The following is a 143,571-nucleotide window of genomic DNA, read 5'->3' on the forward strand; positions in this document are numbered from 1 at the left end:
TTGTTAAGACTGAGGCATTTAATTCATTTATTTATGTATTTCCCTATCTATTCTGTTTGCATGCTTTGCTATTCTACTTGTGTGCAGACTTCTAAAAAGATAAACGTCTCTCCTACACCATAATACAACAGGTTCAGATCAATAGATTTTTAGCGTTTAACACATCCCCATTAAAAAAAAAAAAGCAGCCCTACGCAGTTTACGCTCAGACCACATTAAAGCAAGGAGAATGGCAACGCAGGCAGCATAAATAGTTTATCACATGTCCTTAGAAGAGAATTGAAACACTCAAACACTGTGGTGGACCTTCCCATTTTTTATCACACAAGGAAAGGGCCAGGTTTGTTGTTTGCCTTAAGTCCACATTGTGAATTTGTAACGAAGAGAGAAAAGACATTCAAAGCAGAACAGAAAATTAACATATGAATCACTTTGTCCTCCAAAACAAAACCCTGCTGCCGTGTTTTAGCTTTAAGATTAGACCCTAACTTTAATAAGCCTGTTACTCGGCGCTGCACATCAATCTTTTAAATGGAATCTATTGTGCATGGAGATGGATGCTTGAGGAGGATTTCTTCTGACGCTGAGAGCACCAGTGTTTCTCCGGGAGAAGAGGGAGTGAGCCACGCCACCAGCAGCGCCTGCTGCAACGCTTGTAAACATTTCATTTGCATTGATTTTAATGGAATTCCAGTGTTGCATAAATACCATTTCAGAGACCTTACCACCTAGTCCTGTGGAAAAAAATAATAATTTAATGGGAAAACACTGGCATATGACGCACTACATGCCAGCTCCATGAGCAGAAATCATTGAGAAGCTGCTGCAAGACGCCACACAGTGCCTGTAGATAAATAATCTTATCAGAAGTTATTACTATTCTTGCGGATTTTGTGTACACTTTCGGGGCTCACTGCGCAATTTGGAAAGCTGCTCCAGCACAGATTCTCACTATTAGATAACCTACTGCCCTGGGGATAATTACTTTCCTGTGTATTATAGAATTCCTTTTTGGCCTCATATTCATAGATCTAGTCATTACAATGATTTAGCTCTCTCCCTGAAACACAATACTCATTTGAAAGGAAAAGCCTATTCATAGTTTCTTGAAACACATCCTAACATGCTGCACTGCTGTCCTGCTATCCAACCCTCCACTATCTGAGTTTGTTGTTTGCGGCTTTGAGTTCACTTTTCTTATACTTATTCATGCTCTAGTTATACTATTCCAAGTCATGTGTGTGTGTGTGTGTGTGTGTGTTGTTGTTGTTTTTTTCTTGCCTTATTCCCCTTCGCCTTGCAGCTTTCAATACACTCACTGCACTTTTCTCCGGATCTGTATAGATTTCTTTTTATGCAGTCAGGTCCCAGCTGAGAACCACGTGCCTGCAACATAATACAGAGACCTACTTACTGAATTTAGTTTTGAGATTTTTCTCTACATTTTCCCTCCGATAAAAGTTTTTTTCTTTGCCAAGTAGAAAGTCTAAGGAAGGTGCTGCATCCTGAAATGCACTCTGGGATATCTCTATGCTCTAAATTAGAGTTAGACGAATGACAAGTTTTAAGGAAATTAAGGAAAAATAGCATCCTTTAGATTTATTAATGAGACTTGCGCTTGTGTGGGGATCATATTTGATTGGCACTGACCAAACAAATCCCAACTAGTGCATGGACATTTCCTAACCGTCCACTTTAAACAGCACAGAGGAAAACAGAAATTTTAAAAACAAAACTGTGCTAAATTTAAGAGATATTCATGGATTATCTGCTTCTCGGTTCGCCTTTAATTTTTTTAAAAAAAGGTCCCCAGGCTTTTAAAAAAATCCTCCTCTATAACTTTTCTTATTCTTAATTACATCTTGCTCCTTTGGGACTGGTTTGCAGAAATCAATAAGAGATATTGGCTTTATCAGCGTCTATCATCCAAACCCTTCGTGCCATTTTCCACATGCGTCTACTGTGATAGCAACCCACACAGTTTCTTTACTTGTTTGGGAATTTTTTTGGTCAGAAACGCAGTTTTGACTCTGACGTGACGATCGCACCTTTGAGTCCAGTGGAACAGTTTCTGAAAGTGGTTAAAAATAAATATCCAGTATAAACCAAATTTGGCAAAAAGGGGTGACCTGAGTCTGCTCCCAGGTGAGGCTGTAAATGGATGTGTAATGGGCGCACACACGAAATAGCTACAGATATGAATGCTGATGTCAGTGGCTGATACCTTGAGTTATTATTGGGATCATCCCTCATGAAAAATGCAACAGGCTTTTTATTTATTTATTTATTTTCCTGTCTACAATGTAGGAGGCAAACAGGCCAAGGCCGAACTGAATGTCTTTTTTTTTTAAAAATGCCACGACACATGCATCCAGACGGCTTGCGGTTCAGCTCAGCCACAGGAGGTCTCCACTACACACCAGAATATCATGTTCCTCCGTGAGAACCATTTGCAGTGGCCTTTCATGCTATCAGTGTGATATGGAGAGACTGCGGCTCAGTGAGATGAGAGACACGAAGCAGAAATATTGACGACACAGCGCGTTTTGGGTTGCCGTTTTCCTTTAATTCATTTGATCCGTCAAAGGGTTTACAAAGCCTGCTGTTTAAATGCTATGATAATACCATCCATGAACACAGCTGCACATGTGTTGACATATCTGGACTCCAATGAGATTATTATGTGCAGAGTAGCACCCAGAAAGTTAATGAAGAGGCAATATTTCATATCATAATAGTTCTCTCTGTCGTAGATAGAAATAAATCCATGCAATATTCATCTCTAGCTGTTGTATTTCTTGTTTCAGATTTGGCACCAAACTTAAGATGAGGTCAGTGTCCCGAGGTGAGTCTCGGGGGTTTTCAAACAATTATCCTGAAAAGAAATTGGATAACACAATACTCTGTGTTTGTGACCATATCAGAGTTTGATTCCTAATGCCATAGCTGTTCAAGTACCAAGAGGAAATTTCTCTCAATTTTGCACAAACAATGATTCGAAAAAAAGCCCGGACCACCAAAGGGATCACATAATGTAAACGACCCATACCGTAGTTTTTAAAAAATACTTAGATAGTATCAATAATTGCATGATTTATAAATGTTTTTTTTTGTTGTTTTTTTTTGTTTGTCTAAGTATCATACAAGCTTGGTAGCACTACACGTCATGTAGCTGTCAGTGCTGTGCAACAAATATTCAATAGTACTACTGATAATAACAATATTAATAACGATCATAACAATTCATCGTAAAAATTAGCAAATGCTATTCAACTACCCATGTAAAGGAAAATGTTTCGACAGTGTGCTTTTTCTTCCAAAACAAACCGAAAAAAAAGAAGAAGAAGAAGAAGAAGAAAAAAAAGGCCGTGGGACGACAGCGTGAAAGCTCACACTGCTCTCACAGAAATTGGCACTGTAACATACTGTACACTCTAAAAGACTGGCAGCCCCTCGGAAACAGAGGAGGCTGTCAAAAAGGAGCAGAGAAACATGCAGGCCTCCGGTTTGGCTTTAATGTCAAAAGGCCTTGCCATTCACTCTAGGACAGGCAAAAAAGAACCAGGCTCAGGAAACATGCCCAGAAATCGAATGAGACAGCTAAGGAAATAGGAGGAAAACATGTCCTGCAACTTGTAAAAATCGCCCTGCCTGTGGCTGCAGGATTAACCAGTAGAGTCTCCGATTTTATGTGGATGCAGTATATGAAGAGTAAATCAAACAGAGCGGTAAAGGTAAAGGCTGCATTAGAGCGGATCTGGGTATGAGGTGACAGGTTCATAAATAATTTTTGACTTAAGGGTTGTTTGCACAGTGATAAAACCCTGAAGAACTAATCTGGCTGCTGCAGCAACGTTAGCTCTGTACCTTTCAATAAACAGAGTCTATTTATTTATTTGCAGCAGAAGTGACGCGCAGCCGCTCCCATCCTTATTACAGAGCGAAATTATTTACCATGTCAGATAAGATTTCTGTTTCTAAACTACTAAATCGAGCAGGTTAATTGTGGGCAACTCTGGAGGCAAATTGAAACAGAAACCTCCACTGAGGGAAGTGTCAAATTTTAGTGGTACTGTCAGTAGGTGTTGCTACAAATAGTTGAACCTGCACACTGAGAGAGCAATAAAAAAGAAAAAACTGAAATGATGTTCAAGATAATACAAAGATTTATGCTTTTTCTTCCTTTCTTTCTTTCTTTCTTTCTTTCTTTCTTGTTTTTAGAAATTCAGATAAAGGGAAGGAGAATAAATGTTTAAAAAGGTCACTGGGCAAATGTCTGTCTCCTGAGGCAAGTTAAGATCTAGCACAATAAAAGAAAAAAGAAAAAACATCTCTCATCTCATTAAGCACTGAGCAAGGCTGTTCTCTAATAACAAAGCAATAACAAACCTATTTAACAAGACATGATACGCTCACTGGGTTGCCAGTTTGGTAGCTGACTCCCCCAAAACCTTCAGCACACCAGGACAGAGCTGACCAACAACAGAGTGTCCACCTGGCAAAACTCAACTCAATGCCTCTATGGCCAGTAGCTTCAGGTGTGGTGAAGACAGAGAAGCCAGGCAACGCCATGCCTGCACCTGTACGGCTCTACCAGCAGGTCATCAGAGGATGCTGCAGAAGAACTTCTTCTCCCGGAAGGGGTTCTCGGAGGCGGGGACGGGCACGATGAGGGGGTCCTCACGTATGTGGGCGTCGCAGTACGCCATCAGGTCCGCAGCTGCTTTGGAGACCTGAGACGAAAGGAAAACGTATTAACATTTGATCAGGTGTGTTTTTGATCATAGAAATGCCCCCCCCCCCCCCTTGGCCTGAATCTAAAATTCTCTCTTTTTAAATTGTTCTTATTCCTCATATAAGTTTTCAGCAATCTAGCCTGCGTTATTAGTATGGTGTCTGGGATGGTTTCCAGTTCTCTCATATAGTTCAACAGTCATGTGGCCTAAAAGTTCAAGTTCAGCCTGGGGCCACAGCTGCCTTTCTCTCCTTGTTGCTATGGCAGGAAGACATGAAATGGCCCTTGATAATGAAACATTCAAAGACAAGACAAAAGGAGTCTGATGATTTTTTAACGCGAAAGAGATGTATTTGATTTCTAACTCTTGCACTAAAAAAAAGCCAATGAGGGTTAAATAAGGACTGAACTCCACTGGAGTTTAGTGTGAGAGTTTAGTGTGACGTGAGAGAGTTTTAAAGTCTAATCTCAGGCAGCTAGCAGATTTGTGAGCAACGACTTAAGCTAAATGCTAACATTCTAACAATGCTAACGTGCCTTCACATAACGCTTCCCGCGTTTACTGTTTCAGTTAGCGTGTTAGCATGCTAACAACTGCTAATGTGCAACACTAACAGACCACACTGACAAGCTGACATTGCCTAGTGGAACATTTTGAGAATAACTTGAGCGTTTAGTGTAACGTGAGAGCAAAGTTTTAAAGTCGGAGGTTAAGAACAACCTCAGCTAATTTCCATTTGAATATTAAGAGATGAAATAATAACAAACTACCGCCATGCTAGCAGATTAGTAAGTGAACAACAACTTAAGCTAAATGCTAACATTCTAACAATGCTAACGTGCCTTCACATAGCACTTACCACGTTTACAGTTTCAGCTAGCGTGTTAGCATGCTAACAACTGCTAATGTGCATGACCAACTGATGGCACGGCTAAAATTAGAGCTTCGACATTTTCACACATTGATGTGCATTCACAGACGATTCATAAGAATCACTCAGTCCACACAAAAAACAACTGCTGAGATCGTCTTTCAGTCTGTTTTGATACTGATGAATCATCAGCACATTTGTCAGACACGTTTCATTCATGAAATAGTGATGCTCTGAACACAGGGGAAACCGGGACGGGCTGGAGTAAGGTTGCTAGCTGCTAGCTGACCTGATGAAACTGATTGAAAGCTGGATCACGGAGGTTAAGAGGTCACAGAGGTCACAGAGGTCACAGAGGAGTGACCAACAAGCTCTGACCCATCCTCAACACCACACACTTGTCAGCAGTAGTCGGCACTATATGTCTTTTTTGCAAGTCTGGTTCCTTTTTGTTTGTAGCCTACTTCCTGCTTCATTTTTGCTTTCCTGCTTCAAATTTCGCAGAAATTTTGCCATGTTTGTATCTCCAAACCTCCTCAGTTAACCTTTCCTCGTTGTGTTCCATCTGTATTGATCCAAAACAATCAATATGAAAATTGTGGAGAGGGAGAAGCAGCCGGAAATACTAAAGCGGAAATACTTGGACCAATCACACCTCTTGCAGTCTGCATCTTCGCGGCGCGTAGTTACATTTCTGGGGAGGTGCACGTCAGCTACGGCGCTAGGGTCTGCATATTATTGCTGTTCTGTGGTTCATGTACAAGTATTGTTTGTACCATAGAAAACAATGTTTTATATGTTGAGAAAAACTAAAAGACACCTCTAAGGGAGAAGACACGCTCTGGAGGAATAAAATGACCTATTCACCCCGACGGTTTCTCTTCCAAAGACGCATCAAGTAAACTGCTCTATTGGGTAGTCATAACAGTCTGTGTCTCATATGTGTTCTCACTGCAAACAAATCACTCTGGGTAGCGAGACCACCTTCTGAAACCGGCCTCAGCTCAGTTGATTTGTTCTGGACTGGCGTGCGATTGCTGTGCTCCCACAAGCCCAAATAAACCCAAAGCTCCCGGTCTCAGAACAACAAACAAGGTGAGAAAGCACCCTAATTTTGAGAACCTCTTAACCTCAGAGCAGACTCGTGGACACCCTGTCAGGCTTTAAGTCACATAATCGATTCACAATCAGAGCAGCTGAAAACGAGCACCGGGGAAAAGATGTGTGTTGTGTTTGAATTCAGATCGATTTGCATGAAGCTACTGGCTGTCTTTCATCTGTGTGTGTGTGTGTTCTCAGGCCAAATGTTTCTGGAGTTAAATGTGCACCAGATGAGACCTGAGTGAATGCTGCATGGCTCCTTTTTCTTTTCTTTGAAACTGCGTATTGTCTGTGTTCCCTGCTGATCTGTGTCTGCAGCCACTGCACCGACTGTTACCTCCGCCACAGGAAACAGGAGGAGACAGCTCACTGAGGTGACCTGACAGGTGTTGAGGTGGGACGCTGACCGACTCGGGAGAGAGCAGGGCGGGGACTCACAACGCGCTTGTCCCGTCGAGGCGAAAAAGTGGCATAGTGTGTTTTTCAAAGTCAAACAGTGGTTATAAATTATTATAGAGTACAGTCAGAGAGTATGTGAATGCGGCTTTTTCGCTCGGGAGATGAGTGGGAGGTTAAGGGAGGGGGAGGCGGCAAACGGAGAGCTGAGGAGCAGCTGCATCAGAGGGACGGCGAGGGCTCAGGGATCTGCATGGAGGACGGAGCCATCTGATCTCCTGACTGCTACTTCACCTCACCCACCGCGGCTCTCACGAGACAATGCGACACACAAATGCTGCAATCAGCTTCCATCCTAAAGGTTTATTTATTATATTATTAGTAGTAGTAGTAGTATTTCTACCAACCTCATAGCATTAAATGAAAATAGCTGTTAAGGACTGTGGGTCAATATTAGTGATTTCTGTATTTTAAATGAACAGTAACTTTGGTTTCATCCAGTGTTTTTCTAAATATCATCAAATGTTTTATTGAGTAACAGCACTCAACCGCGAGTCCACTGAGTCCTAGTAAACATATACTTTCAGTTTTTAAAAATCTCGGCTCAGAAATTTTCCTAAAACAGCTAGGCACCGTAAATTTTCACAAATGATACTCAAACTGGAACATACAGTGGTTTTCTTGAAGTAGATGAACACTTAATGAGGTGGATTATTGCACATTTCACACTATTCAATTCACATTAAATAACCTTTCATGCAAAGTATGCAACACACTGACAATAAACTCACTGAGCACAGGGCACAAACATCCAAACCGCTGAGTTACCTAATGGAACAAGCCGTGTGCAGCCGTGTGCAGTTTCATGAGCTAAATGCTAATGCTAAATGTCATCGGTTCAGCAGATATTTGGTCACACAAAAAAGGAATCAGAGTTAAAAACGTGGAATGATGAGAAGTCAGGGATCCTGAAGGTAGCACGAATGTCTTCGTCATTTATTTTGGCAATCTGAATATCAACCCGGCAGTTACTGAGACATTTCACTCAAAACCACAAATGTCAAACTCCGGGAGAAAGTCAGACTATCAGCAAAATCAGCGTGATTCATTCTCTGAGGAAAATTATTTTCGGGGCCCAGACTTTGGAGACACGGAACGGTTGTTGAGACATTTGAGCGTGGATCAGAGAGGTGGGCCGTCGCGCCGACTGACGGGCCAACGCCAGCGTCCAGAGAGTCACGCTGCTGGCCTGAACACAAAGCTCACAGATCAGATATTTTTCAGCAATGCCGCACAGTCCATCAACTCAGTCCGCCTCTCGCTTTCTCCCTGATATTCACTCCGCTTTTGAATTTCTTTTAAGCGATTCTGCAAGATGAATGAACTAGAAATACGTATCAGTGTCTTCTCCGATTTCTCTGGCACTTTAATTTCCATCCTGTGTCTCTTTTCCAAACAGCCAACGTTTAGTTAACATCCAGCAGTGCAACACATTAAGCTCCCAAGCTAAAAGATGGCAAATTGACAAAGGAGCGTCGTCACGGTCGGCTACCTCTCTGCATGATTCTGTCAGCTTTCTGCTCTAACTACTGCGCTGTCTCCACCTTCTTCCACCTAATGCGTCTCCGTAATTTACATCTGCTACGCTACACATGCGTTGTGTATCTGTTTTTGTAATTCCTCTATCACCGGGAGAGTGTTATTGCAGAAAACAGAAGCGTCGTTGCTGAAACTGACACCTGGCGTTCGATAACAGCGCGTACGGACTCCAGCACCGTGACAATATCTGAAAAGGATGTGTTTCCTCAGAGGAAAATCAATGTGAAATATGAAATTATCAGTGGTAATATGTTTCCAGGCACATCAGTAATCCTAATGTTTGGAATAATGTGTTCATTGAGGCCATGCTTTTCACATTAGTCACACTAACAAAATTCTTTCCAACCTAATTCAGGCTCTAATCGCTGCGTCCAAATCTGCACAAAGTGGGAACATTAACAAGGCCTTCTCTTGCAACAGAAGTAAACAGCATAATTATTCTCATAATCAAAGTAAATGCAGTAATTATATTATCACGTTAACTGCAGCCAGGGTTTCTGCAGAGACCAGGGGCCCCACAGGACAGAAAGTGGTACTGCACAGCGTGTGTCATTAGGCCCAGACTGATTGTAATTACACTGCAGCCCCATGATGGAAGGAGAGTCCTTCTAATTAGCACAGATCACATTCCTTTTGGCTGATTGAGCAATTAATGAGAAAGTGGTGATCCCTCAATCAGCAGCACAGAGACTGCTCTTGTCACTGATACGCACTCTCCCTCGTCAGATCCTTTAATTAAATTTAAGAGATCGGCAGGCGCGGCCAACTGTCGGTTTCCTCTGTACTTTCCTCTGTTTTCATTTCCAGCCACATAAAGAAATGCTTGGATGTCCGCATCTGGTGTGCCAAGTGGTTGTTAAACTCAAACTGCTCTCTGCCCGCCAGTCGAGATGAAACTAAAGCCGACGTTTTATAAGGGACGAACTTAAAGAGAAATATTTAGCAAACGCCCAGATGCCTCATTTACGCCCATTTGCTTAATCTGTGTGTAGCTGTGGACTAGCGGTTAGAGGCCATAAGGTCACAGGTTTGCATCCTTATTTGTCCACGGCTAGGTTTAGGACTATATTATAATTCATTCATTCATTCATCTTCTGTAACCGCTTGTCCTCTGAATGGTCGCGGGGGGCTGGAGCCTATCCAAGCTGTCATTGGGCGAGACCCTGGACAGGTCTCCAGTCTATCTCAGGGCTAACACAGAGAGGCAGACAACCATTCACACTCACATTCACACATACGGCCAATTTAGAATCACCAATGAACCTAACGTGTATGTCTTTGGATTGTGGGAGGAAGTACCCGGAGAGAACCCACACAGACACAGGGAGAACATGCAAACTCCACACAGAAAAGGCCCCAGGATTCGAAACCTGGAACCTTCTCGCTGTGAGGCCTCAGCGGTGCCCAAAATATTTTATTCTTAATTTTATTCTCAGAGCTAACAATGAGAAATTTGATTGCTGTAACCCAACTAGAAGAGTTCAACGTTAGGTGTAAAAAAACAAAAAGGTTTTCACTGAAGAGCGGCGTTTCACCCCGGTGACAACACAGGTGTCAAGTGTTCATAAAAGCTTACAGTTTAGTCGCGCTCACAACGGAGCTCAGTGAAAGCCACTCAGATATAGATCGGCCGTGACATTTAATATCTGTGTACGTCTGTTTCCCCCCAAAGAAAAGCTAAAGTGACGGCAAAACTGCACAGTTTAACTTGTCATTTGACGACAAGTTAAATTTCTTACCATTTAACTTTCACCATCATCAGACAGGATAGAAATGCTCTCCTCTTGCCCTCCGCCACTAAAAAGTTTAAGACTTAAAGTACGATTCCTCCACGACCCATGCTCCGCGCTGGTGTCGTCTTTCTTGCGGCGCAATGCGTTTATTCATCAAACAAACTTGGAAATGAAAACGCGCCATCTCACAAAAACAGTTGCGTTGTTCTCATTCTGGCACCGTCATGTGAATCCGCTCGATAACTGGCTGTAGGCCTGAGCTTGATGGGCAACAAAAAAAAACAAACAACAAAAACTAGACGAGGAGACCGCCCACCCAGGAGAGAAGGCAGAGAGGTGAATGTCTGTTCAGGTCTGGGATCCAAATATTTTAAAGCTTTAAAGGTTCTTTGACTTTGGGGCGTTCGTGCTTTCCTAGCCTTGTAGTCGTACCTCTTCGAGTCAAGTCAGATTTACTCATAAAGCCGAGAACCAGACACTAAAACTCAATGGATTTCATTATACTATATATCTATGTAGTTGACAGGGATAATGGTGAGGGCTTTTGGCCTCAGGTTTCTACGTGATCACATCTAGTGTGAGGAGACTTTTCGACTCAGCAGCATGTGACACGAAGGTCAAGATACGACCTGTGTCCCAGTGTTACTAGTTTGAGAAGAATCACAAACAGCACATTTACTACTTTAGAGAGAAAAAGCCAAAGTAAAACAGCGGAGATAGAAACTACTCCTGCTTAAAAGCTTGTTACGTACTCCGCGAGAAGCGTGAAATTTGTTCGCGTTCTCGAGGTGAGCAAGAAAAAGAACACAGGCCATTTCTAGCCAGGTCATTTATACTTCACGAGAAGATCAAGTGCCGAACTGCGGGGAAGTCCTCGTAGGGCCCTCCCACTGCAGCCTACGCCACATGCTCTAATCGGCCAGTGTCCGTCGGATCACGCCGTTCAGTCGGCACACACCCACACACAGTATGCCAACATCTCTACCCAGCTGAGATAAGCAGTCTAACCACGCCCAATTCCAATTTCAGACCAATCACAGAATAGTTGCCGGACACTATGCAAGAAAAAAGTTCTGCCTGGTTGATGTGTCGAGAACAAGCTGCGAGAACTCCCAAACGAGAAGCGAGGACAAATTTCTCGCTTCTCACAGAGTATGTAACTAGCAAAAGACCTCCAACATGCCAGAGGCTGTGATTATATCTAAGCATAACATTATGACCACCTTCCTAATATTGTGTAGGTCTCCCTTGTGCATCCAAAACAGTTGTGACTCATCAGAGAATGGACATGGGCCTTCTGAGGGTGTCCTGTGGTGTCTGGCAACCAGGGTTGGGTAGTAATGGATTACATGTAATCTGGATTACGTAATCAGATTACAAAAATCAAGTAACTATAATCAACCCAGATTACAATACAAAAATTGTGTAATCAGATTACAGTTACATTGTTGGGGATTACCTGATTACATTTTATCAATAAACCTTTGATTAATGATCTTTGAAACATTAGATGTGAAAAAATCCTAATATGTTGTAAAAAGAACATGTTCACTTTTGTTCTATGATATGTTTACAGACTTATTTACAGACTTATTTTGAGATTTTGAAAGACATGTTGTGGATATGTTATGAGAAATGTTCAGAAAGAGAAATATGAGAAAAGATAGAAAAATGTTTTAGGAATGTTTTTAGTTGTAAACATTCAATATGATGTGAGAAAAGAGTTAAACAGGTTGATATGAGGATATGGTCTGAAAAACGGATATGTTCAGAGTAAAGAAAGTACTTAGTAATAAATAGAAAGTTTTTAGTTAATACAGTTTTTAGTTCATTCACAAAGGAATGCTTTACTGAGAGCAAAAAGTTTTCTTAGATGTAATGAAATAATAAAGAGAAAAATAAAAAGAGAAGTCATTGATCAATTCTGTGACGTGTCTTTTACTTAAGGTGCATATTTATTGAAGTAATCTAAAAGTAATCAGATTACGTTACATGTTTTTGGTAATCCAACTGATTACGTTACTGATTACAAAAATTGCCATGTAATTTGTAGTCAGTAATGGATTACATTTCAAAGTAATCTGACCCAACCCTGCTGGCAACATGATGTTGTTAGCGGGGGGGGGCTTTGAGTCCTATGGGTTGAGGGGAGGGGCCTCTGTGGATCATCCCACAGATACTTGATCAGTTTGGGGTCTAGTGAATTTGGAGGCCAGGTCAACACCTTGTGCTGTTCTTCATGTTTTTTTTTGTCAGGCTACATCCTGCTGGGGATGGCTGCTGCCATTAAGGAGTATCTTTGCTATGGGGTGGGGGTGCCTGGTCTGGTCTGGTCTAGGTGGGTGCTACATGTCTAAGTAACATCCACACTAATGAATGCCAGGTCCAGAAGCTTCCCAGCAGAACACTGTATTGTCACAAGATGGTTAATGTTATTTACTGTCAGTGGTCATAATGTTATGCCTGATCGGTGTAGTAAGGTTAATAATATTAACATGCTGAGTCTTCAAGATTTATGACATGGATTTGCTTTTAAATGGAGATTCTAATATTGTTTGGACTTGGCTGCTTGCATTGAAAAATACTGATTACATCTTTTCAGACCGGCCAGGATACTTTTTTTTTAAGCTCAATAACCCTGATTACATTTTGATATAATCACTTAATTTCCCTATTTTATTTTATTTTTTTTAAAAAAGAGAGGAGGTTTTCTTGTAAACAGCGTTTGCTGTGCTGACTAGGGATGAAGGGATGAAGATGTATGGCTGTCTTCCAGGCCCGGCTATAAAGCTGAGTGAACTGCCTCTGGGCTGTGGGTCAATCACTCCCTGAGCACACGAGGAGCGTACCGAACGACACGATGACACTGGCCTTTAAGTTGCACAAGTCGTCCGTGAAAAATGTTGAGAAGAGCTGCACGTGCCAGAAACACATGAACGGAAAGCAGCCTCTTGTTGTGGTGAACGATGATTAGTTCAATCTAATGGCTGGAAGTAATCTAAAAACCTCTTTTTACAGTGAGAGGATTATGATGTTTTATAGCACGGTGCCTGACCTCGACCGTAAAGAGCATATAGGGATAAAAAGTCAATATTTAACCAGTTTGACGAGGACATACACTCTTTACAATGACTTTATGATGTCCTGCTTCACAGAAACGACGTCTCAGAGCTATAGGTTCCAGGATGTGAACGTTATTTAAATTTTATCTTTGCAGCATCTACAGTTTTAACCAGAGCTCTTCACCTCACAGGTTTGGAGGTTTCGGACTAGAGCAGCAATCCTGCACCCAAACTAAAAACTAGAAGAAAGCTAATATCAGATCTCTGTTGGTTTGTCTCTTATGGTGGCTCAGCTGTGCATCGAGGTGAACTGAGACGACCTGCTGAAATATTCTTTGCTAATCTAAGCCGAGAAATATATATTATTCTGCATTTGTGCTGCTGCAATCAATGACGGAGGAAAGTAAAAAAAAAATAAAAAAATGTGGAACAGTGGAAGATCATGGGTGTTGGTAAAAGCCTCTTGTGTCTCCACAGGGAGCTGCACCAAATCTGATAAATGCTCCCGAGTGATGTTGCTTGAGTCAGTGTCACTTTGGGTCAGTACAAGTCTGAGAGAGATGAGAGAGGGAGAGTGAGAGCTCTGCACCTCTCTCATCTCTGCTCGAGACAACAATCTACATTAGCCGCTATTAGCGTAGCACATGCAAACCGGATGCAGTGTCTCAAATCAGTCTTGCGTGCTGGTAGATTCACTTGATGAAGGAAAAGGGATCTACAATCAATACCATTATACTATTGTCGAATAGTAGGCGTCAGTATGTTGATTGGGTAAATTTAGCAGTCGTGTAACATTTTGGTGCAAAAAAAGCCTTGTTGGAGCTGTCTCATTCAAAATCTTTCCCATATCACATCATTTGATAGAAATATGGTCCACTTAACATGGATCCTGCAGAGAAGTGTCCAGTATATAGTATGAAGACAACATAAAGGTGAGGTCACAAACTGCTGAATGTTGGTGAATGTTAATAGTTAATATGTTGTTTGTATAGAGATTTCCTTGTATTTTTATAATATGTATGAATTGTTCTAACTTTACATTTCCTACATTAAGTTACCCGGCCGTTAGCTTGCTAACCGTTAGCCTCGGTGGCTTCTAGATGCCAACACTTGCTTTATCACTAAAGGCTCTTTTAAGGTACTGCGCGTAGCCTGCGTAGCCAGTGCCGGTGCAAGCCTTTCATACTTGTGCGCTCGTCAGTCTGGCTCGCTCTGTAACAACGCCACCCAAATGCTGGTCGGTGCTGTGTCTTTTTTGCCAGTCTTTTTGTTTCTACTTCCTGCTTCACTTTCAACAAAGGCGACTGAAATTTCGCCGAAGACGAGTCATAGCCTACAAATGTTCGAACCTCCGAGCCTCCTCAGTTAACCTTTCCATCTTTATTGATCCAAAACAATCAATTTGAAAATTGTGGAGCTGGAGAAGCAACTGGAAATACTAAAGAGGAAACACGCTACTTCCAAGGGGACGAAACACAGCTCTTTTGCGGTCTGGGTTGTCGCGGCCCATAGTTACACTTTTGGAGAGGTACACGTCAGCTACGGTGCTAGGGTCTGCATAGGGGTCTGTGTTACCGCTGTAACCTCTGCATCAACTTAACGTAGAAGTATAACCGCCTATTAAGGCTCATTTAGGGTACAGCGGGACATAGACACAGTAGCTGACACTGGTGCGAGCCATTTGTACTTGAGTGCTCGTCAGTCTGGCTCATTCTGAAACAACGCCAGCCAAACGCTAGTCGTCGCTGTGTCGGGTTCATTTTTGTTTCCACTTCCTGCTTCCCTTTCAACAACAGCGACTGAAACTTGTGCCAAAATTTAGACAAAGAAGAGCCATACAAATGTTTGAACCTCCTCAGTTAACCTTTCCTCGATGCGGTCCATCTTTATTGATCCAAAAATATCAATTATAAAATTACAGAAATAGAGAAGCAGCCAGATATACTGAAGCGGAAACATGCTACTACCAAGCGGACCAATCACAGCTCTTGTGGTCTGCGTCTCCACGGCGCATAATTGCATTTCTGGGGAGGTGCACGACAGCTATGGCGTTAGGGTCTGCGTAGGGTCTGTGCTGCTGCCGTAGCTACGGCGTCAAATTGACGCACAAGTATAAACCACCTGCTACAGAAAATGTTACCACTCGAAGCTTTTTGTGCGCACAAGTTCCATCTGAAGGCAGCACAATGTCTTTGTAAGTCTGATGATATTTTAGAAGTTCTCTGCTATAAAATGGTGCAAAGGCTCCTTTAACGAACGAATGAAAGACTGAACCAAGATGGTGACAATGTGCCGTTCAGTAAATGGGTTAATGCATTCATACTGGACTGAGATGACAAACGTTGCATGATAAAGGTGTTACAAAGAAAAAAGGTGTTACACTGTCTGGATCTGAATCAGAGGAGCGACGGACGCTCGTGACAATAGAGGCTGGTGATTTTAAAAGATACGACGGGTGATGCGCTCTGTTTTTGCGATTGCCCACAAATCCAATGAACCAGGGATGCACGAATCGATCCTTCTGAGGTAGTAACATTTTGAAAACACAAACCAATACTTTAAGTATTAAAAAAGCAGCTGTGCAATGTAGTGACGTTACTGGAACAGGATTAATCAATGGATTAAAATGGGACTAATTTAAGCTGCGGATGAATACGGACTTGGTGCACTAGTGATTATTTACTCCAATGGAGGACAGCTCATGTTCATAATAGCGAAGGTGCAAGTCATCCAGTGTGGCCAATCAATATCTTTTTAATGGCTTCTGGACACTGGCAGCATCAGCCTTTCTACTGAGTTAAATAAGTGGTTATTTGCATTTAATTGTGTGCAGATATTAAGCAGAGAAAGTCATAAAAAGACATGAAATAAAACATTTGCCCTGTACCTTTATCCTGTCCATGCAGGCCTCCATCTTCAGCTGCTCCACAGATTTCCTGGCTTGGGAGATGCTGGCTGTGCTGTTGTTGGCGATCCCGTCCTTCATGGTGCTCCTGTGAGACACAGAGCGGGGCACATGGAGTCAGTGAACATCACATTAAATCTAGAAAGAAAGCAGCAGAGAGCCGCCGCCACCACCCCCCCTCCAGCGATATCTTTGCCCCCCCATTCTCCATCACGACCTTTTTTTTAAATTTTTTTTTTATTTAAGGGACCCATTTTGTCTGGGGGGGAATCTGTTCCACAGCGGCCACGCTCCATTTTATCTGAAGAAAAGAGCAGCAGCTGGGCAGCAGTTTGTCATTTTTTCAGCCGGGGCTCGTTTCGTGATTGTTTATTCTTTCTTTTTGTGTGTCAAGTTATTCTTTATATGAATCAGCCGAGGGAGAGGTTAAGAGAAGGGACGAGGAGGAGCAGGATGGGGATTCAAACACACACACACACACAGAGAAACTGGGCTCAAGTGCACTTCAGAAGACGTTGAGGGGAAGCGCGGCGCCTCGTGCATCGAGTTTATGGGACCTTCCCGAAGAAATCAAACCTGCAGCTTCTACAGGAGCTTCATGCTCTCAACTTTCCCCTGAGCGTGCACCAGAGCAGGCTGCAGCGTACCCTGCTCCTTCCTGCAGATCAATCTAAGCACTGATTAAATCTTGCTCTCATTTTAGGCCCCTTTGACCCTCACCCACACACCCACCCACCCTACCCCCTCCTCCCTCACTCCCCCTCCATGCCCCAGTTTGGCAGCCACAGCAGGAAGAGGTGACACCTGACCACAGATGTGTTTTATAATAACGTGCATGAAGCTTTTCACTGAGGTGGGGTGCTGTTGAATCCATCCACTCACTGTGGCTTCTGTTTTTTTTAATTATTTATTATTTTTTTTGCATCGATTTATTCCCATTGCATCAAGACGAATGAAAACAGATGCTATAAAGCAGATGGTTTTTACAGGAGGGTGCACATTATTATTATTATTACTATTTTAATCCAGCCTTCGTGTCTCTAAAGGCAATTTCTGGCTTTTAATCACACCCTCGCATGAAGCTATCAGGCCTTTTTTTTTTTTCCTCATTTAGGTTTCCCCCTTTCGATTCATGCACCCTCCGCTGTATCTGTGGCTCTGTTAGCCTCTGTGCCGTTTAATCCAAATGTAACGATGCTAATTGTTGATGCAGATCTGCCAAACGCGGGGCGACTCTTATTTCTAAGGAGATCAAATTGTGGACGCACACACACACACGCACGCACACACAGATAGTGCGAGCTGCGGCCCTGTTTGGAGCAGAAAACAGCAAAGCACACATCATGTAAGGAAAAAAATAAATAAAGAAAAAGCAAATGATTTCTGCACGCAGGGATGACATTTAAAGAAATAAATCTCCTGATGCCTCGCTGCATTGCTCGGCTACAATGTAGGCTACAGCCGCCGACCTACCTGAAATGTGCCAATGGTTTTTCCAATTTGGAGAATTCCGGGTTGACTCCACCCAACACACACACGCGCGCACACAACCAACACACACACACACAAAAAAAAAGAAAACAAAAAAATAAAAAAAACGAGGATCTGTCAAATATCAAATGAATAAGGAGGAAATCCCAGCCTCGTTTCGGTCTGGACTGAACCCGAGGAGGTGAATCCTGGCGTTTTAATTTCGCCTCAGCGGTTCGCTCAGCTCAGTGTGAGTCGTGCGTATTCCGTGTAGGAAGATGAGATCCGAGCGGCGAGGTCTCGGCGAGCACCACGGCTGGACTTGGGAGAGAGATGTTACGCATGCAGCAGGGGGGGAAACCTCTGTATGACGATCAGATGGAGGCTGCGGGGCAGGGAGCACTCGATCAGCGGACCGGGAGCTGCAGCAACAAGCCAAGGATGAGCTTCCCCCTGTACACACTGGCCCTGAACGCACCGACGCTGCCTATTAGCCGAGTTAGGAGCTGCTGCTTTTTTTTTTTTTTTTTTTTTTTTAATTTGCTTCATTGCTGCAGAAGGCACCAGAGATCTGCAGGTTTCCCCATTTCATTTTTACATCAGCTTTGACATCACCGGGTCCCCCCCCCCTACCCCCCACCCCATAGTAAATGATGGGCCTCATCCCCAACCACAACGCTCTATAGGTGGAGGATTTAAATCCAGATAAAACCCCTCTTTTTAATCAGAATTACATGTCCCTGAACGCACCTTTCCCCACACAAAGAATGGACACACACACACAAGATGTAGTAATATTCCTTCAAATATTTATATATATTTATATATTTATAATATACGTATCACTTGTTTTGTCCATACATACACACACGTACATATATACAAACAAACTTGAAACATGACCTTTGGGGAATCTCAGTCGATGATGCCAAAAGAAAAACCGAACAAAAACAGCAGAAAAGGTCAAAACTGAGACGACGACCTTAAATTATGCATAGCTTAAGTTTTAAACAGAAATTAATACTTCCTTCCGTCAGAAAGTCCATCATCGGGGTCTCCTCTTTGCTGTGTTCTCCCATTAACATTCACACAAACTCACGTTCAAAAGGAGATGAATAAAGGTCGTGGTTCACATAAGTTTTCAGGGAGGAAATGTACGAACACGCGGTAAACAAACATCACACAAGAAAAAACAAAACTATTAAGCCAATGACACAAAAAAAGGAATGATATAATAAGAAATATTCCCTTTCTCATATACAAATCAAAGTGAAAACTGTAAGACATTTATTTTTTTTCTTCATCACAAGAAGACTTGCTGGAGTCGTCCCCACCCCCCTTCACCCGAGAGGCAAAACGACCTGTTTCACAGCTAAAACAAACTCTTCTCATTTGAATCATGACAAAACATTTACCTATTGCGTGTTTATATCGGATATTGCTTTCTGGATTTATTAGTGGAAATGAAATCAAAGCTCAGGTAAGACCACAGATCGTTGGCTCGTCTTGAAGCGACCGGCGGCGGATTGAAAAGTGCTTCTGGCCACCGGTCGACGAATAATCACAGAGACGTGTAAGTGCAGCGAGTTGAGAGGGAATGTAAAGAAATGCTGCAAGAAACAGGCGCTTGACCGTTTCCCCCCCAGACTGATGAGTGTAGTGTAGGACTCTGAAATGATTTGTAAACCTCATCAGTGCTGGACGCGTGGCTCTGTAGATCAGACACGACGATATTCTCCAAACTTAGGCTTCTAATGCTGTTTGTTAATTGCTTTCTCAGAATTTCAGCTCTGTAAAGTAGTGAAAGTGGTTCTAGTGCATTTAAGCCGCAAACAGTTTCAGTCAGAGAAAGCAAACGGAGATAGAGAGAGAGGGAGAGAGGGAGGGGGAAGGAAGGAGAGATGCTTCTAATAAATAAATGAATACCAACATATCTCAATGCAAAAAGACAGGTTCATCCAAGGCAGGCTTTCAACAAGGAGCACAGTGACAGCAAATGTCATATCCACATTCACTCAGTCAAGGTCAGCATCATCCTAGCATGCAGAAAGCAGGACAGAACAACAGGCAACACAAGGTACAATTCATCCCATCGGCACCCCCGCCCGCGCCCCCACCAAAGTGAAGCCAGGGCCGTGACACTAGTGTTCAGACTTGAGTGGAGCAGACAAGCCCAGCGGAGGGGAGTCTCACTCCCACAGAGCGGGACGTCTCCCGGTGACAGACGCGAGGAGGGGCTCCCTCCCTCCCTCTCTCCAGCTACTGCAGCGTCAGCAGGACACCGTCGCTGAGCTCGGGCAGAAATCTGTCAGACAGCGCGCGGCTGGAGATCAGAGCGCCGTTAAGGGGCGAGAGACGGGGGTCTTCACGCTCTGGGTCTGGCTTCGGCCAGACGGTAGCAGCTTACTAGGAAACGGCTAAATCGACACCAGGCAGGTATCGTAGCAAACACAACAGCGGGAAACGAAGAATAGAAGGCGTAACATATGAAAACACACTCTCGGAAACACATTTAGTATAAAGTGTCTGTTGCAGCCATCCATTCCTCCAACATTCCACTTCAGTATGTTTATAAATATATATTTATATACATATAATACTATTTTCATTCTCTTGATGCTGGGAGTGGAGGTGGCAGAGTACAGGCGCGGATGGCTTTATTTAAAAGTCAGGGAGGGTTCAAAGAGGTCGAGGCCATGCTGACATGTCCTCCTGCCTGTCAGAGGAGATAGGAGGAGGCAGCGGAGGAGGAGGAAGAGGAGGAAGAAGGGAGGGAGGTGTTCTTGCTGAGAGCTGGACAGTAGTAAACGTCAGACACACAGTCAGCCTGCAGCATAGCTGCTCAGGAAGGAGTAGAACATGGGCAGCTTCATGCGCTGCTGGTCCCGTCGACACCAGGCCATCACCGTGCCCTCGCTGTTGGCTGTGTAGAGGTGGTGGCCGTCACAAGAGAACGTCAGGCTGAGGCAGACAGGAGAGAGGAGGTTATCAGAGTGAGATGAACAGGAAGAGGCGCAAAGCATAAAGAGAACAGCGTCGTTGAAATACCTGATGATGGGTTTGCTTGACTTTGGAAAGGTGATCTCTCTCACTGGTTTCAAGTCCCAGGTGCTCCACAACCTGAAAGCATTTCAGAGATAAAATCCATTTAATGTGAATAATTCAGCGTCTTTGGAAGAGTAGGAGAAGTCTAAAAAATATAAAGATTCTTCTTACCTGACGACGCCGTTCTCCAAACCGCCGGCGATGACGTTGACAGACACGCCCTCCGGCTGGTTGGAGAAGGCCACAGAGCAGATGATCTCTCTGCAGTGGACGTGACCGATCAGGTCGCCGTTTACCGTCCAAAGGCGAAGGTCGCTGCCTCCGCCCTCTGGATACACACACACACACACATAAAAAAAAACATAAGTCAAGGACCAACAGATAATTAAATCAACTGGAGATGGGACCTGTCATAGAACAAGACCCTCACCTGAGTCACAAACGGTTGCGATGTCCCCCGTGGTCTCGCTGGCTGACACGGCGGTCACCGGGCTTTTGTGACCCGTGAGGCTTTGCACGTAACAGAGTCTAGAGACAGAACGAAGAACAGCAGCTCAGAAACAACACTAACTCTGCACAGCGCCAGCATTGTTCTTCTATTTTCCAGCACCGCTGACCTGTTGAGGTCCCAGAGGATGCAGGTGCCATCATCGCTGACACTGATGAGGATGCTGTAGGGTTTGCAGACAAACAGGCTGGTGACTTCCCCCGTGTGCCCGTACAGGTGAACCTGAGATTCCACCTCCATCTCTGACGGCTGCGGAGACGAGTTTTTCAAACCCAGACACATGTCAGACACCATATACAGAGGACATACACATCTAAATGCATCTGTGCTGTCAGCTCATTATCTGTGACTCGTGGTAGCGGGGCGGAGGTGTCTTGGTTTTTTTTACCTTTTTCTAAAAAAAAACTCTATTAATCAACGTCCAACAGGGATTTGCAAATCAGTGCAACATCAGAGGAACGCTCTTCTGAGAAACAGGAAATCAAGATGCCTGGTGGTGGGGACCGATGAAAGTCTGAAAGCCCCTCTGATGACTGAACTCCCAGACCCCTAATCCCACTTACAGGCCTTAGTGGAAATGTGTTTCAAGGGCAACTGTGATGTGACTAATGAAGCTGAGCGTTTGAGCACGGTGAGGCTGTCTAAAGAGGGCGAGGAGGGGAGGCAGGGGAGGCGGGGGAGGCGGGGGCGGGGGGGTTATGGGCGGTGGGTGGGTGGGTGGAATGGGTGTTCATGTGGAGGCGGAAGGTTAGAGGGGGACGTCTCCATGGAAACCCACCGTGGTGCTGGTGAAGCGGTTGCTGTAGGCGGTGATGACTCCACACTTGCTGCCCGTAAATAGCTGGCAGCCATCGGGCACCCAGGCGCAGCTGGTCACCTGGAGGAGAGGGAGACAGACGGTTGGACGGGGGGGTGGAAACAAGAACCCTGAAAGCTCATTGGCTGATCCCCAGAGCAGAGTTGGGTAACATAAAAGAGAGGCCAATGATTCTTTGCATCAACATGTGGTCTGTTTTTTTTTTGTTTTTTTTTTCTGAGCATGATATTTGAGCAGATAACCGTGTGTTTACCTGGTGAAGCTGCGAACACTGAATGAAGTTGATGGGTGGCTCGCTCTGCTTGCTCTTCAGCCTCAGTATGTTGTCAGCATAGCCCCAGCTCAAGATGGCCGACCACTGGATGTCCGTGCTGTGCATGCTCCGCACACCTACAGAGCGGAGAACATAAAAGTTAATGGACTCAGCAGGACGTTGTGCCATCCATCTCGTATTTCCGGGCTGACTTGTGAGCGAGCGCCGGGCTTCCTACCCTGCTCCTTGCTGTAAATCATCATGAGGCAGAACTTGCGGGACAGGCCGCAGATGGCTCGCGTCGGCAGGGCCAGCAGGGATCCGAACCTCTCCCCGTGTGGCTGGCTGAAACACACCACTGGGTCTGGAGCAGAGGGTGAGCCCACATACTCACCCCACTTCAGACCTTTGATCCATGGCAGAGGGCTCTGTGGGGGAGGAAGAGAAAATTGCCCGGTGAGCAGCAGATTATTTCGTGGATGGTGCATTAAGTCATGACTTCCTCAGAGCACAGCAGGCTGCCAGAGGCACTGCCAGCACAGAGTAGATTACCGGGCAGACTATTTCTTTGGCCTGTTCTCTGGTTTCTCTGAAGGCCAGCTGAACCAGGAGACCCATGGCGGCTGGCAGCTCCCCCTCCATCATGAGTTTGGGACCCGCCCTGCTGACATGAGAGGCGTTAAAGAGCTGCCTGGGTGTCTGTCCATATGTCTTGATCATCGTCTCCAGGGCCCGTCGCTGGACTGGGTCTTCTACAGCTGAAACATCCATGCCAAAATAGGTCTGTGAAAAGTGATAAGAACCCGGTGTAAACAAAAGCATTCCCCCAAATTATCACGTAAATGTGGTAGTTAGCAGGTACGTACAGCTGGGTGGAAGACGTTGATGGCCTGGACAGCAGCTTTTCCTTTCTGCTTGAGCCCGAACACCAGGTCGATCCACTGACACAGCGTCTGGGAGACCTGGTCGGACTCTAGGGCTTGTCGGTGGATCAGGATGAACAGACGTGGATCGTTGCGAGCCCACGGCGGTAAATTCACATGATTCACCCTCTCGCCGTTTTGACGAACCCCAAAATCAAAACCTTTAAAGGCAGAAAGAGAGTGTTTATTCACGAGAAGATGAATAATGTATACAGGTATAAACGGTATAAATAAAGGAAAATACATTTACCCTCTCTGTTGACTAGGAATTCTGGGAGGTAGAAAAATTCTGGGATGAGCTCTTTCACATCAGTCATGGACTCGTAGGAGGACAGGCGCCACGTGGTGTTCATGGAGTGAAACGTCCGGTCCGGGATATCAAAGCTCTGGTCTGATTAAGGCCAAAGACAATCTAATTACAGATTCGACTCACTGATTGAAAACATCTTCCTTTCATGACCTTAAACACGCCGCTCGCTGAATACATTTACCGTCACATAAAAAAGATGCCTCGGATCGGAGGACCAGATGAGAGAGACGGATGAATGAAAAATAAATTAACAAGAAAATAAAAGAGAAGGGGAAGGGGCGAGGAGTTGATCAGAGAAAAGTATAAAGATGAAGTAGCCTTTCATGGCTGATACATGAAATGCAATACGGCGGCATGCTGCTCAGCTACAGTAGATCTGAAACACTGCAGCGCCGTGTCAGATTTAGAAGCATGTGTCAAGCAGTTCATTATCCAGTAATAATCTGATCATCACCATGTAGCAGGACTCCAGTGTTCTCTTTTGATTTTCAGTAAATCTTGACGAGGACTCACCCTGGTAGGCTAGGAACATCTTGGTGAAAGGGGGCATTCGAACCAGGAAGTGCAGCACGGTGCCACTGTTGGAGTAGTGTGAGCCGTAGTGGTAAGGCTGGACCGGAGGCATGGGGTCGTCCTCGCGTATGCCCTTCTTGTACTCCTCCTCCAGGTACTGCACGAGGGACATGCACACGTCAGTGGATTCCGTCGTTCAACAAAATACTCAAGTAACACACGCTGACAATGTACGCGACTCCTTACCCTGTAGTTATCCACATAACGATCCTCTTTCTCTTTTGACTGGACGGCGATGGGTTTGCTTAAGTTCCTGCATGATGACAAATCGTAAGCGAAGTATTAATGAGCCGTAGGAGGTACTAAACAATGCTTAAGACTAATTTCTACACCACTGCATCATCAGATTTTCTAATACTAAAGCAAACTTTTCCCTCTTAGAGCAGTAACAGCACTGACCTGTAGATGGTCGGGTCCTGCAGGTCGATCGTCTCGCTGATGTAATCACGGAGGATGAAGGGGAACACCGGGTACTGCATGAGGTCGTTGAAGGAGCGGCCCGCGTGCTTGTTGAGATGCGTGAGGTACTCGAAGTTCGAGATCTGACCCGAGCCCCACAGCTGCGTGAGCGCCGTGATGTTTCCGTGCTCCAGCAGGTTGGGGAGGTCGGAGGTCAGGATGTTGTGGTAGACGTCGTCTCGGAACTAAGGCAACAACACAGAGACACTGTGAGGTCACCGTCACAGAAAACAAGTGAACTAGTCCACGTAACTCAGCTCAGTTGGTTTTCATTTAGCCTAACATTCAGGAAGATATGATTTAAAAGTGCCATTGTCAAATGTTCAGCCACTAATAACCTCAGTTAATGAAATATTATACTGAACGTCTCATATTTCTTGTAAACCCTCTGAGGTGAATTATTAATGAAGAATAATATGAGGCTAACATGATCATAATGAAAAAGCAAATTGCTGATGTTCAGCATAGCTTACGTTTTTTCATTCGTCTTCCAGACGGGCACATGAACGACGCCCCGTCCTTTGTCGGATGGACGCATTAGACTAAATTATTTCGTCTTTATCTGAGAAAGCTTTTTATAAACTGAATGGGGGGGAAAAGAGATTATCTGTCTGGCATGCACGTGATCAGCAGGTCCATTTGATTTTTCCGAATTGAAAATATCCGCCATAAACCGCTGTACCAGCATTTCACTGAAAATAATAATAGTTTTCTTCCTGCAGAGTTTGAAAGTATTGTATCTTGTTATTGTGACTGATCATTATGATTGATTCCCGGTGCAGAATAAAAGAGAACCAGAGGCATCAGAAGACAGAATAATAAAAGCCAATTCAAAAACGAATATTTTTTCTTTCCAAGTTGCATGATTTTTCCTCTATTTATGCATTTTTGTTGTTTTTTTTTTGGTTGAACATCAATAAACTCTTTCATCTTGTCATTTGTTGTCCCAGCCCATCCTGTGTGGCTACATTTTTATATTCAAATTAGATCCAGGCAGACTGTTTCTCTTGTGGCTTGTTGGGTCGTTACAGAGGATAAATCCACTCAAGTAATAATGACGTAAAACGGCTGAACTAACCAAGCTAGAACATCTCCTATACGTTATCATTCATGAACAATGTGGTCACTTGTTTTGTCACTTAATTTTTATTCCATTTGACTTTTTTCCCCCTCCTCACCTTGGTGGTGTCGAACGCCAACAGCAGCGTCCTGCCGTTGGTGAGGAAGATCTCCACAGCATTGTCTCTCAGCTGCCACCAACGCTTGTGCACCTCCTTGATCTCCTCGTACGTCCAGGAGAAAGAAGGCGCCTCCGTCTCTCCATGAAGGCTCTATTGAAGCATTTTAAGTTTTGAGTAATTAGGTGACATAATGTTACTCCTCTGGCCGAAAAGCAGTCTTAACAGTGCTCTGCCTTTACCTGGCTGTCATGAGCGTCAGCGGCGTTGTCCTCCACAAAGTACATCCCAGACTTTCCTGTGAGACAGCAAAGGCTAAGTGAGATTTAGTGTACTAAGCGAAAAACAAACTAAAGCTTCCCAGAGTGAATAAACAGCAAACAGTAGCGTGTGAGGACAGGGCAGTGCTCTCCAGTGCCTCAGAGAGAGCACATTATTCCTTGTGCCTCGTTACCGGCTCAGTATATTATGCACGACGCAGCGGTGAGCAGTGGTCAGTGTCTTACCCAGAAGTAGCTCTCCTGCTGTCTCTCTGGAGGGGGCAACGCTGATGCACCGTCTGGTGAACCTAAAGGCAAAAAGAAAGAAATTTCTTGAATAGGAGATACGCCACCTGAATAAAGCACAGGCACCTCTCAGTGTAGCGCAAGTCATTTAGACAATCATGCGTCTTCTCTCAATCATCCAGACAGATGTGATGTATACTTACAGGCTTACAGACAAAGAGAGAGAGAGAGAGAGAGAGGCAAAGATATATTATACCTGATTGACTCGCTGGTTGCTTTGTCTTTGACGGTGGAGGAGAAGGACGAGTGAGTCTTATCCTCAAACAGGAAAGACAGCGCTGGCTTCACTGCATCTGAACAGAACGTCAGATCAGGTTAGATATCAGCTTAACCCACTAGACCCTCTAGAGCTAGAATGATTTTTTATTTTATTTTTTTTCCAAAGAGGTGCTTATCCACCTTCAGGCTTGCGTCTGTCTTTGAGCAGGTATTTGTTGGGGATGGTGAGGTAGCATCTCTGTAGCCTTCGCCGCTCCCGGTTCGGCCCCTCCGTGGGGTCCAGCTGCCAGGACGTAGGGTACGATGTCTGGTCATACCAAACCGCACTGACACAGAACAGCAAACTCAGTCAGTACAGAAAAAACAAAAACACAGAGGTGCTGTAGCTACAACTTAGGAAACAGGGACTTAATGATCTTAAATGTTAAAGTTTCAGATGGTGAGTTTTATGAAGCCTGAATCAGATTGTTTTTCTGTCAACTTAAGTTATTTGTCCCAATAATTATATATGATATATATGTATATTTTATATTTTAACTTATTGGGAAGGGACGTACAATTATCTAAAAAGTATTTTAGTATGCCTGTCATTCTCGAGGCATGGATGTCCTCCCTCCTCATGTCCCAAATTATAATAACTTAATGACTTTTTTTACACAGTTGTAAAAGCAGACATCAGATTTCTTTATGCTAATAAAGCCAAGATAGCGAGTATGTTAAATATAATCTGTGATAAACTCAGCAGGTTAGTACTTAGCATGCTCATGTTAGCATTTAGCTCTGTGCATTAGTAAAGCCCGACAGAACAGGTAGCGTGGTCCTGTCAGCTCTGCCCTCTGAGCGAATTAAGCAAAACTGATTAAAAAGTTCCCATAATTTGTTTTAACAAATTGTACTTTCTTGTAAACATACTGTGGCACTCTGCAGGTCAGAGATAATTACTGATGCGTAAAATGTCAACCTGTTCAACCTTAAAATGTAATTTTAAATTAGAGAATTATCAGAAAGAGAGGAAGAGAAAAATAATAACAATTACAATAAGAACATAACTTCATTATAGAAACTACTTCATTATTGTACTCTGTTCCAAGCCTGTGTAAGAGATAAAACCTCCGCACCCACCGGTCATGTGTGAGTTGTTGCACCAGCTCCTGCCAGTGTCGGCTGGCGCTGAGGTCGGTCTTGTAGAGGCCCCTGATGTGCTGGATGACTTTCTTCCTCTCCATGCCTTGCCGCAGAGACACGTTCTGAGTGATGTCAGCAGCAATCTTGGAAATGTCCTTGGACTTTCCATCCAGCCTCTGGATGAGACTGCGGAGGAATAAGAACGTACAGAGCAAATGAACAAAGACACGATTCTTACCAATAATTTACTCCACTGAACATCAACCTCACATCAGGAAGACAAAAAAAAAAAAACACTCACTTCCTCTGAGTGTTGGCCATTTTCTTTTCCCACGCCACTTTACTTGTTTTCTCTTCTGCTTCATACTTTAATTTTTCCTGTGTGAATAAAGTTAAAACAATAAGAAAAGTTGACAGTTCATATTTGCGGAACTGAACGAGTAAATTAGGTCTGATCAAAAGGACAACTTGGCAGCCCTTCCCTTAAACAATGACTGTGTCTTTGCAGGACTTGCCTCTTTTATGGCCTTGAGCAAGTCTTGTTTGTGTGGAGCGTTGGGTGGGATGCAGCGATGACCACAGAGCTTGAGCGAGGTCATGAATACACCCACGGCGCTCTGCTCCTCTTTGGTGAGGCCGTCCTTGTGATCGTGCAGCATCTCGTACAGGTACAGTGACAACTTTGGTCCATGCTGAGTGAAAGCGAGAGGGAGAGAGTTAAAAAAAAAAATAAAATAAAAAGAGGCTTTACTCATGTCTGAGGTTACAAGCAGTGTTGGACAGGAAACAAGTCTTGTCCTGCAAAATGACCTTCAGTAAAGTCTGAGAGGAGGACGCAGTGAAAGGACTCCCACGGCGGATGAAAGCCGTGAAAGCATCTACTAGAGTATTTTTAGAGTCTTTTTAAAAAATGACAAACACAACCACTATACTGAACACTACAAATATTCAACTGAAACTTTACTTGGGCGTCTAATACATGACAAGATGGGATGTCAACTATAATTCACCTCTAAACCAGGGCTGAGGCTCTCTTTGAGGATGTCCAAATGTCTGGGATCAAACACAAACTCGAGCGCCTCCTTCCTGTCAGAGAGGGGAAGCGCAGGGCTGAGAGTGTGCACCAGGAGACGTCCTATCTGGACCCGAAAAGTGTCCCGGCAGGACCAGAGAATCCTTCGCCACTGCTGATGTGGGGCTCCACCTCGACCTGTGCTGCCCTGTGGACACACATCACCAACACAAGGTTATCAGTCACACTCAAACTCTCACTACCCAGGAGTTTAGATAAGTCTTAAAGCCTGAAGAAAAATGCTTCTATGACTTCTATGTTGTCATACCAGGCTGATTTTGATCCCATCCATCATAAGGTTGAGGATATCTTTCTGAAAGCTCTTCTTGCTGGCAGGAGGGAGAGTGAAGGGAGTCGGAGAGTGCGGGACGGAGGCAGAGCCGCTCTCCTCATGTGGTTGATCACTTGGATCTGGTGTGAAAAGCTGCTGGTCTGGAGAGTCTGGGATATTCAGCAGATCAAATAAGTCCTGACTCACATCTGAAATGAGAGATAGGTCCAAACAGAACAGGATTAGACAGGAATTTGAGGAGATTAGGAAGGATAATTCAGAGAAAACCAAGTTATGTACCATAGTAAATGAGTCTGTTGACAGCAAGAACCACCAGCCTCTGCAGTCGCTGGACAAACTCCGTCTCACTGGCACGGATGGGGTTTTCCTGGCTCATCCTCCTCTGCATCATCTGGTGGAGCTCATCACTGGCTACAGACCGCATCCGCATCAGGAGAGAGTCAGTCTGGGCCAGGGAGAACCGGCGCCGACCTACAGGCACAATATGCGTACATTGTGGGAATGCAAATTGGCTGCTCATGACAGTACGCCACTTTTTATAAGTGTAAGCACATGTTTTTGTACTTCAGAGTTATGCAAATGTCTTGTGAAGAGAAGAAAGAGAAGAAGATTAGGAGGATTCAGTGATCAAAACGCCATCTGTGCTGAAATGCTTAACTCTGATTTAGTTAAGCATTCAAACATGCACACACACAAAGGCACCAGTAGCACGAAAAGGGTACTGGGCGAATTAACCCCCGAAGTGAGTGACGGGGAAAAGGGTGAGCTCACGGCAAAAACGAGAGACATGACCCATGAGAGGGGCGATGTTCTCCGCTGAGGACCGCAGCCCCAGCTACCTGCATCGCAGTGGAGCATGTAGGATGGAGCTCCAGAGGGGGAGGGGAGTGGGGAGTCCTGGGACAGGAAGCTGAAGGGAGTGAACAAGGGGATCTGGCCATACGAGCAGTAGTGCTGTCTGGGAATGCGGGGGATAATGGAGTCTTTCATGGCAATGGAACCTTCAGATCGGGACGAGGAGAGGATCAATAAAAAGACACAACTCTACAAAAACATCCAGGAAGACAGAACTCCTGAAAACACTCACCTGCGATGCTCTTGCGTTTTTGATAAATGGCGTGATGCGGGGAGCTCGGCGCGTTAACGGAGCTGCTCAGCTTCTGAGGCTCCTGGTTGGCTGTCGTCTTTATGAACTCGATCGCCGACTGGAGGACGCGGAACTGCAAAGCCACAGCCATCTCTGGGGGAGAGGATGGAGACAAGGAAGCAAGGTCATGTTAGAGGGGAAACCCGATCCTCCTGGTGAGGGACTTAAGAGCTTCATGAAGGAAACAGTTCAATGAGCAGATTGATGCTAAAATTATACTCAAATTATAAATGGCTTTATCTGACTTTTAGTTTAGTTTTGTTGCCAACTGCCACAAAAAAATAAATTAAATGACACAGTGGGTCTAAGCTTTCTCACAATCCAGTGGGAAAACTAATTTGAATAAACTTGATGTTACATACTTAAATTAAATACTGTACAATGAACAATAATATTTAACGCTTTGCAGAACTACTAGACGGCTACTCTTCCTTACATATAGTATGTTAAGATACAGCTTTGAGATGAAAGCAGTAGGAATACTGACACAGCTACATAAACCGTTTAATGATGATTGGCGACTGGACTTTAATGTCTCATTTGTAATATTCTTTTAACTATTGAATTACATTTTCATAAATTAAATTCAAGCAGAACTGAGGGAATCCGAGTTTGTTTTGTACACTCGAGTCACTTCCACTTAAACAAGTAAAAGAGGGTAAATAATACAAAGATGTTTTTACATAAGGCCCAGTAATCCACTTGAATATAGTTACTAAAATGACAAAAAAACACTGCAATCACAGTGTAATTATATCGATCATAAAAATAGTGAGAAAAGTGCTAATGGGGAAGAGAAATTTGATGAAATAGGGAGACACTTCCCACACTCAAATGATTCTTTTCCACGGTCGTACATAATAAAATGACAGCCCAGTTTCTTCCTGAAGCACAGCCTGACAGTTTGATATCATCCACGACTGCAGAGCATGGGAGATTGCAAGACTGATGTATTTTGCATGTGGATTGAATTTCAGAAATCCTGTCCTCACCCTGCGTGCGGCGCATCTTGCTGGTCTGCATGAAACCCAGCAAGGTAATGAGGTCTTCGATGATGCGGAAGTACTGGGACCCCGACGAGCTGCAGGAGTGAATAGTCACGGCTACCAACATCTGCTGGATGTCACACACCAGGAGCTTGTAGTCATTCAGGGGGATACTGCAGGACGGGAAAATACAAGACAACACTAAGCACAGGAAGTCAGCCTCTATGCCAGAGCAACCAAGGATTAATGATTTAATTCTCGGCTCAAAGGCTGAACACAAAACCCATGAACCCATGGAGGTGTTCGAATGAATCATCCCCTGTTCTGGCAGCCTTACCCGTTCTCCATGCCGTTGAGGGTGGACAGGGTGTTAAAGAGAACGTAGAGCAGCCCGTGGTCTAACAGAATGTCTGCCAGCTTGGGGCAGGCATTGACGAGCTGCAGCAGCATACACAGGATGTTGTGCACCAGCGAGTTCTCATACAGGGAGTTCTCAATAAGACCCAACAATGGTATGATACAGCGCTTTCTGAAAGGTGAGATATTTTCCATTTCCTCCAGGTCCAGACTGAAAAAAAACAACAAAAAAACAAAACACACACACACAAGAAAGGAAAAATATCACAGAGCATTACATATTATTCATACAGCAGACAACTCTATGCATAATGATGTTCGATAAATGTGCCTGTGCTGTGTCTTGTCTCTGGACTCACTCTTCCTCCAGGCCCACTGCCCGCCCAAACAGCATCTCCAGGAAGCATTCGAGTAGCCCCTGGCTGCCTTGGTGGATGTACAGCTGGTTTGCCAGAAGGGAGAAGCCGTGATTCTTCAGAAACTTTTCCTTCTGCTCCTTCAAAGCTCTGGTGAAATAAGCGTCCAGCAGCTGGGAGGGAAAACAGAAGGAATGAGGTCTGTGAGTACGTACAGCAGAGTCTAGTCTTGGGCCCTCAGTTATAGAGGGTGTCCTTGAATAAAATGAAGCTTTAAAAATGTGTGTACACAACTAAACAGGGAAACAAAAAGGACTCTGTACACTTACTTACATGGATCATAGTCCCAAGGTTTTTTTTTTTTTTTTATAAATCCAGTGTCTCCGTCGTTAAATTTAAAACTTGTTACTAGCCATCAAATAATAATGTCAGCATTTGAGTTATCCGTTTATTTCTTGGTTTTCTGGCTACATATCAGCGGTGATTTTTTTCCCCCAGTTTTTATTTTTTTATTCAGAAAGCACACGCTGCATTCACTGACCCAGTTTGAATCACACTGCATTCAAAGTCAGAAAGCATTCGGAGACAAACATATAGCCGATTTTGGGCTTCTGATGGGATTTGCTGACACAAGAGTTTATATTTTCCGGTTCTCTATATGTTCTCTATATACAGTTTGTTCTCAGCTGTCTTAAGTTTACAAACTTTCCCCCGACTAGGAGTTGTTTTACCAGAAAGTGCTGGCTCAAAAGAATAAAATGCAATATAATTTCCAAACCAACCTTCATGACGCCTTGTTGGATGAGAGGAGACGAGTGATTGACCAGAACAATGAGGGCCTCTGGCTGGATGAGTTTGTCCATCACCTCCTCAAGCATGAGGTCAGGCAGGAGCAGCAAGACACCCCTCAGAAGATCATAGAGCCCACAGCAGATCAGCACCAGGCAGTCCTCTCCTCCGTTGGACCTGAGACAACACAACTTGAGCTTTAGTGCTGATTTACACACAACTAAACCCTAAATCAGTGCTCTCAAAAGGATGTTACATGTATAGTATATTTAAGATTTCACAGAATATTTAATATGTACACATACTAATTAGTAATAGTGTCAGAACATAAGCTATTGGTCTGTGGACAGAGACGTACGCACCAGTAAAGAAAAATAATAGAACAACATATTTCCATGAACACTACATGACTACACTACAATGAAAGCATTAGCTCAGAATACAAAACAAAAATTTGCCAAATATTATGTTGAAAAGCATTATGCCTTGAAAGGTATATGCCCTTCTTGATATTCATCGACAACTGAAAGCGGATATGTCGATATAATCAATATCAGACAACCCACACCGTGTCTAATAATACCGTATCGGTCACTTGGAGTTACACTGAACACATCTCTCTTTAAAATTTTCCTGGCTGACGGGTAGAAATGAACAGAAAATAAAGAACAAATCAGTTTCAGTGTCGAAATTTGGTTATTACTGTAAACAAAAGCTCTGTGAGGATTATGCAAATCCCAACGCTTGCCTTTATCAGAAACGGAGGTGGATAAACATGGACACGGATTAAGATAAAATGTTGCTCACTGTATTAGCTTGCCAAGCTTCAGTTTGGACTAAATTGACATTGTAATGTTGTGATACTGAGTCGAGCAAGTTTTCTTATTAAAAGCTTACTTTATTGTGTACCTGTCATTGGACTCTGTCTTGCTGTGGGACCTCTCGTAGCCTGGAGAGTAGGTGTAGCTCTCCCAGTCTTCAGGCATGGAGCCACGGTCTGCAGAACTGGGCCAGCGGCCGATTGTCAAGGAGCCGTTGGGAGCTGGGAAGGCCAGGCCCAGACTGGCTAGGTTACTGTGGCTCCTCTGGAAGGACTGGATGCCTTTCAGGCTGTCAGGGCGGCGTGGCGCCTCATCACTGGCCCAGTCAAACCTGTCCTCGGACTCTGCGACCCCGACACTCCCCTCTGCCAAACTGTCCACCTCCGCCGCCTCATCCCGCTCCTCCTCCACACTGATGGATGGGGGACGCTGGGCCGCTCCCTCACCTGTGTCCTTCGAGTCACAGATTGTCTTGGCTGATTCACAGCTGCTAAGGAGCTGCTCATCACCTCCTCCCTTCTTGAGTGTCTCGGTGCTGCTAAGAGCCTGGTGAGTGGCCAGGGAGACCCCATCACCTTCACCTGCATCATTTGAGCTGCCGTGTCCAAGTCGAGGTGTCAGGAGAGGCGAGGAGTATGGAGACGGTGCCAGACTTGGGGGGCGTAACGACTGATCGTCACCTCCATGTTCAGGGGAAGGACCATGGAGATGGCCTGGATAACACACAAAAAAAATATTCAGCATTTGCAAATGATCACGCTCAAGGCTGCAAATTACCTCATTTGTATGCAGGCACATTGTACAACACTTGTGCAACGTGTCAAGTGCAAATAGAAAAACTGATGGACCTGCGGCTGTCATCATGCGACAGGCAGAATCATGATTGTGCAATGGACAAACTGTGCATTTAATTTTGGTGAGACAGGAAACAAGTCTTGCTTAAATTTGGACAGTTCAAGATGTGTTTCTGTACTGTTGAATTCATTTCTATTTCTTAAATGCAGCCTGCTGCCAAAGTTATAAAGTGCTCTACAAGAAAAAAAAAGAATACGCTTTGGTTAAAGAGGAGAACTGAATTAAAACTAAGACACAGAAATATATATATAATAAAGAGATGCTCTGTTAGATCTACTGAGCGCTGCGCTTGTGTTAAATCTTCAGAGGAAGACAGGAGGGAGTTCAAAAACACACAAAGTCTAATGCTCATGTAGCTGTTTCCCAGATGTAATGAAGTTTAAATTATGTACATAAAATAGATCTGGTGCGACTGTAATTTATCAAAGATAGAAAACAGAGTTGAAACTACATTTTAACAACATGTTAACAACAAATTTCTCTTCTAACACGAACATACGTGCATAAAAGCACTGCGGCTCTTTCAACTTAAAATATTCTAAAAAAAAAAAAAAAAAAAAAGATTTGTGTCTGGTGCTGGGAGTGCATTAAAGTTAGTTAAAGTGGATGTACCTTCATGTGGAGCATCAGTAAAAACAGTCGGGGAGAGTGACACCACAGAGCTGCTGGCAGACTTTCCTCCACTGGTGGAGTGTCTCAGGTACATAATGGACTGCACCTTCTCGTGGTACAGCTTCCCATCTGACAAAAAAAGAGACATCAAAAGAACTCTCTGCATTAAACTGATGGCACTTTGATACGGAGGCGCTGTGTTCAGCCGCACTGCTTCCTCACCTATGTGCAGTGAGAAGTAGAAGCTGGACGGAGTGTGGCAGACATAGGTGTTGGTCGGTGGGTGAACAGCCAGCAGGAAGTTATAAATCAGTTTTAACAGATCCATGTCTGGAGGAGACCCGAGCACCTCCTGGATGATTCTGATGAATGACAAACAGACTTCCTGCGGGATGGCAGTCAGATGCTCGTCCCGATGCTCCTTAAGACAAACATAATGTTTTTAGGAACAGTCTCCGAGGACAGGAAGCGTGTCATGACTGCAGCTTTATGACAGCGACCTACCTGTAACACCTGGCAGGTGAGCAGGAAGCGGTGCACCACTTCGGCCTTGAGGAACTGACGGATGTTGAAGACTTGATGAGGGTGGTGAACCCTGATGAGGATCTCTAAGGCAGCAAGCAGTGCTTCCCACACTCCACACTAACACAAAACAAACCACAGAGAGGTACACACATTAACTAATCAGCATCTGATGGAGGACTTGAGAGCGCTGCCGCTCGCAGGAAAAATAAACAGTTCTGGACAGAAAGTAAAACATAAACGAGTCTGAAACCGATTTTGAAAAATACCATCTGCAGTGCAAACACTTTACTTTAATCATTCTTTGTTTACATAGTCAAGCTGCCTGATTAGCAGCACCATTTGTGCTTCCTTCCCAAATGGGACATAAAAATCTATGTAACAGCTAGCTCACTTCTTTTTAAGTTCTGAATAATTTGTAGAGAAACATCTCCATCTATGAGAGATGGAAAAAAAATCTAAAACCACTGAGAATATGAATTAACTACCAGCTTATCATTAGATGAAGATGTTTTTTAAAAGTCTGCTCCTCATCAAGGTTAATTAATTAACAGACCACGGGAGACACACTGAGATTCAAATAGTTAGCAGTATTTTATTTAGTTATCCTACTTTTAATTAATACGTCCGATGAGAAAACAACCAAGATGATTGAAATTGAGCTTGTTTGACCAAATTAACAATGCACTTTAACGCCTTAGCTACCTTCTTAATTTGAACGTATGCATACTCGGCCGTCTTTCGTTTACTTTCTGACCCTGTCTTTACCTCAGCCTTGGCCCAGATCTTCCAGTCCAACAGCACGTCTGAGAGAAGCTTGATATCCTGCACCACAGCGACCGACTCTGGGTCCAAACGGAATTGACCGTCGTCCCCCAGGATGAGGATGGGTCCACTGCAGCACCCATCGAGTAAAGTCTAAAAAGACAGAACACGACCTTCAGAAATGCTTCTATAATATTTCTGTCATAACTTCTAGGGCATTGCTCACTCTAATCAGACACATATTTCAACATATTGATAACCACTAGAGCAGAACCCCAGACATCAGGAAAATCAATACATTCTCCATGAAATTTTTTTGGAAAGCTTATCACTCTTTCAAGAATAATGCCTTTTACTCTCAGAGCAGCCCTGTCTGTGTTTATCAAGGTCTATCATTTGTGACCAGCTTCACTGCAGTGGTCATAAATCTTGCAACAAAGAGACGTGAAGAACTATGTGTCTGATAGACTGAAGTCTGAAGTCTTACAGGCAGCAACTTTAACTGTTAACGTGTGTGTGACAAGGGTAAGGTTGCAATTTAAGAGAAATCTTTTAAGACACATTTCTTATACAACAGGAAAGGAAAAAGTGTAAAATAAAACTTACAACAACTGCAGCACAGTGTGTTCCTTTTAAACAGGAATAATAAGAGTGCTTAATGCGACTAATCAGTGCAGTTCTATGTTACACCAGACAGGAAGTGGAAGCCTAAAGTGATAAAGGCAATCAGAAGAGCTGTGTGACTCTGCAGGAGCTCAGTGTTTCATCAATTCAGACAGAATCCATTTCAGCACAGAGCCATCACACAGCTCAATTACAGACACAGCCAGAGGGTCAAGTAACAGCGGGGTCACCAACACCGGCTCAGAGAGGCACCACTGTGTCGGGCGGGATCAGATTTATGGTAAAAACAAGTCATGGTGAATGTATTTTACAGCACATTATCCGCAGGAACAGAAGACGGGAAAGAGTTCAAGGTGTGACTCACTTTCAGCATATGATACCCTACGATGCATTTGGGCTTGATGAGGACCTGATGGATCATAGAGTAACCATGGTAACAGTCCATTTCGTGAATGCGGTGTTGGTTAAACTTGGACAAAGACAGCAGCACTTGCAGGGCCAGAGCCTGGGTCTTCTCGCAGTCACTCAGCTCCACCGTCTGGACACCGGAGAGCCCGAGGTGAGGGACGGAGAAACAGAAACAGGACAGAGGACAAAAACAAAAAAAGCATGAGAAAAAGCAAGGGCTGCAGATGAAATTATGCTCCGATTTCTTTCATTGCTATTATTTCACACTGTCTCTGCTACGGTAGCTGCTATTAATAACAGAGTAATTACAAACTTGAGTGACTACATTGTTCATTCAAAGAGATTTTCATGCAAAGAGTCTTATTCTTGCAGTCTTTTGTACCACCTTTATACACATTTGTATGATGCAGTATATAGATTTCAAAATAAAAGTGGTTTCCAGACTGCCTCTGGAGTTTGTGTGACATTTAATATGTCAATTAGTCCTTTTTTGATTTAATCCCATCCCTATTTGTGTAGATTGCTTGTTAATGCAAAGCCTGGTTTCTTCTGCAAGCAGAATCTGCTGCAATCGTTACGTCAGGCTGATGCAAGATGCAGATTCTTCTAGTTTTCTGTACACTGATTTATTCGTTAATTTTGTTCAGAAGTCTCAGAAGCCTGGTGGAGAGTTTTAACGCGCTGCTTCTTCTGAGCCTGGAGCTTTATTAAAAGTATCGACCATCCTACCTGTGCGAAGAGGAAGACAAAATTTCCCGTCCCTCCGATCTTGTGCAAGACGCTCTGCAGGCCGTGGGTTTCAGTGGGGAGCAGAGATCTGAGAGCGCCGGGCTCCAGGGAAACACTCTGCACCTCTTTGGAGCTGAATGGCCGCTGGGTAACCACCGTCTTGGCCTGACCTTTCAGTCGGATTACAGGTTCATAGATCGTGTAGACTCTTGGACTGCTGGGGGCATACACTACTGCCAAGCTCTCCTGTGGAGAAATCATCTTATCAGGGAAAATAGTCATCTTGTAACTTTAAACGATTTATTAAATTACACGTACTGTATACTATTGATCTCCTTGCTTAAATAAAGAGCCCAATTAGCTTCTAAAACAAATTCATCTCGGTTAGTGTTTAGAGGTTACAAAGAAGAGGGGAAGTAATTTGTTGTTCTTGTCTTTCTCTCTTTATCGTCTTCTTTTTTTTTTTAGTTTTTAATCAGTGCAGCTATTATCAACAAAACCATTAGCATTTAATGGAAGAAAAACTATTTTCTGTCCCACTCAAATAGCTGCAGCTTAACTATAACAGCTTTTTCCACTTGGGAAAAATTACTTCCTGGCGTGCGGTGTCATTAACGGCGGCTAATTGGAGCAGCACATCATTCATACGCTGCGAAATGAAACAATAAATGAGACAAAGGAGGGATTTGCTCTGCTTACAGAGAACTTGAATCAGAAGTACAAGCGTAGCATTTAATATCTGGATTGCAAGATGAAAAAAACAGTGATAATACAACATTCATTTGCCGACTTCATATTTCATAATTACACAGTGTTGTGATGTGGATTATGAGTTAATAAGGAGCGTAAACAAAGGCTTACCACTAAAGTTGTTGTGTCGACATCTTTGCTCTTCATCAGAATCTCTCTTGCATGTTCGCACTTCAGACTTTCCTCAGTAACAAACTTGGAGAATGTTCCGTTTGGCTTGCCATACTTGCAGGGCATGATGGAGGCGAGGTCTGGCCCACTGGCATACAGGTAGAAGGCCTCCTCAGATCCTATTCTGGCCCCTGATACAGGCAGGGAAATATATGATTAGAATAACAAAAAAATTAAAAATAAAATAAAAGGCTGCAGAAAACTGAATTTCTGCTGAATAGTCTTTCTGCTGAGAAATTTCTTGGCAGTTTGGATGTTTCTTTCAACAAGAAGTTGTAAAAGTGAGTTGTGAGCAATCCAAATTGGACCCTGAAACAACCCGAGACTGTATGCGATTTACATTATTCCATCAAAAATCTACAAAGTAATAAAAGAAGGGAGGCAAAGCAAGACCCTCGAGGCGCCGCATTGCACCTTGATGTTTTATTTCTTGTTTTCCCGAAACTTCTGCTAGATCCCGCAGTCCCTGGTTTCCAAAGAAGATACTGCTACCCACAGTGAATTGCAATGACAGCAGAGAGGCTAAGCTTGTCTAAATACATCAGTTGAGTTCACAGGTTGGGATCGCCTAGATGCAAGCCATTCACAGCCAATTAGAGGCAACAAGTGAAGTATTCAGTGAGACTCCTGGGAGAATGCTGAGAATCCACAGCATGCCACACATCACTGCAGGCATAACTTGGACAGCTAGATACGATTTTAAAACATATATACGTATGCGTCTATGTACTTGTAATAATAAAGGTTTTAGTCAGTTATAGAGGATTAAAACAGACCGTATGAGTATGATAATGACTGTCTGACAGCTTAAAGACTCACAACAGCAGCCAGATAAATACGACAGGAGTTAACAGGAGTCTTACCGTTGAAGAGGAGCACAGTGCCCATGTTCCAGCGTGCACCTTGCTTCAGCAGCTCCTCAGACGACGGCATACAGTGGCCCAACATGCAGAAGGTTTTGTTGCTGTCAGATGATAAACTGGACTTTCTGGGTAGGGTGTAGTCCAAAGAAACCTCACATTTCCTAAAGAAAATAGCAGGTTTAATTAAATTTTACTAATTTGCCGGGCCAACCAAACAATATTTTTCAATCAAATTCTTATTTCCTCACCGGATGCCACACACCCAGACAACCACACGGCCGTGGATGTTCTTCTTGCCCTCTGGTTGTTGGTTGTACGTGATGCCGAGGTGCTGCCATTGGCCCCCTCTGAACAGTCCCTCGCCAGAGTCTGCTTGTGCCAACAGCCCTGCTTTTATCTCATCATTTGGGTCGATACAAATCCTGTGAGGACAGCACATTATAATGCTTCACACTATGAATATTTAAGAAACAGTAGCCCATTATCCACATGCATATTTGAGACTGTAGTCTAAGCTGGAGATCACCTGAATGTGAGGGAGCCTGTGGAGAAGTCTGCCCAGACTTGAAGCATCAGTGCCTTGGAGCCCATGGACAGAATATGAATGAGGCCTTCCTCGACTGATCTTGTCCCAGCCTGAGATGAGCCATGGTGCGACTCAGCTGCAGGGGGGTTACTTTCTTCTGGAAAACATTGAGAAAGGAATCTTAAAACCAACTCATGTTTCTGGGTATCAAGCACACAGGATGGTGAAGGATCTATGTCTCACCCTTGTCTTTGTCCCCATCCTTCTCCTCCTGCTCCGCCACCCTCAGCCACAAAGACGCACTGAAGCCGCTGGCCATATGAGGCCAGCAGTTCTGCCCAACTAGGGGCAAGTGGAGAGGAGCGATGTGCCAGGGAGAAGAGCGCAGGTGGCTCGGTCGGTACTCTATATCCCCCTCCCTGCGTCCAGGAGACAGTTTGCCTTTCCAGAGCAAACCAACACTTTTTGATGCGGCCGTACTGTTCTGTCTGGACCCAGGGGACAACCCAGCTGGCATCGACGCCCCGAGGATTACTGGAAAGGTCAGGTAGTGAAGAGGTTCCATATTCATGTTGGCTTCCACGATTTGTAAGATGCCCTTCAGTAAAATCTCCTGCCAGGTAACAAAGTAAACAGGAAGTTGGGAAAAGTGTCCATAATTTTAGATTCCGTAAAGACAACGTCCCGACAGATATGTGATGAGTAGCAACTAGAATAAATAAACATCTCATATGAATTACTGAACAAACTAACTGATTTAACTGTGATGCATATAAAAAAAAAGGTTTAAACCTGATAAGAAAGTTATAAACAAGCCACAAATGATGTTTATGAACATAGCAAAACACACCTGGTTTCAGGTAGAAGTACAAAAGGGCAATTCAATCATATGTGACCAGAGTTGCTACTGATGTGTCTCATGTCCAGAGACAGAAAACACAGGTCATGTGTCATTACGTTCACATGGGTAAAAATAGACTCAACATTTCTGTTATGGAAACCTTTTTCTTGGAGTCAGGTTATTAACGATGTCTGCTGCCGGATTCCAATTAAACACAGTCATGTGGTAATAAGCAGTGGCATCACATCTGTTCTGCACACTTTGGTGCTAATTGTATATAGAATGAAGTGGGCCCAGGAGACCACTATGTGTTGATGAGTTTTAAGGAACCCAGAAGTGTGAAGCGAGCGTGACAGGAAGGATGTCTCACAAATAAGTTCTTGTTCGTGCTAAAATAATGAGACAGTGAGCACAGGCTTTCAGTGTCAACACCGCTAACGTAAGCAAACAGTGCGCCGTTGAGTGACAGATAGGGTTTGCTATTTACAGTAGGAGGGGTCTTCTCCAGGAAGAGGCGAATCAATAGAGCCAGCTCCTCCGCTGTGATTCGCTGGCTCACCATGGCAACCAGCAGCTCCACTAGCACAGTCTGGCAATCTGTAAGTGGACCAATGAAGAGCAGATTACGTAAACAGTTTTCATTCACTTGGGCATGCACCAGAAGACTATATCCAAAAGCCCAAAACAGCATCCCTGGCTGCTTTTCTCTGGTAGAGAAAGACAAAAAAGCTAAGCACGTACAATACAGGGAAACAGAAAATATACTCATATACTCATACTTTAAAATATAAAGTTTGTATGAATATTATTATGCTGTATTTGTGTTTTACCACAGAAGCATTTAGCTGAAAAACCATAATACGCAGGAGAACATCTTTCAGAGGTAACACAAACAATTGCTTTTCCTTTTTGGACAATTTTACGAAGGTAAAATTAGATGAACTTAAGTTCTGAGACCATAGAAATGACACAGATTTTTCCATTTCCCAAGAACTGCTAAAAGTATTTATACTACATGTGACATTTGAACCCTGGGGGGCTTTGTCAAAATGTCAGGAACAGAAGAAAAAAAACAAAAAAACAATCAAGGCACAAAGGAAACCGTGAGGCCAATTCTTCTGAGATGCCATACATGAAACATTTCTGGTAATGTTAGACGAGATAAAAATAAACCCAAATAAATAACAAACCTGTAAAGGAGGGGTCTGTTTGACTGAGGATGTTGTGAAAGCCAGACAGGATAGTTTTGACTCCTCCCTGTGAGAAACAAGAACAAGGCGGTCAGTCATATTCTGCAATGTGAGATAAGCATAGACTAATATAGGACTGGGTAAAGAGTAGTACAAAAAAAGCAGAGGTGGTCAGTCTGACCTGGTCATAGAGCAAGGCAGCATTGCGGCGGCTGGCGTGTACTGCACCGAGCAGGCTGTGAAACACATGACTCAGAACCTCCAGGTCTGGGGAGCCGGAGGCAAGAAGCTGCAGCTCCATTGTGCAGATCTCTGGGAAAAGCAGCACGCCACGCCCGGGCCCGTCTGCCACCACTGCTGCCGCAAACTCACGCAACACAGCTGACTCCACCTTCACTCCTAGGAGAACGACCACAGACACCAGGGGAAGATCAGAGTCACGACAAGAGACTCGCACACAGGCATGGATGGATGAAACATGTCACGCCAACACACAGACACGCACGCTCTGGCTGCCTGCGTTGCCTGAACAGCTTCATGATCCACAGGCATCCCCTCCTTCAACCTCTCGTCTTAGAGGCAGCTCATAAAAATGAATTAGCCTCAGTTCTGTGCTCAGCCTCAGAGCAGCAGGGAGTTCCCTCTTGATTTACAGGAGAGCAGCCCAGCAGGCTCTCACACGGCTTCTGGGACCTCCTTTTATTAATGAAGCTTGCTCGTCTCCCTTTAAACGTATATACATGGTTTGCCACCATCTACAACTCACATACACAGATGAATGGTCTGTGGTTAAATTTAATGCAGCAACTCCACCGTTTGCATTTCACAACTGTAATCCTTGTATACATCATAATACTGATTTGTGAACCAAGAAGCTTGTACACGGGAAATACGTTTAACAGACCAGGAAATGTTGGGAGACAGCAGTTACCTGGAGCCATAAAAGTTTTATTTGGGTGTAAAGAGAAAAGCCTGAGGAGGGAAGACGTGGTATGAATGAGTGGCAGCTGATGGTGATAAGCCAAGACACCTGTCAGTCAAACAACATGCCCCCAAAGTACTGAATGTTTTCTTTAAGGAACTAGTCTGTGATTAAAGGAGTTAAGGGTTTGGTGTGAGAGACAGAACAGATAAATGTAACTGCCCAGCAGCTCCTACTGCATTGGTTGGCTCTGATTTGCTTATCCGTTCAGCATGAGTTCAGTGTTAAAGATTCACTATTTTCCAGGACGAAAGAGTTTTCCAGGAAGTTAAAATCTCCATTTGATGGAGACTTTAAGTCACAAGATCCAGCTCATGAGGCTGCAGAGTCTAGCCGCCTGCAGTTGTAAAACAACGTAAAACAATGACTCTATTCTCAGGGGATGAAAGTAGCAGGAGCGTAATCAGGCCACATTCTTAACCTGTGAGACCAGAGTTGAGAGGCCGAGCTAATGTATGAGACTCAAATTCGATTTCTGCTGTGTCATATACACGCAATAAAAACTAGCTAGTTCTTATTTCCTAATATAGTGCGCAGTTAACAAAAAGGAGGACGTTCACTAGCAGCACATATCTACGTTTACATTGCTTAAAAAGCATGGTGCCATTTGACATGAAATCCTCCGGCGTATGCATGGAAATGCATTAATAATAATGAATTAACCAGACTGAACTTCTAAGTCAATACTGGGAGAAGCACGTTTTCCCAAGGCTAAAAATAAGCAGGTTTAGAGGTTGAGACCAATACGTGTGTCCTCTCAATCCATCAAGATTTGTCTGAGGACATTTATCACCAACAAAAACAAATGATAAAGAAGATGGATTACGTGAAGTAAAAGTGATTTACAGTATCCTTAAAATAACCCCAGGACGGAAAAATGTATCAGCAGCGGATAGAAATGAGACAAACTGTGTAAATAACCAGCATGAGCTACAATTATTTGCGGCGGTGAGGTATGTGCAGTAGCTGTGGATTATTGGGGAGGAGTAAATGGGAATAAGGGCATGTTCGTGTGTGTGTGTGTATGTGGAAGTAAGTGTTGACCTACCCTCTTCCTGCTTGGCCATGTCCTCAGGGTTGCTTTCGCTGTCAGCGTCGTAGCCCTCCTCCTCCCCCGGGGGCTTGACGCCACAACTCTGCACCTCATCCACCTCCTCAGATAGATCGCCTGCTGGGGCCGCCCCCTCCGCCAACACCTGGAGCTTCTGACAAGAAGGGAGTAAGACAGCAAGAGCGAGACATAGAGGGAGGGAGAGAGAGAGAGAGAGAGAGAGAGAGAGAGAGAGAGGAAGGGAGACAAGAAACAGTAATGAATTTCAATCCCATTCAGTTCAAATACATCAAACCAAGACCAAAACTTTCAAGCAGTTCGTAAGATAAGATTAACTTTGCTTACCCAATACCGCTTTCAAAAAAAAAGCGCCCTGACCAAGCATATTTTTATGCTACAATATACCAGGCATGACAAGCAGTGGTCCGACCACTAATGCAGCAAATAAATTGCTAACAAAATGAAGAGGGGGGAAAAAAAGAAAAAGATTTTGGTCATAAGACGAGTATCAGCTGACTTGTAAGGCACTCACACAGCCCAGTTCCTTGACGTGAACAGTCAGTCATCGTATGTGCATGTAGGCAAACACACACACACCCACACACACAAACACAGTCGAGTCAACAGTCGAACTCTAAACCGTTTACTGGTTGGTTCAAAGGAGCCTATTGTAACACAATCCCTCCTCTTAATATAATACAAAGTGGACAAACTTTGTGGTAGCAGACTTATCTTCGAGTTTCACAACATGTACTCGTAATGGTTAAGTGAACATCACACTCTGCTGGGCTCACTGAGAAAGAACTAAGCTCTTAGGGAATAGGTAAATCTATTATATAAAAAGCTAAATCCTCCCGTGTTGGAACAGGCTTAGTGAGACAGGCATTTTAAGACTTGAGGAAAAACACATCTAAGGAGACACCCACTACCAGGCGGCAAGTCATTTTAGTGTGGACAGCCAAAAGAAGAATTAACATCTTTTTTTTTTTCTTCTTTTTTTCAGCTTGAGCTCATTTCCTGATGCAAATAAAAGCAGTCACCGTAACCATATATGGTCCCGTGAATTGTACAGAAACTGTTGAACAAAGTCTACAGTGTCACTACTGAGGAAGTGAGCGCTGCAGGATCTACTTTTCTCATCTGTCCTGTCACTGTGACAAGTCACCAGAATGTCTTCCAGTTTGCCCTTTGTATAAGTTTATAAAGTCTATGTTGGAAAAACCTACTTTAACAAGACATTAAAACACAGTAACATTTGTGATACGTCTGTTAGCAGCCACTGCTTTCTCTACACAAAGGCTATCACTATTTACGTCCGCTGTTTTGTTGTACATCATGGAGATAACGGCTGCTTAGCAACGTATTGTGAGCGGCCTGACACAGCAGTCCTGAAGCTTGGCTGGAAGACAGTTTACCTACCTGTGTGCGCTTGTCTCCTAAATAAACACCATAGCAGTTAATACGCACGATCAGGCGTAACGTTATGACCACCTTCCTTGTATTGTGTAGGTCTCCCTTGTGCCTCCAAAACAGTTTGACACCTTCTGAGTGTGTCCTGTTAGCGGTCATACTGTTTGAGGGGAGGGGCCTCTGTAGATCATCCCACAGATGCTTCATCAGTCATGTTTTTTTAGTTGGTCCTAAACCGTTTTTGTGTGTGTGTGCCTGTGTCAGGCTGCATCCTGCTGGGGATGGATGCTGCCATCGAGGAGTGTCATTGCTATGGGTTGGGGGTGCCTGGTCTGGTCTAGGTGGGTGCTACATGTCTAAGTAACATCCACATGAATGCCAGGTCCAAGAATTTCCTAGCAGAACATTGTATTGTCACAAGACGGTCAATGTTATGGTTTTAATGTTGTGGCTGATCTGCGTAATTTACCCATAGCTATAATAGGCTAATAAGGTGTGCTTCACTTTACTGGGGGAAAAAAACACTGTTTGAATAAAACTTTTCACACAACAGGTAATTTCTCCCATGATAATGGCTCCTTGGACACGTTGGAAGAGGAGTTAACAGCGATGTGTCACACTCAGTAAAAAGCTGTCTTTATCTGGTCTCACATGCTTGCTTAATAATTGTGTGATATCTCTTGACTGCTTCTAGTTCTCACTATTGTCTGACACATTCAGAGGCTTTGCCAACTTGCTGAAAACAGTGTTTAAAGCCAAAAAAATAAAAAAGGCAAGAGAGGCAGAGAAAAAAGAAAATGAACAGGCAGGGAAGCAAGATTAAACAGAATCATTCATGCATCTGTTTGATCATTATTTAATTCCAATTAGTTGGAGACTATTATTTGGAAATGTGAGGCTTATATTACTGAGCCGACTTGCTATTCTGGCACTTTGTTTCATGAGAAGGAGGCAGCCAAAATGCAGCAACTGCTGGTATAAGAAAATATATTGTGTTTGCACAATACAAAAGCAATAATAGCTTTAGGGATTATTAAAAAATAATAATTTTATTGAGTAAATACAACTCAGCACCAACATATAAAGGTAAGTAGAGAAGCTTTTTGCCATGAGATCTACACTCACTGGCCACTTCGTCAGACACTTGTGAAAATGAACGAATTCTAAAATAACACTTTGCTGACTTCAATAGTTTTACTGCGCCAAAAACTACATCCTCCAAAATGAGCATACAGTTAAATTATTAGAACAGTTATGAAGGGTAATTATGTGCAGGACTGTTTTATCAGAATGCATTTGTTTTCTCTAGTGTACCTAATGAAGTAGCTGTTAAGTGTAGAGTGTGATGAACATTTACGGCACCAATCTGCAATCAGGTGTTTCCCGTCTGACTGCTTTAACCTGAACTTGACTCTCCACACACAAAAACAAACAAACAAAAAAAAAAACGAACGTAAGAATATTAAAGGTAACTTCACTCACAAGTTCTCCCAAGGCAGGACTCACCCTGTCTGGCTTCTCCTCAGGTGGATCGGGACAGGAAGACACCTGGGCCAAGGCCACTCTCAGGAGAGAGTCAAACAGGGGAACAGCAAGGTCGGAGTTCACCAATCCTGAGCGCGAGAGCTGGTCTCTCACTTCAAACAGAGTCTCCTCCACCGACTGGAGCTACAGACAAGAGGAGATGCAACAGTTTAAATGAAGCCTGTGTATTATTTTAGTGGGGTATATGCCCAGGTTTAATTGGACAGTATGATGTGTATATAGTTTTACATACCTGATAAGAAAGTTCAGCCTCTAATCTTTGCAGAGCTGAGTTTGCACTGTGTAGACAAATAGCCAGCAAGGCCTCCAGGAGGCGAATACTTTGTAGTTGCCACTCTTCCTCCAGCTTCTTTGCTGGGTCTTTGGTCTTTCCCTCAGCTGAACCGGTGTTGAAGGTGTCAGCTAACTCATGAGACGTCTCCTCCAGTCCGAGTGAAGTGGCAGTGGACTCAGGGCTGCCCTTTCCTTTACCATCCCTCTTCTTCTTTGCTTTCCCATCCTTGGTCTTACACGAGAGTTTCTGGATGACCAAGGCCATGAGGCGCAAGCAGACGTCCAGTCCTCCAAGCCTGAAGAACTGCCTCTGGAACAAAGGGCTGGATAGGTAGATCCACCGACACACTGACCAAACATCTGCTGCACGTCGCACCTGTTCTTTGGAGGGCAAAGCTACACTGTCTGGGGACAGATAAGGCAGCCGCCCGCCCAGAGGTTCGCTCGCCGTACTGTCGTAACCTGAGGTGTCTTCAGAGTCGTTGGCTGAGTCCCGGTCAGAATCTGCCTCTTTGCTGACGCACAGAAAGGCCACACACAAGAAGAGATTGATGACATGGATGTGGGTCTCGGTCCGGCTTCTTCCTGGTCCACGGCCCTGCCCACTACGGCTCTTATGATGCGGATATGCCTCTTTTAGACCTTCATAGAACTTGCTGAGGCTCTGCGGGCCTTCTCCAACACCTCGGGACCCCAGTTCCTCGGCCAGGCCCAGGACGGCCTCCCTTTCTTCAACATCAGCATTCTCCAGCTCCTGAAGCATCCCATCAGCCAGCTGGTGTCCAGTGCCGATTATGAGAGTCTCAAACACCTTCAAAGCCAAAGAGCGTGTCTGGTCCAGGTAGACGAGCTCGGTCACCTGGTTGAGCCCATTACAACTGATGAAAAGGTCTCTGATCACCCTGTAACGTAAAACATGAGAAACTAATCAAACTAAAATACACACAACATGAATGTGATCAATTAATAATAATTTGTCTCGTCTTCTGATAGTGACAAACGGAGCGGACGTGGACTACAGACACCTAAACTCTGCATCATCATTTCCCCTAACACTTATAATTACTTCCTCTCACTCCTTCCATCATTACTTCCCTTCAGGTTGCCTGACCTTTACTTACATAAACCATCATCAATGATAAATTACCAGTGAAGGACTCTACGTGGGCACTCAAGATTGCACATGGACACACATGATACATTTTTGCTTTTTTTACAATTAGTGTGTCTTTTGTTGTGTATTTATTTTACTGAGCAAAATTAAAGTATAATGCACAGATGTTCACTTTGTGTAAGAGTTAACTGAAGGTGAATCAGACATTTACTCAGTTAAACAGAGCTGACATTTTAATCTTTAAATTTGTTTACTACTGCCGTAAACACACACGGTTGAGGCAGGCAGTGATAAAATAATAAATTACACTATTACAGCACAGTGTAAATTATGGCAAAAGAGTAATGTGTCACGTTGGAGTAAAGGTTAAATCAATAGTTGGGAGAGATGAGCTAACAATATAATCTGAATAAAAAAATAAAAAAATAAACTCATGGGAGTGTTTCTCCATCATGAGCTGAAACAGATGTCCAGTTGATCCTTGGAGCCTAGTGGACGAAATAGATTAAAGAAGTTTTTTAAGAATTTTTTTTTTCCTTTCTTCAGCCTTTCTCTAAATTAATGCAGTGTTAATTAATTCTGCTTCTTCAGAACATTTCCTTCTTTCATTAGTGGTGTGAAAGTCCATCAGGATGACAAACCATTAGTCTGCATATTTAATGCTCTCATCTGAAAAACATGAGTTCTTTAAAACAGAGAGATACAGAAGCAGCGCAAGATGATGTGGAGGCAGGCAAAATGTCAGATGATGAACAACCGTGAGCAACAACTCTTTCTAATGATGTGCATGTACTCTATAAAAAAAAAAGGTCATGCTAAAATGACTTCAGCAGCATTAATTGGTTTTAACCATTTAGATGAACCCTGGCCATTGAACACACTGAAGAATTTAACATCCATTATTTGAACAGCTTTCAGAACTACCAAAGTTCAAATGGCAGCAACTTAAGGTTTAATTCGAGTAAAAGTTCCTTACAATCTTGCATAAAATAACAATGCACAGTATACAAATGATTAGTCAATCAGATTTTCCTCTGTATATCTACTTTATGTCTATCAACTAACAAGAAAATGTCATTTTCTGACCTAACGTCAGACCTTTATTTTGAAAAACATAGATGGCCCAGCAGATGGAGCTGTATAGTCTAGCCTATGCGGTGATAGGTGGTTAGGCCATGTATGTGTGTGTCTCTTGTGTTGGAAACGTTCAGAAGCAACGGCCCACTAACCACCATTCTGCACTTCCTACATTTTTTTCCTGGCACACTCCACTGTGGCTGTTTCAGACCACACTGTAAAATGTACTGCTTCTGTTTCATTCATAAAACCAGCACGGATATTTCATGGCAAACAAATCACTGTTTATCTCAAGCTGAGGTTTTGGTGAAGTTGTGTAATTGAAGCAGACTAAATCGAATGGCTTACATACATATACTGGACTGTTTTGTCAAAATTATATACCCCTCTATTTTTGGACTGTGGGTGAAATTTTGTTTTAGATTTGGACATACAGTGCCACTTGCATCCTATCCTACACTGATCCTTTGACTGATTTCCTAACACAAAAAATAATGACGTGAGCTAAACATTTTGACGGACATACCATGCTCTCCTGTGGCTTCTATGTGAAGTGTTTAGCTTCAAACTACTTCCAACAACATATTGGACAACTACAATAAGTTACATGGCAGTAACTTATTCAAACACCAAACATCCCTGGTTTGGTGTTTGAACCAAACTAGTTGAAGATGCATAAGAGGAAAATATGTTCTAATGTTAAAGTTCAGTAAAGTGACATTTACGAATGTAACACTTGTATAATATTGCCTTTTATGCAGTCATAGGGACCTAAAATTGTTTTTAAAGGTGTCTTTTATAAAGGCTTAGATGAAAAACAGCATAGCGGTAAAGACTTTGAATGTCAGTCAAACCTGCAGAGAGCAGAAAAACATTCTGAATTTTAATAAAGCCTACTGCTGACAGAAAGTCTGAAAGCATACAGCTATCTATTTTCTGAAACTGCTGATCCTGTTTAGGGTCACAAGGGGGAAAAAACCAATCCCAGCATGCACTGGGCAGGAGTTGGGATATAACTTAGACAGGTCATCTGGGTTAACACGTGGACAGACAAACAGACACACTCACATTCACATGAAGGGGCAGCTTAGTGGTCACTTGCATCTTTTTGGATTGTCTCAAAGCAGACAAGTTTATACTCAACTGACGGTGTTCGGACCAAAAGTAAAAATCCATTTAACACAGTATTATACCAGTTTGATTTTGATAAATGCACATGGATAAACAGCACCTGGTTTTGCTGGACTACAGTACTGGTAACAGTGTTATATAAACAGTCAATAATCCCTCAGTCGGTTCACAAAGAGGGGATACATTATTGATTAGCATCAATTAGCAATGACCTGGAGAGACAGATCTAATGACAAACAATGTCCAAGTGGATTAGGTATCTTACTTTGAGCTGGCTGATTATATTTGCTTAATGTGATAGTATACAAGGAGTAAGATCAATTTCTTTTCAAAACAGCCATGTGCATCACCTGGCTGTAACAATGAATTAGTAAAACAGATAACCGATTTGGAAAATTTAAAAGCAAGTGAAAGCATATTTAAATTGTAAAATAGCTCACCTTGACTTGAGAAGCGCAGGTATTGTTTGCAGGTAAACAAGTAGTACCTCCACAGGCAGGCACTGTGTGTGATAGCTGCAGACCTGAGTGCAGACAGTTGAAACCCCCAACTGTTGGGCATGGTGTGCCAGCTCTACCCCTCTCTGCAGCACAGGGTTGAAGATATGCGTGTAGAGCTGCCACTGTACTATAGCATTGCCCCGCAGGGTCAAGTGGCAAACGTGGCCGGCTATCTGCTGGCTTAAGTGCCAGTCCTCACCAAACACTAGCTCTTGGTAGGCCTCCAGAGCGTCCCATTTCCATAGCATGTCTTCAGCCCCCCCTCCACTTGGCAGAATACCCTGGGAGCGGTAACACAGACTGGTAGAAATAGTCGAAGGTTCCCCATGCTGCAGTGTCTCCTCCAGGCCCGGTAGCTGACTGCTGTCCAGGGTGCAGATGTTACAAGAAGCCAGCTTGGCTTTCTCTGAGGGCTGCCCCCCTCCGAGCTGGTCTAGGATCAGTCTACCAAGGACACTAAGGACATGAGACTGGTAACTACGCAGACCTGGAGCTTGGAAGGCATGTAGGAGGGGTCCTACGACTGAGCGGGGGTCCATACAACAGCAGATTCCAACAGCTTGCACCCCAGCCAATACCTGCAACACAGCTGGTCCACTGGGGGACAGACGCTGCAAGAGCCGCAGACACTGGTGGGCGCAGGCAGCCAGGCAGCAGCAGCGCTCAGGATAACGCACTGCATCCCCCTCCATCCCTTCCTTGCCTTCTCCATCCTCTTCGAAGGGGTTGCGTCTAGCAGCCTGCTTAAAAGCAGAGACGGGCAAACCTGACAGGTCTCTGTGGTGATGGAGGAAGTGGGAATATTCACAGCGACGGTGGCGTCTTCGGGCACATACAGACTGATGCAGCTGCTCTGACTTTGCCTTCTTAACAGCACTGATTATCTTGAAGACCCCTGCAATGAGACCGCGTAGCCTCTCTGAAGCCTCACCTCCTATTTCAGTATCCCTTGCCCTGCCAAGTCCTTCAAGTCGCAGCACTGTGGCCTCAAAGAGTTCCAGGCCTCGATGCTGGACAAATTCGTGGATGAGCTCCAGAGCCTGGCTAAAGAAAAAGGGGTTGGGTGTGGAAGCCTGCAGGCAACCCAGCAGTACTTGCAGTACTCCCTCTAAAAGCTCTGGAAGCAGCAGCGCTCTGTGTCGATAACGGGAGAACGAGAAGTCTTCCTGAACCTCCTGCAGAGTCTTCTTGGGCCGTGGAGCAAAAGGGTTACTCTGTCTGTCAAGGCAGCTCCGGATTTTGAGGGTGGCTCGCAGCAAGTCTGTCAGACTGCGTCTCAGGCTGTCTGGAAGGCTGTCATTTTGATTCACATCGACTGACATGAGGTGCAAGATGGTGCGTAACAGCATCCTCTGGACCAGTGCAATTGGTTCCTCCGTCCAGCCTCCAGCAAGCTCCTCTGCCCCTGTTCCACCTCCACCTCCTCCCCCTGGTCCACAGCAATCTCCAAACTCTGTGAGGATCTCTGTGAGTGTAGGTACGACACTGACAGCAAGGCCGGGGTTGTGGTTGATGCTCATGTCAAACTTGCAGACCTTCTCCAGCAGAGAAAGCAATACATGGCAGAGATCAAAGGGCGAGTTTTCCATGCGGTTGAATATTGATATTGCAGCTGGGTCTGTCAGTGTTTCAGTGTCAGCCATCTGGGACCCAGGGGCTCTGGGATGGGGGTACGGTGCACTCATGGTTTGTGTGGCGGCGGCAGCAGCGGCGTTGGATGATAACTGCGAGGGCTCTGAACGATGATGCTGACAGCTTACTTGGATGGTGGAGCCATGTGATCTTCTGCTCCTTGCACTGCTTGGGCCTGGCACAGCTTTGTCTTCACAGTTGGCTTCTGAATCTGAGGTAGAAACCTGGGACTTGCGAGCATCTTTTACAGAGTATCTCTGCGCTGTTCTGCGTGACCTCCTTGACTTCCAGGTGCCGCTGCCAACACGGGACCTCTTCCCAGAGTTCTGTTCATCTGTTGCAGCCTTCTGTCCTGTTCGATGAGGGACGGCCTTCACCTCCCGGCTAAGGAATACCTCCAGTAGGGACGGCAGGGTGAAATCTGTCAACACAAGGAAATCCCATTCAGATATGTACTGGACATATATATACATACTCCACAAATAAATCAAAACTTAAATTATACAGTGAAGTAATATTACATGAATGCTATGTTAAGCAACAGCCTGAAAAAACACTATTCTATCCTATTTTCTAGCATACATTGTGGAGCAAAATGCTCAGCTGAATGTCAGCAGCTACTGCCCGTTTGTTAAAACAATCAGCAGGAAAGAATTAATTAAAGTAAAAATGTCTAGGGTCCATGTTAGAGAGGATCCGCAGGCCTCTACTAAATGCCGGTGTCATCCTGAGGTCACAAGCTGCTGTAATCACTAGTCTTCTCCTGCTACGTGGCTGCTAATGACTCTAACAGTAAGACACCCATCATAATAAATATGATAGATTAGACGCAAGTAGTAAATCAAGTCATTGGGTGACAACATCAAAAGAAGCTTTTAATAGTGAAACCCAATGACAAACCGTCAGGTGAACTTAACTAAAATCCACTAAAGCCAAAACTGAAACATGTGGTCGATGGTATAATTTCTGAAGAGTTACATGGAAGATAGAAGATGAAACAAATATGTAAATGAACAAAGCTACACAACATTTTTGGCTTGTGAAATGCACATATGCACAAATATATAGTGAATTTTAAACTAAAGGAAATTAAGTAAATTCAAAATTTGTGTTACATACCAGGAATAAGTAGTAGTAACACGGGCAGAGTAAGGAACATGCTGCTAACATCAGCATTAAAAAGTGAAAACGGGAGTAATTTTATGTACTGACCTGGGGCTTTTTCCTCCTGCACAGGAATCTTCCAGACCAGCGGGAGTAAAGACAGCAGCAAAGTGAGCAGCTCCTCCCGACAGGTCAGCTCCTGGGAGTTCAAGAAAACACACTGAGGTTACCTAGAAAGCTTCCCTTCGATCTCTTTGGTCGCACTGTGACGTCACGCCAAGACACTCCCACCAAGACACACTTTTGTCAATAACCCGTTTCAAAGAATTTAATAACTCACACTATTTGACTTGAACCTAGATTTAAACATTTCTACAAAATTGTTTTTAAGCTACCGACTATTTTTATTTTGATCCACACTTGGAGAGTTAATTAGTCACTTGGTCTTCAGAGCTGTGACAGGGAGCAATGTGGCGGCTACATGACAGACTTACTTCCAAGACCTCGGGGATCTCATGGGTATACAAGGCATTCCTCCTTCATGTGCTAATTAAAAATGATCAATCAGAAAGTATTACGTTTAGCTACTTATTGTTTTTTTTTTTTTTAATCATAATCCAGTGTTTCACATAGGATTTTGTGAGACCCTGGTGATTATTATTATTATTATTATTTTTTTTTTACCTAATGCTGTTGAGACGTGGCACTCTATGGACATACTATGTATGCAAGAGTCAATAAAGTATAAGGGAATAAAAGTGATTTATAGTAAACAGCTGACTAACTGTGCTAGCTCGCTCTTATAAAATTAAGCTAGTTCATGTCCGGAGTCGTTTCCTCCCAGTTTTGACCAATTATTTTAAATCTCCATGATCTAAAAGGAGCGGCTTCGGGGAGGGGAGGTAAGGAGAGATGATCTAACTAATGGTGAGAGATAATTTCGGGAGCAATAGGGAAAAACAAGTACAACACGCAAAAATATTTCAGATTCAACGACCACTATAGTATTAACATTGTATGGAAAACACTGTAATCTCAATAGGAGTGATATTTCTAAGAGTGTGCACCTCCATTAATCATTGAACAATCATCCTAAAATTCAGACATGAGTTGTTTTTTTTTTTTTAGATGGCTGACACTTACGAGTTACTCATTAAACATATTAAAGTGATCAGGCAGCCTCTTAACAGCATACTGTACCACTCTTTTTAACATATATATGTGTGCGCGACCCAATAATTTTCTTTCTATGTAGTGGCATTTTTTGTGCAGTCTAATCACTTCTGACACAAACTTTTATCTGGCTGTGGCAAAGTATTTAAATTATTCAGAGGATGATGTAGCTAGAGATGAAAGCAGTCTGATGTTTGACACTTTTAAATCAACGCTCAAATTCAACCCATTTAAGAAACACAAATAATCTCAAGTTTTTCCCCTTCAAATTCAGATGTAAAGTTAAATCGTGGTGTGGAATAGTTCTGTACTGATGTTATGTACTGAATAAAGACTGATGCGCTTTAAATAAACCAGATTTCACTGACTAGATGTGAGTCATCTAAACCTGCAGACACAGTCAAGGTGAAATGCTGCGGGAGGATCAAACAAAGTGGAACAAACACCTCTCAAAGTGAATCTTCTACTAAATTCAAACGTATGATTTAAAAGTAGGATTTGCATAGCTGGGGCTTGTGATTACTCATTTGCATATGAACGCAATAAAACTCAGTGCTCCCATTAAAAGAGAAAATATAATGAATGCGTTGAGGAAGATAAAATACAAGAATAGCACAAGGGCATGGGGACACTGCTGAATGATATATTCGTGTTAACACTGTTTTTTTTTTTATCGCTTTTTTTTTTTTTAAGATGGTGTGAAAATGAGCAGGATCACATCTTTCACTCTCTTAAGAACAGATTGGACTGTTACATTACACCAAGAGACAGTTAAGGCTGCTGGATTTCTAATACAGCTTTATCTTCCACAATAGCTGTGAGGTGGTCTGTTTATTCACAGACGTCACAGTAACACTTTCTCTGTAGCACATTTCACGTGAATAGCACCGAAGAGGTGTTTGAAGAGGAAAATCTCAGAGATCTGCGTTTGAACCTCACTCCCAGAGATGCAAACAGTGTCGCCTGTAAATACTGATTTGCGCAGAATATGTTATTGCAGTGTTTATTTTCATCTGCCAGTGCCAGGCATGCAGAGAATTTAACTGTATCCAAAAAAGTTTGAATCACGACTGTTAAAATAAATTAATAAATATTTTAAATTAAGTTAATTTACTGACAAAAATAGTGGTTTTAATGCGTAATAATGGACTAGCTTGAGTGACATCGCCAGTCAGCTGAACGTTAGCTCTGCTTACTGTCTCTGGCAGCAGGATAATTGCTTGGTGATGGATCATGCGTGACTAACGGCTTGTGATTTTGCGCGGGAATGTCTCCTCGGGCACCCAGTTCAGAGCGCTGTAAAAACAAGGACTTTTAATTTCATCAGTGGGTCTTAGGCACAATCACCACATTGTTACCTCACATGATGACAGATAGCGACTTTACAGGCATTTCTTTAATTAAATTAAAATCTTCAACATTGCCACTTTAAAAAAACCATTCCATTTTATAGGCTGGTACTTAGCAGAGGCTACTGAAGAAAAACATTGCACCGTACCTCTCAGAGGTCACGTTATTTTCAGCCCTATCCTTGTCTCTCACAGACTGTAGAGGGACGTGCTCGACCAGTAATTTGAAATCTCCTAAACTGTTACTTGACCCAAAAACATCCACAGATCAAATCAATACATAAACACATTGGGTGCGCTCTAGCGTGGGCTCTGCTGATGAAGTCTGCACACCAGTACATCAGTGTGTAGGCAGGGGAAACACTGGCCTCTGTCAGAGCCTGCTGCCAGTTAATGGAGCAAACAATACCTGCCTCTGTGTGGCCATTCCTACCATTTAACATGAGCACCTAAACAGAGTGCTCACGACCCGTGTGTATCATAGCTAAACTAAAAAGCGTGGAAAGCTTTAACCTCAGTAGTATGATATTTTTACCAATATTTCGCTGCATCATATCGGTGGAGTCTATTTGTCTGTCTATTTGAAAGTATCATAGACTAGATTTGAAACTTAATTAGGTCCACTAGTGGAAACTAATGTATTCTAATAAAAGTCTTGCTCTAAATCTTAGCTTTGTGAAAGAGGCAGCTGTGGTTTGTAGTACTATTTAACTGTATTGTGTTGTATCGACCCATGTTTTCATAATTTTGACAACCTCATTTTAGTAAGTGGGCTAAAGAACACTTAGTGTTTAATTCAACCCAGAACGGTAATAAAGGGGGATCTAGTGCAGAACTGTTGTGCAGGAATGCATTCACTTGTACTAGTGTACCCAATAATCTGACAAATGTCTTGAGGGCAAAAAAATAAAAAAATTTAATGACGGTGCAAATCATCTGTTCTGCACCATCTCACAAGTAGCAGCAGCAGAACAAAGACACAAACTCTGCAATCAATCAGGCCATCAAACAACATGTGGGCACAGCTGAGTAAATTTCCTCTTCTAGCTTCTAGGCAGTAACATCAGACATAGGTGTAGAGAAAGACAAAATACAAATAAATAGACAATGTGGCAGTATAATAACTGGGTACAGTGTGTGGTAACCAAAATAGGCATGCAGTTTCTCATGTCGGGTTCAGACAGTCTATCAAAGCAAAGGAAACGGTTTTGAGCATTGAACTCCTGTTTGTTCTTCTGAATGCAAACTTGTTCATAAAATTGGACAGCAGCTTATCAGTGCATGACTTTTAATGGTTTTACTGCACTGTGACCATTGATCATTAAATCCTGCTGTAATGTTACCAGCTGTAGTTTCACCATTCGTTCCAGCAGAGGTTCGGTAGGCATAGGCAACTTATCTTTGTGCAAGATAATGTCTTAATTAAAATATGGTCAACAACAGTTGACAAAAAACAATAAAAATCTCTGCAGAGGTTGTGTGATTTGGCATTAAGGGACAGGATAGATGCTCTTAGCTTTTCCTCACCTGGTCAATGATTGAGTCCAGCGTGCTGAGCAACAGGAAGCCCCGTCCCCTGACCAGGTACTCTCCCAGTGCCACCATGTGACTCTCCTCCTCATCTTCCTCCCGTGCCTCGGCCCTCTGAGCCACCGCACTGCATAGTTGGTGTACATCCGTCAGGAACTCCCTCGCCAGTGTGTTACTGGCCCCACTCATGTCTGAGCTACAATGGAAGACATGAAACATTAGAAAACTCAGATTTTGCACGTGTACACACTATGAGGTTACCATGACTGGATTTTTAATTTAATAATGTAAATAAAAAAAATGTAAAAATCACTGTCTTTCATGTACAAACCACCATAAAAATTAATTTTGTGTGTTTTTGATATAATTCATTTAGCAGAGATGTAGTTTAGACGTTTGGAGTTCATCTAATAATAAGATGTACCATATTGTGGGTTTCATCTTTTCTGCTTACATGCTTATACTGTATGTTGTCTGATGCTGGAGTTTTGTGATGATCGTGCATTCATTTGTTTTTGGAATAATATCTTTTTTCCAAACTAATGTGACAACAGAACAGAGGTTTAATCGCGTCAGTCATTCTACTTGGGTCAATCTAACAACACAAACACAGTGAGAGGAAAGAATACCAGTCAAAGCCACTCCCTTGAAAAGCGTAAACTGACAGCATGGTGAGGGGTCCGGACAGTCAGGTTGTTCAAAAAGAGTTCATCTCAATTAGCAAAATAACGAAAATAATGGTCAAGTCATACATGTTTTGGTTAAACATTCACACCTGGATTTCTGTTGCTGGAAAATAAAATATAAAAAAAACGACTTAACCCTACCAAGTGTTATTTAGAGCATCTCCAAGCTAGTTTGCTTGTGTCTACCAACCATGTGTTGCCCTTTACGGAAAAATCACTATTACACGCGACGTGAAACAATCACCACAAACTCATCACACGGCCTCTGGACTGAGCCATAACCAATTCCATGAGATGCCCAATAACATTTCACTGCTGCTCTGATCCGAACATATTCACAACACCATCGAATACACAGTTAATGAAATCTCTCACAAGTTTTTAATAAAACAAAAACCTGAAAGTCTAATTGCTGACAATAGTCTCTGTAACACACTCGTGTATAGTCCCTCTCGTCTTACCTAATGTTACTGGGCCAAAGAGTTTCTTTCCAGTCATCTTGTGTACGCTCCAAGCTTAAGTGCAGCTCTGCTGGCTGGATCTGCATAGCTCCTCACACGACTGCTGACTGAATTTTCTGTTCTGCAGCAGCAAATTCCATTAAACTGGAATTTCAAATGGAAGCTTTCCAGATTCGCAGCAGATCAGCGTATCACATGAAAGCATGTGATGTCACATGGCGAGGGGACTGGTCTTGGGAACAGGGACGAGCCCCCAGTGCCCTGTGCAAGACCTCTGTAATCCACCACCATTCACAGTAACTGCCTTTGTTTTTGCTACTACAACAGCTGGGAGCTTTTTTTTTTTTTTTTTTTAAGGTCTAGCAGGAATACAGAGGAAAAAGTGTTAAAAAATGTTTTTTTTGTTTGTTTTTTTAACACTTTTTTTTATTCTTGCATGACCATAAACTTCAAACCACAGCATTTTATGTTAATTCTATTCTTTTATTATTTCTAAATCTACTCATATCCGCTTTCTTATTAAGATTGCACGGCATCCAAAAAGATCAAACAGAACGTTAATTCCATGAAGATATGCAGAGAGTTGTGCACAAATCAAGTTACTCGATTCATTATTTCAGTTCTATTGTTGAATCTAATTGAGGCCACAAGGACTACAAAAAAAACAACTGTGCACAGTTTCCCGCTTGAATGTAATACACACAGCAATGGCATACTGTTCATCTCATTAATTATTTTATATGTAATTTTGCACCTATTTGTTGACGCTGCAAAAACTGAGCCATATATAACTGCACTACCTTATACCAAACGGTCTTCTGAAAAAGCGTGCCGCACTACTGAGCACTTAGTGCCGCTGTGTAATCTCAGTTAAAGTCCTTCACTCACCATGATAATTCAGCTTTAGTCTGGGTGAAACATGTCCCCACTGAATGCAGCTTATTTAGGTCACAGGTCACCCTCCAATAGGCCCAGCCACACATATAAAAGGCTTTGACATGCTTTTAGTGGGCATGACCACATCCCTATTTAATCTGGCACAGCATCGCATCTGTTCATCACTGTGTTATAAGCAGTGTATACACATTTTATTGAATAGCAATGTGACGAGGGAGACATGAGTTAGTGTGCGTCAGTGAAGCAGAGACAATGTGTCCTTGCCATATTTTAGTCCTCCTATGTCAGACATGACAACCTAACAGACAATGATTTATAGCAAACCTAGTGTCTGCATTGTATTATCCAAGACAAATACAGTACACACTAACTGGCCACTTTATTAGGTACACTAGTGAAAATGAATGCATTCTAATATAATAGATATGCACTAAATCTCAGTGGTGACTGTTAAAACAGCATCAGACAGGTAATAATGCAACTGCAAGATAATTCTAGAGGATTAAGTGCTATTAAATTTAACACTAAAGTGGTTCTGTTACTTATTCAAAATACTTAAAACATGTGTCGGTGCAAGACAAAACAACCACAGCCTCCAAAGTGAAAACACAGCTGAAACAAACACCTCTCTCAATTACTTTAAACAAGTGCTGAGCACCATAACTCTCATGAAGTTAACCTTTAGTGCAGGACTCTTACATTCGAATGCATTTGTTTTCATTAGTTGCCTCTGACTGTATCGAAAAGCCTTAATTAAACAGGAAGCTTTGGTCTAACATCTTCGTCATCTTTATCCGAAAAAGCTCAGACGCACAGTCAGCTTGGGGCTAGATGCAGCGACTTCAAAACAAACATATCGACATTTGAGCTTCTATTATGGAGAAATATAGAAAAAAATTGTGTTTAGGAAAACGAAGTGCCCTTGAGTGCCCTTACTTGTCATCTCTTAATACTATTATTTTATCTAATTGCTTCACCAGTGTTGCCCTCTCAGTCCTTTCATCACTATCACAAGACAGTGATTAGAAAGTTAGTAAACAGAGATAATGGTTTCCAGGATATCTCCCCACTGCAATAAAAACATCTCTCAGCTGCAGATCTCAAATTTGGCGTTTCCCCTCAGGCCAATTATAGTGATATTCTTCACTCCAACCCAATTATTTACAGGAGAGGCTTTGTTGAGCCGTGTGCCCTTCTCTCTGTAGCCAGCAAAGCACTGGGCTGTACATTAATTTAGTTCAACTAAACTTGAAGGTTCACAGGTCTTTTCATAACATAATATCCAGAGATATGGATTCAGTGATGATTCCTGAGCATATGCATAAAACTCACATGCATCTGTTGTAATAATCGGACAAACATGCAACCTGTTTCAAGAGGTTTACCATGTCTGATGTTATTAAAAGATAAGCGAATTGGTGAACAGTGTTTACACAACTGTGTGCAGGTTTACCAAACACTCCACTTCATGTTTCAGTTCATGTCAACTGGAGTTTCTCTTCTTTCTTTCTTTTTTTTTACCAGCTAACTCTGCTAGAATATAAAAAAGACGTTTATGCTTCATTAAAATCCATCCTGAAATGTTGTCTCAGTGCATTTCTGCATGGTGTACTGGTTTATTCTGAAAGGTGTCTCTTAACTTTCAGGAAGAAGAAGTAGTTTTTAAATAGTGTCTTGGTGTTTGACCTAACTAAGAGTAACAACCACTATGTCAAAGGTAGGTTTCATTTGTAAAGTGCATTGTTAACAAGAGTGTTGGGGAGGCAAACATGGTTTATCCACTGCACCAATATATCTAAGCCTGACGGTTTGCACACACAAGACGTACATCTGCAGAGATGATTGAAGCTGAAGTCCGTTTAATTATTGCGGGCGGGCTTACATTGATGCCACAAGGAGCTCTTTGATTAATTCAAGTTTCCCTCCTTCTAAACACTGCATTCAATATTCAAATATTAATAAAAGGTGTTAGGCTAATGTCACGTTCCTCCTCATCTTCTGACAATTTAAAACAAACCAAGTACAATTACACCACAAATCTACAAATATAAAAGAACTGTATTTCAATTTCCATAACACCTATTAGTGCTTTATTATTGCAAATTAAAGACTTGGCAACTAAAGAAAAAGAGCGTTCAGTGGATGATCTCACAGAAAAAAAAAAAACATTACCTAAACATTAGCCTTAAGCTCATCTTTAAACAAGGACATTGTTTTAAACGTTTCAACCAAAGTCCCATTCAAACTAATCACTTTTCAGCTGAAGGAACACATGGCTCATGAATGCTAATGCACCCACTTAATTCTAGGTAGAGTGTGTGTGTGTGTGTGTGTGCGCGCGCGACTTATTTACACTCAACAGAACACAAACAAGAGGTACTCAAGGTCCCCAACGCCCCACAATTTTCCTCATCACTATGTAAATCTATGCAGCAAGGTACTCCAGAAACTAATACATCATGATTACATAATGTCTGCTAAATTTACAACAGAGACGGGAAATAAAGTGATGAAAATAAACCTGACATTTTTTGCGGTTTTCTTTTTTTTTGTTAAGACAAGAAAAGAAGGCTAAAGTAGCCGCAGGTTTGCTTGCAGCCCATGTTGCAACTGCTATCAGCGTTTATTCTGATAAAAGCTAGCCACAGACTAATTAGTGCAGCTCCAATATTGCTCATCTACACACACTTTGAGTTCACAATATTCACAGTGATATCCACCTACTGATAAAGATTTTTGGGCGTTGCTTTAACACTCTGTACAGCCTGTAATGCGGCTGTTCCTTATAATGGTAAACTCTTTCCCACCGTACAAGAACAAAACAAAACAAAACAAAAAACTCCATTACATTACATTCAGGAAAGCTAACACAGTGACATGGGCTTACCAGAATTTCAGTGCATCTTTGGTGCTGCGGCCGGGGTGGTGCTGCACATAGTGGAAGAGACAGAGAAAATTCTCCAGGCTCTGAAGGCTGACCTGGTAAGAGACGGAGACACACACACACACGAGCCATAAGAGGTGCAACAAGAACCAAATCTAGATTTAGAATCGAGATTACCACTCGTGCTGAAGAGGAACTGAAATGAAGCATGCACGACACAAACACGTGTGTCATCACTGTAAATGATTTTAGGTTTTACAATTGTTCTAAATAACAACACAGTGTATGCATGAATATATGCATGCTATCTGTTGCCTGAGAACCGTGTGAGAGGTGTGTCCTAGCAATTACCTGCAGACCTTCAACAATGATTGTCAGCACCTGTGTGTTCGCGTCTACCTGCGTGTCTTTGCCCTTATAAGATCAGTTTTCTATCTGCTTCACTATGCCCTGAAGAAGGCCCCATGCCGCTACGCGTGGGCATTTTAAAGTTGTCCAGTTAGGACATGTCATTTTTGTAATAAAGACATTTTAATTAAGGAGTGCCTCGGCTATCAGAGAATTCCTTCTCTACACTGCCTCTTAGATGTTCTACCTTGGACCGAAGAGCACCCAAATCAAACTCAAAAGGAATCGAGCACGCTATTCATCTTGAATCTGAACAACACAGTCAGTTAAATGTGAGAATATTTCTCCCATGATGATTTTTCAGGTCAGATGCTGAGTGTCAGTATACAGTTATCTCCTCCCTACATGAACATGATGCAACCAAAAGGCACCCCTTTACATGGATTCACTTTAAACTTGTTCAAAGGATATTTCTGATAGATGCCCTTAAGTGTCTTTTTACTATGTTTTCCATTTTTGACCAAACTCCCCAAAGTCACGATCAAAGTAAAGCCTCATTATTCTGAACAGGAGTCTGCGGCACAGCTCAGCTCTAAACTATTTAAAATCGTAATCAGGAGAGAAAGATAAGTCACAATGCCACAATCTTTGGAAACAAACACCATATAAAGATAAAATCAGGCTCGTAACCAGGCAGCAGCCGCAGCCTGACCAGAGCGGGAATCTCTCACCAGAGGGACTTTCTCAACAGTGAGACGAGCCACCTGACCGCTTTTAACTGCATTACTGGCTCCAGGGTAGTGTGTTAATACCTTCCCGGCAGACGTGTGAGACACTAAGCCAGTGTACCATTGTCCCTCACTCCACACCGGCGCTAGCTTTTCGCATCTGCTAATCTGACACCACCGAGTGGTTTCATTCAGGCAACGCTGATCCCTGACTCATGCGGCTAACCCGAGTGTCGGGGTCACGTAGCTGAAGAATAAAATGTCACACGCAGTCTGACCCATCATGGCACCGGCAGAATATGCAGGATTTGTACTTACAGGTGCTGTTCTGAGTTTTTGACCATTAATGCATCATGTGTGCAGAGGGCACATGTGCACAAGCAACACGGTGTGCACTCTTGACAAATGCTTGCTGTTATTTTGCTGATCAACCACAGATAACGTGTGGAAGAGGACCGCAAGCAAGCAAGCAAACACAAAGAGGTGCAGGATTTGACATGTTCAGGTTTTTTGAGGAAGGAAACGCTATCAACATAAAGTTGACCTCAAGATCACACACTGTGAATGTTGTGAAAAGCAGAATGTATACATAACTTGTCTGTTGCTTCGAATGACTTTCTCAACAGCGAAGTGTGATCACAGTGCATTTACACTGAACCGGCATAACATTGTGACCACCTTCCTAATATTGTGTAGGTCTCCCTTGTGCCTCCAAAACAGTTGTGACTCGTTGGAGAATGGACATGGGCCTTCTGAGGGTGTCCTGTGGTGTCTGGCAACAAAACGTTGTTAGTGGGAGCCGTTGGGTCCTGTGGGTTGAAGGGTATCAAGTATCTGTGGATCATCCCACAGACACTTGATCAGTTTGGGATCTAGTGAATTTGGAGGCCAGGTCAACACCTTGTGCTGTTCTTCATGTTTTTTTGAGTTGTTCCGTTTTTGTGTGTGTGTGTCTGTGTCAGGCTGCATCCTGCTGGGGATGGCTGCTGCCATCAAGTAGTGTCATTGCTATGGGGTGGGCGTGTCTGGTCTGGTTAACCAAGTAGCATCCACATGAATGCCATGTGGAAAAGTCCAAAAGTTTCCCAGCAGGACATTGTATTGTCACAAGACGACCAATGTGATTTACTTCTCCTGTCACTGGTCATAATGTTATGCCTGATCGGAGTATTTATTAGTTTACACCCTTGCATTTCTCAGATAAAAAGCAAAACCACACACATGGCAGTACGCTGACTGTGAAATGAAAGGTTCAAGCCACAGTGACAGCGCAGCAAATCATTTAGCTGCAGTGACAGATTTCTACGTAGTGTACATAATCAATATATAAGCATTTAATACATAAGAACATAAAGTGGCAAAATCATAAAGCAAGTGACGTAAAACATCCTTTTAAAGATATATATATACTGTCATACTGAAAGAGCAGCTTGTTAACATTGATTATCTCATGCTCCAAGGGGGGAAACTTTCATAACGCTTACTATGGTTACTCAGTTGTCCTTAGTTTGGTAACACGTCAGATTTTACTGCGGGTCTCCATTGTGGGATTAGATAGTGAGTCAACTTCCTTCCTCTGTCACAACCGTCAAAACAAGTTTTGTTTTAACATTATTTACTCTTTTACTTCATGGATGGAGAGAAGCTCTACAGTGTCCTGTAATCCGAGGTACCAGATGATGAAGGTGCAGAGCTGACCGCACTCACCGGGGTCAGCAGGGTGGGGGCGATAAGGGGTGACACTTCAGCAGCTGAGGCAACGAACCCACCCAAGCAGCGATGGGATGGGTGGGAGGGTAGGTGGGTGTGGGTCACTGCACATCGGGGGGCTGCACAACGTCACACACAGGAGATGGGAAAGGGAAGAAAAAGAAAAGCATGGATCATGAGCGAGACAGGAGAGGACAGGGGAGAAACAGAAAAGCTGACAGAAGAGAAAGAAATGAATACAGCAACAGATGAAAGCAGAGATAAAACCAGGGGTGGTACTGGGTAGGAGTTCACATCTTCAAGGCGGCCAAAAGTGTTATTAGTTTAATAAACATGCCCCAAGGCAATCCTGGGCCTGTGCACTCATTCTATTAAATTAATCTCCCAAAATGAGTATCTAAAATGACTTGGTTTGTCTTTGTGCGTTATCTGTGTACCTGGTGTTTTCCTCATATGGGGAAGGGAAACTGAACGGCTCACGATAACGTTAATTTCCCAGCAACGGATTTGTTTTTTCCTCTGAGGCTCTAATCCAATATTACAGTGCCCTCTGCACCAACCGGCCAGCATGATTTGATAATGGAGAGACTGCCAATACGAATTAATGCAACTTAGGAGAGAAATCAACAGTTCACAGAGCTCAGTGAGAACATTTCTGTAAATAAAATGAAGGCTTTAACCTTTCCTTAGGAGTGATGGACTTCTTCATTCGCTCGTTTGTCATGTAGCGCAGTGCTCCGAGCGTGCCGAGATGTCCTGGTATGGATTTCCATTACTGCAGCTGGTATGTTAAGAGCTATTTTTTTTCCCCAGCTACCTTGTTGACAGAAGGAACCGTTTGATATCATTAACCCCTATCTCATGTCAATCTCATACATTCCCTGGTAAACTGTTGCCGTCTAATCTTATTTAATTAAATGTAAACACTTATGTTCAATGACAAGGCACGAAAAAAAACAGATTAATTTCAGAACTTGGGATAACAACAATAATCTACTTTGCACGAGGTCAGTGCATGTTTGAAAACTGAAACCCTGAGAGTAATTTCTCAGACACAGTGGTTGTGACCCGTGTCTTTATGCAGCCCGGCGATCATGGGAGACCTAGTCATGGGAGTCTGATGGCTGAGTCACCCACGCTGCTACAAACTCTCCTCTCAAGCTTTTCTTCGGCTAATCGGGTTGACTACAACTTGGCCGAAGCAGCGAAAGCGGCGTGATCCCGTCCTCATGAGAGAGTACGTGCGGCCTCAGTTATGCAATGTTTTTTTTTTTTTTTTCCCCGGTTTGAGATCCCTACTGATCTAATTTGACATTTGGGTGATGAGCATCATGAGGAGCCCCTAACGTTCCACATTTCCTAACCAACCATGAGTCAGAGAGCAGAGTCGCTTTGCACGACGCCATAAATAACCACGTTTTGATTTTTTTTTTAACCAAGATACACACAAAATGTCAGGAGGCCACTATTAAAAAGCATGTTTGTGTTTTTCCCAGTGTCAGGTCTACACTATCACAAGCAGTGACCTTTATTTGAACACAGCCAGTGTGCAGGAAATGAATGAGTAAGCCTCTGCTTTTTTTGTTTTCATCACAGGAAGATAGCGTGTAAAACTGGTGCTGGTCAAAATTACAACCCAAGCATCATGCTCTGGCCTTTCTCTTCCCCTCTAGCCTGCAAGAGTGTGTTTTTTTAAGGAGGAATCTGACTTAATAACATGCCACCGGGGTAGAAAAAGCTGCGGCAGAGCTCTGGCTGAGGTGTGACTCAACCCAGAACCAGAGAGATGAATTATTCATCCATTCAGCCAATCGTCTAGAACGGCACCGGAGAACAGAGTGAGTAGGAGGAGAAACCAAGGGTGGAACAATAAAAGCAGATGTGAAACAAGGCCTATGGTAAACTAGAGAGACTGGGACTTTAGAGCAACTTCTCTGCTGGTGATGTAAATGTCAATGATCAAAACATAGCAAAATTAGAACAATTAACGACCCGAGTTGAAAGTAGAGTGACGATCACAAGACCTCAAGATGTAAGCCTGACGACTCTTTAGTTTGTTCTCAAGAGTGAAAGACTGGTAGTGGTTTTGACAGACCGTAGTAGAGGAGCTTTTGGAGTGAAACCCCTCATTACTTAAGGTTAGGCATTACCAACACGGAAAATGTAGATAGAGTGTGGTCTGGTTGGCAATTGTCAGTTACTTAGATTACTTTGAACATTACTAATGTGAAGAAAACTGCAAAATGATAGTAGTTATTTGCAGCTGCTATGAAGATTATGCATTGCTAAGAGATTCTGCTACTTTACCAGATGCATATTTACACACAAAACGACGCATTAACAAGTAAGTTAGGGCTAAACTGAAAAACTGTCTTCCAGATCTTTAATAAAAGCTAATTAGGAGTCATTCAGTGTAATCCAATCTCAAAAACAAAAGCAAATAATATCATGAATAATTTCTCCATTTCTCTAAGGAGAGAGCAATTAATGCAGCAATTTCTTTTTCTCACTTTAATGTGCTCTTAGTTGCTCAGATGTGGATTGCGATCTATACGCGTCATCATTAATTGCTTCAGATAGATAAAGCAGTTACACACATTACAGCTGAATTAATGCCGCATAAATTGCAGCGTAACGTCTCAGTTTATGCACTCGGGGAAATATTGCGCACGCTGTCCTCACAACAAATAATAATAATAAACACCGAGAATGGAGGTGAAGCAGCACTGCCATCTTCGCTCCCTCTTTAGTATTCGCTACATCTTGCCTTGCGCTTTGCTCGACAAGTTTAATCTTCTTTAGACAAGGATTTCCAGGCTTTACCACAAGCAGAATGCAAAGCACAGAGCAGATCTCGAAAAAAGGTAATGAAAAGTGATGTGGGAGGAATACGCGACCAGAAAATCTCTACTTTTCATCTGCTTTCACACGGCAAGTGTCTGAGGTCACACATGCCACTGATCGTTACAATTATAAACTGCAAAAAAAAAAACATGAGCAATGTAGCTGCACAACGGTACTTACAAGATGAGTCCCATCATCCACAGGGGAATGATATGTCATCCATTTTTATGCGAAAAGCTAAAACCAACCCGAATTAACATTAGTCCAAGACTGTAACCGACTTTAGCAGAAGAGTCGTGCAGAGCGAAGATCATTCAGCTGGCACGGTTTGGCAGAAGATGACAGAAAAAGCAAGGCGCTTCAAACATCTCACGTTGGTGTTTTGAAACATCCTGTTACCTCATAGTGAAACTGAACAAGCAACAGGCGAACCTGGTCTCTTACTGATTGGCTCCTGGCCAGACAACCATTCTACTAAATTGACTCTGCCTCATCAAGATTCAGAGAGATTGGACACAAAGGAGAGAGTGTGGCCTCAGATACTTAAATGGAAGTGTGGCCAAGGCACATGGTAGCAGAGCACGGCCACACTGTAAAGGAAGAAATTCTAAATAACTGAGAGCAAGGCTTAATGGCAATCATTCTGTTAAACTGCAGCTATAACACACATACACTTTAATTAAATGGAACAAATACTATGCAAAAAGTGATTGTGATTGTAGTGGATTCTGAGTTAATTAGGGTTTCAAAGTGGTATTAATACACAATGAATATAAATAGGAGGGCTGGCTGCCTGTAAAGATGAACAAATCCTCTGTGACGTCAACCATGAGATTCCTGGAGAGCAGTTTTGAAGCTCAATGTGGTGGCACCGGCAGTCACCATCTTGGCAGTGCATCACTCTACCCAACTCCAGGTTAATTTAAAAAACGGTGGAGTTTTTAGTGAAGCTGAGGCAGGCGGCTCGTGACCTTCATGTACACCTTTAAGTGTTGACATCAAGTGCCCATTCAGGGAACTGCCACTTTTGGCACTTCCTGCTCGGGGTTAATTTTTGAGGTTGCTGCTTGGACAAAGAGGGAACTGAATCCTGGCCTTAATCTAGTATAAACAAATCTTAACTATCACGTTTAGACTGTACTGTCTTGTGACTTAAAAATGCATTTGATGAAAAAATTAAAGAATCTATTCGTGGCTTTCCGCTTTCTCATTAAACAAACTTATGACAATGATCTCAGAAGAGGGAAATGAAGTCAAGCTTGGCCCACCCAGCGGTGCTGACACACGTCACGGTGCTGTGAATAAGTGACAGAAATACCAGAGTGAGATTAACAGAAATCAAGATGGAAAACAGAGGCACGAGAGACAAGAATAGAAGATAGAAGAGAAGACGCAGGTATTTTCATACTTTTTTTTGTGACATCTTATTGATTGCTGCAGGTGAAGGAGTCTGTTTGCCATCAACAACACAGAATTAGATACCGAACAATGGGGCATTGCTGTCAGTGTTTGGACATTTCCCATGATTAATTTGTCATGTTTACTTGTGTACTGAAACATGAACAGAAGACGTCACTTTGATGGCAGTAACAGACGTTATGCACTTTGGGATTGGCAGCATGAGCCGGAGAAAAACATAATTTCCAAGTAGTGCATGTGTGTGCTACAGGCTGTCACTGCGTGTCCCCATCAGGTCCAGTCAGGAGGGAGAGCTACAGTATCGGCAAACTGAAGAATACAGCTGTGCTCACTTAACCGTCTCTCCGCATCTCATACACACACACAGCACTTTGATTTCTGCCGAGCTGACAGGTGGAGGAGCAAATGCGGTCGTCCCGAGGGAGTTGCCGCAACAAAAGTGACACAAAAAGTTACCATTAATAGAATGGCAGTGAACGCTTGGTGCAGTCAAAGCGTTATTACTATGGCAACAGAGAAAAAAGCGAGCACTGATTCTGCAGCTGATACCTCAGCACAGGCACAAAGTGGTGCACACCACCACCAGAGATCGTGGCGACTACAGTGGAAGAAAGTCATTATTTCCAGAAAAGGAAAAGCCCACAGGCCTTCTCTGCACTCATTAACTCTAAAAATGATAATAGCTTTTTCTGTCTTTAAAAGGACACATTGCACATGATAGATCAAAAGTAAAGGACTACTGTGATGGCTAAATCAGCTGTGTGTGTGTGTGTGTGTGTGTGTGTGTGTGTGTGTGTGTGTGTGTGTGTGTGCAGGGCAGATCACTATTAGGCCTGCAGTCTGATTCTAATCCAAGTCCCGTGATCTGGCTGCTGCTCTGACAGAAGGAGGGGGATGAAAAGAGCTGCAGAGGTCTGACTGAGATTTCACAACAACCGCTGCAGAAATGAAAGTATACGTGCAATCTATGCTTTACACCTGCGCCCACCTCTGTCCCGTGACTCACTGCCGGGCCCGCACATGCGAGTACAGCTACGTTCAACCACAAAGACATCAACTGAACGGTTCTCTACACTGGTGTTACCCCTGCATACAATTACACACTATATAATTCAGTACAAGTCATATGAGAGCATTTTGGAAAAAGGCTCTTCGTGGCCACTGACTGTGACCTAAGGACAAGTCAAGCAAAACCCTTAGAGTAATTTGGGCATGTGGGAAGAATGTCTCTGAACAATGTTTTCTATTGTTAGATAGAGCTGTTTACCATTTTATCGAGCTTGAAATCGCATACTAGCCCTGGCATCCCACAGCTGATGATGCAGTGAAGATTAAGTATAATACTGAGGAAGGATTTAAATCAAATACTGGAGAAGACCAGTTTTGCAGCTTAAGAGAAAAAGATGAAAACGAATCATCTGTCTTCATCAGAATAGAAACTAGATATGTATTTAAATGCAATTCTTGAATATTATATTTTTCTTAAACAACGTATGTTCTTTACACTCACTTGCCATTTCATTAGGTACACTCGTGAAATCAAATGCATTTTAATAATATGACAGCAGGGCACTGAATCTTATCTTCATGAAGCTTATAGCATTCAGTGTTTGTTTAAAATAACTGAGAGAGCCGTTGATTCAGCTGTGTTTTCATTTTGGAAGCTGTGGTTTGTAGTACTACTGAATTGCATTGTGTCGTACTGGAATATGTTTCTATTATTTCGGTTAGTTTTAGTGTTTAATTCAGTTTAGCAGCACCACAAACTACATCCAGTGGAGTTACCATCTTTCTCACTCTGTTTCAGCATAAACTGAACATTATAACAGTCATGAAATTTGGATTTAGTGCAGGAATGTTATATTAGAAGGCATTCATTTTAACTAGAGTATCTTATGATATGGGAATACAGTCTATATTCACATTTTTAAAGACACCATCTTAAATCTCACGCTTTCTTTCCGCACAGCGCTCCTTTAGTTCTATATTAGTATCATCATCATCAGCACATAGATAAATATCCCTGAGCTGATCCCCCCAGCTGCTCCATACCTGCAGATCCGCTCCCTGCAGTCTACAGTCCATGTACTTTTCCCACGCATATGTCAGATCAGTCTGCTGGGGGCTGGCCATGTCGTCCGAGCTTCCAGGTACAGCAGCGGTCCGGACGTAGAGGATTCACAAAACTCTCCTTCTTCCTGATCCTCCAGGAGGCTGGTAGTGCCCCGGACAGCCCGAACGAAGCGCCAAACGTCCTTTCATAGCAGACTCATGCTCCACTGCGCCGCTCTGCCACTTGTCAACTGCAGATAAACACAAAAGTGTTAGCGGTTAGCAGACAAAACTACTTTGGCTCCAGTCAGCACTAATAGTTAAAGGGGGGCGTACTTGTACCAAGCTTGAACCCGAAACTTTGCCCAGACCAACCTTACACATTGTGGCTCAACCAAAACAAACCGCGCTCCAGTAACACAGTGAGCTAAGCTAGCTAGGGATCTGACAGACTCTACGTTAAGTCTTCAGGCGGCTTGAAGCAACTCATTTCCGGTACGGGTTGTAGCTGTCAAAATAAGAGCACCATTCTCGTCACCGAAGGCTAAACTATTACTAGGACCTTTTAATAAAACAATCTTTAGTGGATTTTTAATGTATTGCTGTATGACAATAAATGCTTACAAATAAGTATACAATCCATTTACTAATTCACTAATAGGACATTTTATTTGTAGATAAGTGCAGCTTTGTAAGTGCTGTATAAGACGTTCAACTAAAGCTAATGTTGAGTCAATTGAAGACATTCAATTTAGAAAATCATTGAAAGATGAAGAAGAAGAAGGTGAAAGTAAAAGGGAAAATAAAAAGGTAATTGCAGGCAATAAAGAGAACTGATAATCAGATATGGACTTACACAATATACAGGGTAAATGGAGCATAAGCAAACAAGGTAAGGTCATGAGTCCACACAGCAGTTGTTGAGATATGTATGGTTCATGTTAGGCTGCATTTAACGTTCATGGGCAAGCAGTCAAAGTGTCTCAAAAGACGTTAACGCCAAAGTGTACAAATAGAAACATGTCACACTTTTGCAAAATAATAATTTTGAAGCTGTATTAATAGCCGATATGTCATTACTTTTGAGAATGATCTCAATTATCTGCCTTAAATGCCTCCTTTATTCCAGCTGAGTAAATTATGAGTGAATTAGCTAGCGCCACTTCGTGTTTTATTTTGAAAGTTCAGCTAATTCAAGGTTTGTTGTCGTAGCTAGCTTAACCGCAACAGACATAAGCAAACAGGCTCGATAACTCAAAACCAAATTATCTGGATAAATACCATGTCAACCTTAGACATGCTATACATATAGAGTTCTGTATTGTATTTTAATTGACAAAATGCACATTCCGGATTTTTAGCTCTCGAGCCAACAGTCGTAACGTTAGCTGTTGTGCTAGTTGTTGCAACGCACCGTCCTGTGTATGGCAGCTGTCAAAACTGTAGCGCAGAGAAACGGAGCACATCCTCAACGGCGTTTCCCGCAAACAAGCAGGTGGTCCCGACGTAGTTTCCCGTTTCTTTCATTCACAATATCCAGCTCAGAGTGGGAGGAATTAAATTTCATACATACCTTTTTTTTCTTTTCCATAAATTAAAGCCAGCTAATGCTAGCCTTCGTCCAGCGGCAGAGTATTGTTTCTGATTTAGCCCTCAGCGCTGACTGCAAGACAACACCAACAATACCGCCCCTTTCTTTGCCTGCCAATTAAGTAGGCTAAAAATCAAGTGACGATATCTTGCGATAACACACAACTTCAATTGGTTGCATTTGATCGGAGGGTAGACATATAGCCACAGTCTTCACATGTGAGAGCCTATACAATTGTATCTGTTATGTGTGCTTTGAACGGGGTATATTATTCCTCGCAGACAAGTTTGAGGGCCGTGGAGCAGGAAATCATCTTAAGCGCTAACAGCCGGCGACATGCCCACAGACCTCTGCCTTGTTTCCCATTGGACAACACACAAGTAATTTCCCAATCAATCAAAGCATTTCCTGCAGGGAATGGTGGTGCGTTTGCGGAATCTCTGTAAATATATAAAACCATAAAACTTATAAATGAATTTAAAAGACGACAGGGAACTTTTTCATAATTAGCCGTACATATAAACTAGAGATGATGCAGTTGAACAATTGACAAGGGGAAAAAAAAGACATTTTCAATATGGAGGGGTTTCTGCTATTGTTTCACAGCAAACTGAGTTATTAATTTCCATTACTAACTTCCTCTTTACCTGACATGTTATTAGCCACATGGTAATCAATTAATCCAGACAAGCACATGGATTATTAATAAAAACAACGTGCATGTTGTAGCAGCAGATTCCAGCTCTTGCGACAAGTTTACATATTCCGATTTTATTTGGGACTACGTCAAAGCACCACTTTACGTCTCCCGTACGTGTGGGCGGCAGCCTCTTGATCCTTTCACAAAGCAGAACCGTCTTCCCGGTAACCCGGTGCATTTTAGATATAGGTCACGTGAGGATAACAAGCACGTCTCTCTTTCTTTTTTTTTTTCCCGACAGGTAACAGGATACCTGTTTAGGAACATGATAGGACAGTGTGTGAGTTTTCATTGCCTCATCGGGTAATGCAGGTAAACAAAAATGAAACGTATTAGAAATAAATATAAAATAATGGTGTAGCATATTAAACAAATGGCAAATATAAAAACACTATATTAAAAATAAAATAAAAATATTTCGATATATTTTTCACATATAAATTATTTATTTATTCAATCACGTGTATAATACGTGACAAGTTATCCCCTTTGCCTTATAATCAATAGTACAATGGCGACACCTACCGGCACCTCGGTTTGTAATTAACCCAAACTAACACACGATGTCGCTGTTGTCTCACTAAAAGCCACAAACGAATGAGCCTAGCACATTAGAAAAAAAAAGTTTATTCTTTTTGCTGCCCAGCATGTAAACTCATCCCACCAGCGTGTACAGACTGTTTCCACCCAATTTCACAATAATACTTCCATGAGATAATTCATAGGTGCCACAGCGTAACACATGAGGAAGTCATGCGTATCTGTGATTGATTTCACATTAAATTATGTGTCCCTTGAGCTTTATTCTTGGTTTATGTGCACTCAGGAAAAAAAAAATAAAAAACAGTAATAGTTTTTTGTATTTACAATTCTCAAAGGCAATTGTGATTTCATAAATGGGACCTGTAAAAAATAAATTGTAGATAAGAATAACACTGAGCAATAAAAGGCACGGTAAGTTCCCCTCTGGTTTTCGGTGGCATTTTCAGCAGTTAGAATTGAGTAATGCCGAGTGGCTCCTAATTTGGGGTCAAACATCCGAACAGTGTCGAACTCTCAGAGCCTCCGTCTCTTCAGTAAGCTTCCTCTATCTCCACACAGCCCACTGCGTTCTCGGGACACTTGCAGGAGCGGCCATTCGGTGTTGCTAAACATAAGTGAGGGCAGCCTCCGTTGTTGAAAGCACAGTAGTTGTTTCCTGGAAAAGAAACTGTTATTAACTTGACGGCGCTTGTATCAATCATGAGACACCACAGCAGGGAGCAACAGGAAACCGCCTCTTCACTGTTTGGTATACATGCACTAAACATATCTAAAAGAAACACAGAGCAAATTCCAGATGTTGGAGGCCCTCTCCCCTGACTCCAAATTCCCTGGCTTTATGAATGCAGCCTTATCTGGAAGGGAGGATGCAGCCTGGTGCTTAGCTTTACCATTACTCATCCCCATCTCTTACTAATAAATTCTCCCTGCAGCATACCTTCTGTTGCTTTCAGGTCAAGGAATGAACCTGTGAATTTTCAGCGTGCACTCAGAATTCTTTATGGAGGATGCAAAACTGGCCTGTAAGGTCATGAAGACTAAAGGGACTAATGGACAATAATCCTCCATTGTGCACAAGGGTCAGGCTATTTCTGAGAATGACTCTTTCCTGCACATCAGTGCCAGTTTTAGTACAAAGACTTCAAGAGCGAACATTTTAAAGGGGAGTTTTCATGCACTCTGGGGGTGTACCTGTAGGACACTGAGAATAGGCTGTTGTGATCCCATATGGCTTGGTACGTTTCTGTGGCTGGAACTCATCGGACTCCCTGCTGGCGTAGCGGTCCACTACAACGATGGCATCCCTGTTATAAACACATTCAGCACAAGAATTTAGCAATCCGGAATTATCCCTGCTGGAGACGTCATTCCGCCTCTTTGAGTTTTGTATAAAGTCTGTCAAGAGTGAGTAAGGGTTAGTCTAGGTTTCCTAGCCATAACTGATACAGTTTGTTGTAAACTGTTGAAGTGTGTGCCTCCCCCACTACCACCACCACCTTTAAACCTTCTCTTGTGAGGCTACAGATCACAGGGAGGCCCTCGGCAGGTCATTCACAGACGCCCGGGCTGAGAAATTGCAAGCAGCTGTCACATTTTAGGACTTGCACGCACACACACACGCACACACACAAACAGCCCCGGTATTTTTTGCACTGGCTAAGGAGTTACTAACATCTAGAATCAGCCACATGGGAAGATAGCTAAACAGTTGCAGGGTGGGAGTGTCCGAACCTGGGAGAACATGAAGGGGTTGAAGTGTGGGTAGCATTTCCACCTTTGACCTCACCTCTCTTTCCTCTGCCTTGACAGATCTGCATTCTTACACAGCACAGTGGACCATGGATAAAGGCTGAATTATGGCTTTGATGAACACATTTAGCCACCTTTCAAACCAAAGGAGCTGGGAATTTTTAGCCTCAGGAACTTGATCCACAGAGGTATGAAAAAGTGACAATTGATTTTTACCCGTCATAACTATAAACCAGTCTCTTCCACTCCAGTCCAGTAAGTGGCAATAATGCAGAAGCCTATACATCAAGGATCGCGGCTTGCAAATGGTGCCGCTGCAACAACGGGAAGCATGGCGGAGATTCAAGCTACTCTGCTGCTTAGCAAACAGGGTCAAGTCTACACTGGAAAACATGTGTGCCCCAGCCACGAAGTGGATTTAACACAACAGGAATTCTAGTTTTCAGTAAGAAAATGGATTTTAGGAGCAATTGTCACGATTTAACAACACAAACTCACACTATTAGGCACAAAAATGCTGCACGTGCTCAACCAATCACAATTATTCACCGCTACAAGCCCCACTCTACAGTTCTTTTGTAAAGTGCTAGTTTAGTCAAATTTATTTGGGTGCCCCAAAAGTGCCATCCGACTTCAATCCCTCCAAACTGGGATGTTTCCCCTGAACGCCTCCCAAATTTAGACCCTGGCCCTTGCTATGGAAATACACTGAGTTCCTCCAAAGCGTCCTAGCCCCTGGGGGAATGTTCTTGTGGTGGAAAAACATCTCTTATGTCACAATTTTAAGTGCATTTTAATTGAAGAAATGTGGGAATGACATCAAGGCACATTTCGAGTAGTATTTCATTCACTGGAATAATGAACTATTTCTTTCACTTACATCCAATGTGGATTAAAAGTTTTAGCAGTTTCAAACCTTTTCCAGTCTGTGTAGTAGATGTTCTTCCCGAGTGATGTAATTCCAAATGGGTACTGAACCCCTTCCAACACCCCACTGCGGTCACCCCGGGCAGGATCCATGCATTCCAGTTTATGTGTGCCTGCAGGCAAGGGGGGTTTTAATTAGTGCTGATTATAAAGCAGATTTATTCTTGGTTGAGTCATCTGTCTGAAATCTACCTGCGTCTGCCCAACAGAGCATTGAGCTCTGAGAGTCGTAAGTCAGGGCATTTGGTAGGCCCAGGCCATCTTTAACCAGCACCCGTCTGTTGGATCCGTCTGTGTAAGATGTCTCAATCTTGGGGGCCTCGCGGTTCCAGTCAGCCCAGTACAGGTTACTGTTGTAAGGAACAGGTATATTGTGAGTTCACTATTTAATTTAGCGTTAAACAATGACAGGCAAAGGTAAACGGTAAATCCCTTGAATTAGTGGTAGATCTTTAGTCCAAATATGAAGCTACAACCAGCAACTAGCATAGCTTAGAAAAAGAAGAAAAGAAAATGAGAAAGGAAGCTAGATAGCTAGAATAAACTAACCTAAAATATATATATTTTGGTGGATTTGTACCATCATGTGCAAACCAACAGTGTCTACAATTTCAGTGTTCATGCTAAGCTAAGCTAACCAGCTTCTTTTAATCTGTCATCAAAAAAGAAAAAAACTAAACAAAAACAAATGAGCAGGTTCTCCAACATATTGGACTCACCCTTTAAATATATATTGCCAATCAAAACTGATTATACTTTGAACTTATAAATGTTCCAATGAACATTAAACTTCATAGTTTCCTAGAGATTGGCAGCTAACTCTGTGTACGTATAAGAAACAGACTGGTACAAGTTTTGTGTAAAGTATAACACACACCCCACAGAGTCTGTGATGATAGGACGAGGGTTGACGAGATCAGAGTTTATGATGACACGTCGCATAGACCCGTCCAGAGACGCCACCTCGATGCGATCCGTTCCAGAGTCAGTCCAGAACATTTTGCGCCCCAAGTGGTCGATGGCAATACCCTCCGGGCTGACTAAATCTGTTAGGAGGACACATTTCAAAGTTCCTTTACCTCATGAAAATAGTCTCCTGATTCAGAAATGTGAAGGATAAAAGAAAGTAACGTTACTTGATATAATGACAGCAGTGGGTTCTCCTCCGTTGATGCTGGCCTTGCTGATTGAGGGAGAAGTGATATCTGTCCAGTACACCTCTTTCTCCTTGCAGTCATAGGCCACGCCAATAATTACAGTCTCCTGTGGAGGGGTCAGCAAACAACAATCTTTGAAGTGCACTTTCTTCAAACAAGAATGGTCAGAACCCCCCCTCCAAAAAAAACAACAAGGAGCAGATGTGTTTTTTTGACATTAACGTCTAGACGCTCAACCAAACAAACTGAGCCCCACACGCAGCATGAGCAACTCAAGCAGACGTCAGGCCAGCTGGTTTGCAAATCAGTGTGGCAAGAAATGCGGATCGTAATTCCGAAGATGTCGGACGGATGTAAGTAATTAGTGTGAATGTCACCATGTGCCTCCAATAAAGTGCAAGCCTTGAATGAATGGAGCAGATGTGGGAATTACAGAGCGAGACCAAGTAATAGAGGCAAGAAAACAGACTGGAGCAAGAGGCTGACCCATTGTATACGCAAATGACCCATCCTATATGTACAGGAATGGTTTTCTTTCGTATAATCTTAATGGTCCAAACATTCTTGAGAGGAAACTGTGCTTGAGATTATTGCTACTGCTATTTTCTCAATTGTCCTGAACATTCGATTGTGAACACACAAAAGTCCAGTGAAATATCTGCTTCACATTTCATCCAAGGCGTCATAAAGAATGCAAAACAAGATCACTCCTCTCTAAAAGAAACTCACAGGGAGATGGAGGACAGCCTTGGCATCGTCCTTTTTCATATCATAGCCGTCCATCGGGACGTGCTCTATACGGCCGCTCTGGGCAAACAACAGATGTGTTCCAGGGGGCAGCGAGTCCACGTCGGGTCGAGGTCGGGGTCCAACAGGTGGGGTCACAACCCTGTAGTCAATGCCTGATTGAGACAAGTATTGGAAGATTAGGAGTTCTCTGTATACGAAGCCAACCTCATCTCAGCTCTGCAAAATCTGTGCAGTTTACTCACACATCGGTCTTTGGCCAGGTCCAGACCGAGTCCCAGAGAGCTCCTGTCCATTTCGGTCCACGCACCAGCATTGCCCTGTGCTGCCATGGCACTGCATCGGTTCATATTCACCATTCTCATCGCATGAAGGGATGTACTGGCCGACAGGAGGCCGGGGGCCCCGTGGAATGTCCCCAGTCACACCCAGGACACTTTCCCTGTGGGTCTGACACTGTGTTTTTGGCCTCTCTGTAAAAAAAAAGATGAAAAATAAGCTACAGAGCGAACACAAACATGCTGCGACAGCGTCACAAATTTATTCATAAGTGTATTTGCTTTGTGGTCTTCTATTTGAATACAGCCACACACAAAATATCCCCTGCACGCTTCATAAGGCATGACAAATTCCAGTAGAAAATGAAAAACAGGTTCCAGCTGGCAGCAATACACTCTGGCGGGACACACTCTTCTGGATAGAACAAACAATACAGTGAATTAAAATGACCCGTTTTCCATTCATCTGTTTTGTGAGTCTGCAACTACATCAAAGAAATGCATTACCCAACTGTCTGCACTCATCACAGATGCTCCCAAAATAAACTTGTAGTAGCAGACTTTGTGTTCAAAGGGAAAATAATTAAGTCTACAGACACACACACACACACACACACAAAAAAAAAGCTGTTGGTGTTTGCATGTCAGAAAGTGATTTACCTGAAGAGCAGTAGAAGCCGTCCCCGTGGTAACCGGGCCTGCACTGGCAGGTAAATGATCCCTCGGTGTTAAAACACACGGCATCCCGATGACACCTGCTTGCCTGGCACTCGTCCACGTCTTCGGGCGGGACATAATAGAGAGCGTGTGTGTGATTACAGAGCACAATCATAAAATAAACTAAAATACTCCCGAAGGCACGCGTTTTCGCAGCCTTTTATGGTCAGAGAGCCAGAGAGAGAAAACATGGGTCACACGGCGCAGGACATCCAGCAAAGATCCGGAAGGAATGGGAGCTATGAATGGGCGCTACGGAGGACTGACTAGCCAAAAGAAAAGAAGACTCAGGACCCACGCATGTGAAATGCTCATCTGCTTTTGATGTTTCACCATTCATCCACTGCAGACGTATTATATAACCAACCTCACCCCTGAGCAGATGGTTTAACAATGATGGTCGTTCTTCAAGAACATGTTATGTATTTGAAAAGTTACATTTCATTTTCAAACTTTGTCATCGCCAACTTTTAAGGCAGTAGTAACAGAGATGTATTTTTCTGACCAAGAGTTCAATACCTCTAAAAGTAAGTAATGATCACTAAACCTGTGTTTAAATTAATTCTGTACAATGCACCATAAATGCACCACTAGTTATTTATAGTGTATATACTAAAATCTTTTATTCTGTAACCTATAATCTAAAGCATATATTTTGTGTCTCTTTGTTGTACCTTGGCAGACTCTACCATCCCCTAGGTACCCCGGCAGGCAGGTGCAGATGTAAGACGAGCCTCCGGTGTAGCTGCACTGAGCGCGCTCGGGGACGTCACAGTTGTGGGTGCCTTCCTCACACGGGTCCACGGGGCGGTCAACCGCTGAGGAGGAGGTGGAGGAGAAGAAGAAGAGGTTCTTGAGATTAGAGAACAAACAAAAGAAGTGCACATGCTAACATAAGCTAGTTCATGTTTACCATCATGGGTAAAATGATCAGTGGCAGATAAGTTTCCAAAAATGTGGAACTACTGCTTTAATATGAAGCAGTTACAGCTGGTGACAATCACACTGATCTTATATACTGTCTCACTATCTTTACTGCATATGCACGATGCAGCATGAGTATTATTTGACCTAGGATACACACACACACACACACACACACACTGCAATGCAATTGGTTCAAAGTTCAAAGTTGTATTTGTGCACTTATAATTAACACATACGCTTCTGTTTGTCTTGCTAACCCTGGCGTCCTTCATTTTTTAATGCATTTTATTACAGTTTATGTCTAAACCTCTATGCAGGTGAGATTTCCCTAATATGTAATTATACTTGACAGCACACAAACAGCACTTACCAACACAGGTCTGCCCGTCACTTCCGAATTGGTAACCATCTTCACATTCGCAGCGGAAGGTCCCGGGCTGGTTGTTGCAGATAGCGTACGGCCCACAGATTTGAGGATTCTCTCTGCACTCATCAATGTCTGATAAAGACATTAGCCTGTTATTAGTATGCTAATAACCCCCTACGTTGGATCTAAGTCCTTAAGTCTGGATTTGTCAGATCAGTGCTCTTCGTTATCAGACACAGGAAGATCAAGGAAGAAGGCTTAATTAGATATCTTGACAGATTGAATCTGTCTGAAATACTTCCTTCCTTCTCCTGCCGTTGGGGGTTTTCCTGTTTGGTCTCTAATGCACAAGACCCTGGGAATGAAGACCATACTAGATACGTTAACAAGGCCTCGGAGTATACACTTTGTTTACCACATGGGACTCTCTGTCTGCTAATCAGTATTACTGTGATGTTTTCCAGGAAGGAAGGCTTTGGGAAGTGGGGGTTATTTTAATAATTGGTCTAAAACTGCTATGGAAACAGTGTACATTAAAGAAAAAAAAAATCTAAATGCAGCGACATCATCTTCATTTCTTCAAACAGTGGAAACAAATGTCCTTTTTTATATTATTTATCATTCTTACCATAACATGAGCGACCTTCGCCGTTGAAACCTGCAGCGCACTCGCAGGTGTACTGGTTTCCTTGTCCCGGTCGGCAAACAGCGTTGGTGTCGCAGCCGTGTCTTCCAGTGTAACACGGGTTCTCCTCTGGCTGTCCTCCTGAGAAGATAAAACAATGCTATTAACTTGTTCATGCGCAAGTCCTGCCAGTGTTTACCTTTCAACGATGACGACAATAGCCTAAAATTATCTCTTTGCAAGGATGTTACAATATGAGGTGCGAAGGCAGGAAGGAAGCGAGCTCAGACTAAATAACCTCCACGTCCTCACCATTTATATCCCCGACCTTGTTGCTCATGGCGTAGCGGATGAGTTCATTATTGGCGTCGTACATGACCATAACTTGGTCCACGCTGAGCATCTGGGTAGGCTTCAAGTCTCTCAGAGTATCATCATGCTGGCAGCTCTGGAAGGTGATGGTCTGACGCCACTGATATGTCCTGGTCTCAGTGGATCCGTCAACTGAGTTCACTGTGTACTCCCGAGTAGAGGATGAGGTGATCACTGAAGGGAAAGACATGCGTATGTAAACAACTGGAAACATGTCTTTTTTAGGCTTTGTTTAAAATCAGAAAGCACATTTAAAGCTGTATCTTACAGTTGTTGCTGTACTGGTAGATCTCAGAGTAAGGACTGATCTTCACGGTGGAGCCGGCGAGCAACTCAGGGATCCGGCCATCCAGGGTGGTGCTTAACACCAGGTGGTCGTGCTCGTCAATGCCTTTGAGGTCCTGTTTGATGGTCAGCTTCTCATTCCCTGGCAGAAAGGTCACCTCAGTCTGCCGTATGAACTCCCCCCCTTCAGAGGACAGAGAAGAGGAGGTTAACTTTAAGACCCTGGCCCTGGATGAACTTTGGCTCACCGCCTTCTGTCACAGCTGAAGTAATGTGAAGGGAATTCATCTGGACAGTGAGTGAAGCTGCAGCTGTATGGCAAACTGACATTTGTTTACAGAGACTGATTATTCCCAAGTCTAGCCAATGAACACATGAGAAGCTGTTGAATGTGAGATTATTTGACATTGTTAAGGCAGGTGGTAAATTTTTTCCCTCTCACCAATAATGCTGAAGCCGTTCTTGAAGCCGGGCTGCTCCAGAGCAAACAACCACCCGATGATACCGCCGAGGGCCGCCAGGGGCTGCAGCGAGGGCCCCACAATCTGAGGGATGTCACTGATGGCGACGTAGGATCGGCCATCATTTACCACAACGTACGAGTGGAGGTCATTGCTGCGGAACTCCACAGGAGTACGAGAGTTTCCCACAAATACTCTTCCGTGGATCTTACCATTTGTCCTCTGAGGTATTCCTGCAAAAAAACAAACGCACACACAAAGAGCTGAACCAAATGATTTTCCCAAGTGGCTCATATGAATTTCAGAAGCTGCGTCAGGGCGACATTTCAGAACACATCCTTTTTGGATTAAAAGAAAACAGTTTACGGTCATTTTTTGATTGTGCAACAAGGAGGCTAGTTCCACCGCGTAAGTGTGTGGACCCTTTTAAAGAAGTTTTTTAAAGATGAAATTCAGAAGTGTACCTTCTGCCACGCACTGTTTCCCACTTCCATAGAAGCCAGGCCTGCAGTGGCAGCAGTATCCACCGGGGTAGTCCCTGCAATCTGCAAACTGGGAGCACTTATTTCTATTGTTTGCACACGAGCCGAGGTTGTATGAAAACACTGGAAACATGGAAAATAAGAAGAACAGGAAGAGCCGACTGTTATCCTCCAGCACCGATAGGTAAAGACAATTTGTCTTAAAGTATCACATGTGTTTAAACACATTTTTGACTGAACCGCTGTGGATCAGGAGATACAGCAAATTACACTAGTCACAAGGTTGTTGGTTTGGTCCCCAACTCCTTTTGCCCATACATCAGATGCTGAACATGCATGGTGGTAGCAGTATTAACATCCAGACATTTAAATCATTCATCTCAAAGTGTACACTGCTATGAACTCACCGTCTACATTGATATCTGTGTCGTCCACCACCACCACTTCCGGGTTATCGGGCTGAAGCGGCTGGTACTGAACCGGATGGACTTCAATTTGTCCCACGTCTGGCTCATAAGGAGGGTATTCCACTTGTTGACCAGTATACTGACGCCTCCTTGCATCAGCGGCCTCCTCGTAGCTCCCGGGCTTTGGTGTGGCCTCCGTGGGCAGGTCCGTGACCTCACCTTCAGCCACATTGGTAAAGTAGGGAGAGGTTCCAATCTCGTACGCCCACACACCTCGCAGGCCAGAGTTGGTTTTCCTACGAGGAGGAGAGGGTTTAAGTTTCTAGGTTTAAAACACATTCACAGTCACTGATCTTGAAACGTTAACCGGTTGACCTACTCTGCTAAAGCCCTCACGGATTCCTCGTCATCAGTGGTGATGCGATAATATGGTCCCTGACTGGAAAACAGGAAACCCTTGACGGAACCTTTACTGAAGCCAGCATGCATGACCGTATTAATGTCTTCAGCCGGTGTGGAGGAAAACTGTATCCCGTCCCTTGGATAGAGGACAATAGCATACGAGGCGCTCTTCAGGGAAGCAATAACCAGCTGGAAGGTGTTTCTCTGAGTGATGAAACATGAGAGATAATGTAAAGGATCTGTTGCGCCATAAATCAATTCAGTAAGCATGTGATGCTCACCTTCTTGTTGCTGCTGCTGGTTTGAGGTTCATGGGTGGCGACATCAACCCAGGTGATCACCACAGCATGCGTGGGTTCGACTTCATCGTCCTCAGGGAAGGCCCGGTTGATGTGCTCAGCCGCCTGCTGCAGAAGCCCGGGACTGGAGTCCTGACGGAAGAAGACTTTCCCCACACCATCGCTCGTGTCCAGGTCTCCTTGCAGAGCTGCGATCATGCCAAAGTTTGGGGGCAAGCTGCCAAGATACGTCGACTCGCTCGTCGGCTCTGTTGTGGCCACAAAACCATTGGTGTTGATCTGAAATTAGAAACTCAAGTTAATCCGTAATGAGATGATTGTAGCACTGGAGGACTGTTTCACCGCAGAGGCAAGCCCAGTTCAGCCTGACCCACTTTGAGCTTTACCTCAGACTCATTAGACTAATGATCCGAGTCAGCTGCTGTGTCCTACGAAGGCACTAATGAACAAACTGGATTTTTACACACTTGTAGTGATTTATTGCGAACACATGCAATGCTTGTAAAAAAAAAGACAAAAAAAAAAAGAAACTTGTTTTATGTCAAAAACACACACTCTGCACATGGGTCCTTCACTTCCTGAGTAAAGGAAAACTATTCCTGGCCCGGGCCGTTCTGTTTCCTGTCCTTGCCCCCGACAAGCAGCCCTAGAGAGTCCCAAGATTGCACGCTAATCTTCATTACAGAAACTTCCTGCCAAAATGGAAGATAGAACTGGGAAAATGATCAGGGAGTATGATCTCAAAGACGTAGTAGAGATCTCTGAAGTTAACGTACAAGGGCTTGGTAAAACATGAATCCCTCCCCAGGGAATGATAAAAACCTCCCGACCTCGTGAATAATTACAGAAAAAAAGCATTACTGTTCCCCCCACAGGGCACAGACAGTTCAGGGCAGACTGTTGCCTAAATAAAAAACAAAAATCTATCTAGACTGCAGCTGTGAAATATGTTTGTGGTGGGTGATGCAGCGATAACCTGGAGGTATCCAGCGGTGGGAAAAACCCCAGATTGTTTTAACAAGAACTTAAATATATAATCTAGACTCATGACTTCTTCGGCTCCTTGGGAGAAACTGGATTTGTTAATATAATATAAAATAATAAATGACAAAGAGATTAAAGTAGTTTAACAGTGGTATCAGTTAAGACTGGCCACACCTTAAGAAGTTAGAGCTAACATCTAATTATGACTACATGGTTTTAATGTAAAAAACTAAACATATATAAAACTTTAGCAAATGTTAAGTCCCTGTCTTTCAGTGTAGTTACTTTCTGATGGCACATTATCTGCGTGAACAACAATTAAATCGAAGATGAAGAACTTTTCTTTGAAACCAGAATTACAGGGAATAAAGAGCTGCTTGTCTGTGAAACACAATGGAGCAGCTCCACAGGCTATACAACAGTAAATAGCCTGGAAGATCAAAAGTCTCTATACTTTAGTCTCTAAAGTGGCTCATATATGCCTGTAAGAGTAACCCCACGGCGTTGAGCTCATCACTTGAGTTTTTTTGGGGGGGGATTGCAAAATACGGTTCCTCGAATCCTTTGGCCCTTGTGTCAACAGTAAAACGATAACCCCGCGGGGAAGCTGTAAGAATGCGTTGACGCATGAAGTCAAGAAGATAGAGCTGCCTCTATGATAAGTGAATCAATATTTACAAAGTCTCCCCATCGACAGAAAAGCCCCTGTCGCGGACTTTTCTTTTGCAACTAGAAGGAATTCAAGTTGTAGCTTCTGACTCTGACCTCCTTTCTGTTCCTTGGGTGTGCGCGCAATGGCGCAAGAGCGATGGACAGTCCACTCATAACCGCCAAATCCAACGCGTTTGTATAATTAGTATGACAATGTTAAAAGTTATGGTTTAACTTACAAAGATGTTTTCCAAAGTGCCATCATAAAACAGCACCGGCTGGTCCAGATCAAGTCGGTGCGTTTGGTCATTCCCTGGTTCCAGTAACTGGTCTCTTGCGCTTGGACCGTACGGGAAAAGTTCGTCTCGCCTTATGCTCTGCACCGATGCCACGAAGCCGAGAAAACTCGCACATAAGAGCCATCCTTGCTTCTGCCAACCCATCGCTGTTCCTTCAGGGGCAGCTGGTCAGTCCCGTGTAAGAGGAGCGAGTGAGAGTAGTGTAGAGTATTGAAGTTTTGGCTGGGGGGCGGAGCAGTTCGCTGCAGTCTGGAAGGAAAATGAGAAGTAGCCTATACTTTTCTTTTCAAGATGTTCCAAGAACATATTCCTGGAGCGGAGTGGTAGCCCGCTGTATGTAGGCAGGCTTGGTGTGCCCCAGTTTTCTGGCACAGGTAAAGAGACATCTGCAAGACAGTTGCAGATTTAAAGCATCATGAGGATAGAACTGAACACATCAGAAGTGATTTTCACATCCTTCCATTTAAAAATAAAAACTCCAGTGTTGCCAGTACAGTAAAACGCAGCCACCTATGTTTATATGATATTATAATACAGGGGCCTCAGTGGAGGGGGTCTCCAGTGGGACAACACTGGAACTGTATTAGCAGATTTGGACACAGGCCAGTGAACATCTGAGGGGCATCAGAGCATGCCTGGTTTGATTGAAACATTATGTAAAAGACAATATCATAAAGCACTGTACCATGCACTAATCATCTGAGGCATGCCGCTGTGACTATCAGACTCCACTCCAGCTGGGATAATGAGGGGTATGCTGGTAACTACTTGGAGCCGCTTCGAACGGATGGTCAGTCATCCGTCCACCGCTTTGTTCCAGTTATCCGAGTAACTGTTGGCCGTGCTGCTTTGACGTTGGGTATTCATAGTCCCCATTAGACCAAATGATTTTAGGTGACCTTTGACCTGTTGAGTAGAGCTACTATCACCCCAGACTGTTTTCTTGACTTGCACTCTGGTCCTTAGGAATGTCTTCAGAAAATATAATATGATAAAATCCGATGATGACATCCAAGTCAATGCTAATTTTCACTACGTTTGATATGGACGGACCCCAGACAATATTTCATAGAGGTTCTGCTGACCGGGCCTTTCTTATGTCCTCTATAGGATATATAAGACTTCATTACACAAGCCACATGAAAACTGATAGTGTGGGTTACACTGTGCATTGTGGATCCTACATTTTAGATAATGACTTTTCTTCTCAGGCTGCAAAACAGCAAACCTTACTCGCTTAGTTTTTAAAGGTTACTCCTAGTTTTGTTCTATTCTTTCTGGAATACTTGATATTTGTTCCGTCTTGTGCTTCTAGAAATCTTCAGATCTAATAATCTTCTGAAACCGAAACGAGTCTTGTCAACGTTCCCACAGTTCTTGTGATAAAAAAAACTCCAAATGGACACTGAGCAAATGGACGGGAACCGCTTCCACCGCAAGTTTAGCCTTTTTCTACTGTCACCACTCTTGCTCCAATCAGGCCTAATCTTAATTTCTGTTAGACGTGGGACTAATTTTCCTGATTGTAATGACTCTTCTCCTCTACAGCTGGAGGGTAACAGTGATGTGGTGTAATAACAGTTTCAGTATCTGGAGGGGCTTTAATCTCTTCTGCCTCACCGTAACCTCAAAATACTTCCTTCTCAAGACTTCACAATATACAGAGAATATACCACAGATAAATTATAGGAGTTTGTCTTTTTTTTTTTTTTTTGGCAAGATGTGAACCAACTAGGGAAAAAGGATATGAGTTATATGCTGACACTGTCTTCTGTTTGTTTCTCGCAGAGCAATAATTACACTCAAGGGATCGTGTAGCAAACAACCTAAAATATGTTTATATTGCTGGCTCCTTCTCCCTCCATGATATATTTGCAGTAGTACGGTGCCACCTCCTGGTCATTCTCTGAAGCTCATACATGTAATTTCTTGACGCAATCCTCATGCAAGTACACAGTTTTTATGGATTAAAATAAGATCATAAACCTACACATATGTACACACATGTATATGCATTTGCTTATCCTATTATTTAACAAAATATTAAAGTTGTATATGAGTGGATGGTAAATCTCATTGATCAACACGACAGAGCTCCTGTGTATGCTGCTAAATTTAGTTCACCGCACTCCAGTGGCGATGCACATTGGGCCCTTGTTGGAGTTGCACTGTCTGGTGGGATATTTACCCTGGGACCAGCGATGTCATTAGCCGTGACTTGTTACTGTCTGTGTGAGTCTGTTTTCTCCAAGCGTGTTGCCAGGTAACCAGCCGCCTGGCGACTATAACGGGACATGGTAGCGTGACAATCAGACAGAAGTGGTATTTCATCACCACTCCATTATTGTTACTTTTGATTTACAGACAGAACGAGTGGGTGGTTTAATGGGCCGGAGCCCGGCTGAGACAACTCTGGGAACAAAGAAGGCATACAGCCTATACATATACCAGTTCATTAGGTACAGTAGTGAATGCATTCTAATATGACACTAAATCGCATAAATAGCACTGAATCTTAGCTTCATTTGTGTTTAATTAAGTCCAGCACCACAAACTACATCCTCCAATGTGATCATAGGGTGAGATTATCGCCTTTCTGACGTTGTTTCAGCATAAACTGAACATTAGAACAGACATGAAGGAGGACTTAGTGCAGGATTGTTATATTAGAATGTATTTGTTTTCATCAGCGTGCATAATGAAGTGGCAAATGAATATATATGTCTTAAATAAATATGTAAAACAAGATACAAATATAGAGAAAACACATTCTTATATCTATGATAACATTCATATCCAAATTTTGGTCTCATAGCTGAGAGGGAAATGCTGTAGCCGACAGCATCCCGTGTGGTGTCTGAGCGCGATAAAAGATTAATGTATGACAACAGTCAAAGGTGAGATGGGGTGACCTCTATCTTTGGCCTTCCTCATGTTCACATGCCCCATTCCTGTGAAACAAAAACCCTTCAGCTAACAAACAGAACAAACTTCACTGGGGTTTTTGCGTGCAGGTTTTAGCTTCTTCTCGTGTTAAAAACCAAAGTCTGTGATTTTAAGAAGGCCGGAAATACTCTTGGTTGAAATCACCCATGAAGATCAGTCACCAGTTGTACTCTTTATTCTGTGAAAACCTTTTTCTGTTTTAGCTCTTTAACGTCTGAGAAAATAATCCTGTACATAATCAGAGCCGTGAACATTTTAATGGAAAAAAAATCTGTGTTGCAGAATGCAGCTGTGAAGTTAGAAAGACGTGGGTGTTTTCCAGGCAGAGAGTCAAAAGGAAGGCTCATCTACATCATGAATCGGTAGGATTTAGTATTTTTGGTCCATGACTCATAACAGAAACTAAAACTCAGGATGTGATGGATTCTGTTGCATCAGTCTGTCCACTTGTTGACCGTTTAAAAATATGTCTCTTGCCGAGGCTGGATTTATCCCGTCCTCAGTGGACTTAGGTTTACAGAATCATGACGTGGTACTTAACCCTATTCTGTTTTATAAAGAGACCATGTGCTGATCAGCCACATCATTAAAACCACTGACAGGAGAAGTAAATAACATTGACCATCTTGTAACAATTCAGTGTTCTGCTGGGAAACTTTTGGACCTGGCATTCATTCATGTGGATGTCACTTAGACATGTACCACCCACCTAGACCAGACCAGGCACCCCCACCCCATAGCAATGACACTCCGCAGCCTGACACACACACACACACACACACAAACAGTTCAGGAACAACTAAAAAAAACATGAAGAACAGCACAAGGTGTGTGCAAATTCACTAGATCCCAAACTGATCAAGTATCTGTGGGATGATCCACAGAGACCCCTCCCCTCAACCTATAGGACCCAAAGGCCCCCCCACTAACAACTTTCTGTTGCCAGACACCACAGGACACCCTCAGAAGGCCCATGTCCAGGAAGGTGGTCTTAATGTTATGCCTGATAAGCATATATAAAAAACATCTACATTTCTCTGTCTAAACAGAGAAACAGTGAAACATTAGTGAATAATACAATTAATTATAATTAGTGAGTTTCTAACATATAAGTATTTACTGTACAAAAGTATAAAAAAGTACAAGTAAAATCGTGTAATAACCTTTGCTGTACCGAAAATGCCCACTTGGTTTGCCCAAATTGTACCTTATTATGTTTTTTGTTTTTTTTTTACATTTTATTGCATTTAATTGTTTGTTTTTTTCATGATGAATGTGAATTCTTGTCACGCATCTCACTAAAATGAAAGTAAATCTGTGTGGAGGCTCTGAGCTGCCCTCTGGAGAGCAGTGCAGCGGTGGGAAGCCCCATCACAGGGTTAAAGGTACAGCGCCGTGCGTCAGCTGATGCGTAGCGTCACGTAACCACTGCTCGTCGCCGCCGTCGTCGTCGGAGGAGGAGGAGGCTGGAGGAGGCTGGTCCTCTCGCTGAGGAGCCTCTAGCTGCAACTCTCAGCAGTTTCCTGCCTGCTGCAGCTAATGACAAACGGACCATTCTCATCCCTGATCATGTGCCTGTCTCTCTGGCCGTGCCTGCTGCAGGAAGTTGGACTTGTTTTCTTCCCTCGATCGTCTTGACAGCCTCATCCGCAGCTTCATTCTTGTCCAATTTTCTGCGCTTTCGCTCTCACTTTTTTTTTTTTTTCCCTCAGCCGAGAAGCTGGCTCTGTGAAGCCAGAGACCCGGCGGCGAACACCCGCGAACACCCTCCTCCTCTTCGCCGCTCCCCCTCCCTCCCTCCCTCCTCACCCGGCCAGGGAGAGCGGGACATGGAGGCCGTGGTGGTGGAGGAGCAGGAGCCCTCTCTCATGGACAAGCCCATTCCTCTGCCTACCTTGAGCCCGGCCGTGCCTCCGTTCGTCACTCTGGGCCTGACGGTGGTCTACACCGTCTTCTACTCCCTCCTCTTCATCTTCATCTACGTCCAGCTCTGGCTGGTGCTGCGCTACCGGCACAAGCGCTTCAGCTACCAGACCGTGTTCCTGTTCCTGTGCCTGCTGTGGTCGGCCCTGCGCACCGTGCTCTTCTCCTTCTACTTCAAGAACTTCGTCACGGCCAACACTCTGGGGCCCTTTCCCTTCTGGCTGCTCTACTGCTTCCCAGTGTGCCTGCAGTTCTTCACACTCAGCCTCATGAACCTTTACTTTGCACAGGTGAGTCAGGCGTTCAGTTCTGTCAACACTGTCACTTACCTGCACCTGTTTCCTTGTCATGTGAGAACAGTATAAATTTGAAATCCTGAACTTTCTCTTTGCAGCTTCATTGTGCTTAAGCCTGGCTCTAGTTTAATGTGCAGGAGTTCATGACATGACAACATGTCAGGAGGCCAGTTGTGGTCCAGAATTCAACCTCTACTTTTTCCTCTGAAACTTTATTACACTCTCATTCCAAGTCAAGTGTTTTCATGTCATGCCTGGAGCGTGTTTTTTTAATCCTCGCCCGAACTAGGTGCTGAAAAAGTTTTGGCATTGCTCTTCAACTATTGGACAAAATGTGAAATATGCGTATTAATTACATGAACACCTATTATAGCTAAAAATTCAGACTGGACATGTGGTTTATTATCACAAAAGAATAAGGCTGCAGCTTCTGATTGGTACGGGAGCCCACTCCTGCCAAAATAAAACGAATCCTGGAGGTCATTTAATTAGAAACTTTATCAAAATAATGAGAATTGTCGCAAGTGTCGTAGCAGTAAAAGCAACGTCCGTGACAAAAGAGACCTTCCCTGAAGACTCTACATCTGTAGGTGCCTCAGTTTCGCCCACAACCGACGTACTCTGCATGCAACAGTTGGGTGCACATGCAGATCTGCCCCACTCCCAGTATATCAGTCACATCAATTAACTCTCACTTTCTCTGTCTGTAAGTTCACCAGTCATTTCAACCTTTCAGGTGCATCAGTCTGTAGCTGCGCTATTAGCCAGATGTTAGTGGCGGTTGGTCAGTGAAGGATGTTGCTTTATTTCTGGAGACCACGGGGTTAGTTTGATATAATGTGATTCCTTCCAAAACCAGGAAAATGTCACAATATGTGAAACCACGTGTTAAGTCGTCTTGAGGGATCATATATATATATATATTTGCTGAGCTCTGTCTTAGTCACTTGCTTCTATTTCTTTGGTAGATATGAGGAAATAGAAGCATATTCAAATTTCGTCATGGTTTTTTCATTATTTTGAGGAAGTTTTTTTATTTTTTTTTACGGTGTTGTAAAGGGTATTCTTTTGATCACACTGGCAGATTTGGGCCTCCACGGTTTGGTTCATAAAAGGTCAAAAAGTAAAGTGTCTTTCACAAGTTCTCCGACCACAAATTGAGACGACCTCAAATGTCTTCTCTGAAATTACTCATAAATCGCCAGACTGACGAATGGAACAACCAGCCGTTTTCCACTCTGGTGCTTTGCGCCAGAAACGTGTAAAACCAGATTCTGGTTTCATTTTTGGTAACAGTTTGCTTAAAATGTTGTAAAACACAATCTGGTGACATATCCAGGACACATGTGCACTGACACACTCGACACTAGATCTAGAAGTCTAACAGTCCAGTGGATACCACTTGTTGCTCTCAGAGTAACAGACTCTCATTCAGCTCAGCTACAGAGTGTGATGCAGTGAATCATTTTTTCGACTGCTTAGGTAATCCGCACATCAAATAATAGCTTCCCAGGCCTCTGCCTCTACGGCTTATTTTTAGCATAATCCTCTTGTGCTGATGTGAATCACAGTTGCAAATTGACAGTGATGCCCGGAGCTCCACGTACTGCACCTACAATCCAAAGCTCGGCCGTTTTCAACAAAGAAGGTTCCTGTTTTGGAGTCTTGTGTTGGAGAAGAATGCAGAAGTGAGAAGTATTTGATCAAAACCCCACAACACATTGCATGACGTCAGTATTTCTTTTCTTTATACAGGTGGTTTTCAAGGCAAAGTCAAAATATGCACCAGAGCTCCTGAGGTACAGGTAAGATCAGAGCTGTAGCAGGCCGAAGCTTTTCATTTCATTTAGTGGAAGTTTTTTTGTGTTGAATAATGCGTTTTCATTTCCTGACCCACAGGCTGCCACTGTACCTCCTCTTCCTGTTCATCAGCCTGGTGTTTTTAGTTGTGAATTTGGTATGTGCCCTGCTGGTGAGGATGTCCTTCGCAGAAGCCCACACCATTGTGCTGGTGAGGGTGGCGATCAACGACACGCTGTTTGTCCTGTGCGCCGTCTCGCTTTCGTTGTGTCTTTACAAGATCGCCAAGATGTCCCTGGCCAACATTTACCTGGAGTCTAAGGTGAGACGTCAAAAGTATTGTGCACCCGTGTGTGACAACCCGCTGCTGCACACAATTTATGCCTCGTAATCTTTGTTCCCAAGCAACACGGTGTCCTCCTTGTGCATGACTTATTGTGCTGTGGTGCAAACACAAACTCAGCATTCAGTTCAGTTAAGACACCATCCTTTATGAATGTTATCTGTCTATAAACAGGCAAATTGGCCTCTTGTGTAATTTCCTTAAACATACAGCATTTCCGCCCATTTCACAGATGTTTTCCCCAGATTGCGTCTCATTTCAGCGTGAATTGTGAACGCGTGGTTGATTTGCGATTTTCAGGGGACGTCCGTGTGCCAGGTGACGGTTATAGGAGCCATCGTCATCCTCCTGTACGCGTCCAGGGCCTGCTACAACCTGGTCGTCCTGGGACTCTCGAACAAGAGTATCAACTCCTTTGACTACGACTGGTACAACGTCTCGGACCAGGTGTGTATCCGGAGCCCCATGACGGCTCCAAGTAGCAGTCAGGATGAGGGGAAATGATTCACTTGACGTTAAATATGTAGTTCAATCATTAACATGTTATATCTTTTTATATTGGAGAAAGGGGAGTTACAAGCTAAGCTAACAGGCTTTTGTTTTACATTGAGTGCACAGCTACGAGAGTGGAATGAATCGTCTCTAACTTAGTGCAAGAACTCGTATAAATACATTTCCCAAGCTAGACCTTTAAGCAATGACGACTATGACAAACATGTTTTTGTGTTTGACTCCCTCAACCAGTTGATCAGGTGTAAGGTGATCTCCCCACCCTGTTTATGCCTGACTTATGAAACGCTTTATAAGCCTGTGTGCTAAAGTTTAATGAGAGTTATGGTTTACTGACACAGAAACTTTTGTTTTTCAAAAGTTAATATTATATGTGTTTGTTTGCCATCATGATAGTTTATCACTTGTTGATGGAGATGTTGGAATCGCGTGGAGTACTAAGTTTTTATTGTTTGTTTTGCTTTTCAGGCAGATTTACAGTCGACCCTGGGCGACACGGGCTACATCGTGTTCGGGGTGATTTTATTCGTGTGGGAGCTGCTCCCCACCTCTTTAGTGGTTTTCTTCTTCAGAGTGCGGCAGCCTAACTTAGACAGGGTGAGCCGGCAGTTACTCTAAGGCAGTGGTCTTACTGAGGGTTGCAAGATGATTTATAAACCAAGCACAAAAGTGTTAGATTTTGCTTTTTTTTTCCATGTCATATTCAGTCAAATTAAATCAAAATGAGCTTTAACATTCACTATCATATCACATTGACTGGTATTTTTCGTCCTGCAGAGCGGCTCTGGGCTTCCCGGTCACGTCTTCTCCTCTAGGGCTTATTTCTTCGACAACCCGCGGCGTTACGATAGTGACGATGATCTGGCGTGGAGCGTCATGCCTCAGAACATCCAAGCCAGGTAAAAAAAAAATACACAACCCAATCCTGAGACACTTTTTGCACACAGAACAGAACATGAACGGGTGTGCTTTCTGACTCTCCAGTCTGGCCGCTGACAGTTACGAGTGGGGGAGCCAAAGCAGCGGCATCAGTGCCTACATCGGAGGGGACGAGAGCTACAACCTCCCTCCTCCTCCCGAAGAGCTCAGCCATTACTGACTGGAGTTCAGACTGACTCCCACTGACCTGTGGCATTGCTTTTCATCTGTATATTTTTGCACACGGCATTAAAGTTGCCCTCAACGTTGAGTTAGTAACATGTCTAGAGAAGGAGACCTAACTATCCTCTCAGCCAGTATATAAAGGCCCGTTGATGGGACATTAATTTTGCACTCTCCTTGTACAAAGTTTGATCTTCTCTTAAAACGTTTTTCATTGTATAGCTTGTACTGAATACTGCTTAATATATTTCCTGATCTTTGTAATATGTACTGTATTACTATTTTACGTACTGTGTTCTTTTTCATACAGATTTGTTTATATAGAAGAGATAATTATTTCATATTAAAAATATTATAACTATAAAATGTAGTTTATTTTTATTATCTAAGGTAAAGGTAAAGTGCTTTATTCGTCATTTTACAATTGTACAACAAATTACATGGTCAGATGGAGAGTTAGTCTCACTAATACTTGAATTTATTTTTTAGTTTTTATTGAAAGCCACCTCTCCTAAATAGGTACAAAGGGGTTGCTATATAACCCCACCACTAGATGGCACTAAATCCTACACAATGGACCTTAAACACGTGTCAAGGATTTACCTATTTTAGCAGTTTGTCCTAATAGGCTTCAACGTATATACACTGACCCCTTAACTTTTTTTTTTAATTTTTATTTTTTTATTTTTGTTGTTAAATTTTGTTTTGTTTTTTAAGAAACATACCAAATTCATAAGATTAGAATCTGGGGTTCCAGCTCAGATGACAATGGTGATAACAACATCCTTAGGGAGCAAGAGGTGGGACCTGACGTATCTAAAACTCTGACATCTAGGCTCTGCTGTTCTCTTTGCTCATGAATTGTCAGTGCTAAAGAGTGCAAATGGCCTCAAGATGCTTCACAACACCGAGAACTTGCACGAAGTTGACGGTGGCGAGGAAAAACCCAGTTTGCATGGAGGGGAACATATTTGCTTGAAGACGGCCGAGTAGAGACAGAAAAAAAAAAGAGAGCAGCAGGAAGAACGAGATAAACATGTATCCGGCTAAAGCACACACGTAGAATTTAATCATCAAACAAGTACAAGATATAGCTGATGGATGTTACCTGAAAGATTGATAATGAATAAAACTGTAGTTCTGTTACAGGGGAGCTAGCTGCTAATGATTGAATATAAGAGGTATCATAGGCAGGTTGGAGAATTGTGCATTCAGATAGAAATGGATATCTGCAGACCGTGAAGACTTTGCAGGTTGATGAGACCAGGACCACACACCACATCTAAGGATTTCAAAAACGGTTGTGGGTGCTGATGGTTGTGGGTGCTGATGGTTGTGGGTGCGGCAAGGAAGAACAATCATGCAAATTTACAGTATGCAGAACTGGCCACGTTAGTAAATTCAACTCATGAGATGGTATGATGCAAAAAATAAGCTTCCAAGAACCAAAAAACTGTAATACCAGGATCTGTTGGTGTCACATCCTCCAAGAGATTGCACAAATTTGATTTGACGAACATGAGAGGTATAACAGGAAACTACTAAAAAGAGCATCACAGCTATACTACAGTTTACTAGTGGACATTAAGAACAGGCTTTTTTGGAATAATGTGCTCTGGCCAGATAAATCAGTGACTTGTTTGGTGAAGAGTAGAATCACCTGCTAAGCATGGTGGTAAATGATTTAGTTTGGTTTGGTTTGCTTTACTGCCCCAGGGACTGGACAGCTTACAGTCATTGATTCAGCTGTGAATTCAGATTCATCGAAGAGAACTTGAAGATAATGTAAAACTGAAACTGACAGACAACGATGTGAAGATCACACCGGCAAGTCCAGAAATGTATCAGAAAGAAGGAACGTAGGTTTATGGAATGGCCTAGACAAAGGCCTGATTTGAATTATACGTATGTTGTGGGAGGAACTGAAACAAACAGTACACATGTGAAAACCCTCAAAAAAACTAAAACAAAACAAAAAACTTGAAAGTGAAAGAGTTTTGCACATCAGAAATTGGCATATAATTATGCAAAACACATATGAGAAGGGGGCTGTCCTACTTCCTTTTTTCTCAGAATCTCAGACATATACCAACTGTTAGCCACAACATTAAAACCACTGACAGGAGAAGTCAATAACATGACCATCTTGTGACAATGTAGTGTTCTGCTGGGAAATGTTTGGACCTGGCATTCATGTTGATGTTACTTAGACATGTAGCACCCACCTAGACCAGACCAGACCAGACCAGGCACCCCCACCTCATAGCAATGAATCCCCAGCAGGATGCAGCCTGACACAGGCACACAAACAAAAACGCTTTAGGAACAACTAAAAAAACATGATGAACAGCACAAGGTGTTGACCTGGCCTCCAAATTCACTAGATCCCAAACTGATCAAGTATCTGTGGGATGATCCACAGAGGCCCCTCCCCTCAACCCATAGGACCCAAAGTCCCAAAGATTTGGATGTTCTGTAATTATCAAGTATGGCATCAGAGCAGTTTCATATGGGATGTTATAAAAATCAAAAAACACATTGCCTTTCCCTGTACATTAAATGTTGAGATGTTAAGATGTTTTCAGCAGCAAAACAAAAACACCATTAGACCGTTCATGTGTTGCACTTTTCGCCATTTTATTGAGGAGCTCTTTTCAAAGACGTCTGCTTATTAAATACACTAAATACATAATGTACCATGGAAAATTAATACTATAGCAAGTGACTGATTACTCGTTTACAAAATAGGAACATACTCAGGCTGTAGTAAAGATTGTCTTAGAAACGTTCTGGATCCTTTTTAACATGGTACACATGATTAGATTATTTAAACACAGTTGTTTCTGCCATCTAAACGTGTAAATATGAAGATTCAACGACTGAAAAACAAGCAGGCAACTCTGGTACATAGTGCAGGACGTTAAAGAACCTCAGAGAAAGAGAATTTGCAGAGAAGTTTGTACAATAATTTCCTTTATGACAAGAGTCACGTGATCAAAGTGTTAAAACGTTTTAATCACATATTACAGTTGTTAAAGGAATAATTATCACTGGTGTAATGTTTGTCGATTACTGCAGATAATACTGGACAGTAAAGGAATAAAAGCAGTTTGTCCTAAAGTAAAGTGTGCCTCTTTAAACGTACAGGCTGTCGTCTTCTCACATCTACAGACAAAAGATGCAGTGGAGAGGAAGTTTCCTGCAGAGGGCAGCAGAAACCTTTGTAAGATGCAAACCACAAGACAGCAGGAGATAGAGAACACAGGCAGCGGCTAGTCAGAGAATACTGTCCGTGTGTGGGTCTCGGCTACTTGGTGCCGATTCTCATATTTCGTGTGTCGGGGCGAGGAGGTAGAACAAGACAATAAAAGCCTCGGTTAGCATCTACGGTGCAGCAAAGGAAGAAACTCAAACTAAGACCAAAGAAGTTCTGTCAGAAAAAGGGTGTTTTTAATTCAGATCATTCCTCGAATTATTGCAAACTCAAGCACATACAGTAGCTTATTATAACAGCCGATTCCATGTGAAAAGCATAACACATGACGCATATGCAGAACACTGTACCTTTAAGGAATTAACTGCGATATACAAAAGATGAAGATTTTTATCTGAACTCAATTCCTGTTTGAAAGTGATTTTCTGAAAGTGTCAGCTGTAAGCACTCTTCACCGAAGAGATGAAGGGAAAAAAAAACAAACAAAACAAAAAAAAACAACAACATACAATCCCTTTCAGTACAATGTTATGACATTCAAGGTCCGCTGGGTTACCAAGGTTGGCTGAAAATGAACAGAAATCAATGTATATTTGTTTGTTTTGTCTCCATACGCATGAAACTGTCACCTTCTCAAGGAAAAGTCTGCTGTTTTGCCATGTAAAACACACACACATGCTCTCTATAGGCCACTTTCTTGGGACAGAGCACTTAAAGGCTGTTTGCAGGGGACGCAGGCATCCCCCTAGCTCGGGTCTGATGATTTGCCAAGTTCCACTTTGACTCCTTTTTCTCCCGCACCTGCACACAAAGGAAACACAAACAAATTAAGAGGTGATGTTGGGGAAAACAAAAGGCCGTGACACAATAGGGACGGGATTTAGTTCATCAGATCTTACCTGTTAAGTACTTTTCTTTAGCTCTGGCACGCTCGTCCGCGTCAAAATACCACACTGTGATGGCATACCTGCCGAGACAGAATTAGAGTGGTGAGTCACTGCGAAGACAGACCGGGATCTTCTGAGCGTGTGCGAGTGGTCAGACTTGGACGGGTGCAGACCTTGTGGTGAAAGCGGGCTGAACCTCGTGAGGGTTCCGCCTGTCAGACCAGAACAACAGCAGACGATCAAATTTTGGCTCTATGTCGGCGAACTGGGCCTTTCCTTCTGGGAAGATTCGAAGAAGGCCACCATGTTCCTGGAAGACAAGAAGGAACAAGGTCATTATGTACACAAATCAAGACAGAGAAATGGCAGGAAGGTAAAGCGAGACTATCCAAAGCAAACTCGGAGTGATCACATTTCTGGGTTTTCATGCTCATTCATAATAAATGGTAAAAACACGCGGAAAGGAGAGTCTCACAAAGAAAGCATATAATGCTCATAAAAAGACACTCAGAGGCTTTTTTAAATTATCAGCAGAGGAAAACAATGTTGAAGGAAAAGGGTTGTCCAACTCCAAGGGCTAGGAGGAAAGCTCAGGATAGGAAGCAGCAGCGGGGGACGGCTTTCCTGTGGAGGGATAGGAAGAATAACCCACAGGAAAACTGCTCTGGCTGGATAAAGGACCTGGAGAGTGAAAAAGCAGATTGCTGCAAGCGTGCCGCTTAAACTCTCACACAGCTGATATGATAGGCCCCTCTCTTCACACGCAAACTAGCAGAGCAAAAAGGTTCACACCCTTTGCCGGAGTAAGTAATGCTATTCCCATTTCAAATACACTGAATGAGGGGGAATGCCGATGGTGTGACAAAACTAAATAAAGCACAATGGGGTCAAAGAAGACAGGAGAAACATTTTTTCTGCAACACGTAGTCAACTCAAGGGCCACTGGTTTTAAACAATTGTTTGACGGCACGTAAAGCAGGAGTTCAGCGTGCCGGGCTGCAAGCCGAGCTGGAGCGATCGGAGGGCAAGCAGGATGACCCGTGTCTGGAGGACATGACCTTGTGACCTACATCAAGCTGAGCTGATGGGGAATTAGCGATTTAACTGGAAGAGCTGCGACAAACGAGATAGGAAGTAATATTTTACCATAAATTCACAATGCTCTGGCAACTCTGCATCTGTAAACTATCGGTTATACTGACAAGTATTTTCTCAGTGTAAAGCATAACATTCTTCTCATAATTTCCATGAATTTTTAAGTGCTTTCACATGATGGTCTCACTTCAGAAGTTGTTTTTCTGACTTTGTTGTGTCGTGGTCTTTAAAGTCAGAATGTGGAAACAAGATGTGTTTAACTTTTTCTTTTTTCTTTTTTTGGTCCAAGTGTTTTAACGTGACATAGATTTCCAGTATTTGCGAGCAGCCAATAAAGAAAAGGAAATGGATCTAGGGAGACATGGTGTGATTAATAAACATGTCTGTGTTAGTTCAAAAGTATGACGCTAGTTGTGAAAGAAGGATATGAAAGTAACAACAAACAACATTTTTTGCCAACTTCTGTGGTGTATTCACGTAATGTTTCCTAATTGGAAACTAATTTCCGATGCCACAAATGTCTATTTACACCGATCAGCCAAAACATTCAAACCAACTGTCTAATACTGTATGGGCACAGGCTCTCTAGGGGGGTGTCCTCCTGTGGTGCCTGGCAACAAGACGTTGCTACTGGGAAACTTTAGGTCCTATGGGTTGGGGGAAGAGGGGAGTCCAGAGCCCGGGTCAAAACCTTAGGCCGTTTCCTGAGCAGTTTTTGTAGTGTGGAAGGCCACACTGTCCTGCTGGGAATGGCTACTGCTCCTGCAGTTGTTGTTGAGTGTTATTGCTGTTGGTTGGAAGTGCCTAGTCAGCAGCAATGTTTAGTAGAACATCCACATGAATGCCAGGATCAAAGGCTTCCCAGCAGACAGATGGTATTCACTTTACATTAGTGGTTATAAAGTTGTGGCTGATTGGGGTATATAGACCTCTATATTCAAAGTCCTCCTCCTAGATTGAAACGCACAATGCAATATTATTTTAATCCAAACCACACTCCTCGCCTCATGGAGGTTTTAAACTTGAGTCACACTCTTGCGTCAACACACAATTGCAGCTTCACACAAATGGAACAGTAAATAATTATGAGAGGTCCAATACTCAGATCTTTAAGGGAAAGTTGTTTTTTTTTTTCAAGTGGATGGAAGAAAAGTTTTTTCCTGACACCCTGTCCAAGTTAAACAAATAAATTCTTGCCAAACCTGACACCCTCATGTTTGCAGAGAGCATCTTTCACAAAAGGAAGTCACATGGTGTACCCATAGATACCGGTATGAATGTTTATCACACACGACGAAGTTTACTGTAAATCAGGGCTCGTGCTGCTGGAGACTTTATTTAGCGCTTAAAGCGTTGGTTAGTTCAGACAGATCACGAGTCGACGCAGCTTACTCATACTGCGACTATGTAAGACAATGATAGAACTGATGACTGATTGCAGAAGAGTTAGTATGACATGGTGGAATCATTTCCAATATGCTTATCCATGTTTCTCTGTGCTACTTTTTATTGCCGTCACATGTAGTCATGTTCACATTCACTGGGTACACTAGTGAAAACGAACGCTGCATTAGTGTACCTAATAAACTGGCAGAAAGATGTGGTAATTTAAGAGTATGACCATTTTGGGAGCTGCAGTTTGGGGTGCTGTGAGTTATTTAGCCTAGGCCGCTGACTAAAATGAGGTTGTCTGTTTGATTCACAGCATCAAGAGCTAACCTGACAGAGCCACATGCTGCTGCACTGATCCTGTATAGACGTGAAGCGGATGAAAAGACGTGATGTTGGGTTGGGTGGGGAGGATAAATAACTGGCGTAACTCAACCTGAACATGCCACGTCATTCTATCATGGAGCCCCGGTATCCAGGCAACCACACTAGCCTAAAAAAAAAAAAATATCAGCCAATCAGAGGCAGGCTTGTAATTATTCACACATCCGACGGTGTTCTAGAACACGGCTCATTTAAATAACTGAACTGTTGTGCATTAAACAACCGAAGCCAAGCGGGCGGATGAGCCGAGCGGCGGAACGACCTGCGTTACGACCGATGGGACAGTATTTACTATACACATAAACAAGCTACTGTTTATGTGTTTAGTGTTAAGAGAGAGTGCTCAAGAATACAGATAGATAGATAATATAATGCAACACACTGCTATGGTGCAGGTAAGGGTGAATCGGTTGAATAGACAGTGATATATATTCCTCACTCCTTTACTTGGTGGAAATCTTGTACTTTTTTACATCACTATACTTATTTGACAGCTTTAGTTACAGGTTACTACGCAAATTAAGATTGTTGAACCCATACACAGAGCTAATGAAACATGTCTTGTTATTAATGAAAATATCTACCAGTATATACAAGAAACGTTTTGCCCGGCTACAAATTGCTTTATTGTTTTTAATGTGTTTTAAAGAGCACTGTCAATAGATCAATACTTAATCGCGATTAATCGCATGATCGATTAATGCAAATTAATCGCACATTCTAAAACAAAATCTTTTTTTAAATGTACCCAAAAGGTAAACTTTTCACGTTTCTCAGCTGCTCAGAAAGCTCTCTGCTCTCAGCTGTGAGCTCAATCCTCCGGTTACTCCGCTCACGTCGACAGTAAACGCAGATAACTTTGTTCTCGTCGAGAGAACCACCTGGCAGGGCTTTGAAGCTCAGCTTGTTGTTCTTGCTTTTGCTTGCTTTCTTCTTCTTTTGGGAATTCTGACAGTCTTGACAGTTATGACACTACAGGGTGTATTACCGCACACAGGAGTTTAATTATTAATCATGACTGCACTTCAGGATCTGCTTGCTTTCAACAGTGCTACCGCTGCTTTGATCACTTACTACGTGGCAGGACCAGGTTATAATAACTGATACATACGGGCATTAATCACACTTTTGTGTTGAGTTTCACACTCTAGTTTTTACTGATTCTGAAATTTCAACTATTGGTGGGACACAGGTCTCACTTTGGGTTCTGGGTAATTGTGATGCTATCAATAATTTACTCCATTGACTATAAATCATCAATGGAAAAAATAATCAGCACATCAATCCTTTTTAAATGTTTAAGTAATAATATTGAAAGAAAGAGCACAATTTCCCCTGGGCTCAGCTTTAAATCCTGTTCGTGCAGTGTTATTAAGAGTTGCGTAAAGGCAGACTTATGGATCTGTCAACGGAGTGAAGGATTATGGGAATTCAATTAATGCAGAGGCTATGGAGATGAGCTCGCATATAGTTCAACAACAAACAAACAACAACTCGCCGCTCTGTGATGGAGCTATGTACATCGACTGTGTAACACCAGTTACCTATCACAAATAAATGTTACGAGTGGAAACTGAGAGCTAGCATACGTAGCTTGTATAGACTGATAGCCAAGTCCTAATAGACGTGCAGCAGGTTTAGGGTTTTTGACAGAACAATAATGTTCCATCGTAACCTTGGCCATGTCTTTTTGGGAAACAATAAACTGAGAATTTCTTCAGAATCTGAATTTTGGAAAGACTTCTGTTTCTAACCCTAGTAATAATAATCTCCAGACACAATATACAGTAGCGTAACAGTCAAAGTGAACATATCCAACACTGACTACTTTTATTTTAAAGTTTAAATGTTTAAATACAGGATATGATACATACAGTACATTCATGGGCTAAAAGATCGTAGCAGTACTCAAACATTAACTGCACATAGTCAAAATTAGCATTTTGTTCTGACTACCATCTTACCAGAAGACACGTCAATCTTCCGGTTGCCTTTGCATTCCGATGGCCTTAGTGCTTGACTGATGATAGCTGACAATGGTCATACTGCGCCATAGCCAGAAGACCGACTCATGCGTGTGTGTGCATTCTGCCACAAACTAGCATCCAAAGGCAAAACAAAGTTTCCTGTAATTATGTAATTTTCATTTACTGGTCTGGAGGTCAAGTATATGAGGAAGTCTGGAAGACAACTTCTTGCGCACTTATGCCTCTTGTCATGTCACCAGCTCCTCAGAAAAGCATGAAGGTCATGCACTTTGCAGTTGCGTATTTGTGCTATGAGCTGCTTCCTGGTTTGCAGCATCCTGTTTATTTGTCTCCTATTCAAGAGAGGAGTTCCTTGCTTGTCCATTGATGTGCACTTAAGGCGCATAACAATGTGGCTTACATTTTCTAATAGTTCAACTGTCAGGCCTAGCAGGTGTCATAGGAAAAAACAAATCAGGAAAAAATTATTTGTTTGGTTCTGCTCTAAAGCAATAAACATTGAATACAGCACTTTAAGTTAGCACCATAAGGTGTAACGCCATGGTATTAAAATAATAAGATAATCCTTTTTTTATCCCAGTTTTAAGACACAATACAAAAGCCACCGGCTAGACTACCAAACCCTAGCATTCAATAAAACCCAACGATATAAAGCCTGCCTCTGTCAAAGCTGACCTACATTTTTTTTTTTCAACGCTCCAATGGTGTCGTGAACAGTCAACCAATGATAGGCGTTTGTTTCACCAAATCGTTTTTAAACGGATGCCTTACAGTATAACATAACATCAACAAGGGCTTTGGCAACGCTTCAGCAGCAACTTGGCAACAGTGTATCCAGTCACACTTAACAGTTTTATTTGTTTTTCTTTGCTTTATCGCTCATAGCGTGAACGTAGCATAAGTTAGCTGGACATAGTGTATACTGTGTAGCCTGACATGGTGCAAGTTTAAGTACAAGTTTGAGTGACAACCCATTTTATTGGTTGATATATTACATATATCATAGATATGTCAGTTTTTGAGTATGTTGTAGGTGTTTTAATGAGCATTTAATGCAGTTTTGTTGATTTTGGACCTTTTATCTACTGTATTGTTTTACTGGTCAAAGTTGTGATGTTGTATGTTAAAATACTCTATATGATGTTACTGTGAGGTTCTGTTTGCATGAAATTAATATATTTGGCATTTATATGAATATTCCAGCAGCAAAACACAACTACATGATGCTTTAAAGGCATCAAAAGACCAGAATGATTTTTCTCAATGTCATTCTTCCGCCTGAATGTAAATGCACTTTCCTGCAGAGCACACAACAGATGTTATTCTTCTCCATGAATGGGTGTGGTTAGATTAGCAGGATCTCTGCATTTTAATGGGATTATAAACAGGGAGAGTGGCCATATAACATGCAATGACAGATAACCACTGCCACCCACTCTGCATGGGCGTGGAGCACGAAACACAGCAGGTCGGAGGTGGACACCTCTGCTACGGAGATAAGAACTAGACGAGTCGTCATATGACTGTGACAGGAAGTCAAACTGGATTATGAGGACCTGACACATGATCACGCTGCAAAGGATTTTGTTTTGATGGTTATTTCACAACACGATTGAATCAATGTTTATGACAAACGAGGAGATATTTCCTCCACGTGTCACTCCCATACCTTGGCATTCCAATCTTTATTAAGGTAATATATGCATGTGACACACCGTCCATCACCGTTGGGGTTATCCACATGGCGCACGTAGCCTGTCCCGTTTCCGGGGTAACATGCCACCATTGCCTGAAGAGAGGAAGATGAAAAAGCGTGATTAGTAAAAGCAGACATGCAGTGACAAAAGCACAACTGTGCTCATACAACGTCTATATCTCCTACGTGTCATCAAACAACAGACGCGCTGCATGAACAGGAAGAAGGCGGCATTGAGATTGTGTGTGTCAGCACAAACAGTGCCAGTAAGGATCCAGTTAGTCAGAACCAGAGCTTTGGAAGCAGCTCTTCTTTTTTTTTTGTTGCATTTACTGGACCATGATGTGGATGCAGCAGATGATCTTGGCATGGCCGTATTGTATTGTTGCTTCACCTGCACCAAAACTGACACAAGCGTGGGGGCCGTCTACACCCCAGCTGCCTCATTATAAACTTTAAACTAGCGAGAAAATAAACCGGAGATATCGCACTGCACGTCAACTTCCCCTTGCCTTTTCCTGCTCTATTAAGACTCGCATGATCTGCCTGGGTGTTGGCAGTGAACCCCTATGAGCTCTTGTAAACTTCTTGGTGTAAACATCTAGCAATATACTCATACAGTGCAGAATTCCCCTAAGGAGTAAGACACACAAGTGTTGACTCGCACACTACCGGGAAGACTCTGACATAGAAACACTTGTGTTTTTCTTCAGAAATGAGAATTCCACGAAAGAAAAGAATCTTTCCTCCCCCGCAATCTTAAAATACTGATTTCTTACACTGGAAATTACAACCGACACTTGCAAATGTGCAACTGCGTGTTTTCCTGAAAGTGGAGCTGGGACGAGTGGCGAACGTGCACAAACACTGAGGGCAGAATGAGCCCTCATACAAAGCCGTGTCTAAGCAGTGATATGACAGACAAAAGGCATGTTCATCCACATTCTTTCATAAACTTGCATCAACACAAACCATAGCAACATTATTATAAACACTCACAGCAGACTAAACTTAAGTAAAATAACGCCCTGAAAAACTTAACAGTCTTTAGAGACGTGTAATTTTAAAATATTTGTGCGTGGAGGTATTGAGCACACACACACGTACTTCAGGGAGGCGCTTCAATAAATACACTACAAAAACTTAATGAAAACTAAACCTTCGCCGTCCTGCAGCGCCCGTTTTAGTGCCACAAAACAAGCATTCACGTCACACACACACCTGACTCTTTATTTTTCTGCGCATTTGACCGTAGTCGCTTGCGTCAGTCCACATTGTGCGAACATCTTTTGCGTAATCCAGGTTACCACTGGAATGCACACTATCAGGGCCTTCAAAGCTGAAAAACAGCAAAACTCCCAACATAAAGATAGAGGGGAGGGTGGTGGCGAGTCTTGCTCCGGCTGCTTGAACTTTTATCGATTTAAAACAAAAAAAAAAAAAGAAAAAAAAAAGAAAGAGGGGTGGGTCTCAGAAGAAACGGCTGCTGGGTGAGGGGCACGCTTGCTGACAAAAGGCTTCCTGTGAGGCGCAATACAGTAAGCGCCTGTGTGTGTGTGTGTGTGTGTGAAAGAGAGGGACGGAGAAAGAGGGAGAGGGGCACAGACAGAGAAAGCAGAGGGGTGGGGCTGGAGCAGAAGCAACGAGTGAACTGCTGTAAACTTTGACTCCTGGCCTCCCTCCAGAGGGAGCAGTGTTTTAATGGTTGTGCTACGTGCAGAGCGTGAGGAAGGTTGGCTGATCCTCCGCTATGTCACCCCTCCCACCCTTAACTGCTGAGCTCACGCTGCAAGGCTGGAGATGGGTAAACAGTCGCTGCTAGGAAAAAAAAAGCGTGTTTGTGTGGATTCAGATGTGTGTGTGAGGGCAGGGGGTGTGTGAGCGAAGGTGCCTGGGCACTCCGAAAACCCTGGACGTAGCGGTTTCTCCTATCACGCCTCTAAACAATAGAGAAACTCTGAGGTTTCATACTGTACGCTCACTTATACAGCCATGAGCGTGCCACGTAGGGTAATACTACAAAACACACAGGTTTGGTTTAACAGCTTATGTGCCATTTCACCATCTAGCACAGCCGAAATAAAATAGGAATAAACATGTCACGGTGACGGCACACTCAAAGGAGCGTGCGCAGATATTATCCACAGAAGATGCATGATGGAGGAATGCAGGACAGTTACTATCTGGAAACGCCGACCGTGTATGGAGTTCCGCTCAGCTCCAGTTTTGCCTTTCATGTCAACTAGTCGGGAGATAAAATCCTCCGAGTGTCACAGATGGTTTGGAGCTAAAAACATTAGCACAAAACCTCAGAGGGCTGCAATTTCAACAGGAGGAAAGAAATCATGAATTCTAAACAATAAACAACACGTGTTACTACTGCTTGTGCGCACGAATGGTAAACATCTTATTTCTGCAACCGGATCACTTAAAAACGCGATACTCTGATACGGTCACGGCGGAGCTGAGCGAGCAACAAGACGACTACATCGATCTCAGCAAGTCTCCGTCGCAACGCAGGAGGATTTTCACGCCTCGCCATCTTCACCCCTGACCTTTATACCTCCCCCGAAGCTTCCCATCTACGGGCCACTTACTCTTCCGCGTTCCGCTGTGGCCCTCATTAGGAGGCTGACCTCGCTCTTCATGTTGTTTGTTTACATTCCACAGACACAGATTCAGAGGCCGAGGCATTTACAGGCAGAGAAAGAGAAGAGGTCAACAAAAGCTGAACAAAGTAAGCTCGGAGAGGCCTTCAGCGAGGCCACAGGAAAGGCGACAGATCAATATCAACAGAAATATTATTATAATATAATAAAAAAGAGCTACAGTTAGCATGCGTATAATATCAACTATTTCTCTGATGTTTGAAGACGTGCACTAATATTCTTATCGTGAGCAGGATTTGTTCGTTATCTACAATAATTGGCATGTTTTTTACTTGATCCCTTTATATTTGAGGTGGAGGAGATAATCCCTTCACGTTTGTGCACTCACTGTTCATTTTCTTCCTCATTTCCATTTTTGGACGACCGCAATCAAAACTTCACGCAAATTGAGAACGAGCAGGACTGATGTGATTGACGCGAGGCCGTAAACTAACCGGCCAACTAACCGGCCAACTAACGATCTTCTAAATGTTTACACGTCTTATCCAGTTCAAGTCAACTGTGTGCAGGTGCTTCCACGGCAATATTCACCTGAAATCAAACAAAGTTAAACCAAATATAATATGACATTGAATTTTAATTTGCCAATCATGCCGTCGAGTTACCGTAAAACCATTACAGCGTTTTGTCCGTGTCGACAGAGTTAACATGTGGCTGAGTTTGGCTGCAAACAGACTTTAATGACTCATATCAAATAAAATCAGATATGGAGCAGGTCTACCATTTAAAAACTTATCTTAAGAGTAACAAACACATTAATATAGGAAAAGCCTGACATGTTACTTATCGTATGATTTGAGGAAATTATCAAGATCATTTTCTATAATTATATGACATTACAAATTAGATTATTTTACATATCTTTTTGTTTAAGAGTGTCAGCATGTTTGCAATAAAAAGCCATTATAAGAAATATGTGGAGTGGATAAGTTTTTTCTCTATAGCACTTTGGCTGAGCGAATGCAAGATAAAATACAGTGACGTGTTTTATTGTACTTTCGGCTCACCTGGGGACGCCATGTGATTCAGAAACGACCGCCCTACGCCTGTGTTTCATGTGGTACATTCGCACAAGATAAGCAAACTGTGTTTTACTCAAATTTACCATTCATAGTTACGTCTCTGCTACTTTCTGCTTCACTCTACTGCACTGTCAGGGGACATTTTACACTTTTTGACAGCTTTAGTTACTTTGCGAATCCTAATTGATAATAAAAAATTTAAAATAAAATGTGATGAGACTATTGATCCCGGGGAAGAAATTACAAACGACCTGGCAGTATTTAAATCAGCCCCCTCTTTGCCGATGAACACATTAATGCTTGATTTAATGATTTCATCCGTTTGAATGGGTGAACGGGTCGGCGACATCTCGAATTTGCACCCTAACATCTGGCCAAACTTTGATTTACAGCACATCATTCATAATTCTTAAGAGACAAGAGGCAGAAAAAAAGCTGCGAATCAAACAAAAGTCTTGGAAAAAGTAAAATCGCACCCCCAAATCACGGAGATGGTGATTGGCACTGGATTAGTATTATCATAGGACCTCTGTGTTAGGAGAAATAGGGTGGGTAATTTGCGGTGTAGGTTTTAATTTACAAGTTAAGGATATGGCCGATTCACACGGGATTAAGATTACAGACGACTTCAGCTATTATTACAAATTACCAGAAGTCCCCAGGTAAAACTAGCCCCGTGCGAATAGGGCTAGAATCTAAAAGTTAAAAAGAATAAATTAAAATTGACTTCGTTTCAAAACTGTACTCCACAGCCCTGGTGATAAACACTCTGGCTTTAAGTCAAATGAGAGAGCATTAATACAAATAAACCAGCATGCTAACTTACATATCTAACTTCTAATATCTAACTTTTTTTTAACCATTTACAAACTGTGTTGACAGTACAATAAAGTAAGGGAATGGTGGGTGCAAAATGTTTAAATTTTAACTTAATAAGAGAAGTTTTTGTGGCTAGTACCCTTTTATTTTAAGTATCATTTTAGTTGTGTACTGTTATATAATTTTATTTATTTATTTATTAGGATTTTATTTATTTTTTTGAATTTTGAATTTTGAATTCCAGCATCTTAAGTTAAATGTTTATTGCTCTTTTAGAGTTTAAACTTGCATCATTCCGCTTTTATATTATTGTATCGTGGCATAAAATGAATTAAAGATTTTAGGGCAGATACAAAACACCATGCAACAAAAAAAAAAGTAATCGTGGCCAAACTTTTAAAGGCTTGAATTAACATTTACTCCAGCGCAGCCAATAGAAAACATCTGTATAAATCCTGCAGATACAGCGTTCTTGATGTCCGCTAAGATGTGCCAGGTTTTTGGGGTTTTTTTTGCCCAAAATACAGCCGTCTGCCGCACAGTACATTTATAGTTTATAGTTTATAGTTTATATATAGAAGACCAGTGTGAATACATGATAACTCCGCCGAGTGCAGGGAGCCTCTGTGTTTCTGCTTCACGGGGCTATTTGTGGTACGCTTGCAGTTTTATCACAACCGCCACAGAATCATAAATAATAAAAATTCCATTACGAAATAAAACGGATTTATAAAGCGGTGCCAAGTGGTGTGCGAGCAGAGACTAAATAGCCACGCTGCTCATGTGGGTGAAGAGGAATTTGACGTGACAGAAAGACCGAGGTACAAACACATTTTTACCAGCCTCTCTGAGATCGGTTCAGATTAATATTCCAGAGGGAAGCAATTCTCTGTAACTCACTCATTCACTAACTGCTGCCAGATAATGATATTTGAAGCACGGTATTTATGTTTCATTTGTTTTATTTGCACAAAAGCCTACTTGGCACACAATTTATCACCGACTTCATAGAAAATCTTTGATTATGTTGCCTTGTTATAATTAAATATCATTACATTTGACAGATTCAATCGTGGTTTTATTTTTAAGGGTAGTTTTACTGTACCATACCTTTTACTTGAGTACATTTGTGAAGAAGAGACGCTACTCTTACTCTTTACTCCACTACATTCAACTCATTAACTTTTTTTTTTTTTTTTTTACCATCTATTCTACACCTTAGATACGCTTTATTTTTATTGCCAGAGAGACTCCATTAATCACATGACTCTGTTTCACCATTTAGGCGTAGCCACGCAGTCACATGACTCTTCACAGGGACACTGGACAAACTGCTCTCCATCATGGACAATCCATTTCACCCACTACACCAGACAATAGAGGGGCAGCTCATTCTCCAACAGACTGACCCAGCTCCGCTCCCACAGTGAACGCTACAGGACTTCATTCATACCCTACTCTATCCACCTTGACAACAACTCACCTTTACGCAACAGATAACCCCATGTTATTCATTTAAAGGACACTATTGCACCTTATTATCATTCCTATGTACATAATATATATTCTTCCGTCTCCATTTCTTGTACAATTTTTCATATGCTAATTCTGTGATTTTTTTGTTCATACTATTTTCTATTTATTTTATTTTACTTATATTTTATTTTAAGCTTATTATATTTTATCTTTCTTGTTATTTGTGGTTCTCAAGAGTGTTTTTTTTTATGTGCAACTGAGCTACTGTGACCAAGCAATTTCTCTTGTGGATGATTAAAGTCTAAGTAGCAGACAGGCAATAAAAACACATGAAAAATGGCAACTGTGTGTAATTTGTGTTTCTTGTGCCTTCATTTGTTATCAAGTAAAGATTTTTTTTACATGTTTTAAAAAAACATTTTAATTTGAAAATTCCAAATTTGCATATTATTTTATATTTTTGTCTGTCTGAATACATCATTAAAAACAAAAAACAAAACAGACATTCACCAAATTTTTACTCTCACTTGAGTCATTGTTTTTGGACGACTACTTTTTGGCTTCTACTTCAGTAATATTACTTTAAAGTAACGCTACCCTTACTTGACTTCAGTGTTAGGCTACTCTACCCACCTCTGGTCGTAATGTAATGTAGAGAACGATCTGTTAAAAACAAAAGTGAAAAAGTAAAACTGTTATCTAATCTGTGGTTTGACGATTGGCATTTACAGCACTGATAATTAATTAATAACCCTATCCAAAGCTAACAAAAACAAAGAATTGGGGAAATTGTGCACCAGGAATAATGTCTATCGTGATGAGCACAACTCTCTTCTTACTTTTTCTTTCATTTGTTGGTTTGGTAATACAACTGTGAAGGACCGAAACTGTTTAAATAACATTGTGAAAGCCTGCTCCAGAATTACTGGAATCCAAATGTGCGACCTGAATTCTCTTTGGAAGAAACGTGTCCTCCAAAAAGCAAAAAGTCTGACGTACCAACATCATATTCTTGGAAATGAATTTGTTCTTATGCCATCAGGTCAGCGTTACTTTCAGCCTCCCACAAAGACAAACCGTTATGCAAGATCATTTATTCCTTCAGCTATTACGCTGTTAAATACTGAGTTGAGGAAATAATTTCTGACTGATCTGTTCTTGGCACAACACACTTTAGGTAGTACGGATATGTGCAATTCATCTCCCATTTATTTATTCAGTTATTACTTTATTTTTAACTCGTCAATTTTTAATTTTTTAGTTATTAATATGCGTCTCTAATAAGCACATATTACCTTTTATTCTGGGCTGCTATTTTTATCTTATTTTAATCTTACTTTATTCTCTATCCGGACAAGCGGTTATTTGTATTCTTTTTATCATTATTTATTCTGCTTCTGATGTTTTTTTTTTTACTTATTAATTGTACTTGGACCCAGGCCATATCATGCTACTCCTGCTATGTACTATTGTTGTGTGAATGGTTGTATGTCTAGATGGTGGACTGTAGAAACTGAATTGCCCTTTGGGGATTAATAAAGCTTTCTGTATTATTCTGTATTCTCTCTGCTGTATTGATGCCGTCACTATGCCAGCTCCTAATCCTTATAGGCGGTTTATACTTCTGCGTTAAGTTGACGCAGAGGCTATGGCGACAACGCAGACCCTAGCGCCGTAGCTGATGTTTGCAGCAACAAAACAATTTCCTTGAAGGTTTAATAAAGTATTCTAACTCTGATTAAATTAACAGATGAACTGATTACATGTTTGTTTTTAAGCTGTTTTTTTGGGAGGGTTCACTATGTCACACAATAACCCCCTTAGAAATGTTGGGGCCCAAAACTGCTGCTTCTGGTAAAATGTGTTTGTCATGATTGTGCACGAGCAACAACCTTAAATTGCTCATTATGCAGGTGGAAGGTCAAGTAGTCTTTTTTCTTCTGAGAGTAATCTGATCAAATGCTACCATATAGAAGCTTGGTCGGTTTGATTATTACGACATTTTGACCACACACACACGCTGTGACTCTGCGCTGACCCGATCACTCAGAAGGATACACCGATCACTGTGATGCTATCAGCTCATCTCGCTTCACGCACTGATGTGACCCATAAACTGAGGTGGAGCAAAACTGCACGGAAAAGCTGCACGGGGTCTGCTCACTTCACAGAAGAGATGCTTATCCAAACACCAGCACAAACAGTTGGGATGGAGACCTTGCGGCGCAAAGGAGTGTGGGAACCAAGACAGTTTGGGTCCCAGCCCGGGACAGCTCGCTGTTTTATCTGTCAGAGAGTGGTGCTGCCACGGAGGAAATCCCTGTTTAAAGCAATGACCCAGTTTACTCTTTTCTTCTTTATGGTTGGCTGTGAACAATAGAGGGACGTATGCATCAGCAGCGCTAGGCTTTACCCTTCACCCTCCACGTGATGCAGGGGAAACGCAAACACAGTTTCTGGTATTGTTACGCAAATACTCTGAAGGGAATTGTGCAAAGTCGTCAGCGGTTCCTAAACTGTTTTGGCCGTGCACGCCCTTCTATGTCCCAACTGGGTTGATGCACCCACAATACCCCACACCTTAAAGGGAAAAAAGAAAAAAAGAACAAGGTTTTTTTATAGCCATATTAAAGGATGCATGTTAAATCAAGCTCAAATGACCACAACAAAGCGCTCTTGCGTTTGAATTAAACTGAAACACCTGACAGTTTCCCCGATTTCAGCCATTTAATCATATTTGCAAAAGTGAATGACGTGAGAGGCTACAAGCTAGGTGCACATATACAGTGCAGATCTACGCTATTACATTTTTCATCTCATTCACTCCCTAGAGGCTGCTTGCGCACCCCGACTTTGGGAATCCCTGGCATACGTTGATCTCTTTTTAGCCGCTTACGGCTTCATCTGGAACAAACTCAGTGCTGCGTTCGGCATGAAAAGCTGTCCGTTTCTGCTACTGCACTCGTTCAAGTCATGCATTCTCAAAAGATGGGAAGGCAGATTTCATTGAGACAGTGAGATCAGTTCGTATTCAAAGCCGTCCTGCAGTCAGTACAGCTGTGCTCAATTCATTTACAACAAGCGCTAACTACACAAGCAAATATTTGAAGTACTGCCTATTATGTACAGTACAGTCATTTCCCAGAGACTGACTGAATGGACTCATCCGTGCCTGTGTGAGCCAAGTGAACTCATTCTGTAATTGGATCAGTCACTGATACTCTCCGTTTGCCAGTGGTTGAAGACTGGGTACAGCAAAAACTGAGTCAAAATGAGAGTCAAGTTCAATTAGAGGTCCATTTTCATTCTGTATAGAGGATGTAGAGTACGGATTAACTTAAAGTGGCTGAAAATGACAAATTACTTCCTTGGAATGATTTAAAACATTTGTGTCAGTGCCACAATCTTTATCTCCTCGTAAATAATTTTATTTAAACATACAATTAGTTTTAAATGCCACGCTCCACCCACCGTAAATCCTCCCTGTCTTCAAGTCTACAGCTGCAAATAGTCAAAGACAAAGACTTCTTTCTCAAGGCTCGACCTGGATTGCAGCCAGGTGCTGCTAAGACAGTCGGGGCACAGTTAACGGCGAGATAAACGCGTGCCCAAAGTGAAATCGCGATGTTAACGACATTAAAAAGCCTAATTTCTTTGGAAATGTTCAATATGATGAAAGATAACATTATTTCTGTCTTTGGCAGGTCACACCACAGAGCATACAACGCTACACTAAAATAACAAAGGCATTATGAGCGTCATAAAAGACTCCACAGATGGATTACAGGGTGATCAGGCTGCAGGGTTGATGGGTGGACCAGTGATCTGACTAACTCCAGGACTATTTGTGATTTACGACTGCTTCACAATGAGCAGGAAAAAAAAAAAAAAAAAAAGTGGCATGCAAGGTAGTGCCTCGGTCATGCTGGTACTGTAGGCGGAAGCAACGAGAGGCACACACAGCCTATAGCATAATGTGCAGCCGGCTATGGCGCTCACATGACTTCCTCTAGTCTACTGATTCTGTAGAGCTTTAAGATGTAGGTCAACGGTCAACTTCCTTATGAAAGCGCACGCGTCCAGAGTCATAAATGACACAAAAGCCAAAAAACTAAAAGTGCACTTGGTCATTATCATCTAAAATAACTGCAGGGAGGAGAGGGAGTGATTTTGTCCAGATTTATCCTGTTTAGGTTAAACTGCTGCTTAGCATCTGTCTGCTGTCTGACAATGAGACAATGCACTGCTATATACTTCTACAGCATCACATGTTAGATGACAATGAAATACTGAAGGCAAGCGGCTAATCAGTGTAGGACTGTTTGTACGTAATGAAGAAGTTTGTTTTCATTCATCAGCTGATCTACCAGGGTTTCAAACCATAGACCGTATATAAATATGGACAACGTCTGCCCACTTCCTTGCATTGGATGAACTGACACTATTTTTCCGCGGTTACAGGCGGTGCCACCTTGCAAGTTTGGAGCCAGAGTCTGCAAACTTGCAAACTTATAGATGACCCGCCCACACTTCCTCCAGACTCACTCGCGTCTTTAATTAATACTGCGCTCTGCTCTACCTCCACCAGTTGCAGGGGAAATGTTGGATTACACACTGTACTTATTTTTACTTGTTTTAAAAAAGAAAGAAAACTCGCATGGCAACTGGTGGTCGCCATTATGTCGCATCCTGTTTATATAGCGTTAAATAACTAACTAAAACGAAACTCATCCTAATAATTGACGCTTGAACATGCATCAACAGTATATTAACTACCTAAAATGACAGAAATCATCCTTGAAAAAAATGTATTTGACGTGTATTTTAGTGTTTTAGTTTGTCGCAAGTTTCATCTACTAACATGGAGGGGGTGGAGCTTATGACCTATACTAGAGCCAGCCACCAGGGGGAGCTCTACTTGCTTTGGCTTTACTTTTGAAAAGCAGTTCTCTTTATACTGTCTATCGTTTCAATTAGGGCTGCGTTTAAAAAGAAAATCTATTTTCGGATTCAAAATGATCTTGATTTGAAAGATCTGATACTGATTCATAAAATCTGGTCATTTCTTTTTAAATACATATGATCTCACTGCAGTCTTACATGACTAGTGAGGCCGCACAACAAGATCAGTCCACATATAAGGGGGATCTAAAACATGAGAGAAGCAACAACTCTGAGAGTACACAGTCTCAGCCTGAAAGCTGAACGCATTTATAAAGCATGACGGCAGAGCTGCAGAAAAGCAGAGCCACATTCAAAATGCGTCGACTGGAGGTAAAATATTGTGGAAATACCACAAATGTTCTGGAACCAATGACAAATCCATTTGTGTTTCTGCTGCTGTGTCGCTGCAAACTTCCCCACCGTGGGACAAATAAAGGATCATCTTATCTAATAACCGAGCAAAGTTATTACATAAGAAAGCAAAACTGAGATATAAACATAAATGAGTTGATCAAATCAGTGGCAACTACAATCTCTCGTTTCCATTAACCAGCAATTACCGTTTTCTCATACAAAACACAGATATACTGAAGGGTATCTCTGGGTGTAGTGGAAGTGATGATGGCACTGTAGGTCAAAGGGGGTTTAACTCTCGTGAGCTGTGTGACGACTGCACCACACTCAGAAAAAGGGAATGTTCTGCTTGCGTGGCGAGAGGCATCCTTCTGCCGAATCTAATTCAGGATAGGCTGACGCTGTGCTGTTGTCTAAAGGTGGAGGAGGAGGAGGAAATTGACACAACTGATGTGCACAGCAAGCTGTAAAGACACAACGACTGATTTAAAGCTGACAATAAGTGGACTTGCAACGACCCGATAAAAAAAAGTGATAAAAGATGTGAGAGGTTACTGTTGAGGTTGTCGCTTGTCGAACATTATATCTGCATTTGTAACACACTCGTTGTCACATTATATTTCTTGCACTACACACTTAACCATCCCTATGCTGCATCTGTAATGGAAACAAACACATGTTTTGTCTACTGATTAACCTCCTGACTGTTTTCTTGATTAATCAACTAATAAACTGGTCAATAAAATTTCAGAAGGCGCTGAAAAATGCGAAATACGAATCCCTAAAGAGGAAGGCAACATCTTCTCATGTCTTATATTACCTCGTGAATAATGCAGAAGACAAACGTATAGGATTCACCAGGAAACTAAGCAGCAACAACAGCAACTGTTTCTGTGCTGAAACAAAGATACGAATTGAGTCAAATAAATAAGCAGTTTTTGGAGCTAGAAGCTGACAAAGAGATGATCTGCTTATTTCTACTGGCCTCATCACTGATATATATTGGTTCTCTGAGTTTATGCTGTCTGGTATATATGCGCTGATGTGAAAACATTTTTGTGAAAACGATGCTTGCCAACATACATCTTCTCCTGCATTCTTTATTTATAACGCTCTCCGGCCTGTGAGCAGCACATGCAGCCAAATATGCATCAGGGCTGAGCTCACGGAGGTGTAGACGCTAAGTTGCCAACTAGTTTCTGACATAAACTGCTGGGAAATTAATAAACCAAGACCCAACTCTTTCCACTATGTCACTCAAACTAAGCGTCATTTGCTACGTTAGCAAGGTAGCTAGCCATTAGCCAGGGTCTACTGTTCTACTGATTGTGTTCTTGCAATGAGTGTTTATGACTCAATGTGAATCCTCCCTCCTGCAACGATCGTTTTTTGGCCGCCAGCTAAATCCGCTCACTTGCCAGAACATTAGATACACCAGTGAAAACAAACGCAGTCTAGTGTAAACCGTCGTGCTCTAAACCCACCCATCACGACCGCTGTACTGTTCGTTTTATGTTGAAACAGCATCTGAAACAACACATAATATAATCACTACGGAGGATGCAGTTTGTGCCGCAGTTAAAAAGGATTGAATTAAACTCTGAAGTGTTTCTGTTTGACTCAAACGGGGTTCTCAAACTGAAACACGACTTTGAACCACAGCCTCCAAGGTAAAAACCACAGATGAATCAACAGCTCTCTCAGTTATTTTAAACAAACGCCGCTGAACGCCACAACCTCTGGTGCAGGACTCTTATATCAGAATGCATTTGTTTTCATTAGTGTACCTAATGAACTGGCAAGCGAGCGTACGTGTAATGTCAGGCCACTGAATACAAAAAACACCTCCCTGCTGAGTGAGTCCAGTCCCTGCAGGGCAATATGATAGCGCATCTAAGCCAAAGTATTTAACTTCTATGCTGAGCTTCAACGTGGCATGCCGGATAGAGCAACCGTGTGTCATGCGAATAAAATAACTGTATTAATGTTAGAGTTGTAAACAAGGAGTCAGAATGCTTACAATGCAGCCGTAGCTTAGTAAACAACAGTGTCATCATGCAGGAAATGCTAAAGTTCAGTCTGGAACAACAGGTACGTAGCACGACAGTCATGTTGCTGCTACAAGCTTCTTTATGTTTCCTGATAGTGTTATAAAGGCATCATAGAGCATTCAACATGCTGGATCTGCTCAGAAACAAACACGTCCCACTGCCTGCGACGTCCCACAATGTTATCAAGAGAAAAGGGGAAGTGGAAACAATGGCATTTAATAACTATTTGGGCAAAACTGCTTTCCTCTGTCTTTTCCAATGCGGATTGCGCTTACATTGTGTTGTGTCCCTTTGAGCCACTGATACCGGCCGCCTTTCATTTGTGCAAGTCATGCTGATTTTCGCTGGTCGCAGTCCAGCCACGTGTTTTCGCCAAGGCAACTAGGGCAGTGGGCGAGCGAGTCAACTTCTCGGCGGCGCCTGAGTCAGCGGGCGGCCGCGCGGGGCCTGAAATGACGGCCTTTCTGAAAACCCCATCTACCGGGAACCAGCTGGGGAAAAAAAAAAACACAACTGGACGGGCGGGAGCAGACTAAAAATAACAGTGGACAGCAATCATGTGCTCTGTGTCAGCACAGACAACCAAATACCTGTGGACTCTTTCAGCACTAGATCTTAGAAAAATCTGACCACGATAAAACAATAAGTACCTGCAGAGAGGCTGGTTTAATCTTAATGTGCGAATTCTAGTCATTGTTTCAACAATCCACCTCTATCCAGACCCCGAAAACTGGTCATCTCTAAAAGTCACCTGCAAGAGCTCTTAACGTGCTAAAATTAAGTGCAAGTTAACTACAAATTCCTCTAAAAAAGAAAGAAGAGACTGTTAAGACAAACTTTTCATTTAACATTAGACAGTTACAGATTCAACATACTGAACATTAAAGTCAGCAGTCCTTTGTGAACGTTATAACTATTCTAAACATGTGCTGATTTAAGTTCATGGTCCTAGTCGAGGCTGCAGGCTGTTTAGATTCCCTCGGTTGTTTAAAACACTTCAAAAACATTTTCGGTTTCAAAATGACCATAGGGATGATTTAACACCTAACAACAAAAGGCTGTTGTATTACTTTAAGCTCGGCCCACCCAATACGCCAGTTTGCATTTCAAAAAGAGTACCGGAAAAAGGCCTTAGTCTAACTTCTATTCAATGAAAGAGTGACAATCCCCTTCAGAGTGCTTCCCCCAGGAGAGCAGGAAAAGGGGGGGCTGGGGGCTGGGAGGAACTCCTCTCCTCCTGGGTCAGTCCCATGCTATAAGGTCATAGTGACCAGATCTGGTTAGAAAAGGGGAGCCCTAGGTCACACGCAATCCGATAGCCGAGCCACGTTGACATATCTGTGGGCTGATTCAGCCCTGCTCCGCTCTGCTGAAGCCCCTGCTTCCTCGTCAGTGAGACGAGAGAAACAGAAGTGATGAACCGGGTGCCAGCCAGGGGAACCTTTAAACTTACAAAAGAGGGAATGCTCATTAAGATATTTCGCATAAAAAGCATCTCAGTGAAACAGAAACTGCCTACAGTTTCCTCTCTGCTGCACTAACCCTGAAACATGCAGCTCTTCAAAAGCGTAGGAAAGCCGTCTCGCCGACTGCGAGCTGAATTTATCACTGCAGCCCGTCACCTTTCTACGGCGAGGTCAGACGGCCACGCAGCCGCGTCCCCATAGATGATTTGCAGCACGGCTTCAGGACTGCAGGGCTGACAAAACGGTTGCAGCTCCTTCACCTAAATCATGCCATTTAACTCCAGTAAAGATCAAAGCATAAATGTTTAACGTAACAGGCACACTTGATGATGAGGATGCTGTCGTTTTCCTCTGTACGTGCGTTTTAGCAGCGTCTATTAGAGCCGTGTGATAAGAAGCGGAGAAATACCGTGTTATCAGCTTACGCTCTGGAGCAAGTTTATTTCTCACGCCTTCCTAAAACATATGTAGTCGAATGCGACAGCCGTGCATTAAACAGGGAGGTGTTGATTGAACTTTATGTCTTGCAGTGAGCTGAAATTTGCTTCATCTTGAAAATGTAACGCCCTTAAAGAATGTGGATTCTTTTTCTTGCACAAGATTAACGCAATAAACTGAAAACTGAGTGAAAATGCCAGACCAAGTGAAAATGCATCTAGAGATATAGTAACATGCAGTCTCAATTGTAAGAAAGAATAATGCTAAAAACTAGTTTTGAAACCAACTAATGTTTATATTACTTCTCTAAATCTCTGCATTTGCAGCTGCTTAACAGCAAAGGCTGTTAAACACATCTTGGCCTTGATTGATTTATTTGAAAAATGTCTATAGTCAACATAAAATAACTCTTATTGGTTCAGATATAAGTTTTATGCAATGCTTGTTCTTTTTAGTGTATTATTTAGTGTGAATATGTGTTTTTTTTCTCTGTGCACCGTGAAGATTTCTGCAGCACTCCCGTGAACACACACAAATTGCTTTGTGCCGAGGAAATAATCCACCTTTCTGACTCAGGGCATTAGCCTTGCTTTAACCTGGAGCTGTAGAGGAGTTATTAGCCTCTTACACTTAAAGTTGGGTCTAATTAGCAAACAGGGTGGATCTATTGGAAGTAATGGTACCTTGATGACTTAATGGATTTGTCTTGAAAGCACCCCCCCTTCTGCTGCAGCACTACTGGACACCTGCAAAACTTTTGATGTTGGTCCCGTGGAGCCAGAGTGCTGCTGGTTTTCTGACCCACCTTGGTGAGTGTGGCAGGTGTAAGTCATCCGACCAGCAGGGCCCTGGCCCCTGAGGGACAAATCAGAGAGCTGGCTGTGTGGCTTCTACCTGCTGGGATACTTACTTTTGTCCTTCCATTTATCGTGTAGTTTCCCAGTTTGCCATTACAATGTCTGATCAGGTCGTCCATGCGACTCATTAGAAAGAGGATCTTCTCGCAGCCGGGCTCCCTCCCCTCTATCCACGTGATTTTGTCCCCTCTTATGTCTTTAGTGGAGTCGCTCTTTTGACTCACCAGCTGCCCGTCCGTGAACCTGCCCGTTTTGTGCAGGGCCTTGACATTATCTAAAATACCCAGCCCGGTCTCTGCTCCTAAAAAGTTGTCCACCACGCAGATGCCGTGCTTGTTCATGCACGGGACTATGTACTCCGTGGCAAGTTTCTGAGGGGATGAGCTGGTTTGTCCGTTAGGTGTGGCGGTGTTGTTGGACCCCTCTTCTCCCGCCCTGTCGCCGACCTCCGGTGCGTCCGTGCTTGTGGCTTTAGGAGGTGAAGCTGCACTGTCCGCCTGCTCGGGGCTCTTCTTCTCCTCCTCCTCCTCCTCCTCCTCCTCTCGGTATTTCTCCGGTGCCTTGTCTTCCCCCGACGGCGCAGCCTGCCCGGGTTTCTGTTTGGAAAGCTGCGCCTTGTCCGCCTCCTTGCAAATCAGCTTGTGCATCTTCCAGTGCTGTTTCTGGTGCTCCTTGCTGCAGTAGAAGGAGCTCCGGCACCTACCGCACTTGAGAAGGTTCTCCATTTTCCCACAAAGTTCACAGTACTGTCGGTCTCGGTCCAAGTCGCTCTGCTGCTTCTCCATGTTTGAGGCTACAGCCGGTGTACTGCTCCTTTAATTCCGATCCTTCACACGCGTCCTGCTAACCGACAACTTTGGAAACGACCCGCTGCCTCTTGCCACGCTACACCGAGCGAAACTGAAAAGTAACACTCAGAACCTCGCCATTTTCTCGCACTCATTCCCTCTTCGCGTCATTTACGAGTGAATTAGGACGACGGCGTGCACCCTGGGCCGAGCATTCCGGGGTGGGTCGAGGTCTTCGGGAGGCATTTCTGCAGGCTAGCCGTGGGTCTGTAGGTAGTGCATGGCGCCGCTCCGTGTGTGCGCAGCCTGTCTGGGGTCCAGCCCGCTCTGACGTCCGCACACAAGCCCCGCCCCTCTCCCGTGGCGTTCGCGGTCCGTGGGAGAACCGGAGAATATAATCAAGCATCTATAGAATAGAAATAGAAATCCTTTATTGTCACTATACACATGTACAATGAGATTAAAAGCCAACTCCAATAACAGTGCGAAGACAGTGTAAAAAATAAACAATACAATATGAACTTGGGTAATATACAGTGAAGAATTAGACTTAGACTTAGATTTAGATCAACTTTATTCATCCACAAGGGAAATTGCTTGGTCACAGTAGCTTAGTTGTACATAAAAAACACTCTTAAGAACCTCAGATAAAAAAAAGATTAAAGAAAATAGAAATAAAATAAAATCTAGTAAAATAAAATAAAAATAGTATAAGCAAAAATGTACAAATTAGCATATTAGCATATGGTACAAATGTACAAGAAATAGAGAAGGAAGAATATAAATTATATATACAGGGTAAGGTGTAAGGTGCAGTAGTGTCCATTAACATGAATAACACGGAGTTATCTGTTACAGAAAGGTGAGTTGTCGTACAACTGGACAGAGAATGGTATGAATGTCATCCTGTAGCGTTCAGTGTGGGAGCGGAGCTGGATCAGTCTAGAAGATTAATATAAGTAAACATAAAGTAATAGTACAAAAAAAAAAAGGGAGGTAAGGTGCACAGTGTTAAATATATGTTATTGCACATTATGATAAGAAATATTGCACATTATATTATTGCACATTATGGTAGAATGTGAAGCCTTCAAAGTTGGACTGTGAAATTAGTGCATGTGAGAATATACAGAAGTGTATAAAAGCATTAAACAAAGTGTATTATTTTATATATATATAAAAAATAATATACAAAGATATATATAAAACTATACAAAGTGTGTGTATATATATATATATATATATATGAAATACACAATATACTAAAATATATGTGATGCAATAATAATATGGATATGAATTTATGTGGTATAGATGTACAGATGTATAGTATATAATGATATGTAGCTGATGAAAGTTGATCGTGGCCATGTTTGGGACACAGGACGTTATGTTGACTGGACATAATCACAGACAAATGCATATAAACAAGTAGCTCGCTGTGCAATTTGTTGGCATTTTTATTTTAATGCCACTTCATAGTGTTGGACACTCTGATTCATTGTTACAGGTGGAAATACTCTAATAAGAACATCAATGCCTCTAATATATAAAATTATACAGCAATCTGAGGAGATATGTTCTGCACCACACTGTTCACAAACTCACAAACGGACTCTTGACTATCTTTTTCCCTTAAAATAAATATGTATCTTAAGGACTCTCCTCTAATGTAAATTTTTATGCTCCTTTCTTCTGTTGGTATTTGTTATTATTTATTATCGATTACAGTTTATCCAGTTTATCCACTGTATTCATACAGCCATGTTTACATCCTGTATGGATGGTTTGAATAGTTTCAAACATTTCTAGCATAGTTTTTGTATATATTGTGAACTGTTCTATTTTCTATTTTGTGTTTAAAAGTGTCTCGTTTACCACGTCATGCTGCTCACATGTGCCTTAAATTGCCCCCTCTAGACAACTAAAGTTTTTGTGAATCTGAATATTTTCATTTTTATTGATTAAAAACATTGTTCATCATACAGCTATATGTAAGTGTAAAGGATCTGAAATTCTTTCTGTCTTTGCATTTGAATCCAAATTATAAACCAAAGGGACGTATCTGTAATATTATGTGACCACATAAAGGATGCACATTTATTTCTATTTGATGAAATTGATGGGATGTATTGGTGAGATGTGCAGAAGACATGCAGCCAGGCAATAGTAAGTGTTGTGGCATATACAAATTCTGGGTAAGTGCATCATTGACTTATGTGATGTCCATTCACACCTGTAGTAAGAAGGTTGGTTTATATAGCCAGTTCATTAGGTACATTAGGTTTATCATTTTGAAGGATGAAGTTTGTGGTGCTGTTAAACTGGATTTAATTAATCACTAACGTATTTCTGTTATTTTAGTGAAATAATAGACACACGTGTGCGTACAACACAATACAGTTTAAGAGTATTACAGAATGAACAAACACAACTGAATTAACCTTCATGAAGCTAAGATTTACTGCAGGACTATTATATTAAAATGCATTCGTTTTCACTAGTGTACCTAATAAACTGTCTAGTATCATACTATCTGAATCATTGTGAAAATTTGTCATTGTAATCACTTCATGGCACGGGAACTGGAAAACGAGCGAGAAACTTCTACTGTACGAGCTCGACCTGAGCACTTGAACGCACCTTAAGGCAACGTCAGTCATAATGTGTTGTGCCCTCATTCCTGGCTCGCATTTGTGAAATTCCTTCCACGCAACAAAAGAATAATTTGCTGCAAGACCTTGCTGCTCCTGTAATAGGACTGGTCAGTTAGTTAGTGTGCAGTTCATGAAGCTCATGGATGCGGCTTAAATCGGACTGTCGGGATACATATTGTAATACATTGCAGTTTGATTACATATTTAATGGAGCATGTTGAAATAAATATGTCATTACATACAACGCTGCGGTCTGTCACTCGTCACACTGATAAGTGAAACGTGCTGTTGAGAGGCAGGGTGCGCTGTGCAGAGGCAAAGCCAATCTCAAGTTTGCACCAGTCGTGTGGCACGTACACAGTCTACCAGAGTCCCCGGAGAGAGGAGTAATCTGATCGAGAAAGGTTGAATGATACATACTTTAATAGCAACAAATGGCACAGGCTAATCTAGGACAGCACGGTGGAGATTACTAGTTGATGACAAGTTGCCACATCTGGGTGTAGACTGAAAAAGAAAGTATTTTTAACTGCAAGGACGGACCTACTGTATACGTTTAGTGCATGGATAAAGCTTTTATTAGAAGATGCAGCATTTGCAATAATCAACCACGACACCAAATGAATTTTTAAAATAAATTAAGTAAAACTGCAAAAAATGCAAATACTTACATTTCAAAATAAGATGACAACATAACCAATTATTTGTCGTTGTTATCTGTAACATTATTTTAAAAATTAAGTAAGAAAATCTGGCTTCAGCAAACTTGAAAAACGCTGTATTCAAAAAAGGAACGCAACTTTCTTCACATGTGACTACATCTCCCATGGTGCACTTCTTTCGCATTTCCTGCTACGTAGGTGAATAGCGCAAAAGCCCCATGTAGAGAAACAGGGCATCCACGTGAATGCCTGTTTGCAAAAACACAAAAACGTGATTTATTTAGCTTTAAAGCATATTTAAAAATTTCTCGGTTGTATTATCGTCACTCGGGGACGACCACTTTTCTGAAAAAGCGGAGCTGCTTCGTCTTATGATTTATTTAATAACGGACACAAGTGAAATACTTCGCCTTGGTACATTTGCTTGGCAGCACCTGGACGCCAGTGGCTAAAAACAGCTCAAATACAACCACAAACCAGCCAACAGTTATTAAAATAATAAACTGCAACACATAAGACATGAATAAGCGCGAAGGTAAGAGCAACATTTCAGACTTGACTAAAATAAAATAAACCTTTCCGTGTTGTATGAAATTAAAAGTTAACTGTTTAGCTAGCAACACATGCTAGCATGCGGAGTGATAACGGTTTAAGATGCAGCGAGGAACTATGTAGTCCTAATTAAACTGTCTATGGTCTGTCCTATTACAGCAACTCAAATGTATTAAATGTTGTTGTTTTTTTTAATAAAACTACGATCTTTTGCTTTTTAAACTTGTCCAAGAGCCCAACTCCCCAAACGTAGTCAGTTTATTATCATGAAATATCAAATACATTGATATTTCATGATATAAGTGATGAACCGACTATAATATTTAGATAAACCATCAGCAGATTATCAAAGTTGCTGCAAATGATAATTTTTCTGTCAGTTAACCAATTGTTTAATCTTTTATACGCATTTTAAAGAGGTTCTGCTGTCATTTAGTATTGCAGAGCCATTGGTCTAGCTAATGTATCTTGATTCTTATTATCTAAAAAAATATTAAGATAAAGATAAAAAATGATAATACCTTATGTTAGATCTTGTAAAACTGTGGTCAAGTTGCATGATCAGTTTTCTTGCAAACCGATGCTAAATTGGCGCAGCGTCCCTTTAATTTGACATCATCTATTTACATAAAATGACAACAACCAAAGGCATTTACTACCGTATGTAGCACAAACTGCAGTGTCAGATTTTTCATTTTTTTTTGTTTTCTGTGTTGCCTCAGGTGAAGGATGTTCACAGAGAAACGCTGATTCAGCGCAGGAGCATGATACGAGTGCCAACCTGTCGTCATCCGTCATAGCTGCCTTCAAAGGTAATGGCTTCCTCAGCAAGTTTCACTGCACACTTTTCCTCCACGTGGTTGGTGATTTATTAAAACATCCGTATTTAATCTTATATTTCTGTCTCAAGTTTTTCAGAAGGAGCTTGACACCAAACACGACAAATATGAGCGTCTTGTTAAGATCAGTCGAGATGTCACCATAGAAAGCAAGAGAACCATTTTTCTTTTGCACAGAGTGACCAAGTAAGTTACTACAGTATTGTTCTCCAGTTTACTAATTGTGATTAAAGCAGCAGCTTTGAAAAAATGAATTTAAAGTATTATTTCATGCTATGGATCGCCCACATTGGCTCAGTTTCTACCAGCATTCAGATGAGGTTTTGGAAAGAAACTTGAAATAAGAGCTAATCCAGTGTCAGTGAGCCATAACAAAAGTCTGTCAGTGTTCATGCTCTGATTTCCAGTGAAAGTAAGCAAGTAAATATTCCTTGTTCTTCTGACGTCTGTTTCCTTCTGGTGTGAAGTGTACCAGATACAGAGGATGTTCTCAATGAGGCAGATGCAAAACTGGACGGAGTCAGGCAGAAAATTGGTCTGATTGCTGAAGAGCTGAGAGGAGAGGATATTTATCAGTTTCACAGAGCTTTCACTCCAGGTGAGTAAGCATATGCCTTGGAAATAAAGCGGACAACTCCTTAATAAACATTATCATCTGATAAATCAACAAAAGGCTCAGCTAGACTGTCAGAAAAACAACAGTAGACAAGTAATGCGTTGAATGTAGCATTTTCAGATTAAGCCGTGTGGGATATGCTGAGATTATTCAGGTTTTAGGAGCATTCTTTGAACATGTATACATCACATTTGGAATATGTATATCATTTGAGGTTTTAATGTTTTTTTTTCTTTTCAACACACACCCTCTTACTAGTCTGTTTACTAGCTAAGTGCACGCACAAAAGAAAACACAGAAGAAACACATACGGTTAGACTTGATTAAAGACTTGACTCTAAACAGGTTTGGTTGTTGCAAGAATGAAAGTAGGAGGCTATGTTCACACAATCAAGTAAGTTGATGGTGGAAAAAATCCCAGCTCAGTTAATCAGAATATTCATGGCCACACATTTCTCTGCATGATGTTGAGAGGCTTTACACAAACGAGGTAAAAGACTTCCAGTATGTTTTCTCACTTCACATCTAACCTTTGCCGTTTGATATTGCTGAGCTGTTGTGTTCTTTCATCTGAAAGCTATCTATAGTACACACTGAACAGATTTATTACATTATATACAGAACACACAGTCCTAAGTTTGTTATCTAATCAGATTCTACCGTTCAGATTAATCCATGTGATGCCCCATTGTGAGTCCCTCCGGAAGTGTTTGCATTAAACTATAACCTTTAAGCATCTAGATATGCTGCTGTTGTGTGTCAATTGTGTCAGTAGTCTCCTTCAAATGTATTTTAGCTTTAACGGGTAATTTCTTTTAATATGTTTTGGGGATTTTGTGTGTACATATGCAATACCCACACGTAAAGAGTTATAGCATTTTGTATGGTGGGGTTTTAACTTGCTTTTGCAGATGCTGTTCACTGACACTGATTTTCAGAAGTGGTTTCCCTAACCCTACAGATATGTGTTTGAGGGCCATTGCTTTGTGTGTAGGAGATTTCTTCAGATATTATTAAGAACTTTTGTGCACCGTAGTTGTTGAAATATTAGCTTCTGAAAAACTCAGTTTCTCCGGGATCCTGTATTTTTATTCCCGATCATGTTACTGACCTGTTGTCAGTTAATCAATACAACTTTTCCAGTCTTTTTTACTTTATTGGAAGCTTCAAATTTAAAATGAGCATTGATTTTTCACAATTTGATATTATGTCTTTGTGCTGTTTTGAGTGTTGAACAGAGAAACAAGTTCCTGCAATGCACATAATATTAAAAAAAAAATGAAGTAATAACTCAGGAGGGTTTGTGAGAAAATTCTGAACGCTACACAGGTTGGCAGACTGTTTGTACTTTGCTTGTAGTTTTTTGTCAAATCACTGATAGTGAGAGAGCGTGACCTTGATACAGGCTTGGATATGATAGACACACCCTCTGATAAAGTTGTTTTCCAGCTACCATCAATACCAGTTTTTGTTGGCGTAGCCATAATGTCTGCTGAGTTCGGAGAAAAAAAACATTACTGGGAGCGAGGGTGAGCTGTTATCTAGCAGCTGGGGAAGTCATTTTTAGATTGTGGTCACTCAGGAATCACTGCTGCATCCTCCGCGACGTGACCAGTGGCAGTTCCCACCAATTAGACGTTTCATTTTTTTCTCCATTTTTATCGTCATTATTAGATTGAGCCTGGGCTCGCTGCACGGCCTCTCTTGATAATCTTGGCTGGAGGAGAAGTCTCCAGGCATGTGTAATGGCTCTGTGTTTTTGCAAAAGGGCCATCAAAGACGCAGTGGGCTAAATGTGAACGTAATTGGCGCTGATAACAGGGCAGTGCGGCACTTTGATAAGCTCTTTAGCTTGACCCAGCTAGGAGCTCTGAGATAGTACAAACACACATTTAGTTGTGGGACTTTTCCCATGGTTCACCTGCAACCCAGTGAGCCGCTGTGTGGTCAAACATTTACCAGGATTCATATTTAAATCCTCACTATTCTCGCTACACGAGTTATATAATTTTTCAAACCTCCGACGTACAGTAATCAAGGCTGTTTTTGTGGATCTGATCCCGTCAGGCTGCGCAAACGCGATCCAGCTGCGGTGCCAGTAACATCTCTCTAATTTCCAGTCAGTTTTCCCTGAGTCATTGTTTTGACATTACGTCCAGTCTATTTTTTTTTTTTTCTTCCCTTTTTCCGGGAGTCACTGACCAAAGGTAACCGCTGCTTCGGCGTAAATAACACGAACAGCTCCTGGCAGTAAACTCAGGAACTGAACTCCGCCTGCCTGCCTCAAAGCCAGAGTAACCTTTTCATGTCACATCCTGTCGGCCTCAGACTGTGTCGTATTCTCTCTAAGCCAGTGGCACAGCTGGGGAGAGATGTTTGTAGATGTTTAAATGTTGATAAAGGTCCTCAAACGAAGACTGGGTAGGGGGTGTTCACGTACAATACATGACAACACATACACTGATCAGGCATATCATTATGACCACCGTCCTAATATTTTGTAGGTCTCCCTTGTGCCTCATAAACAGTTGTGACTCATCAGAGAATGGACACGGGCCTTCTGAGGGTGTCCTGTGGTGTCTGGTAACAGGATATTGTTAGTGGGGGGCCTTTGGGTCCTGAAGGGCCTCTGTGGATCATCCCACAGATACTTGATCAGTTTGGGATCTAGAGAATTTGGAGGCCAGGTCAACACCTTGTTCATGTTTTTTTTTTAGTTGTTCCTAAACCACTTTTTTTGTGTGTGTCAGGCTGCATCCTGCTGGGGATGGCTGCTGCCATCAAGCATTGTCATTGCTATGGGGTGGGGGTGCTTGGTCTGGTGCCAGGTCCAAAAGTTTCCCAGCAGAACAGAGTTTAACATTGTCACAGGATGGTTAATGTTATTTACTTCTCCTGTCAGTGGTTGTAATATTGTGGCTGATCAGTGTATGAATGAATGAAGCATGAATAATGAATAAGCAAAAAAGAAGTTGTTCTGGGCCTTTAAAGTCTAGGTATAAATAATATGAATGATACGAGATGGGTGGCAGTCAAAAGAGGCTTGTGGTTAACTGGTGGTTTTAGGAAATCAAAGGCTCAAGCAGCAGGAATGTCACTGAAAGCACAGAAAGAAAGCACAACACGTCCCTGAGAGCAGTGCAGCTGCTCGTTCCGCTGGCTTTGACTCACGTAAATGTTTTCGCGATTTGAGTGAAACCCAAATTAGAGCAGTGAAAGTTATTCAGAGGGAATTGAAGATGAAGCAACAAACTCCTGGCTGCTCTGTGTGGCTCATTGTAGTCGCCTTCGGTGGAGATAGGAGGCCCTTTGAAGTTCAATTGGCGCACCAAAAGTAAACTTCAGACACAAAGTCTTCCGTCCTGTGATTATTTGATTGTTGTTTACTCAGGGCCAGAAAACAAATGAGGGGTCATCTCAGCCGCCCACTGCCAGAAATGACCGCTGTTGTTCTATCAAAAGGCAGAGACAGGAAACAGGTTTTATTTGAATCATTATCTACATCTGTGATCTATACTGTGCAGATACCTTAGTGTTTACACACTCTTCTCGCTGTCCTCGTTTAATACACAGTCGATCTTCTTTTTAAGTCATACTAGTCCATTTTGGTAAATTACAAACAAATACAACATCCGCAGTCACGTTTAGCTTCAGTGAAATATCTGGATACACGTGGAAAAGCCTTGTTGTGATTCATTTTCATTTCCTCGCATTAGGGATTCAGGAATATGTGGAGGCCGCGTCTTTCCTGCACTATATCCGTCATCGCAGCCTTATCAGCCTGGAGGAAATCAACGCCAGACTGGTGTTCATGAGAACAGAGAAGGCAGATCTCAAGGTAAACTTAAACAAGACATGTGACATCTCATAACAGACCAGACAGAGTCAAAGCTGTGGTACACTGCCTTGCTTTTCAGTTTCAAGTGGCAATTTGAACTAGATTAAAAGAAACGGTTTGGCACGTTTCGGGAAATCTCTGATTACGAACTGGATTGATGCCTGGTTGCTACAGATGAAACTACAGACAGCAGGTTTTTTTTTAGCTTAGCATAGCACGCAGCCCGGCCTTGTGTAAACATGTAATCTCTAGCTTCATATTTAACGCAGAGACACATCTTTTTCATTATCTCTCTGCAGAAAAGCAGTTAAGCATATTCACTTTACAATATTTTCTTTCAAAGCATTGGTAAAGTACATCAGTCTGTACTGTAGTCATGGACATTATGTGTCATTATGTCATTTTATCCACTCTCCCTGCCATTTTCAAAGTTGATGGGTTTCTGTTGATGCAGAGAAAATTGTTTGCACATCAGTATTTTTCAGTAAAAGCATCACCGTGCTTCAGAATAAATTGGACTTCGCTTCTTTGTGGCCCGAGGGTTTTTATCAGAGGCACGGCGCATTTTGTAAATATTGTTGTCCGCATGAATCTTGTGTATAAATCTTTCTTGGAAAAGAATTTCCGAGCAATAAAAAAAAACAGTGTGCATAGTTGTGTTATCTTTTCTGCCGTGATGTTTTCATCTCAGGGCTCATCTGAAGCCTTGCCAGAGGGAACCCAGGTTCTGACCTTCCAGGTGACGCCGTCCGACTACCTGCTGGGCGTGGCCGACCTGACGGGGGAGCTGATGCGGATGTGCATCAGCAGCGTGGGCAACGGCGACATCGACACGCCCTTCCAGCTGAGCATGTTCCTGCGGCAGATCCACGACGGCTTCTCCTACATCGGGAACACGGGCCCGTACGAGGTGTCCAAGAAGCTGCACACGCTGCGACAGAGCCTGGGCAAAGTGGAAGACGCCTGCTACACCCTGCGCGTCCGAGGCTCGGAAATCCCCAAGCACATGCTGGCCGACGTGTTCTCCAGTAGGACCACACTCATCGACCCGGAGGAAGGAGTGGTTTAATCCTGCGCTGCTGCAACAATGCTCTGTGGTGTCATTGTCTGCTTTAGTTTCATGTTTGTATGCCTTTTTAATGGGATTTGACAGATATTTCGTGACACGCTTGTTTTTATTACAGCAACTGCAGCATTACAGTAGACAATGGACTTTTTTTTCCCTTGATAAAGATCTGATGACTTCAGTTGTTTCGCATGAATAAAAGTTCTGTGCCAAATATGCCATGCTCTCCCAGACTTTAAGCTGCTTTGATAATGTGTGTGTTTATTTTCTCCCTCTGCCCTCCCCTCTCTCCCTATCACACACAGATAATCTAAGGTAAAACCATTGGCCGCCCTCACTCTGTGCATTCTGTGTGGCGGAGGAACATGTGACCTTTGCACATTGCACGTCCCTATTCTGTGCCAGGCTCACACACACACACACACACACACACACACACACAAAACAACCCCTTGCCTCCTCGGTCTACCCTCTTTAAACAGTCCTCACCACACTGCGATGACGTAAATTCAAAGTAAGGAGCGAGCGGAGGAATATTCCTGGCAGAGAACCGATATCCCCCTGCTGCTTCCCCTCCACCTGATGGTGTTTATCATTGCTGTCCAGATGGATGTTTGAGGCTGTGAGAAACGGGCCTCCTGTGTTTGTGGATGGCCTACAAATTAATGACTGTATAATCTGTTTTCGGTAATAGATGCTTTCATTCATGTTTGGCGGCCTCAAAGAAAGCATGACTCAACATTATTCCAACATCTATAGGTTTTCCACTTAACCGCATCAAAATACATTTGACTAAATCTGCGTTGCACAAGAATATAAACTATTTTTCAGCCAGTAGTCTTATTTTGTGTCTCTGTAGATTCTTCTTTTGTTCCTCCTGATGTTGACTAAGAGAGACACTGGACTGGCATCATAATTTAAGTCTGTCACCTAGTGGTGAACTGGAGTACTACATATTTTTATGTCCCTACTTTCAGAGATGCACTGCCATAAAAACTGAAAGTTAAAACATTTTTGAACCAGGGGGAACTAGATTTCATAAAATGTAATACTGAAAAGTTTATACTATTGTTGTTTTTATAAATACGTTTAAGCTGGAGTAATATCTTGGTCCGTTTATTTTGTAGGAAAGAAAAAACAGTTTGCATTTTTACTTCTGAAAATCCATGAAGAAATCTGGCTGACGGTCGTTTCAATCTGATGCTATGACACTATTTGTATATATAATGGTATGATATTGTAATATTTCTGAATGAATTTGAAATCAAAGTAATGGAAGTAAGGATATAACTTAGATTTCTATCAAACAAAACTAACTGAAGACAGACATCATGTGGATACTTCAGAGAATAATGAAAAGGTGACAAATTTCCTGCACAGACTTAAAAAAAAAAAAATAAATCTGAAACATTAACCAAGGGAAAACAAGTAGAATCAAACTTTACACCTAAATATGTTTAAAGCCTGACATCTGCTGGTGAAAGCAAGATACATCCCCCCACAGCTACATCCACACATACTGTACATGCATATAAAGCATAGATAGATAGATGGATAGATAGATGTTTGGGATTAATCCAAACTGGGAAATTTCACAGGGGCAGCAGCTATGTACATCAGATATATCAGTATATGTATATATAAAGCCTCACAGCAAGAAAGTTCTGGGTTCTAATCCATGGGCTGACTGGGCCTTTCTGTGTGGTTTGCATGTTCTCCCTGTGTCTGCATGGGTTCTCTCTGGGTATTCCAGCTTCCTCCCGCTGTCCAAAGACATGCTGGTTAGGTTACTTGGTGATTCTAGATTGGCCGTAGGTGTGAATGTGAGTGTGAATGGTTGTCTGTCTCTCTGTGTTAGCCCTGCGATGGACTGGAGACCTGTCCAGGGTGTACCCCACCTCTCACCTGATGACAGCTAGAATAGGCTCCAGCCCTTGCTATGAAATTAAATGAATTTACAACCAATAACCAAACAACCATGGGCCAGTGTGCAAAAAAAATAAATAAAAAATTGTACTGGCGGATGGCTTGAGGCAGGAAAGATTTCCTGTAGCGTTCTCTGAGACGTTCTTTGACTATGAGGACTATAGTAATGTTCCAGTGAAATCTTCTTTCCAAATGCATGAACAGCACCTTTTATTTCCACTTGAGCTCATTCACAGTTCACATTTAGACATGTTGTTGTGGGTAAAGCAGAAATATATTTAATGTGGAGGTAACTTGAAATGTGTCACCTGCTAGGACAGATAGAAATGTCTTCTAAAAGAGTCCATTGATGGTCTGTAGGAAATAGCGCAGTAGACTATAAGACAGGAATTACAGTGTAAGTGAAGGGTAGTTATTTTTTTTGTTTCTTCTTTGTCCTGTTACTGAAATAAGATTCTCAACCTTTTCTCACTAGAAGAAGTGAAAGTGGTCTATTCAACTTTCAGTCTACATTTCTTCCCCAGGAAAGCCTGTCTCCTAAATAAAATATTTACATCCTTTTAATTTAAAATGTTCATCTTTATCAGTGTAAAAAAAAAATCTCCCTCTACTTCACGTACAACCCCTAAAAAAAATCCCAGGACACATGAGGTGTGTTGCCTTTTTTATAGTCGTTTCCTGGACACCAAACATTCTGCATGTGACTTGAGTTTCTGTCCAGTGAGGGCAGTTTTCTGATTTGCCTTGCTGCATTTTATTATGCGCTTCAAATCTTTAATAGTGTGCAGGTGATCTCACTCTACATGCAAGGCCATGTATGCCCTCTGCTCTTTTACCAGCTTCTGAATGTGGCAAGTGAGAGCTGCTGTCTGCAGAACTGAGCCCCCTTTTGTTTATTTATTTATTTATTTATTTATTTTATATCAGTGTCGATCAGCCCAGCCGAGCAGAATGAAAGGAGCGGATGTGTGGGAGAGGAGGAGGATGAAAAGGCTCAGCTCTGTGGGGTCTAGAGTTTTGTTCTTATACTTGTGGATTCCCTCAGTGCAGAAACACATCTATGTGTTTCTAATGTGCATCATTAACATCTGGTTTTGCACACAGATAATAATTTAAAGTCAGATTCTTATATATTTCTTACATATATATTATTTTTGCAGGGACATACTACACAATAAGATGTTGATTACAGCAAAACAATAGACATAACAGCATCATGAAACAGCAGATGTGCGTTTGAACTTGTTTGTGTGACTTTGTGAGTTGGAGATAGAGGCAGAGCTTTTATTTCCTTCATAAATTGAAGCATGCACAAATGTAAAGAGCAGCCGAGGCATTCAGATTTCAGAGGCAGTCCGCTGAGGTTATGAGGCGGTCTGAAGGAGTCTGGAGTCAAATTCCTGAACACGTAGGAGCTCCTCACGTTGCTCCAACACGACGCACGACGCAGAGGCGCAGCGACTAATAACGGATTACTGATCAATTGATAGATGAGCCCACTTGCAGACGCACACTCCTACTTCTAGCCTGACTCGCCATCATCGGACGTCTCCCTATTTATTTCCTGAAAGAAACATGACATGAGGACGATCTTTTCTCTCCAAACCGTCTGTTCGTGCGTAACGGAGCCCACTTGTTAGCAGCAGAGCAGAAGTGTAAGAATCCGATTCATACTTGTGCCAATAAATGTTTGTTATGGGCTAAGAAAGGCGCGACAAAGGGAAAAGGGAAAAAAGCGAAGCCGCTTTCAAACGCCAGTCCAAAGTGGAGGAGAGAGAAAAAAATAACTGTCCACTTTTCCGCAACGGAAATGAGATCAGCCTCTCCGCTTGGCTCCGCTTCTCCTAAAAACATGGTCGGTGGAACTCCGCGTAATGCCGGGATCTGACTTTCTTTGACTTCTGAGCACAAACAGAGTTTTATCTATGGGAAGATGTTTGCCGGGCTGATGGGACTGGAGTGTCGCGGCAGCTCTCTGCTTCACCACTGCGAAGTCACTGAAGGTAAACAACATTTTCAGCTATTTCTCACACGAACCAAACATGGCCGTCCTGACTTATTTAACTTGACTTTCGGATAATTCATAAGCTAAAAAAGAATAATGATCATAACAGAAAGTAGTGGAGAATAGGCCCCTGGTGTTGAAGGGTGAAACGAGAAGTTAAGCAGAAGAAGAATAAGGATCTTGTCATCATGGCAAGGTTCTCAGTTTGCATTCATAACTGTGATTTATGAATGTAAACTGGTCCACTTTAAACAAGACTGAAGGAAGAGGAGGCTCATTCTGCTTTTTCACCAACATTCACTCACATTTGCATTTTCTGGAAAATGACTGTGAAGGTTCCCGGTCGCCCAGGTCACAGAGGTCAGACGCTCCTCATCCGGTCAGCATCCTGGATGAGTTATCATGAGTTGTGAATTACTTAATACTTAAAGAACAAACCTCTCCTTGAATTTATAGACAAACTGGAGGCGAGTTATGTTAACTTACATAGTTGTTGCCTATAAGCAGAATGATCCTATCCCCAGTGAGGCACAGATGTATAATGTTATTATAATTAAGCTGCTCTAGTTGAGAGAATTTATTCCGTCTCATCTGAGTTTGAAAATCCTCCTAAAGTAAAATGGCTTCGGCACATTGTTTGATATCACAACACACCGTTGGAGCAGCTACCAGATCGAGTTTTATTGACTGATTTTATGGACTATGCAACTGATTCTGCATCGAGTAGAGTTTAGTTTAACTTCTTTACCCATTTGCTGACGTGCGTGACCTTTCAGCAAACTCAAATAATCCATAACTGAAATGATCAAAAGTCTAAAAGCAAGTTTCTGTATAATTGTTGTGGAAATAACCAGCTTCCTTTTTATCAGTCGGTCGCTTCTGGCGTTTCAACTGCTGTATTTTTGTCTTAGTCTATTTAAGAGTACAAGCAGTATGTATGCACAGCCGCAGCACTAACACTGATTTATGATTCTCGTGCGACCCTACAGGAAGTGGAGCTTTTTTTTTCTTATTTAAATCTCTCAACACAGAGCAGAGTTACAAACCTGGAATATAAAACGGTACAGCTATGTTTCCTGTCATCTAATATAGTGTTGTTTTCAGATCAGAGCGATGTTAAGACGAACTTTCACTTCCCTATTCCCGCCGCCGTGGTTGGTCACAAGTGGCGAGGGGTTGCACATCTGCAGAGCACACTGCTTCTCAGGAGGTTGCTGACACGCGGATCTCCATGCATGTGTTTGTCTTAGCGTGTGTCCGAGGGTGCTGAGCTCGCTCCTCAAACGTTTGTGTTTTTATGAGATCCCCTACATTCCTCTACTCTTGGGCTGAAGCGCATTCAGCAGCCAATGGGACGCGGTGTTTAACCTAAGGGCTCTGAGGAGGGCCTCTTTAATCTCTGAAGGTAAATAATCTTGCCTCTTTTTGGCTGAGATGCTTCGTTTTCTTGCTCTTTGTGCATAGTTTCTTCAACATTAGCGACTAGTTGCGTTGAGAACGCTGCTATTGTTGAAGTGGGGTCGTTTCATCCTCGGCTGGTGAACCACTTCAGGCCTCCTTTTGCTTGTTTGCTTTTTCTGCCGGAATTCCTGCCAAACTATTTTAGCACAGGATGCAGCAAATGACACACTTATGAAAGGCTTCAACTGGAATGTAGATGCCCCCTTCCCCGACACACACGCATTCACACACACACAATGAGCCCTGAGGCATTTCCTTCCCCTTTACTGGGAAGAGCTCTCCTTGTGTAATCGAAGTATGGCGAGGATACAGTAACACCATCAACAAGTACCTCTCCTTTCAACTCCAAGGCTCTGTGAGGGGCTCTTTATGATAATCTTGACCACAGCAGATGGTGCACGGTGTGCGGTTGTGTTTGGTACCTACGGAGAGTGTTGGGTTTCTTAAATTGGTTATGGAACAGTAGCCACGTCTGCGAAGAAAACACTAATGGAGATGTGTGTAACCTGAGCTTTAGTGAGGGGGTCCCAGCAGACAGAAAGCCCTTATTGAACCAGGTCATCTACACACACACACACACACAAACCCCAAATATCACTCTCGCTATAAATCCAGTCAGAGTAACATCCCAACTCTCCCTTAAGTGGTGTCTCTTCCTGTCTGGTCACATGGGATAGTTTCGGAGTGACATCACCGGAGGTCACTGGGGGCTGAGCCGCAGGCTGTGGCTGCACGGCGGTCATGGTTTGTTTGATGCACCACATTCTTGTTTTGAAACAGCGGGAAACTCAGACACATCTTCGCTCCCATTGCAAAACATATCTCAATAGCGACCGGTTATGGTGCAACAGCTCGTTTGGATTTTTCTTAATGAAGCTTCAGTCGTGCTGTTAAGGCTTTCCAGCGTCTACCAGGGCTTTTACGGTGACAACGGCGTGACTGATCCCAGTGTTTTCAGCACAAAAGTGTCTGTGTGCCTCTGTGTGTCTGTGGCGCGTGCATGAGTGGGAAGAGAAAATTGAGAGCCAGAAGTGAGGGAGCACTGCAGCTGTACACAAAGGGGGCTGTTCATTCCCAACATTTCAGTCCGCCTCCTCCTCCTCCTCTTCTGAATCCTACACATTATATGTATTAATCGTGTGGCGCCGCAGCAGGTGTCTATCTCGGAACACAAACCGGCCTTTATCGCCCTTGCTCCACTTTTAGACCCAGTACTGTTTACACTTGGAGTTTTATCGCTTCTTGTCGCTAGGATTGTCCGCATGCAGTGGTTCTCAAGCTATTTCTGTTATACAAAACAATGATTTCCTCAAAAGCCATAGTCATCCATTTCTAATCCAGTGTAAGCAATGGTTTTAGCCATGGGAGACCTTTGTGTAAAATAGTCATAAAGCTGGACTCATCAGTAAATTTATATGATTAAGTCAAATTACTTGTAATGTGAAAGGGGCCACCTGTTGTAATAAATCCGCATAAATTATTGTCACCATTGGAGTTCATTTTAGCCTATTTCAGCTTATTGTTTAGGTTGGTCCTCAATGTCCAGGTATCAACCCTCATTTCCACATGCAGCGGCCGCTGTTGTTTGCAACAACTACAAATAAAAAGTCCTGATAAATGTGTTATACATTACCCTTCTTGCACCAAACCTTTACCAGGTAGCAACTATCTGCTGAATGTAAAGAAGTACTTTAGCTAAGGAAGCAGATATTTACCCCAGAGGTTGGTGTAGATCAGACTGGAGCTAAAAGACGAGGGAATATTGGATTAAAATGCACAAATACGACTTAATAGTTAATTAAATCAATAGTACGATGTTGTGATTAGAGAAAGAAAAGCTGCTTTAATCATTTTAATATTGCTTGACGGGTTGATTTGGTTTTGTCATTTTGCAGTTCAGATAAATCTTTCTCAATTAAATCATAGCATCAGAGCATGTCTAGTTTGTTGTTCCAGCATGATTTGCACTCGTTCAGTTATAACTTCGCCCTCGACAGCTTTTAGAGCCGTGATAATCATATTCAAATGTTACTTCAGGAAATATTGCTCATGTGACCACTTTTCCAATGAGAGGCGGGTCTCGGCTCAAAAAAATGACTGCGTGGCTTTGGTATTTCCCAACAGCTGGAGCGGAACCATGGGAACTGTCGCACATCTGCCCGACTTGTTTTTCATTCAGTTAGTGATGCTCGCCTTGAATGTGGAGGGAGTTAAAGCCCTTTTAGTGTTCTTATGTCACACTGAGGGTGCTAACGATCTGTGGTTTGACATTCTTGTGTAATTGGCACATTCAGCACGTTGAGTTTCTCTGCTGCACAGTTAATCCTGCCAGTTGTATGAGCTCACACTTTATCTTCCTCATGGCCGTGTTGTCCAGATTAATGGTTAATCTCTGCATCGACAGGTGGCAGGGCATCGGGGACAGCTGGCAGCTCTGGTCGTAAGAGGCTCCACCGAAGACCAGGGTACATGAGGGGAGAGCAGTGTAGGCTGCAGAGCACTACTCATGAGGAGGAGGAGGAGGAGGAGGAGGAGGAGGAGGAGGAGGACGACGACGGGAGGATCGCTTGTGCGCGGAACGGAAAATCTGGACGTCACACTGACATCACTCAGGGCGCTCAGCGGCTGAGTCTAACTCCTGCTTTCAAAGAGTCCTTAATGAATCAGCAACAATCTGATAAAGTCACATGTAGCGCCTGGAACAGCAAGAGTGGCTGTGTTAACGGTACATCCAGCAATCTGGGTCAGTCCTCACTGCCACAGAATGAACTCAGGTTGAGTGAGAGCCCATCCCACCAGTCCTCAACAGAGGACTCCTTTAACTCCAGCTTCAGTTTCATCCAGCAATCAATCACCTCCAGCCAGAGGACATGCACAACCACTGCCACTTCACCACTCCGGGAATCACAACCACTAAGTCCAAAAACACATAACTTCCCTCAAACTAAACCCGAAGCATTATCCATTGAGCACAATTTCCCAAAGCAGTCAACTCCCGTCCAGCCACTGCCCGCCATCGCTCCAGGCAGCCACGTGGAGAGAGAGGAGCTGACGTTAGGCGGGAGGTTTTGGCGGGAATGTCTGTGGGGTGGCAAGGAGGAGACGTCCCACCTGCCCGACTGTGACTCCAGATCTCTTGACATAGAGGTCACCTCCTCGCTGTCTGTGGACTCAGACACCGCCTCAGCCTCCTCCGTCACGTCCGGCTACGAGAGCGCCACAACCGCCTCGGAGCAAGGCTGGGACAACCTGGTGAAGAAGTTTGAGGGCGTGCTGCAGGACTGCCTCCAAAACAACCGCACTCACACCAAGGTGGGCATGACTGACGACCTTTATTGAGTTTGAGGCACGAACATGTCCCACCTCTAAAGACAAATGCGTGTCATGATGCTTTCCTGCTAAATATTAGATCACAACAAGCTAGCAACTGCTTAGCTTAGCATAAATTCGGGAAACGTATAATCCCATTCTATATGTTGTTCTTTCAGTTTATTTAAAAGTTGGAAAAGTTGTGTCTTTAAAGGCAGTTACTCTGTAATATGTGTAGTCTCACCTCAATCGATTCCAGTCGTTGTGCTAAGCTTAGCTAACTAGCTTTTAGCTGTTCCTGTTTTCACGTATGCAATTAGCTTATATCCCAAAATGCTGAACTATTTTACGAAGAGCAAGAACATACTAGAAAAGAAAAGTTTTTGTCAGAGTAAACATCACTTTGCAAAGTCACACCCATTCCCCAACTTGCTGACCCAGTATCACTTTGAAATGACGGTCGTTGCACCCACGCTGGGGCGACTGTTTAAAGAGCGCTGCCCTATGGACCGACTGTTGGGTAACCTGCTCTGTCTTCTGTCTGTCGTGTCTCCCTTTTCAGATCGAGTCCATGATGTTGAAGCTGCAGAGACTCCAGCAGAAAGCCATTCTGGATGACGACTATGACGCAGGTGAACTTTCAGTTGAGCCGGTGCTTTAATAAGTAGGTCATTGCAGCTTTGAGGCTGACGAGATGCTATAGATGTGGCTGAGAGTTTGCGCTGGACTAATATTGTTAGTATAATTATTTCACTACCATCATCTGTTAGTGAATTTGGTATACTGGAA

The 143,571-nt window shown here is 42.6% G+C and overlaps 7 protein-coding genes across 16 annotated transcripts in view; 3 read left to right on the top strand and 4 right to left on the bottom strand.

Moving 5' to 3' along the window:
* Positions 1–4,544: 4,544 nt before the first annotated feature.
* gng4 (G protein subunit gamma 4) lies at positions 4,545–17,918 on the bottom strand. Its single transcript, XM_084561355.1, has 3 exons — positions 17,877–17,918; positions 16,386–16,491; positions 4,545–4,733 (listed from the first exon to the last, which is right to left on the bottom strand). The coding sequence occupies exons 2-3, from the start codon at positions 16,482–16,484 to the stop codon at positions 4,605–4,607; spliced, it is 228 nt and encodes a 75-aa protein (XP_084417481.1). The 5' UTR covers positions 16,485–16,491; positions 17,877–17,918; the 3' UTR covers positions 4,545–4,604.
* Positions 17,919–18,660: 742 nt separating this feature from the next.
* lyst (lysosomal trafficking regulator) lies at positions 18,661–74,227 on the bottom strand. Of its 10 annotated transcripts, none has more exons than XM_084562276.1 (53): positions 73,999–74,227; positions 72,426–72,676; positions 63,328–63,419; positions 58,394–58,592; positions 54,453–54,543; positions 51,549–53,661; positions 47,746–48,688; positions 47,451–47,636; positions 44,556–44,712; positions 42,707–42,924; positions 42,526–42,592; positions 41,823–41,932; positions 40,738–41,107; positions 40,495–40,651; positions 40,217–40,390; positions 39,969–40,129; positions 39,046–39,236; positions 38,185–38,430; positions 37,412–37,585; positions 36,427–36,576; positions 35,641–35,778; positions 35,137–35,557; positions 33,746–34,382; positions 32,842–33,025; positions 32,063–32,232; positions 31,684–31,914; positions 31,353–31,519; positions 30,301–30,453; positions 29,493–29,684; positions 29,190–29,401; positions 28,860–29,069; positions 28,365–28,541; positions 28,151–28,227; positions 27,847–28,035; positions 26,905–27,050; positions 26,702–26,798; positions 26,446–26,507; positions 26,182–26,237; positions 25,940–26,092; positions 24,702–24,946; positions 24,489–24,555; positions 24,243–24,399; positions 23,670–23,810; positions 23,363–23,580; positions 23,049–23,279; positions 22,735–22,924; positions 22,497–22,633; positions 22,205–22,303; positions 21,536–21,675; positions 21,349–21,446; positions 21,090–21,246; positions 20,922–20,993; positions 18,661–20,834 (listed from the first exon to the last, which is right to left on the bottom strand). In XM_084562276.1, the coding sequence occupies exons 2-53, from the start codon at positions 72,504–72,506 to the stop codon at positions 20,696–20,698; spliced, it is 11,643 nt and encodes a 3,880-aa protein (XP_084418402.1). In that variant the 5' UTR covers positions 72,507–72,676; positions 73,999–74,227; the 3' UTR covers positions 18,661–20,695. The 10 variants fall into 10 exon arrangements, with proteins under 10 accessions (XP_084418402.1, XP_084418404.1, XP_084418405.1 ...); XM_084562278.1 differs by lacking the exon at positions 73,999–74,227 and adding an exon at positions 73,840–73,931; XM_084562279.1 differs by lacking the exon at positions 73,999–74,227 and adding an exon at positions 72,762–73,542.
* Positions 74,228–75,185: 958 nt separating this feature from the next.
* Positions 75,186–88,407, bottom strand: nid1a (nidogen 1a). The gene is made up of 20 exons (XM_084561162.1): positions 87,336–88,407; positions 85,444–85,740; positions 85,140–85,366; positions 84,761–85,056; positions 84,336–84,476; positions 83,853–84,104; positions 83,394–83,594; positions 83,066–83,299; positions 82,757–82,894; positions 82,132–82,260; positions 81,509–81,652; positions 80,778–80,897; positions 80,085–80,312; positions 79,822–79,994; positions 79,072–79,198; positions 78,813–78,981; positions 78,128–78,285; positions 77,925–78,048; positions 76,451–76,563; positions 75,186–75,914 (listed from the first exon to the last, which is right to left on the bottom strand). The coding sequence occupies exons 1-20, from the start codon at positions 87,537–87,539 to the stop codon at positions 75,790–75,792; spliced, it is 3,600 nt and encodes a 1,199-aa protein (XP_084417288.1). The 5' UTR covers positions 87,540–88,407; the 3' UTR covers positions 75,186–75,789.
* Positions 88,408–91,879: 3,472 nt separating this feature from the next.
* Positions 91,880–96,630, top strand: gpr137ba (G protein-coupled receptor 137Ba). Its single transcript, XM_084561069.1, has 7 exons — positions 91,880–92,554; positions 94,316–94,365; positions 94,460–94,682; positions 95,004–95,150; positions 95,682–95,810; positions 95,991–96,112; positions 96,198–96,630. The coding sequence occupies exons 1-7, from the start codon at positions 92,171–92,173 to the stop codon at positions 96,310–96,312; spliced, it is 1,170 nt and encodes a 389-aa protein (XP_084417195.1). The 5' UTR covers positions 91,880–92,170; the 3' UTR covers positions 96,313–96,630.
* A 2,080-nt stretch (positions 96,631–98,710) lies between these two features.
* egln1a (egl-9 family hypoxia-inducible factor 1a) lies at positions 98,711–124,150 on the bottom strand. Its single transcript, XM_084562118.1, has 5 exons — positions 123,117–124,150; positions 106,941–107,060; positions 100,589–100,725; positions 100,428–100,495; positions 98,711–100,329 (listed from the first exon to the last, which is right to left on the bottom strand). The coding sequence occupies exons 1-5, from the start codon at positions 123,846–123,848 to the stop codon at positions 100,274–100,276; spliced, it is 1,113 nt and encodes a 370-aa protein (XP_084418244.1). The 5' UTR covers positions 123,849–124,150; the 3' UTR covers positions 98,711–100,273.
* Positions 124,151–127,447: 3,297 nt separating this feature from the next.
* On the top strand, positions 127,448–134,315 carry tsnax (translin-associated factor X). Its single transcript, XM_084561849.1, has 6 exons — positions 127,448–127,705; positions 128,445–128,534; positions 128,633–128,747; positions 129,029–129,159; positions 132,894–133,015; positions 133,707–134,315. The coding sequence occupies exons 1-6, from the start codon at positions 127,690–127,692 to the stop codon at positions 134,082–134,084; spliced, it is 852 nt and encodes a 283-aa protein (XP_084417975.1). The 5' UTR covers positions 127,448–127,689; the 3' UTR covers positions 134,085–134,315.
* Positions 134,316–137,493: 3,178 nt separating this feature from the next.
* The window catches only part of disc1 (DISC1 scaffold protein), a 37,059-nt gene continuing 30,981 nt past the window's right edge, over positions 137,494–143,571 (top strand). The window contains exons 1-3 of the mRNA XM_084561915.1: positions 137,494–138,010; positions 141,878–142,785; positions 143,345–143,414. Coding sequence (XP_084418041.1) covers positions 137,941–138,010; positions 141,878–142,785; positions 143,345–143,414 — 1,048 coding nt within the window. The 5' untranslated portion in view covers positions 137,494–137,940. The remainder of the gene's footprint in view (positions 138,011–141,877; positions 142,786–143,344; positions 143,415–143,571) is intronic.

Source organism: Chelon labrosus (genome assembly GCF_963514085.1).
Source record: "Chelon labrosus genome assembly, chromosome: 15".
Taxonomy (NCBI): Eukaryota; Metazoa; Chordata; class Actinopteri; order Mugiliformes; family Mugilidae; genus Chelon; species Chelon labrosus.

What these genes read in the sequence shown, in the direction of transcription:
- gng4 (XM_084561355.1), bottom strand. Translation starts at nt 16,484, where the DNA reads ATGAAGGACGGGATCGCCAACAACAGCACAGCCAGCATCTCCCAAGCC. An exon ending in CCTGCATGGACAGGATAAAG is followed by an intron (nt 4,734 to 16,385) that starts GTACAGGGCAAA and finishes CTTTCGTCTCAG; the next exon opens with GTCTCCAAAGCAGCTGCGGA.
- lyst (XM_084562276.1), bottom strand. Translation starts at nt 72,506, where the DNA reads ATGGCCAGCCCCCAGCAGACTGATCTGACATATGCGTGGGAAAAGTAC. An exon ending in TGGAGAAGACCCCTCCTACT is followed by an intron (nt 41,108 to 41,822) that starts GTAAATAGCAAA and finishes GTTACCTGGCAG; the next exon opens with GAGATTTTACTGAAGGGCAT. An exon ending in ATGGCCAACACTCAGAGGAA is followed by an intron (nt 28,036 to 28,150) that starts GTGAGTGTTTTT and finishes ATTCCTCCGCAG; the next exon opens with TCTCATCCAGAGGCTGGATG.
- nid1a (XM_084561162.1), bottom strand. Translation starts at nt 87,539, where the DNA reads ATGGGTTGGCAGAAGCAAGGATGGCTCTTATGTGCGAGTTTTCTCGGC. An exon ending in CACAGATATCAATGTAGACG is followed by an intron (nt 84,477 to 84,760) that starts GTGAGTTCATAG and finishes CCATGTTTCCAG; the next exon opens with TGTTTTCATACAACCTCGGC. An exon ending in TGACGGGCAGACCTGTGTTG is followed by an intron (nt 81,653 to 82,131) that starts GTAAGTGCTGTT and finishes CCTCCTCCTCAG; the next exon opens with CGGTTGACCGCCCCGTGGAC.
- gpr137ba (XM_084561069.1), top strand. Translation starts at nt 92,171, where the DNA reads ATGGAGGCCGTGGTGGTGGAGGAGCAGGAGCCCTCTCTCATGGACAAG. An exon ending in GGTACAACGTCTCGGACCAG is followed by an intron (nt 95,151 to 95,681) that starts GTGTGTATCCGG and finishes TTTGCTTTTCAG; the next exon opens with GCAGATTTACAGTCGACCCT. An exon ending in GGCAGCCTAACTTAGACAGG is followed by an intron (nt 95,811 to 95,990) that starts GTGAGCCGGCAG and finishes TTCGTCCTGCAG; the next exon opens with AGCGGCTCTGGGCTTCCCGG.
- egln1a (XM_084562118.1), bottom strand. Translation starts at nt 123,848, where the DNA reads ATGGAGAAGCAGCAGAGCGACTTGGACCGAGACCGACAGTACTGTGAA. An exon ending in CAGCCCGCTTTCACCACAAG is followed by an intron (nt 100,496 to 100,588) that starts GTCTGCACCCGT and finishes CTGTCTCGGCAG; the next exon opens with GTATGCCATCACAGTGTGGT. An exon ending in TAAAGAAAAGTACTTAACAG is followed by an intron (nt 100,330 to 100,427) that starts GTAAGATCTGAT and finishes CTTTGTGTGCAG; the next exon opens with GTGCGGGAGAAAAAGGAGTC.
- tsnax (XM_084561849.1), top strand. An exon ending in CTTTTGCACAGAGTGACCAA is followed by an intron (nt 128,748 to 129,028) that starts GTAAGTTACTAC and finishes TCTGGTGTGAAG; the next exon opens with TGTACCAGATACAGAGGATG. An exon ending in TCACAGAGCTTTCACTCCAG is followed by an intron (nt 129,160 to 132,893) that starts GTGAGTAAGCAT and finishes TCCTCGCATTAG; the next exon opens with GGATTCAGGAATATGTGGAG.